General features: G+C 35.8%; 1 pseudogene; it reads left to right on the top strand.

The window, feature by feature from the left end:
* The first annotated feature begins 26,421 nt into the window (after nt 1-26,421).
* On the top strand, nt 26,422-27,320 carry LOC124514291 (ADP/ATP translocase 2-like; annotated as a pseudogene).
* Nucleotides 27,321-144,179: the final 116,859 nt, after the last annotated feature.

The raw sequence follows: 144,179 nt of genomic DNA, 5'->3' as shown, positions 1-144,179 counted from the left end.
GGCACCCGGCTGTCACCCCATATTCTAAGACTTACAGGCTGACTTGAAGAAGGAGAGGGGTACATGCGTATAGACCAAGGGCGGGTTGCCACTCAGCTTGTAACAGGCTACAGTGAGAGGTCCCGCTGGCAATTTGAGGTTCTCTGAGATGAGGCGATCCTGACCCCGATGGCAGATGAAGGAGCCCCGGAAGCCTCCTAAGCTCAAGGAGGAGAGGCTCTGTAAACAGCTAGCATGACTCTGTTCCTATCTCTCTTAAATGTGCTGCTAAGACAGTGTTATTCTGGGCCTTCTCCAGACCCCAACCCTTGGGTTGGACGGGGAAAGCATTATTTAAAGTGACTAAATGCAAAGATGTTTCTATTCCTGCCTCTTCTCAGACTCCTAAGGAGTTGGCTATCCTGCTGGAGTGCTCCAGCTGGGAGACTTGTGTTAGACCCTGCTCAACATGGCAAGGGCACCTCCCAGGGACAAGAATGGAGTCCAAACTCCTGGGGCAGAGGAGACAGAGGGGAGGAACCAGTGGAGGGGAGGACCTTGGAGAAGAGAGTAGTGTCGCCACGTACTGGGGTCATTTACCTTCTCTGCTGTGACCACACACAGAATAATCAAAACAGAAAAAGCAAAAAAGCCAAGAGGCTAGTTCTCCCTTGAGAGAGAAAACATATATCCTCTCTTTTATCCTGAGTCCAGGCTATCCTTAAGGATCTAGCCCAAAAACGACATGAAAAAGGAGTTTGTGCACCTTTGACACTTCTTACTTCACATGGGTAGATAACAATCCCCAAGTTTCATAAGTAGCCAGGGCCACGCACCAAAGGGGCCCCCATATCACTCTGCTCACTAAACAGATGGGACGGATCAAAATCCCTTCCTTTTCTTATCTATTCTCCTGGATGTCCCCACAGAAAGGACAGACTGGCTGTGACTGAATTTTGAAATCCTCACTTGTGCTTTTCTAGGATTCTGGGTACTGGAAATGCTTTATCACCGGCTTCACATTCAGGCACTACAAAGCAACATACACTTTAGCTTATAAGACACCTTGGGACCAGGGATGGGTTATTAGATAAATAAGGCAAAAAGATGGTTTCTGTATATTGGCCCCTAGGTTGTTTATTCCTTCACTGAAGGCTGAAACCCATTAGCTCAAAAGCCATCCAGTGCCAAACTAAAATATTTACATATCAAGTTGCTTCTGAAATAACCCAAACAAGCAGATTTTTAGCTATTTGGAGCCTGCTTTCTTTGCATACCCATGAAACCTCACCAACATCTGGTAGCAGTAGATAGGATAAGCCCTGGGCTATAAAGACCCCAAGCTACTGCTGCCCTTCTGCAGCTCTCTGACATGCCATCATCCAGACACATAAGCCCCTTTTCTCCTGAGAGTTCCCCGGCCTGCCCCTTCTGAGGAGCAATACCACATAACCCTCCCTGGACAGACTACTGTTGAGGGCTTCCTACCCCCATACAATACACACCTGTCAGAATGTCACCCAATAAATCTGCCACCTCATGGCCATATCTTTTTCCTTGATCAGCCCCCAAATCCCTCAAATGCCTCAAAATATGTCATGTACATGCTAATTAAAAAAAAAAGCTGGAAAACCTCTGTTAATATAAGATGAAGCAGACTTCAGAACAAGGAAGATTATCAAGGATAAAGAGGGACATTGCATTATGAAAAAGTAGTCAATTCTCTAAGATAATTTAAGGATCCTGAATGCATTTGCACACAAAAGCTGAGCATCAAAACGTATGAAGAAAATCTGATAGAAGAAAAAGGAAAAATCAAAGAAATATCCACCATCACAACTGAAGCCTTCAATATTCCTCTTTACTGATTCTCTGGTCAGATATAGGAGACCTGAAAAACCTATCTACAAACTTGACCAAAATTATACAACACTCCACCTAACGGCAATAAAGCAAGAATTCTTATCAAGTGTACACAAAATATGCACCAAGGTAAACCATATTCTGGGCCACAAAACAAAACAAGTTTAAAGAAATAGAAATCACACAAAGGACTTTCTCAGATAACAATGGATTAAGCTAAAATGAATAACAGAAAAACGATTAAGCTAAAATGAATAACCTGGAACCCCGCCCCCCCCCCCCCGCCAAATGTTTAACAATTAATCAACACACTTCTATGTAATGTGTGGGCCAAAAAAGCAGTCCCAGGAGAAATTTTAAAAATATTTACTTAATTAAAAAAAAGGCATATCAAGATTTATGGGATGAAGCTAAAGCAGTGTTTATAAGGAAAATTGTTACTATTATTTTTTAATGTTTATTTATCTTGGAGAGAGAGGGAGAGACAGAGTGCCAGCAGGGAAGGGGCGCGCACACACATACACACACACACAGGATCCGAAGCAAGCTCCGGGCTCTGAGCTGTCAGCACAGAGCCCAGAAACCAACATGGGGCTTGAATTCACAAACCACAAGATCATGACCTGAGCCAAAGTTGGACATTTAACTGACTGAGTCACCCAGGCAACCCTATAAGGAAAATATAATGTTAATTGCTTATATTAGAAGATCCTTCTAGTTATTCACCTGCCTCCTATATTAAATTATCAATCCAAAAGAAGATTTTCTACATGGAATTAGACTATATCTCTGGCTATCCATCTCACACAGAATGAAATCCAAAAAGCTTAGCGTGGCCTTCAAAGCTGTGTATGATATGGCACCATGATACGTCTCTGACCTCATTTCCTCCCACCTGAGGCCAATGCTTCAGCAACACTAGTCTCTTTACTTTTCCTCAAAACCAACAAAAATACCCCTGCCTCTAGTTCTTTGCAATTGTTTCTTTTCTTTTTAAAGTTTATCCATTTTGGGAGAGAGAAAGAGGGGGAGAGAGCGAGGGAGAGAGGGACAGCACAAGCACATGAGAGTCAGAGAGAAAGGAAGGGAGAGAGAATCCCAAGTAGGCCCCACACTGTTAGCTAAGAGTTGTCGCAGGGCTTGAACCGTGAACCGTGAGATCATGACCTGAGCCGAAACCAAGAGTCCGTCGCTTAACCACCTGAGCCACCCAGGTGTCCCACCTTTGCAATTATTTCTTGCTTTGACACTTACACTCTGCTTTTGATGGACACATGACTTGGGCTGTCAGCCCTACTTTATTACGCTTCTCTAACCAGCCTGTGTGAAATACCACTCCGCTTGCTGTGGGTAACTGCAGTGGTATGGCACCTAGACCCGAATACAATAGAAGTTTATGATTTGCTCACTTGACATGAGCATACCACTGTACCCATGGTATGACTTTCCTCCACAGCTTTGCTCAGATTCACAGGCTGAGTGGAACTAGGCTACCATTTTCAACACCTACTTGCAAGCTTGCTGAAGTCATTGCCATCCCGCCAGTGAGAATGCAAAAGAGCATGAAAACAGTAAGAACAAAGCAGCTTTTTGTTTTGTTTTGTTTTGTTGTTTTTTATGGGCCAGACCTGAAGGCTATACACATAATTTCTGCTCACATTTCTGTGAATGAAGCTCCATCACATGACTATACTCAGCTGGAGGCCGGTTGATACCGCTAGCCACTTCCTCAGGTAAAGGAGTGCCTTGTGAATTTTGGTGAAAATTAGGAGTCTTTATTAACCTCTGCCTTATTTTTGTCACAGCATTTGCTAACGCCTTGTACGCTATGCGTCTGTTTGCGGTCTGTTTTACTGAATAGAATGAAAGCATCATGAGAATAGGTGTTTTGGGTATTTTTCCCTTTGCCTGAGAAGTGATCACAAATGCCTTATTATTTACACATTGAGATCCTCAAATAGGCTTAGATACTGAGACTTTAACAATAAACTATGGAGATATTGAATGGTAGTGAAAATAATTAGTAACATCAAAGATCTAAAATCTTTTGGGGAAACAGAAGGTGGATGCTGAAAGTATTCTTAATTCTGAGGCACTTTACGTATATTCTGTCATTTTGGTTTCTTATTAATGAGCATGTATAACTCAAGTCATAGTTCTTTATCCAGTATGAGGATTCTACATATACTTCCTGCTATTTACTCTCACAGAGGAGGAAAAAAAATTTCCTTGCCCTTCTTAGGGTCTCTGGCTGGGTCTGAAAATTAAACTGACACAGACAGGAGAAAAGCATACAGATTTATTTACTGTAAATTTTACATGACATGGAGCCTTCATAAGGAAATGAAGACTAAAGGAATGGTTGGACCTGTGTGTTTTTACTCTCAGTTTGATGAGGGATACATGTGGAGGTTGTGATAGACTAAGGAGTATGGAGCAATTGTAATAAACTGGGAGATGATTAACAAGGCAAAGCTTGTTAGGATTCTTCTTGGCATCTCTTTATCTTCAAAGAGACAGATGCTCCTTCTCTCTGTGTATGGGAAGAGGGCATCTCTCACATGAGGGTTTTTATAACCTGTTTCAGAAAAGAAAAGTGGGTAGGGGAGAGGTCAGTGACTTTCCTGTGTCTCCTGTTATCTCAAACTCCTTAGCTTAAAATATGCAATACACCAGGGTGTCATACTTTGGGGATACGTTGTCCTGAACTCCATGACACTGAAATATCCAGAACTATAAAAACTAATTCCAGAGAAGTTTTCAAACCACAATTAAAATCATTATACCTGGTTTCAGGCTTTCAGTAAGTGAGGCTAGTCCTCCGTTTCTGTCCCTACCATAGTAGAAAACATAAGCACCACTTCATGGATGACATGGCAACTAGATGTTGTAACACAGGGATGCAAGGAATAGAGGAACATAAATCATACGAGGTCAACTGCATAAGAAATTTTCAGAAGTACATTTTGTATTATTTGTATCGTAAGAATATGGTAACTTTACATATGTCCTTTACAAGTCTATCCAGATGAGAAAAGAAAACTACAGATTTTAGAAATGCCAGTCATTAGCAGGTACCCAAGGTAGGTAAAGTGGTGGATGGTAGGAAAGGGATAGCATGGGAAAAGGACAATAAGGCTTTAAAATGAGACATTTCAGTAATGTCTCACTCCTGGTTTCCCAGAGGCATTAAAAATTAATGTATACCTTAACAGTAAATACCTTGCTTGTACAGTAACATAAGAGTAAATTTCTTTTTCTGCTGGCATCACTCTTATGTCATCATATTTATCTGATTTGGGGAAAAAAGCTACAAAGAAAATTAATGTGCTTTTAACAGGGAAGAAGAGTGTAGAGTTGAAATAGAATTGCATGAAACAAAGCACTTATCTTTATTTTTCTTCTTAGGCATCAGTTTACAGGTACATATACAATTATCATAAAATTTAAATTATAAAAGTATGTATTTTGTCTTATTTCATGCACTATCCTAAAAAACATTTTTCATCAAAATCATGTTATATGTTTATCCTCAGAATGTAGCTATATTTTTTGTATGTGTTATTTATCAGAGTAGACTGCTGTTGAGTCTTGTGGTCCTCCAATTGATTACACAACAATATCCATTATGTTGTAGACACTTTTTGTTAGTGTATTAAAGGTTTTCATTAGTGTGTGTTGCTTTATTGTATCACTTACCTATGTCTCCTGTAACAAATTACTTAAAACAACACAAATGCATTCCTTTATAGTCTTCAGGTCAGAAGTCTAAGCTCAGTTTCAATGGGCCCAAATCAAGGTGCCAGCAGGGCCACACTCCCTCCAAAGGATCTAGGGGACAATCCATTTTGTTGTTAGGCTTTTGAAGTTATATCACTTGCATTTCTTGATTCAGGTCCCTCTTCCATCACCAAAGCAAGCAGAGTGCCATCTCTCTCTGCCTCTGCTTGCTTTCTTTCTTTCTTTCTTTCTTTCTTTCTTTCTTTCTTTCTTTCTTTCTTTCAATTCTCAAGTTAACACACAGTGTAGTCTTGACTTCAGGAGTAGAATCTAGTGATTTGTCACTTACATATAACACATAACACCCAGTGCTCATCCCAGCAAGTGCCCTTCTTAATGCCCATCACCCATTTTCCCCACCCCACCCCCGTTGAGCCTCAGTTTGTTCTGTAATTTAAGAGTCTCCTACGGTTTGCCTCCCTCTCTGTTTTTATCTTATTTTTCTTCTCCTTCCCCTCTGATCTGCCTCTGCTTCCTTCTGCCTCCCTCTGCTTCCACCTACTTTGGTCACAAGGTCTTCTTTTCTTTGCCAAATCTCTCTTTTCTTCCCTCTAATAAGGACACTGATGATTGCATTTAGTGCCCAGCCACATACTACAGGATAACCTCTCATTCTGGAGATCATTAACCTAATCACACCTGGCGTCTCTTTTTGTCACATAAGGTAACATTCCAGGCTGCAGGGATTAGAACCTTTGGAGGTATTGTCCAACTTCCCACACGATCCAAGGAAGTTTAGGTTAAGAATTGTAGCCAAGGACCAACCCACTAGTCAATTACATTTGAGTCGGTCCTTCAGTTCTCATAGTGGCAATTTAATTAACCTGAGATTATCAAAATTAACATTTTTCCTGAAGCTCAATGATGATCCTAAATCTGATTTATGTATTTTCCAAAAAAAGTTTCATTTATTTCAACTACCACTTACTTAAGTATCCTGCAGTTGATGTCTTACAGTTCTGGTGACTGGAACTGATCCATCTTTAGGAACGAAAAACAAACAAACAAACAAGCTTCTTAATAATTTTTTTCTACATTCTAGAAAGCAACTAGCCATCTTAGCTACTTTAATTAATGAAATGGTAAAATGTACTAGAGAAAATATTACCAGCTTCCCTTCCTTTGTCATGAAGAGGGTATTATTTATGGGTCTTCTTATATTGCCTTTCGAAATTGGATACCATTTGCAGTTTGTGCAGGAAGAAGTTGCTGCTAAAAAGGATGAACATTTCCTAAGGTTTTAGAAAATGTGTTTTTCTGCACGTTGCATCAAGAATTTTAAGACTGACAAGAAAAAGTAAGGTGTTAGCTGAATCACCTAGGTGAACACAACTGAATTATTTTCAATTTGTAGAAAGATACTTGAACACTTGTTGCTAATTTAATACCTTTTAGGGTAGCCATTGAGGTTTTAATTAGTAATATGGAAAGAAATTTACAAAATGAATGTGAAATTATGTTAAACATAAATCAAACTTCTACTAGCAATTTACCCCCCCCCCCCATAATATGTGGATATGTAATGGAGGAATCTACATGCATAAGCTTAACAAAGTTAAACTTCCGGGAATACTGAGACTTGTATACTCTAGGTATTATATCTGTAATAATGGTTTGTACTGTGGTGAACATTGTGTAACAAAGTAAATTGCTGCAGTTTGCTATGGAAGATAAACAAACAATACTCTTTTTGTTTTAAAAACAAACTTCCTTTGCTTCCAAGAGCTTATTAAAATTCTAATCGAGCAATTACAGCAAATCATCTTACCTAGAAAAGAACATACATACATTTTATTTCACAATATTATCTCTCCTTTTTGAAAATAGCCTGAGAATGAATTAAATCATTTCATCTCATTATCCAATCTCTATTATAGAAAATTTGATATCCAGAGTCGCAAGTTTTTCTTGTTCAATCTCACTATTATATTTATAATACATGAATAGGTGGTAATAATATTTTAATAAAAGCACAACAACATACAACACATACTGCAGGACAGATATTTTCACAATTAAGCATCCAATGAAATTAAATTTGCCCAAGGCTAGATTGGAAAGAAATATATATACGTGGTTTTAGTATTGGCTCCTTCATTTAGGAGTTGTTTCAACTTTGGGAAAACACTTGACTTGAAAATCCTCAAAAATATCTAGAAGGGGAAAGGCACATTACATTAATGCCAAGACTGTTCGTGCTGTTGCATTTGTTCATTCATTTCTTGGACATATTTTTTCATATTAAGTTACTTCTATGAATCAAGCATTGTCCTTGGAACTGACAATACCTCAGTGAAAAAAATTATAGACAATGGTACCTGGAGCTCACATTCTATCTGAGAGGGTAGGGAAGAGAAAACAGTAGATAAACAAAATGAATAAAATCATGGTATATTAGAAAGTCACAACTGTTATGGAAGAAAATCCAGCAGAGCCTGGAGGCAGGGAGAATAGGAAAGTCAAGGGTGAGGAAGGAGTACTGCAACATTTAAAAAGGGGAAAGAGCAGGCCGTAAGGAAATACCATGTTTGTCAAGTCTTGTAGAAAGAAAGGAGTAACCTTTTTAGATACCTGGGGAAAATGCATTCAATTTAAAGGACCTCAGGCAGACCAGCTGGGACCAGAGTAAGGGGACAATTGGATTTAACCAGCTTGACGCTAAAAGAACGTGAGAGAGGTGCAGAAGAATTGAAGACACATGGAAGGGAATGGTTACCATATTTGTGATTTCCTGTGGAATTGACCCTAGTAAGGAGAGTGTTAAATATATGAGGAGGCTGTAGGAGCTTGAAAGGTTGGTATGATTAATGGATTGGAAGTCTGTGGGGTTAAACGATTGGCAGAATCTTGTGCCAGAAACGGTTAGCGTATAAGAAAGGATGTGGTGGTCAGAGAAGGGGATAATTGAAATTGAGTGCATGGAAGGGTTATAGATTGGGTAATGGCAAGATCTAGGACTCCATTCAGTGATGACTGGCTGAAGTAGGTGTGAAGATGAGAAACAGGAAAAGAACATTAGAGGAAAGAAGTTCAAGGAAATGTGACACCGGGGTGTTGATGTAATGCTAATTGTGGATATAGTACTCATTAGGCATTAAGAGAGGACTGGTGTTGAAGAATATGATAATAATATAGGAGTTAAAACCTTGAAAAATGAGAGAGATGATGTGAGGTGTATGTAGACGACTAAAAAAAAAGAAAAGAAAGGCAATGGCTGTATGGTCAAATCAGCAAAGATTCAGTGCTGAGAGTATTTGTAGAAGAGAGGAAGAACAGTTTGGAAATGGAAATGTGAAGCAAGAAAGACTCCTAACTCATCTCAAGGCTCATGGCCATGGAGAAAAAAAAAAGTGACCACAATCTAAAAGGTTACAGGGAAATTAATGTCATCAAGGAGAAATCAAGTCTCAGGCTTGTTCAAGAAAGCAAAGTTTCAGAGAAAAGGATAAGTATAAAGGGCTTTCTGCCGTTGCCTAACTATTGGCTTAAAAAGGTAATAGGCAGCTTCTAGAAATGTTATGGAAGATGAGGACTGAATAAAGGATGAAAAGAATCAGGAGGAAATTAGAATGCAGGATATAAGATAGTATCCTAGGAATGTGTCTCCTCTTCTGGTGCATGACAGAATTAGGAATGAAAGAGATAGTAAAATCATTTATGCCAGTTTCAAGGTAGAGAGTATTGGCACAGCTCTGAATGTTAGAGGTAGAGACGGAAGCTTGACTTCCAACGTAAGAGCTGTGTGAGTAATACTGTAAACAGTGTATGTAAGGTTCTAGATAGTCTGTTAGGAGTTAGAGTTTTGAGGTCTGGAAAAAGATTAATGTGCTTACAGGGCCACCTTCTCGTATGTGGTGGAGGCACCTCATAAAATATGAAACAGAAGCAACAGATTAGATATATGCATGGTATTATGAGTAGGTACGAAAACTGGAGTATTTCCTGAAAATATAAGAATGGAATAAAATATTAGATAATACTATTTCTGTAAATTAAAAACACATACTTGCAAGATAACAATATAGAGAAGTAAACATAGGAAAAAAATTTTGTGACTTTGAGGTAAGTAAAGAAATCTTAGCAACGACATAAGAAACATTAAAAACAATAATAAATCAGGCTTCATCAAAATAGAAATTTCTCCTTTTCAAAAAAATCTTATAAGAAAATAAAGTAAACAAATTTATTAGAAATAGATACATGTGATATAGGACTTTCATACAAAATAAATAATGAGCTATTACATCTCAATAAAAAAAGAGTAATTATTTTTAAAAATGGACAAAAGACTGAACAGAGATGTCACAAAAGAAGATATATTAATAACCAATAAGTACATGAAAGATGCTCAAGATCAAAGTCATCAGGTAAATGCAAATGAAAATAATCACATATCACTGCATACCCACTAGAATGGCTACATTAAAAAAACTGAAATACCAGTACGGGGCCCTCATACATTGCTGCTAAGAATGTAATATAGTGCAACCACTTGATATTCTCTTAGAAAGTTAAAATATACTTACTATATGACACAGATTTGCACCGCTAGATATTTAGCTAAAAGAAATAGAAAGATATGTACATAATAAGACTTCTACATTAATGTTCTTAGAACTTTTATTCACAATAGTTAGAATTTAGAAAGAAACTAAATGTCTATTAATAAGTGAATGGATAAACAAATTTTGGTCTATTAATATAATGGAATACTACTAAGCAATAAGATGTTACAACAAAAACAAAAAATAAAACAAAAGCCTATTGACACATACTTAAAAGCATTATGTTGATCAAAGGAAGCCAAACATAAAAGAGTACATTCAGTATGATTCCATTTATATAATATTCTAGAACAGGCAAAACTAATCTATAATGACAGAAAGATGGTTATCCAGAGTAAGAGATAGGCCTATCTCTGAAAAGGACAAAAAAGAACTTTCTGGAGTGATTAAAATGTTCTACACCCTGATTATTGTGATGATTATGTATTTGATAAAAACTCATTCAACAAAAAATGGACTTATTTTAAGTATATCTTGATATAGTTGATTGAAAAAAACCCAAACCTAACCCTTTATAATAGCAAAATAAACATAAGCAAAATATAGATATGCAAATGGGAAAAATGTTTGCAACTCATATCAAAAGCACTAATCTTTCTAATGTATAAAGTCCCACTAGAAAACATAAAGAAAAGTCCAATAAGGAAAACAAAAAATAAGCAAAGAAAACAAAGGAATGATTCACCAAATAAAAAAACAAAAGGAAAGAAAGAAAAGAAAAGAAGAAGATGAAAAGAAGCGTGTGGTTAGGATTAGAATTGGCTTTTAAACATTTACAAATTCATCCTCACTGATAATTAGAAAATGTATTTTTAAAGTATCTGGAGAGAACTGTTGAATATAGCAAATTGTCACAAATCCAAATTAGAAAACATTTTGTCTGGGAAGACTTTGGGTAAAGTAGGTAATCTGATGCGTTGCTAGTGGGAGTGTAATTGGTGCATGACTTTTGTAGCACGTTGAAAATATCTATCAGAAATAAAAATGTAGATACCTTTTGAACCAGAAATTATACTCTGGGGGCTTTTTCTTACAGATATATCACATATGTGTAAAATAATATATGTAAGGTTATTTTTGAACATTAATTATTATTATTACTATCGTTAATAAAATTAAAACACAATATAGGAAATTAGAATTTGTTAATAGAGCACTGGTTATATAAGTTTTGGTGTATCTATAAAATATTCAAAGAAAGGGGAGCCTACGTGGCTCAGTAGGTTAAGTCTCTGACTTCTGCTTAGGTCATGATCTCGCAGTTTGTGAGTTGGAGCCCCGCATCTGGCTCTCTGCTCTCAGCACAGAGCCTGCTTTGGATCCTCTGTCCGCCTCTCTCTCTGCCCTTCCCCAGCTCATGCTCTCTCTCTTTCTCAAAAATAAATAAACATTTTAAAAAATGCAAAGAAAATCAGGAAACCCTTATGCGAACTAGAACGTTCTCTTAAATATACATTGACATGAATAAAAGAAAGCATATTACAGTGTGTTTCCTTGCCTTACTCAGATGAAAATATTTGAAGATGAAAGATGGAGGAGTATCTTTCACATTTTTCACAATATGAAATATTATTTCATAATTTTTATCCTTTTCAGTTTTTGAGTCACATATATGTTGAAGCATTTTAAAATTAGTATAGTAACTTAAAATTTAAAATTGTCAAGGAGTGCCTGAGTAGCTCAGTTGGTTAAGTGTCTGACTTTGGCTCAGGTCATGATCTCACGGTTCTTTACTTTAAGCCCTGCATTAGGCTCATTGCTGACAGTGCAAAGCCTGCTTGGGATTCTCTCTCTCTCTGCCTCTCTCTCTCGGTCACCATCTCTGTCTCTCTTTCTCAAAATAAATAAACTTTTTTGAAAAAAGAAAGAAAATAAATAAAATGTCAAAATCACTATTTTTAATTATCCAAATTAATTATTTTTATAGGTGGACAAATTCAATTGTACTTCATCGCATGTCTTATTTCAACAAAATATCTACATAATCTGTGTAACAATTCTTAAAGATTTGCTCACTTCCCCCATTTAACTAAGCTATGGCTGTTATGAATCCAATTTACAATTGTGTTTTGGTTTTCCATAAATTGTAAGAGTATTTTAGCATAGACTTCAGGTAAAGTAAATGGCCAATTTCACACACAAAAAAAGATATTGGAAGGATTAGTACAGGAAAACAATTTGTGAAAAAGGTATAATTTTACTTCATTATGGAGTAATTGAAAAAATAGCAAAAATATGTACACAATAATATTATCCAAGACCAGAAAATATATTAAGCAAATATGTTATTATGTATGAAGACATTTCTGCCTATATTGTTACTATTCTTTTCCACTGTTGACAGATGGTCTTATTATTCTGAAATATTGTGGAAACAACAAGCTAAGACATCAGCAATCAGCTGAGAATATAAACAAGCTTTTTCTCATTGGTCTCAATCTGCACTTGAAAGCCAGGTGGTTCGTTCCCCTTCAGTTCAGGATTTTAATATTTGGGGTTTTAAATTCATCTCATGTGGTATATGCTGAACAGGCCATTTGTAACAGTAAAAGATTAGGGGGGAATTGTCAACAAGCAGAATTATATTTGAGCAATATTTTTGAAAAAATTCAGTATCTCTTAAAAATACTGATTTAATATTTGTCAGTCATCTTTTCTAAAGACTAATGTTTGTTTTGCACGAGAAGTCATTAAAACTTACAAATTAATTGCCCATAACCTAAATTCATATTATGTCCCAGATGGCATGATTAACAGAATTTTCAAACAATTTTTTTTAACCTCTGTGGTAGTAAGACTTACTAACCAAGTGTTATTGATTGAAAACAGGTCAGTGTCACCAACAATAGCATGCTATCTATCACAGTGGGAAAGAATGATCTACAACACAGCAGTCGTGAGCAATCAATGCAGAAGCTTATAAATTTACATCATTGGCTTCTAAAACACAATTAATTCGTGCATGTTTTCCTAGCAGCAATTAGCAGCAGGCAGGAGTTTTAATGAAATAAAGTCGTGATTCCCACAGGGACTATTTATAATGAACATTACAAAACAAGAACTTCAAACTGTTTACATTAAGAATTGATTAATAACAAAGCCATTAAGCTACATATTAGGTTACATATTGTGCCAATTTAAGGGGTACTGCTAATTAAGTAATCATAATCGTTTGCATGTGGCATATCTAATTAACTTTTTATATCTCTTTAAGTTTTTCCTTCAGGACCAACAACATTCAAGTGGCATTAGCAAAAGGAACATTTAGGCCATTTCTTGGAATATTGTTTTCCAATAAAGTAGATTTCTATGAAAACACTTAGTTTAATCAGAGTAAGTGGCTTTTCATGACAATTATTTTGAGCTGCACCAAGTTTACTCTTGAGGGAATGAATTAACATTAGGCTAGGGTTAAGTAGGATTTTAAAATGTTGCTATGTAAATTAAGTTTGGAAAGCAGTTTTAAAACTTCTGAAAAACTTTAACCCAAGAGTTGTAATGACCAAAAAGGATTATATTGATCTGTTTTTTATGTGTGTTATTTACAGACTACTATATATGCATCTGGGAAGATTCCTAAAGATTGTTGACCTTGGTAATAAGAGAAAGCTTAATAGACTTCTTCATAGGAAATGATATCTCTGAACTAGTTCCACTTTCACAAATAGGCTTTATGATGTATTCAAACTAATTTTAAATTATTATTTTATCACCAAACAGTAGCCTCTATAATTAGCTTAAATTTTTTCTTTTATGTTAATTAAACATTTATTTCAATTCCGGTTAGTTAATATATAGTGTAATATTAGTTTGAGGTGTACAATATACTTATTCAACATCTCCATACATCACTTGTGCTCATCACAAGTGCACTCCTTAATCCCCATCATCTGTTTTACCATCCCCCATCCACCTCTCCTCTGCTAACCACCAGTTTGTTCTCTGTAGTTAAAATAGTATGTTTCTTGGCTTGCCTCTTTCTCTTTTTCTCCCCTATGATCCTTCGTTTTGTTTCTTAAGTTACACATATGAATGAAATCATAGGATATTTGTCTTTCTCTACCTTATTTTATATAAGCTTAATTTTTAACGGCCTCAAAATTTCTTTTTACTAGTTCTTATATGTCTTAATTATAGAGTATTTTACACTGAATAACATATTCTGGTGTACTGTTTACCATAAACTAGAAGGGTAGATTTGATTTATCATATTATCAATTACAAGATAAAATACATGTTGTTCTTGATGGTGCTTTCTTCTCATGCTGCACTGCTGCCCTGAATTGCCGGGAATTTCACTACCAATCTACCAATTGTTCAGTGATAATAGCTGCAAGATATTGAATGTTTGCTATGTTCACAGCACTGAGCTATGTCTTAACACAGATTGTTCTAATGCTTAATCTTATAAAATAGGTTTTATCATCTTCCTTTTGTAGATGAGAAAACAGAAAGTGAAATATTAAGTAACTTTTCTAACTCCAAGAACTAACAAATGGCAAAGCCAGGATACAAACCCAGACCTATCTAGCTCCTCTCTAGCTACCTCAAACTACCTCTCCAGGTAACCTTTTGCTTCAATTCTTAAAGGGCCTGCATCCATCGCCTTCTTACTTATTGATGATATTGAAGTTTTTTGAGTATTTAACTGTAACTGTATCTTTTTTTAAGTTTATTGATTTATTTTGAGGGAGAGAGAGAGAGAGAGAGAGAGAGGGAGATGGTGAGCAGGGTAGGGACAGAGAGAGAGGAGAGAGAGAATCCCAAGGAGGCTCTGTGCTGTCAGCACAGAGATCATGACCTGATCTGAAAACAAGAGTCCGGGGCGCCTGGGTGGCGCAGTCGGTTAAGCGTCCGACTTCAGCCAGGTCACGATCTCGCGGTCTGTGAGTTCGAGCCCCGCGTCAGGCTCTGGGCTGATGGCTCGGAGCCTGGAGCCTGTTTCCGATTCTGTGTCTCCCTCTCTCTCTGCCCCTCCCCCGTTCATGCTCTGTCTCTCTCTGTCCCAAAAATAAATAAACGTTGAAAACAAGAGTCCTATGCTTAACCGACTGAGTATCCAGGCGCCCCAAACCATATTTTTTTTATATGAATGAGTGGCTGATTAAAAATGTTCATAAAATTACTTGGCACTCATTTTGAACCCACATGGGCTCTATTTTGGTCAACCGGTTTCTGGGACCACTTACTATCTTTTGGAATCTCTCTTTGAGAGTTATGGACTGACCTTTAACAATTCCAAGTACCTTGAGACACCATGCTAGATGGGTCAAAATAAGCCCACCACTCAACTCTTCTAACTGAGCCCAGGCTTTCTGCTATTACTATGAAGGGTTCACATAAGAGATTGATGCTGTTTCAGACCCTCCATACCAGTCCATCTAAATGTTTAATTCTACCAAGTGACCCTAGTGCATACCAGGTGGAGGAGAAAAAACACCTTGCTATGCTCTGTCCAAATTCCTGATGTACACAATTGTGAGATATCATAAACTATACTTGATTTGGTTGGAAAGATCTGAGCTGGATATAGCTGGATGCTATAATGGTATGACACTCTGGGGGGCATCAGCTGGGGTGAGTTTATTTTGCATGCAGAAGGAGAGTTGCTTATTGAAAGGATCCACTAATTAAAGTTCTTATTAAGAACTCTTCCCTCTCTTTCATTCCAAAAGTAATGATTGGTGATGTTACAATGTTCCCATAGAGTAAAATGGTTAACAAAGATTCACTAGGAAACATGTCTTTGTTTTTTTGTTTTGTTTTGAGTTTTTGGTTTGTTTTGGTTTGTTTTTAACACATTCAGACCCTTGGAAAGGGCTCAAATATGTAGACTTCAATTGTAAAATAGCTCTGAGATCCCCTGGAGGAGATAGTCAAGTCAAAAGAACACAAAGAAAGAAAAATAAAGCAAGCGTATTTTATCTTTTATACAGTGGAATATTTCCCACATTTTATGATGAGTTTCTGCATTTCTCTACAATAATAAGGCAATTTGCATTAAATCGTGTCAGTGTGCCAAAAATAAAGTCACGACACAAGTACCAAGAAAAAAGTATCTAAAAGTATAGCTTGCTATTCTTAATTTTATATTATATTTGCCTGTGATCTTCAACAAGAAAATTAATATTTATCATTTGATTTTAACAACTACATAGAAAACATTAAATAAAGCTTGTCATTCATTTTAGCATAAAATTAATATCAAAATTTTGTTTTAAATAATATTTTTAAGATAGAAGTATTTATTTCTTCATGTTGAAATTATGATAGGAAAAATTTTCATTACCATATTGCTATTGCTTACACGGATTTATTTTTTACATTTTTTACCCAGATATATAAAATGTGCAAGAAGTCAAGAAAAATCTGAGAAAAGTCATGAACATCAGAATTTCCACATGTACTAAAATGTTCAGAATGTCAGTTGTATGAGCCAAAGTTTAAGTAATTAAGTACAAAAGGAGTAAGTCATAAGACTGCTCATTATGAGTATTATATTTCCCACCCTTTAAATTTTCTATATATATGTAGTTAAGAAACCATGATTTCTGATTGCCCATTTTCCACTAGATACCTATTCAGGTGCATAATTACTACATTTAAGAAAATTCTGAAAAATGCAGAGGGCCTTTTTAATAGGTTCTGGTACCAATTACAATGTGGGTAGTGGTGTAAAGGTGGTTTCCCATACCAACAAGCAATTCTGAGACACCGAGTGTCCTATGATTTAACTCAATTCTGACACTATCTACCCTGAGAGAGGACCAGATTCCACAGGTTAAATGTTTAGTCCTACAAATCTGTGTACCACACCCCATGGCCCAAACTTCAGACAGCAGCCAAAAGCCTGGGGTGATACCTGTGCTTCTGACCACTGGCTTTCTAATTTTTTTCAATTTTATTTTTTTTAAATTTACATCCAAATTAGTTAGCATATAGTGCAACAATGATTTCAGGAGTAGATTCCTTAGTGCCTCTTATCCATTTGGCCCACCCCCCTCCCAAACCCCTTCCAGTAACTCTCTGTTTGTTCTCCATATTTATGAGTCTCTTCTGTTATGTCCCACTCCCTGTTTTTATATTATTTTTGTTTCCCTTATGTTCATCTGTTTTGTCTCTTAAAGTCCTCATATGAGTGAAGTCATATGATATTTGTCTTTCTCTAATTTTGCTTAGCATAATACCCTCCAGTTCCATCCACATAGTTGCAAATAGCAAGATTTTATTCTTTTTGGTTGCTGAGTAATACTCCATTGTGTGTGTGTGTGTGTGTGTGTGTGTGTGTGTGTATACACACACACACATATATACCACATCTTCTACATATATATACACACATATATACCACATCTTAATGATCTTAATGTACCTTCAACTCAAAGTCTAAACAAAAATGGTATAGCAAAAATGTTATACTGAGTTTTTCCATAGCCTAGTTACAAACTTGTGAATAATTTGGGCATCTTGTAACCCTCCCCATTATATCATGGAGCCATTTCAATCAGTCCTGCATGCTGATGATTTCCAAATCAGATCTCCAAATCCCATCTCCCCATAATATACAAATTTCTATTTCCAGCTGACTTCTGTGCATCTTCATGGGAATATCTTGAAGCAATCTGACATTCAGCATGTCCAATAGTAAACTCATTTTATCATCCCCATACCTCTTCTTGCTCTTCTTTTACATGTTCTCTTTCTCTCTATTACCATCAACACTGACTTAGTCTACTGTATGTAACTTATTGCCATCTGAGTGATAGCAATAGCTTTTTATCCCACCGTCCTGGTCCATCCATTATTGCTATCAAAATTGTGTTCTTGTATACCACATCCTTTAGCCACATTAGACACATTCTCAATCCTAAACAAGCTTCTGTGGCTTTAAGGAAAGATTTTTGGAATGCCCAATCCCTCCTTCCTTCCGGGAAATGTCATCATTTAAGATTCAATTCATTTTTCATTTTTCGTATCAGTACAGAACTTCCTAAAAGGGAGCTAAATTAATCACCTATTCCATGATAGTCTTAGAGAATTTAACATATATCATCTGTATAATACTTAGTGTCTGTTAGGTGGTAAACGCTCAAAAGTGGTAGTTGTTTTATGAATTTTATTAAAATGATCTTTCCCTGTATTTGTCTTTTAACGTCCTGAGAGCATAAGCTTTATTCTGCTATTTATTTTATTATAATCCCAAGCCTATTACTTGGTATTTAGTAGTAGATGCTGTGCATCTACATTCAATAAGTATTACCCTGACGAGGACTGTAATTTAGAGTTAAAAATGCTCGTCACTATTATTATTATTAGTAAGAAAATACTTTCTCATAGTAGTTTGAAAGTATTGAGTGATATGTTTTAATAATATTACTATTACAAACAGGAGAAATATAATTCTGAAAGTTCTTTTAAGTCATGAGTGGACATATGGATTTTATTTCTATATGGAGTGATATTAATAAAAATATTTTAGAATGTAAGAATACATACACAAAGTGAAATAGTGTCCCATCTCTGAGTTAAATATGATGAATTATCTTTCAACAATTAGTCATTTTTCTCCCAGGGATGTCTGCAAAAATTATATTACTTTTGGGATCTCAACAGATTTGCTTTCAACAAAATATGCTTATAGCTTCTCCAGAAGTATTAGAACAAAACATATTTAAATGATTGTTACAGAATTGCCCTTGGTTACATCTTTTATCTAGGATATCTGATTTTATTCTGTAGGCCTGCGGCTGAACTGTAAATTGTTTTTGTTCTCCTATGAGAGTATCTCACCAGTCTGTCAACGATTCAGTTCTGCGTGCAGATTAAGAGGGAAATAGGATATAATCAAATGCCCTTAGGGGAAAATTATAGGTATACTGTAGGTCCGTAGTTGTTCAATATTCTATAGATACAGCACATGAAAATACATTATCCCAGTCCTTTAGGTGTGAACAACATTCCATGGGTGAGGGAATACACATGAAAATGAGAAATGTTCTCATTAATGGCATAACCACTAAATTTTAAAGTGGTTACAATACACAACAGTATTTGACTAGATGTTGACATGTGTTAGCAGAACTACTTATTATGAAATACAGAGAATCAGAATGTAAGGGCTTCTAAAAGCAGTTTTAATATCATGATTTTGGTTCCTTCACTCTGCAGTGTATTTAGGTCAACAGGAGATACTCATATGTCACTGGAGAGAGGGGAAGTAGTGTTAGAGTACCCTCTTTGTGTTCTATAAGAGTGTTATATCTCTTAGTGAGGACACATTAATTCGCTGTTTACAAAATTATAATCAGTCCCCATCATGATCAGCTTCATCATAATTAGAGCACATATATTCCATGTTGCTGTTCTGGGCATTGTACAAATTAGGTTAAAAGTCAACTTGTAAGTTTTTTTGTAAATGTACATTTTACATCATCTGTTGGTTGATAGATATCCAGTGGCTACTTATGTATCTACATATCCATCTATCTATATTTTTTATGTTTTATTTAAGCAATCGATGCCCAGGTATTTTAAGATCACAAGAGTTATATTAATCTAAAGGGACTCACACATAAGAGAATTTTAATTGAGTGCTCTGAAGAAAACTGGATGAAATATTACTGTGTAAGTAATAAGATTTGCAAACTCATTTTTATGATACTCTGTGTTCAGTTTACATTATGGACTACTAAGGAAATTAGAGCTACACTGAACAATAAGGAAGCTACTAACTAGTACCTGTGGCTATTGAGCACTTGAAATCGGCCAATTTGATTTATAACATGCTACAAGTGTAAAATGTACACTGGATTTTATAGACTTGGTATGAAAAACAGAATATAACATAGGCCATTACTCATTTTTTATATTGATTACATACTGAAATGATAATATTTTGGATAAATGGTTAAAAGATAATTACTGAAAGCAATTTTATTTGTTTCTTTTTACTTATTTTGGCTACTGGAAAATTTAAAAGTCTGCATGTAGTTCACATTACATGTATTGAACAGCACTGGGTTAGAATGTTTGAAATTCATGTAGCTAGGGTCAAGTAAATTTCAAAGAAAAATGGGGGAGATTTAGTAAAAGATATATTAAATTAATTCTGTAATCTTCTAAATGGCATCTGCTGTGTGAAAACTACCTTAAGACTGGATTTAAGGAAGCTGTTCAGATACTGTTATTTGTGATCAAATAAAAGTGTCAGGCACATTTCTCCTGTGTACTGGAGAAATGTGCCCATCACTTCTGAAGTTCAAATAAAGCCCCATTCCCAGGCTGTGGAATTCTCCCTTATGCTGAAATATGCTTATGTTTACTGGAGTCCAAAACTTATTTGGAAAACTAAGCTTCAAAGATAAATAAGTACTCTACATGGCCACATGATCTTGATAAATTGATTGTAGAATTCATTAATATTCTACCTTTAAAGGATGCCAGGAAATAAGATAATAATGAGGAACAGATGAACAGCGAGCTCTGTTATCTTTACTTTTCACACATTCCTTATTTCCAGACTGTTTTCCCGTATCTGTTTATATATGTGGTTGTAATGAGAATTTATGACATATGAAGCTTTCTGTTTCTAATTTTCAAGCCATATACATATACACCATATATTTTCATATCCAGACTTAAGACATACATTACATATTGCTTTCTTGGTTGCTTGCGGCAGAATGGTATTAGTCATGGTAATTCATTGTGATGATTCTAGATTATATTTTTTTATATTCTTTGTTGTACTTTGTTTTCTCATCTAAAAATAAAAACTAAATAACAAAAAATTCTACATAATACAGAATTCTAAAAATATTTCTTAAAACATTTACTGTACTTTATCTGATTGAATAGAACACCATATCCAATCTAACATGATATGTGTAAATACTTATTAAAGATTGCAAACTGGGAAAATATTCATTACTTTTCAGTTACTAAGGGTATGATTGTTATTAGCAGAATGACCGTCTACAAGTTTTAAATTAAGAGGTTTAAAAAACAATTATTTGGCCTAAATAGACTTACCAAATAACCAGTTTTAACTACTGGGGCATATCATATGCCAGTCTTAAATCAAATAATCTCTGTTTTGTCCCAGCCAAATAAATGAAAAAAGAAATAGCATAGGACATTTCAAGGGAAATAAATTGTAGTGACCTTCCCTAGGGCAGATCCTAGATGAAAATTGCAAAGTTAGTAAAGGTGTTTTGTTTAAACCTTTTTTGATTCCTTATGGTAAATCTCCAGCTGAGGGAGTGATTCCCAGCTCTGTCTGCACATTACAACCTACTGGGAAAGACTTGAACACATAAGGCTGTTTGGCCCAACTTACACAGGATCAGTCAATACCTGGTCCAGAAGAAGGTCACACCTCTGTATTGTTTAAAAGCTCCCCAGGTAGTTCTAGTGTGGACCAGTTAGAGAACCTCTAATCAAAAGGCAACCAGAAACGCCGTATTCCTTCTCAGTTTTCCACCGTGCTGTTACTGAAGCCTGAATCCTAAACATTTCAAATGAAGCTAATACTCTGCACCTTGCCCTGCTGATTTCTTATTGCTAAATGTCACTACTAATTTGTTTTATATTTTCAAAGCCTCATTAGGTTAGTGGCCTGCTAATTACATATCCCAATTCATAATAAAACACTAATGGGTGAAAATGATTTAATGTGTGCTGCCTTTCTAATTAATGAATTTGCCTTTTAACCTAGTATTTAACATATCCTAAGGCATGAATGGATAAATAAAGTATGAATTTTAGTCATTCTCACATACCTATGTGGAAAGACTTTAACTCTGGTGGGACACTCAACTTTCCTTAAAAATTTCTACATAAGGATGATTTTAAAGGGAGCTCACTATCATGCCCCCTTTATTGTCACAAAATCACAGAGAAAGGACAGAGATTGCAGGATGAATATAGAGTAAGAATATGTAAGGAAAATATCATAAGAGGTAACTAAGTTGAAGATTCAGGTAATATAATATGGGAATCTGTGCTTGTCACTATGAGTATTTTCAAACCATGTTACCTGCTTTATTTGAAACCATTTTGATTTCTTGTTTCATGAATAGCACTGTGATGGAGAAAATTAGATAAAATGCAGTCTTTTTCCTTAAAGAGTATAGATTCTTTGTAGGAAAACATGAAAATTTTAAATAACTATATAAATTTATAAGACAGCAGTGCTAGAAAAGTCCAAATGTACCACACAATCAAAGGTCATATAAATATTAGTCAATTGATTAGGTGGATAAAATTATTTAATCATGAAAAGGATTGTCTCTGAATTTGGACAATAGCATAGAAAGTGTCACCTTCATTAAAAATAGAAAAATTCATACAGATAAATGAAATTTATCCTTTTTATAGTATTTTCTCATAGTTATTATATCATTAAAGTAGAATTGTATGATGCTACTTGCATAGTCATTAGAAAGACTTCATTTTAAAATGTAATGCATTTTAAAATTTCACTACTCCATGTTAGGAAGAATGATTGGATATTTCAGGGGGAATCAACAATGGTTCATGTAATGACAGAGGTTTTTGCTCACTGCTAAGAATGATTGAAAAAAGAAATATGGATATAATTAATTTGTTGGTATGTCTCCACCAGTGGTAAGGAAGGAGGTTGGCCATTAATTGTAGTCCCTGGTTTCAAATTCTGGTCAATCATTTATTTTCTGATGATCTTGAGTAAGACACTATTCTATGCCTCAAGTTGTTTGGCCATAAAATGAGGATTGTGTTTATCTTTACCTTACTGGTTTGTATTTAAGAGAGAGGAGTTTAAATGAGTTTATGAAAGTAAAATCTTTAAAAAGCACATGGGACACAGTAAGCAATATATAGATATTGGTATTACTAAATAAATATGCAAAGCTACATATGTTTCTATTTTATCTACAGTTAAAACTATACACATGTAGTTATGGTTTCAAATGACAATCTCTCACTCAAAATAATTTACAAGGTTTTACTGTTCAGAGTGTCCCATGCCTTTTTTCCCTGCCCTGTGATAAGACATTGTAATATTTTGTAAATTCAGTTTGGGTCATTGTGCTTTGTCCCATTGTATTGATCTGATATTTTCTGTTGATTTGTATCATAATGTCTCTGTCTCTCCGGATGACCTGTCAATCTTTGAAAGTCTTGTTACTATAATTTATTTCATGTCTAATCCATGAAATTAAGTGTTTATTGCCTATATTTTTATATCTACTCTATATTAGTCCTTCAGAATATCCAGTTGGATGAGTATATTCTCCTTTTGTAGATGGGGAAGCTTGGCCTTAAATGTTAAGTAATTGATTGCAAATTACTCATTAAATGTCTGAGTCAGAATTCAAATTCAGACAGATCTGTCTAATCCCAAAGTTTATATTCTATTGGTCTGACCTCCCCAGGTTTCCTCTTGGTGCTCTAATTATCAACCATACTTCTCAGTTTGCTTTCTTTCTCATTCATATGTCTGACCCCTACCTTTCACATTTAATTGCAAGTATGAATTGATGTAAAAGTTTTAGCTAGACAAATATACAGGTTAAATGCAATTATCTTATTATTTATCTGCAACATGATATAGATCATGGAGCTATAGTTTCTGCCTAGCAATTTAGTCAACAAGAATTTTCATAGAGAACTGGGACATTTTCTTAGTAAATAATTTTGATTAATAAATGTTTAGAGCAAGAAAAGAATACCTGTTCTATTGAAATAATATGAGTGTATGATGACTTATTTTCAAATTATTATCATTTTCCATCTGCTTTTTAACAATTATTTAAATTTTAGTTAATATACAGTGCAATATTGGTTTCAGAAGTAGAATTCAGTGATTCATCACTTACATACAACACCCAGAGCTCATCATAACAAGTCCCCTCCTTAATACCCATCACCCATCTGGCCCACCTCCCACACACCTCCCTCCATCAACCCTCAGTTTGTTCTCTATTATTAAGAGTCTCCAGTGGTTTCTTTCCCTTTCTTCTGATTTCCTCCTCCTTCCCCTATGTTCATCTGTTTTCTTTCTTAAGTTCCACATATGAGTGAAATCATATGATATTTTTCTTTCTCTGATTGACTTATTTCCCTTAGCATAATACATTCTATCTCCATCCATGCCATTGCAAATTGCAAGTTTTCATTCTTTTTAAGGGCTGATTAACATTACATTGTATATATATGCCATATCTTCTTATCCATTCATCAGTTGATGCACATTTGGACTCTCTCCAGTTTGGCTATTGTTGATAATGCTTCTATAAACATTGGGGTGTATGTACCTCTTCTAATCTGTATTTCAGTATCCTTTGGGTAAATACTTAATAGTAAAATTGCTAGATCATAGGGTAGTGCTATTTTTAGTTTTTTTGAGGAGCCTCCATACTCTTCTCCAGTGTGATTGTACCAGTTTGCATCCCTACAAACAACATATCTGATAAAGGGTTAGTATCCAAAATCCATAAAGGACTTTTCAAACTCAATACCCAAAAATCAAACAACCCAGTTAAGACATGGGCAGACGACAAGAATAGACACTTTTCCAAAGACATCCAGATGGCTAACAGATACTTGAAAAGATGCTCAACTTCACTCATCATCAGGGAACTACAAATCAAAACCACAAAGAATACAAGATGCCACTAAATGCCATATAAGTCAGTAAAAATATTAAGCTAGACATTTTTAGTTAATTGAAAAAGGCTGAGTAGGGTTAGTGTGAAAGAAATTCCCCAAGAATCACAGACATAGGATAGTTATGTCTTTGCAGAGTGTTTTTCTCTAGGAACCCCACCAGGTGCTTGGGGAATATCAGGGAGAAATCTGAAACAAACCAACAAAACCAAAAAACAACTTCCTTCATGGTTCTTGCTGGGGTTGCAGAATTATAGCCACTGCCAAAACTCTACCCAGACCCTCTCTCTCTCTATCTCCATTGAAATAAAAGGTTTTTCTGCAGAGGATTTTGTGATTAGGAAGACAACCAAATTCGTAGACCAGGTGCAGAGTGGAAACTCATTGCAACTGAAGGTGGGAACTGGTGGCTGTCATTCCCATCTGAAATGCATCCCAAAATTTTTAATCTTCAGGAGTTAGGGCCTCAAAATTGTAAACTAAGGGCACTAGTGGAGAAGCACTGTAGTTAATGAGGGAAACAAGGAATTTTTAAAATTTTTTTCTACTTTGAGAAGGAGCTAGAGAATGTGCTAGCCCTAGCTTTGCATCTGGAGAAGAGATCGGATACTTAAAAAGGGCACATGCCTGAGATCAAGGTTCATAGTGTCTGCTTAAGACTAAGGCTTATCAGAGCATCAAACACCCCTACCAACTCCCTATCAACAAGCTGACATTCATCTAGTACAACTAACAGTGGGGGACACCTGTGAGAACTGCAAGACACAGGCTTTCTCTAGGGGGAAGTGCAAAGGAAAATTCAAAACTAAGTGGAGAGACAAACAAAAGATATCACTAATGGAATCTAGACTCCGATGCACTGAGGATAACCAAAACAACAACAAACCCAGCCCTACATCACAACCAAGTGAGGTTCATCCCAGGAATGCAAGGCTTGTTCAATATTGAAAAAAAAAATTTTTTTTACCATGTTAACAGAGTAACCAAATAAGAAAAAAAAAATTATTGTAGCAACAGATGAAGAAAAAAGCATTTGGAAAACTCAGACATCTGTTCCTGATAAAGGCTCTCAACAAACTAGAAGCAGGGTACTTCCTTAATCTCATAAAGAACATCAACAAATCCTCCAGCTAATATCATATTTAATAGTGAGAGACTACTTTCTGCCTCAGATCAAGAATAAGGCAAGGGTATCTCCTCCCCCTACTCATATTCAATGTTATGTTGGTTTGCTAATGAGATAGATTTTCAATAAGGCAAAAGGAAAAAGGAAAATAAAGAGCATATAAATTAGAAAAAGAGAAGAAGTAAAACTACATCTATTTGCAGAAGATATGATAGGCAAAAGATATGATTGTCTATACAGATAATCACAAAGAATCTAAAAAAGGGCTCCTAAACTTTAAATATGTGCAATTCATTTTATGTCAATATTTTTTAAATGACTTTAAAAATTGCAAGCCAACAAAGCATATTAATTTGCCATATGGAGTCATTTGATAATGACTCCTTAAATATTAAAATATGCTTCCTAAAGTCCCAGCCAGTTCCTACTGTAGTCACCTGCCTCCTCTTTCCTTTCAACATGACAGATGGCTCTATGTCCTTCACCAAGGACTTCCTAGAGGGTGGAGTGGCCATAGTAGAGCCCATCCATTGGGTCAGGCTGCTGTTGCAAGTGCACAGTGCCCACAGGCAGATCACTGCAGATAAGCAGTACAAGGGCATTATAAACTGCGTGGTTCATATCCCCATGGAGCAGGGAGTCCCGTGCTTCCAGCGTGGTAACCTGCCAAATGGCATCAAATACTTCCCCACCCAGGTTCTCAACTTTGCCTTCAAAGATACATACAAACAGAGCTTCCTGGGTGGTGTGGACAAGAGAACCCAGTTTTGGCACTACTTTGCAGGGAATCTGGCATCAAGTGGTGCTGCTGCAGCCCCATCCTTGTGTTTTGTGTATCCTCTTGATTTTGTCTATACCCATCTAACAGTTGACGTGGGCAAAGCTGGAGCTGAAAAGAAATCCCAAGGCCTCAGTGACTGCCAGGTTAAGGACTACAAATCTGGTGGGATGAGGGGCCCGTACTAGGTTTTAATGTATCTATGCAGGGTATTACCTACCAAGTTGCCTACTTCAGTGTCTAGGACACTGCAAAGGGAATACTTCCAAATCCCAAGGATATTCACATCTTCATCAGCCGGATGATAATACAATCCATCACAATGGATGCCGGGTTGATTTCTTGTCCATCTGACACTGTTCACTGCCATATGATGGTGCAGTCAGGGCACAAAGGAGGTGACATCGTGTACACAGGCAGGCTTGACTACTGGTGGGATATTTCTTGCAGTGAAGGAGCTGAAGCTTTTTTTGAGGGTGTATGGTCCAGTGTCCTCAGAGGCATGGGTGGTGCTTTGGTGCCTAACTTGTATGATGAAATCAAGTTCACGGAAGTTAATTCCGAGTTTTTCCCCCTGTGAACAGGCATGTTGTATTATGTAACATAACTAGAGCATTCTTGACAGACTATTGGCTATCTGTCAGTGGCAACTATTTACTGGTTGAAAATGGGGAGCAATAATATTCATCTGACCAGTTTTCTCTTAAAGCTATTTCTATGATGATGACGCTCAATTATATTTTTTATTTCAGTCACTCCTGATAAGTTAATTTGAAGAAATAAAAAATATCTGAAATTTTAAAATACCTCTTAAAAACAACTACTTTTACTTTTTTCATAAAAAATATTGATCCATTTTTTTTTTCAAACAAGGGACAGATTCCAAAATTCTTTGTAACTAATTCATTAAAATGGTATGATTAGGTCCCAGGAATATACTTATCTTATTTTCTTTTGAACGGGCCTGGTATTTAACTAAGACACTATCACCCTATGAAGGCAAACATTTAAAATGGAAAGTTCTCAACTATATTTCAATTCTTTTTTACACAATTTTATTTCAGTATAATCTTCTTTTTTAAAGAATGGCCCTAAATTTCCTTATTAACTTTCTCAGAATGTCATTGATTTCAGTAATCTCGTATTTATTTGTGTACAGATTTTTCTTTGGCTTTATCTTACTGTTAATCTTAACTATTACGTTACTTGCATACCACCTGTTATAATTGTTTCACTATGATTTAGTCCCTTTTCCATTTAGCACTGGGAGTAACTTTGTGTTTAGTGCTCTAACCTTTTAGTGAAACCTTCTACCATAATTCACCTATGGGTATGAAGTAGCTAAGAAATCAGCTTTATATTTAAATACCCAAATTACTTAAAAGAACATCAATAGGGTTGCTTTAGATCATGTGTCCCATATAGACATTGCCCATTTTCCTAACCAATAATATTAGTTTGTAAAGGTCTGCATTTCTTAAGAGAAATTGTTACTAAGTAATGTTTACATCTTCTTAAAACTATTTCAATACTACTACTTCAAATGTTTTCACTCAATAGCTCTCCTAGGGCTCTCTGAACTTTCTAGTGGAATATAAAAACATTTAATTTTTTTTTAAAAGTAGCTGAATAGGGGCACCTGGGTGGCTCAGTCAGTTAAGCATCTGACTTTGGCTCAAGTCATGATCCCATGGTCAGTGGGTTCCAGCTCTGCATCGGGCTCTTGTGCTGACAGCTCAGAGCCTGGAGGCTGCTTTGGATTCTGTGTGTCCCTCTCTCTCTGCCCCTCCCCCCACCTCTCTCTCTCTCTGTCTCTCTCTTTCTCTCTCTCTCTCTCCCTCTCAAAGATTAATAAACATTAAGCATATTTTTTTAAGTAGCTGAATATATGAGCAAATATCAGTATATTACAAGTAAAAGCAAGATGAAGGATGCATCTCTTCCTAATTGTATTGACATGTGCAAGAATTCAAGTGTTTTCCACAGATTGTCTAAACTCAATTCTGTAGAGAAATTGACCATCTATTGTTTGTTACATGAACACTTCCTTTTGGGTCATTGAAATTATTAGAATACTATTTCCTGGAGTGTCTGGGACCACTTTCTCACTTTGACTGTAACCTATGTAGAGGAATGAGTACATTTGGTTATGTGTACATAATAATTTTATAGACTCCATGCAACCTGACTTGAGATAAACTTTTGGGTTTAGAGGAACAAATTATTCATCATGTCTCCTAATTTTTACCTTATTTTTTGAGCTGTAGATATAGCTCATTCATATTCATATTCCCCCTTAGTACGTAAGACATTGTCTTTCATAGTAAGTGAACCCTGAATAAAAATTGTCAGGACCGGTCTTTCCTCCCACAGTTAGAGAAGTCTACTAATTTTGTTTTTGAAGTACATTTGTCACCTAAGACCAGTGATTCAATAGCTGCTTCTTTCATCAAGAAAAATATCAGCAGTTGTGAAACCATTTCCTCAGCCCACAGTAATGAGATAGTAAGTACATTTTACTAAAAGAGATGCAACACATTTATTCTCTAAATGTTTTAAGTTTTAAACTTCAGATAAGTCAGAGCACTAAAGATTTCAAATCTAAATGTTTTATTCCTTTGTTAAATTAGTTTTATACAACTATGACAATATCTATTTACCCTATAGTAAGGAACTATAACAACTATGTTGTTATATTTACTCTACATGTTTTAGCAAATCAGTGCTATAAACCAATACACATTCATTGAATAATGTCTACGGGCAGACAGTAATGCTATTCACCACATTTCATGGTGCCATATTCTAGGAAACTCCTGAGGGGATTTTTCTCGGGTGTTTTCAGGACCTGAAAAATATTCTTACATAGGATAAATGGTGAATTTTATGGCTGAATTAATCTGATTAAAATAGCTGACTTTGTTTCATTTTTTTCAGGTGATGTAATTTGTGACTTACCTCTGGCTAGTGTGAAGGATGTGACAGTGTATATTTGTATAGTGATCTTGCCCCCTGGCTTTATCTTCTTTTTGTCCTCTTGTTTTTCTTACATCATAAGTATCTTCATTCACACAGAGCCTAAGGCAGACTTGCCTGGTAATAGTGCTATTCCTGCACTTCAAAATGGCGACAGTAAAACTATGAGACAATGTCAATATGGAATGTATCAAGCCTGTGACAAGTATTTGTCTGAAGGAAACAAATAATGGAGGGGATTGGCAGATGCTCTGCTTCTGATTCTCATGAGCAGCATAAACACGTGAGCTTCCTTCTCCTGAGGTGGACAAGAGCTGTTGTCTGAAGCTAGATTTACTATATTTTTACCATTTTGCTGTCCATATTTTCAGTACAAGCTCATGTGGCCTGAGGAAAGAGGCCCCCTTAGAAAGTATGTGTCAAAAACCTAAAACTCTAATGACCTTATTTCCTACAATTAAATATAAACTCTCCAAAAAGGCTCTTAGTACATTTAACATTGCAATTAGGTGTTTCATCCATACTGTTCGTCTTTTTTTTAGATACCTTGTAAATATATAGCTCATTTACTCCACCAATCCCTTATTTACCCATTTATTCAATTAACATGTTGATATTTATTAGTTTTATAAGGTAATGGTTATTTAAAAAACTACCATTATGCATATAATTTAATACTGCCAGCATTATCCCTCTTCTACATTATTATTTAAGATTAAAAATGTTAAGTTCCTGAGAAAACCAGTAATGCTTGACTCCCAGAGGAGTGACTGGTAGTAACTCCTAAGTCTAAATTAAAATACTTTTACTTTTGTGCTAATGAGCTATTATAAAAGAAGAAGAGACTAAGAAATGCCAATATATTTAATTTATAAAGATTTTATGATGTTTTATTTTTATGTTTAATCTTTGTTTTATAATACTGCTTAGAATGTATTTTAGTTCAAACAACTTTGAAGAATGGAAGTGAAAGTTCATTAAAATGTTACTCTGGGGAGACATTAATAAACAAGTTACAATAAACATTATCTATGTTATATTGAACTAGAAAGCCAGAACTCACACTTCCAGTAAGTTAGAGCATACTATTCTATTATGTGAAGATGTATGAATCCTCATGTCAAGATGTTTGGAGGGAACCCAGATAAAAACAAAACAAAATGAAACAAAACCATCAATTAGCCTCACTAAGTCCAAGGTAAGACAGGACCAGCTGAGTGGAATGATTATTCATGCCAACAACTGGGTAATATATATATATATATATATATATATATATATAGAGAGAGAGAGAGAGAGAGAGAGAGAGAGAGAGAGAGATAGCACTCTGCAACTCAAGATGTGGTGCATTATACTGACATCATTTGGAAGCATGCAAAATAGCAATACTCCTCCTCCTTACTGAATCCCAATGCATTCTTACCAAAATGCCCAAGTAGTATGCATGCACATTAAAGTTTGGGAAACACTGCCATAAATACTATGGAGACTAAGACAGAGATACAAAGATTGTTAGCCTCCCAGAGAGGACAAATGGACTCACAAAGAGTAATTAAAGAAATGTTATTGAAGGGACTTGCTATGGGCTGTTATTGTGTACCTCCCCTGCCCAGAAATTCCCATGGTAAAGCCCTAGTACTTCAGAATGTGTCTGTATTTGGAGATTGGGATTTTAAAGAGGTAATAAAGTTAAAATGAGGTCATAAAGGTAGGCCTTAATCCAATGTGACTGGTGTCCTTAGAAGAGGAAACATGGGCACTGTTGGAAGACCATGAGAAGATATAGGGAGAAAACGTCCATCTAGAAGCCAAAGAGAGAAACCTCAGAATAAAGAAACACTGCCAACACTTTGATTTCATAGTTCTAGCCTTTCAAATTGTGAGCAAATAGATTTCTGTTGTTTAAGCCATTCAGTCTCTGGTACTTGTTCTGGCAGCCCAAGCAAACCAATACAGGTCTATCCGTGAATGTGTGGACAGAGATAGGAATGGTGGAGTACTCACAGAATAACAAATCCGAGAACTGTCTCCACTCCTAGGTCCAAGGGCAGCTGTAATTGTAGGAAAAGATTGCCTTTGTAGAAGCTATGGCCTCAAAAGTTGAATGCAGCTGCCAAAGAATTATAGGCTGGCAGGAAAGAAGCATGGAAAATAAATATCCATAACACTTACTACTTCTATCCTTCAATTTTCTTGTTTGTCTTAATTGGCAGCCAGAGGGCAAGGGTGTTCTGATGATGCAGTTTGTGTAAGTTAGCCTCCTGGGGGAAAAACAGTAGACAATGATGTGAAGTAGACTGGAAGAGCAAATAGAAATTATGCAGCAGAATTGCTTATCTTTCTTCCTTCCTTTTAAGTAAATGATCCTCATATTACTTCAGAGTAGGAAAACACCCAGCTAAATGACTGCTTTTCTAGTCATTTAGACTAGTCTAGTTCCTCTGCATCTATCTGCATAACCATATGATTAACTTCTTTTTCAGATATGAATAGAAATTGTTGGGTGGAGCTTCAAGGCATGCTCCTTAAGAAGGGATATAGCTAGCTGTGATGAGCCGTTTGTCCTCTCTCCCTTCTTGCTGAAGCCTGTAACTGATCTGACTGATGCTCTGACAGCCATCTTGGACCATGGCGTGACCTTGCAGCTGGAATTGAAGAGCAGATATATGGAAGGGATTTGGGTCTCTGATAACTGTAAAGCACCTCCAAATCCCCAAATATGCCACGTTGGCATGAGTAATATTTTGATCTGAAGAGTTCTCTGCCTTTTCTCTGCCCAAAAACTGAGCATCAATTTCCCTTTGAAGAAATCCTGTATCAGAGAGAGGGAATCTTATCATCTCAGATGAGTTTATACCAAGATCAATTTGTATAAGCAGCCTTTACTAAAATAGCTCCTCTCTTCCCTTAGTTCCCACATATATTTTCTAGTTACTTCTCCACAAATTGTCATCCCTTGAAGCCCAACCCACATCCCTTTGTTAAAAAGGTATATAAGATCCCCAGTTTAACCACTTCTTTGAGTATCACTTCTTTTCTGTGAACTCCCTTGCACATAAATATTAATGAAAACTCTGTGCCTTTTCTTCTGTTAATTGGTCTTGTGTTAGTTTAATTCACAAGCCCCCAGGGGTGCTTTGGTGGCTCAGTTGGTTAAGCTCTCCGGATGTTGGCTCAGGTCATGATCTCACAGTCAAGCCCTGCATCTGGCTCTCTGCTGTCAGTGCACAGCCTGCTTGGGATTCTTTATCCCTCTCTCTCTGCCCCTTTCCCACTTGTGCTCTCTATCTCAAAATAAATAAAACTTTAAAAAAAAAGATGTAATTCATAAGCCCCCAGTTACTGAATCTAAGGTGGTAAGGAAAAGTTTTACTTTCTGGCAGTATAAAGCTGGACCTAATTCAAATTTATACAGAGGTAAAGGTGAAGGAAAGCTATATAAGAAGCTTCACAAAGTAATGAATATATCATTTTTTTTAAGAATTAAAGAATGTCTCATAAGATTTTCTGAGGTGGTCCCTTCTGTGCAACCCAGATAAAATCAGAGAATCATTCTAAGTCGCATATTTCTTAACTGTAAAAGTAGTTTAATAATAGCATCCCTGGTACACTTAGATAATTATTCTGAAAATATATCTGACAGTACTTGATGAATAAATATGAAGAAAAGAGATTAAGGATCAGAATTTGATGATCTAGTCCTAGCTCTTCAGCTAACTGGACCTAAGTAGCCATTCCTTTTTGGTTGATAGTATTCTTTATCAGAGACTCAGTAGCATTAAATCATTTAAAACTCTTTTAGATTTTAACTAAGAATTTTTGGCATTTATATGATATTATTTTGATTTATTAAATCAGGATTTAAATCCAGTCAGAAATTTAAATCCAATCTCTGAACTTTAATATCTGTACATAAGAGAATAGTGAATATAATGTGATAGATGTTAAATCCATATTATATAAGCTATTTAAAAATGAGCTTCTACTATATCCCCACTGGATTTTCAATGCCAAAAGAAAACACTTATTTATGATTATTGTTCCTTTTTTTGGCCACTAAGTTATGGGTAGATATAACATGATTCTGAAGTATGGATTAAACTAGGATTTAACTTTGTAAGACTACAAGAGCTACCTCCCATAGCTCTCTTTGACAATAATACTTTTTCCCATAAACTGTGGAAATATATTTTGGTCAAGATAAAAATATCATTATTAAATTATATCTTCTATGCTATGTGCTATTCTACATATATTACATGCATTCTGATTGACTCAACTATATTCTAAAGAATGCAACTATTTTTTTTCCTTAAAAGACATGTGTGTTTATGTTTTATGTATGTGTGTGTAATATTGAAAATTGAAAATAGAAAAGAGGATCCAATTCAGGGAACTGTAATTAAACGATGGGGGAAATCAACACCGATTTTCAAAAGGAAAAGTTTCCAATTATGTCAACAATTACATGAAAAACAGATAAGAAGGCTTAGTTTTCAGGAATTGTATCATGCCTCTAGTAATGGAAGGTAATTAAGAAGGAAGATTATATCAACTTCTGTTTGCATTAAAGAATGTTGGTAAGATACAAAAAAAATCACAAGTTTAGATAATAAGCAATAGTTCATCTTTGTGTTTAGGAATCATAAGAGTAAAGCTTCTGATAATTCTCTGCTGAATTATTTTGTTTGCAGTTGATTGATAAATATTTTGAACTTACAATTTATAACCATATTCATTTACGAATATTTATTACTCAGATAATGGGTTAAGTCATTGAGCATAAAAATGTCAAATCTTAGTTACTGTAATCATTTGAATGATGTAGTTACCGTGTATACATAGCTTCTTTGTCCATTATAACATAAAAGGAAAACAGTAAAAATATAGAACAGAAAACAAATAAGAGCCAAAATGTCCAGGGTAAAAAAAAAAAAAAAAAAAAAAGATGTTACTCTTACAACCTCCTCTGAATACAACGGTAGGTTTTGTACACTCCTCTTAGGAGGTAGGATACTAACATGCATGATTCATATTTTTCCTTTTTTCTCTCCCTCCAACTTTGCATAATGTTTTACAACCAATAGAACTGGAAAGATCTTTTGGAGTGCTCCAAGCTTATTTTTATTTTCTGTCCCCTGCTTATGTCCTTTGCTTACTTCTGATTCCCTCTGGAGAGCACTTGACAAACCAGCAACACTTACCCTTTTCTTTAATGGAAAGATATTAAAATCATCAAATTACAGAAACTTGGATATTGAAGAGATTTAGTTTATCCAGTAAGATTCCCAATTGTATGTTCAAATCCCCTCCTACAATATTTATGATGAAGTGTCATTGAACCACTAGTTATACTCTATTGTGATATTTTAATTATCAGTATTTCTTTAATTGGGCCAAAATCAGCCTTTGTTTACCTTTTGGAGACTCTATATCTTTCTGCTGTCCTGAATTATGAATAGGTCATCCGCCTGCTGGGTGGCAAAGCAGTTCTCAGTGTGCGTGTGTGTGTGCGCATACGCGCATTTGTGATACTTTGGGGTATTTTATACATTTGATACATTTATACATTTATACATTTTATACATTTGATTTTTTTGGCTTTCTGTATGTTTATTGAGGTATATAAATTACGTGAAAATACACCCATTTTAATGTGCAGTTCTATAATGTTAACAAATACATAGAGTTGTGTAAGTACTACTGCAATCCAGATACAAAACAATCCTATTACCCCAAATATTCCCTTCTGCTCCTTTGTACTCAACTACTTCTGCCATCCCTGCCACTTGACTGTGACAAAGACTCTCCTTGACCAAACTTTAGTCAGACTCCTCTGAACCCTTTTCTTGACTAGGCCTTGATCTGAGGGTTCTGTGTTCATCTTTTTGGAGTCCAGTTTTAGCAAGAATCCTGCTAATTCAGTTTAGAGAATCTCCCCACCTGTGATATCTGCTTCTCCTGGCCTGCCTTCAACATGAATCCTGTTTGGTCAGTTTAGCAAGAATTCCTCTTCCCCTGATGTCCCCTCTTAGTAACTTTCCACCCAGTGATCCTTTCCCACAACCTATTCCCTGGCTATAGATCCCCCTTGTTTTTGTTGTATATAGAGTCAAGCTTGATCTCTCCTTGAGTGCAATACTCTTGATACTTAGACCCATTACAACAGTCTGGAATAAAGTCTTCTTTACCATTTCAATAAAGGTCAGAATAATTTTTTTAACATCATGCAGAGCTAACTATTCTGAGCTTTTTTCTTTGGACTCTAACAAGTTTGTTTTTCAAAAGTACTCAAACATACACTAATTCTTTATAAACTTTGTATCCTGCATTCCATGCCATTCCCTAACCAGCCTTTTCACTCTACTTTATATTGTAAATACAGTTCAGTAGCCAATATTCTTATCATTTTTGTTAGTAATTATTTCATATTCTCTAGAAGAATGAGTTCACTCTTTGTTTTATGATTCCATATGATTGTATTTCTTAATTTCATTTATCCAGTAATATAATTATTCACATGGTTGATTCTAATATTCAATTGTAAGCTCTTTGAAGACAAAGACTGAACATTTTCAACTTCATATTTCACAGACAGCTGAAAACGTAATAATTCTGACTCAGTTTCAAAAGTGAAATTAAAAATAATCTTCTTTTAACCCTCTACTGAAGCCTAATAGAATGTTTTTCTTAAAGAATGAAGATCACAAGGAAGTCTATTATTAAAACCAAAAGAAAAGTAGATTTTTTTCCCTGCATTCCAAATTAGTCTTCTTTGATCTACCATAACTTTTATAGAAAATGGAACTAATCCTCAGAGAAGTTAAGTGTTTTATCTAGGTCAATTCAATAGTTATTATATTAATCCTAATTGGAATTAATAAATGATACTACAAAATGTGTGCAAAATCTTGCCATACACACACACACACACACACACACACACACACACACACACACATTTGATGAAGATTTACCCCTACCTTCCTACACATGATGTAAGACTTCAAAACACTTAAAAAAACCATTGATCCATATTATCCCAAACACTTTATAATCAATAGATAATAGGTAAACCAGATGTTTCTGTTGTTTGTTTGTTTTATTTTGTTTTTCAAATGATTTTATGTTGACAAGCAAGCCCTCATAATAGAGACAAAGCAAGATCAAATCTTGCAAGTTATCATTTAATTTTGTTCAATTTTCATATCTATGAAGTTTGCATTTCTATAATATTTTATTTATAACTGTTTCCTTAAGGTATGAACTGTGTACACCTGTACTTATTTTTAGTCCATGATGAAATAGCAGTTCAATAATTTTAAATAATTAACTGAAAAGCACACTCAAGGGTTAAGTGTTACATGCAAATATCTAATTATGTCTCTCTGTTCCTCTGGAAGTAAATATGCCTTTCTTTGCTTGCATGAGTCCTCAAATTAGTCCTGACTCCTACTGATGCAGAAGCATTTGTCTGGCATCTCCTGTGACTGAGATTGCAGTGGGTTATCTATGGCCTGAAGGGCTTAATCTTGCAAACAATCATTCATGTCTTATAATTGTAAAGCATTTTGGTCTGGGGAGAAACATTTATTGTACAACAATGCTTCATCAAAGGTAGATTTAATCATAAATTAAAGAATTGGTGCGATTTTTCCAGATACTTTGACACTTTGAACTGAGTTATCTAAACAATTACAATTTGAATTACTTAAATAGTTAGCTGAACTTCTCACATGAATATGTATATAGAGCAAAATGGTACTTAAATCATGTGAGAAGGGTGAAGGCCCTTGGAAATCATCCAGGTGAATACTTCTGAACCATTTGGGGGGTCAGGAACCCTTTAAGTAAATGAAGAAATGATGAGCATTATTACTTAAGTAGTGATCAAAATTGTTTATCGCATGCCACCCAACGAGTTACTGAGGCAAAAACTTGATCTCTCCGGATCTCAAATTCCTCCTCAGTGAAATGAGTGAATTGAATTATACAAAACTTTAGTGTCTGATGCTTTCTAATACTCTATGTTTGTAAGTAATATAACATATTAATTGATCAAATATCAGAAAATATCTAAAGATATACTAATCAGGCAAGTTTATGAAACATATGTAAAAACTAGACAATAAATGACATCTTTATTTTTTTCAAATAACTGTAATTGATTTTGAGAAAGATTTCAGAAGTTAACTCTCATATGTAAGGAATTTCTAGTCTAATCATCAAAATTTTGCACAAATATATAAAAAGAGATATGAAGGTCCAATAATTAAATATACTTAAGAAGAACAATACAAGTGACAGTCATTATGTAAATAGTGAGCTAAAACTTTATTTGTGCTATGATTTTTGATAAAGACTTTTTACCATAGACTAAGAGAAAAAGGAAAATTCAGTAGAGTGGTAGGTGGTGTGAGGGACATGAATAGAAAGATTTTATATCAAAATGTAAACATTTTAATATAAGTATTGTTGGAGGTGATCTTAATGGCTCCACTAACAGCACGATTCAGTTTTGTTGTCCCTCTTGGCCCCAGGGACCGATGCTTAGGTAGAGGCAATTTTGAAAATTAAGTTTGAATCTCAGGCCCTCAGTGAAACTAGATCAATGCAATTCCACTTCCAATGTTTCAAGCTATAATGAAGGCTCAGACATGTTTAAGTGTTCCATACAACTCCTGGTCATTGAAGGAGTCTTAACTTGAATTGCGCTAACTTCTCCAATGCTGTGATATCAGAAGTAAGAATTACATTTCTTGGTTTATTTACTTTTAGAAGTTTTGGATGTGAGATTAATTCATTGTTGGTTCAATTTTGTTTATTTGCCAATTCAAATTTATGGATTCAAATATCAAATGATAAAAATATATTATATTCTTATGCCTAGGCTTTAATATGAGAATGTTGAAACTTAACTGAGCCTGTGCTCCTGGGAAATCTTGATGGTTGAACACCCTGCCACAATTTTGTGATCTAGGAAATGGCATATTGCAAAGAACTATTCTTCCCTGTTTGCTTTAGCTAAGATTCGAATATGACTTATGATTTACCTATTACAAAGCTAAATGATTGTTTGTCCCAACCAACACATATAAACAAAATATCCTCCAAAGGTTACTCGACCAAACTTTAATCAGGCTTCTTTCCTTATACCCAGGCCCCTGAACTTTGACCCACTCTTGATTTTAAGCAAGTATCTAGAAGTTAAGCAAATGTTGGATCATACAACAATGCCTATTTTCTGCTCAACTTTCCTGTCACACCATCTCATACCATTCCCCCCATACCCTGTTCTTTCTATCTTTACTTACTCTGTCTTTTCTGCCTGACCTTTGAGATGCTTTAGGATCTTAACATGGAAGCATTCTCTCCATTGCAATAGTTCATCTCCAACTATTGCAGTCATTTTTTGGAATAAAATCTCTCCTTACCTAATTCCAGATTTGTTTTTTATTTAACAAGTATAATGTGTTTTGTCCATTTCACTGGGTATTCAAACCAAATAAACTTTATACTTAATAGGCAAAGTAATGGATATAGCTTTTACATTTCAAAGAGAGAATCAAAAATATATGTTTTAGGAAATCCTACGTTCTTGACTCTTCATGAACAAAGTGACTTGATCTAAACTTCGAACCGTGGGTAGAATTGGATTCACCAAGACAGCCTTAATATTTCCCTCAGCTTTATTAAAGTTCAGATAGGTTTCTTCCTGACTCTAGACCCTGACTTCCCTTTTCTCAAACCATTTCCTTAGAAAATGTATGGTTGTAAATTCTTTCTCCACCCCTTTGATATATATGAAAAAATTTTAAAAGCCTCTTGCCAGTATTGAAACCAAGGAATGTCTTCCCTAAGGACCCAGGAGCCATTTTTTTTTTTAAATGTAAACATCAAGGAAGAGAGTTCCTTTATCTTCCAGTCTCTGTGGGAGGGTAGGAGTCTAACTTGCCTAGGCACCAGTTAGCTCACAGAGATGGTTTAACCACAGAGAAAAGCATTCACAAATTCAGAAATAACCCACACATGCCATTGATCATTCTCCTCCCCCACAAGGTACCCCAGTACTTTTTCACTAGCTCACCCTAGCACTTAAAAGCTAGGCCATCACACCTTCAATTTCAATGGAGTTGAGTTTATTTATTTTTTTAATTTTTTTTTCAACGTTTATTTATTTTTGGGACAGAGAGAGACAGAGCATGAACGGGGGAGGGGCAGAGAGACAGGGAGACACAGAACCGGAAACAGGCTCCAGGCTCTGAGCCATCAGCCCAGAGCCTGACGCGGGGCTCGAACTCACGGACCGCGAGATCGTGACCTGGCTGAAGTCGGACGCTTAACCGACTGCGCCACCCAGGCGCCCCTAAATGGAGTTGAGTTTAGAATGCATTCTGATCTCTCTTCTCTATTGCAATAACCCTGAATAAAAATTTCCTTGTTTGTTTAACTTTGCCCAGTACAATTTTTGCTTTTGCAAGAGTTTCTTACATATTTTAAAATAAAAACATGAGTGGAAGCAGATACCATGCAGAATCAGCCCTTCCTCTTTTGGCTGTCACTGATAAGTCAAACCATCCAAATACAAAACTGGATTTTCTTATTTCCAATTACATTCAAAGTTAAATATTACTGTATTGATTATATTCAGAATTTGGCATAGATGTCTATATATTTTGGTATAGTAAGTAATATTTGAAATATTAAAAGGACTACAAGGGTTATGGGAAACTGGAATATTTTAAATTGTATTACCGATTATATTACTCTTTAATACACAAACGTTAAGCACAAACGTTAAAGGGAAAATGCTTTTTCTGTTTAGAATGTATTTTACTCCTTATTTACTTGGCTATATGTTAATGGTCCTTCCAGGCTCATCACAGGTGTCTCAAAGTGAAGTGTCCCCAATATGGGATAGATGTTTCCTGATGCATATACTCCCTGTATATACTTTCATTACAATGCTTCATTCCCTGTATTATAATAATTCTCATTCTTGATTCTTCTCTCCCACAGATATTATTACTTGTAAAATCCTCCTCTACAACTTCCAGACTGTATTACATGCTCTCATTATTCCCAGTACCCTGTGACATTTGTTAGAGCAGGTCATTCCCACACAAGGGCACCTGGTAGAGAACGAGTGAAATGCAGCCTGTAATCCATTCACCAAGCTATGTTCCATGATGTTCCATTGTGTTCAAGGAGAAAGAAATGCCTTTTTCTAATTTGCATGAAGGTGCCACGGGATACTAATTTTTTGGTTCTGCATCATGTGCATCAGGATAATAGTATTTATAAAACAGAATTATAATTTTCCCATTATCCAAACCCTAATATGTTAGGGTGCAGGGTCTATCTGTCTTACTATTTTTTACAGTTTTATTTAAATTCCTGTTAGTTACTATACATGTAATATTAGGTATAATATTCAGGTATACAAAATAGTGATTCAACATTTCAACACAACACCTGGTGCTCATCACAACACATGCATTCCTTAATCTTTATCACCTGTTTAGCCCATTCCCCCTCCCCCACTTCCCTTTTGGTAACCATTAGTTCTGTATAGTTAAGTTTCTTGGTTTGCATCTCTCTTTCTTTTTGATAATAAAGTTCCAACAGTAAGGATAGTATCTGTAATAGAAAATGCTAAATATATATTGGTTGAATAAAGGAAGAAATGTAGATCTTTTAAAGTACATAAAAGTATATATCCCTATCTCCCCTCAAAAAACACTTAAATATTTTAATTTTCCTTGAAGATTAAGTTTCATCAGTGGAAACAATAATGTATTTCCTAATAGAATAATGCTCTCGGGCATACAAAAGCTGCTTATGTCTTTCTTTTAATTTTTTTAAGTTTATTTATTTTGAGAGGGAGAGAGAGAGAGAGAGGAAGAGAGAGAGAGAGAGAGAGAGAGAGAGAGGCAGAGAGAGAAACTTAAGCAGGCTCTGCACTGTCAGCACAAAGCCTAATGTGGGACTTGATCCCACAAACCACAAGGTCATGACTGTGCCAAAATCAAGAGTCAAACGCTTAACAATCTGTGCCTTTGTTAATGGTACCAAGTATCTCCAATTTGGGGACATGTAAGTATTGTTTTCATAGGTTTTTTTTTTTCCTCTTTTTCCTTTGTTGTCATGCTGGCCTGTCTCATGGACATCATTGTAGTTTCAGTCAGTCCTCCAATTTACTTCTCTGTAGGTTTGGAAACCAGAAAATAAAACTGTGAGAGATCTTATGTAAGGTAGGACTTAAGGGATTTTGTTTACTATTGGTGAAGTACAAGAATTAAAGGATAAAATGGTGAGGCTTTGGAGGGAGGGAGGGCAGTTATCTTAGACTTACTTTTAAAATTATATGCCTTGGTTCTGTCTTTTTCCCCAATCTCGTCATCCTCCTATTTATCCTTATCCTTTTCTTCTTCTTGTACCAGTATGGTTGTTGAATAGATTAGTTACAGATGTGTGAATTTTTTAGGCTCTGTGTCTACTTTGGTTTTTAAAGAAAATGTGCTTCATTAACTATCCTCAATACCAAGTAAGCCCCCTTTCCAATTATCCTCTTCCAATATAAAACCACAAAAGGGTTACAACAGAAAGCAAATCTAGATTACCTATTTCACTGGTACAATAGCTATTTGGTCCTGAATTTATATTCCTACCATTTATTTTATAAGTGTTCTCAGATTCAGTGCATTCAAATACATTTATATTCTCTCTGACAATGCAGGTGACCCCATATGACTCTATCTGTATTTCTGAGAGGGTTTTTCAATCTTCACTGGCTTTTATATTACTTTCAGGGAGTCTTTTTATTGATATGTGCGTGTATAGTATTACAAATGGGATTGCTCTTTCCTAATCCTTTGAAAATTGAAGCCAATGAATATACATAATAACAAAATTGCAGGCATGGCTGCATCTTAGTGAAACACACATCTTTCAACGAAATGACACTGTTTTATATGGTGGTTGTTGTGGGTTATAGTCCCCCTGAATAGTCATTATTTCTACCCTGAAATGTTTGTTCAGAGCTTGTATTTGTTGAAGAATGAATTTTTGAAATTAGTTTTATTTGTCTCTTTAAGAAGTGGTACAGTTTTTCAGAGAAACAAATCTTTAGAGCTTTATCTGTTGGAAAACAGTGTGACGTCGTTGAAAGAACATGCATGGGTTATATAATTCTAGGTATAAACTCCAATTCCAATAGCTCTGTGACCTTCAGCAAGTCACTTAATCTCTCTGATCTTCAGGGTTTTTTTTTAAACTTTAAAATGACTTATTTGATTTTATTCACATAGGAACAGTTCAGAGTTTCTATGAGAAATAAGTGAGATGACCTTTTAAGAACTAACTACATAGTGTGCTTTCAACAACGCTACTTTCCTTTTCTCTCCATATTTCTTTAAAGGAGCCTGTGGACGCTAATGCTAAAGAAACCTGATTTGCAAACACAGTTAGGCTGGAGTTTTCTCAATGGCTGGCCCTGAGGATATGTTTAACAGGAGACTCAACCTAAGGGCCTAAGCTATCTATAGCCAGTGGTTCAGAATTCCCTGTTGTATTATTTGACTTAAGGTAACACTGGGTAGCTGCTATACCAATCAGCAATGAACTCTCAGTAGTTAAAGAAAATGCAAATTTATTTCTCATCCAAGTAAAGTCAACGGGAATAATGGGGAGCTCTGCCCTGTGCAGCCATTCATGACTCAGGCTAATAGAGGCTCTGCCATATTCAGTCTGTGGCTTCTAAGCTCACCTTCGGGATCCATATCTAGCCAACATATGGGAAAGATAAAGTGAGTGAATGACAGATTTGAAGGTTTATTAAGCTTGGAAGTGGTAATCATAACTTCTGTCCATATACCACTGGCTCCCCCCAGAAAAAAAGGAGGATGGGAAATGTAGTTGCAGCTGGGAAGCCAGGGACCAACCAACAATTCTGCTCCATGGAAAGAGCAAATGAATCATTTATAGAGAGCTAGCTGTCTCTTGTCTACGTTGAAAAGCATTGAGAATTGCTAGGGCAAGCCAGCACATGCCATATTAAGTAGGAGTGACTGAATAATGTAATGTAGGAAACTCATTCTGGTCTAAGAGAATGGTAAGGAGCATAACCTTGGTCAAGGAGAAATAATAACTATTGAAAAGAAAGGATGAGTTTGAGTTTAGCTGGTAAAAACTGATTAAACTTTTATCTACACCATTTAAACCTAAATTTAAAACTGTGCCCAGGTTTAAAAAAAAAGAGTTGTAATTACAGGAGTAAATGAATGAAGCAAATGTATGGATCTATAAATACAGCACCATGAAATGTCCACACAACCCTAGGAGCACCAAACAAACCTACTTTGTAAAACAAAATTGTCAGTTAAATGCATAATCTGGCTAGCTAAATTTTATTAAGTAGATACTTTTGTTTTTGTAATTTGAGTGTAGTTAGGAGAGTAAATAGTTTAAGTAATTGAATTGCCTCAAACAAATGTAGGTATACTTATAGTTAAAAATTTTATTGCTCAAATTTGCTTTCAGGAAATAGCAATTCCTTGACCTCAATAAGAGCTAGAATCCATGTTTTTTTCTGCCTTCCACTCATGCTCCCTCCAAATCAGTGTTTCTTACTGCCCAAATTATGTCATAGACATCTGATTGAATTGGATTATTCCTTAATCTGATCATGTCATATTCTGCCTTTTTAATTAAAACTATTCAGTGATACCCAGTATTTACAGATGAAGTTCAGTCTTCTTAGCAAGCCAGACAAAGATTTACATTCTCGTCTGTTTATCTCTCAAACTCATCATTACGTAATTAGCAGTAAGAACAATTGTAATATCTATCTTCTACAAAATCAAACTTCAAGAAGTTTCCAGGTATTTGAAGAGTGAACATGAAAATGTTATAATCTTTTATGGAGGAAATATTTCATGTCATAAAAAATGAGAAGGTGATATCTATTTAGGAATGTATATCACAGAGGCAATAAAATAATAAAATGAAAGAACAGAAGTGGGTTAAGATTATGTTTATAACTTGATTTGATTTCCATATTGAACAGAGTATGTAAAAAAATTAGAGTAAAAAAATGCTATAAATAAGCAAATTTGATGTACAACATGGTGTGAAGGGGTTCAGAACATACCACTCCAAAATATGCCACTTTAACATATTGGTTATTTTCAACTGATGGCACTTTAAAAATAGAACATGCAGGAAGGTACTTTTTGACCTCTGCCTTTCTGCCTACAAGCACACTGTAAAATCTCTCATGAGTAAGGTACCGTCTCTTTAGCAGGAAGAGACAAAACGTTCTTATTATCAGAGACTGGGAGTTGACAAGGAAATGGATCTGTACTACTAACCTACTGTAAACAACTGTATTCTGTAAACAAACTACTAAAATAACCTGTATCTTCTGTTAGTTTCACCCATATATTTCCTAGTTACTGTACCCCAATTTACTTCCCCTAGTCCAAGCCCCTTTGTCTTGTCACATCCCCACAATTTATCATTCTTTATTTTAAAAGATGTATTAGCTTTTCAGCCTATTAGCTTCTTCAGATCTTCATTTTCCTTTTGAAGACTCCTCCCGTGTGCATGTGAAAATAATAAACACAATTTTTATTCTTTTGTTAATCTATCTTATGCCAGTTTAATTTTTATGGCCAGCCATAGACCCTAGACAGGTAGAAGACAGATTTTTCTCCCTCAGAGGGCACATCAATGAACAGCATTGAAAAAGACAAACTCTGAAACTCAAGAATGAATGACCCTGTGGCTGCATTAATGTAGATGATGCCTTTAGTTCTAAGCAGTACATAGGTAATGGTCCTTCTGTATTTGTAGGGAAGAGGGACCTTACTTCCTTGTAGTTCTCACTGATGTGACCCCATTGCTACAGCTACATGCAAACAAGGTCAGGTGCTATCACATTTAGTACATCAACCACGAGCTGACCTTTCTCACCTGTCACTGATCATATACATCTATGTTTGTGACTCTGAAACTCTATGTGTGTATATTTAATTTAAATTTTTTTTAACGTTTATTTATTTTTGAGACAGGGAGAGACAGAGCATGAACGGGGGGAGGGTCAGAGAGAGAGGGAGACACAGAATCTGAAACAGGCTCCAGGCTCTGAGCTGTCAGCACAGAGCCCGATGCGGGGCTTGAACTCACGGACCGTGAAATCATGAACTGAGCCGAAGTTGGCCACTTAACCGACTGAGCCACCCAGGCGCCCCATATATTTAATTTAAAAAATGAATCTTGCAAAAAGAAAACATTGTTGGTAGATTGATATGCAATTGCAATAAGATAATATATATTTGCAAAAGTTATTAAATGTTTTAAAGCATCATACAAGTTAGTACCATCCATATAACCAAGTCATTATTCCTATCACAAAATTATTTAACTATCTCCTTAAATAGAGACCTACAAGGCACTATATGTTTTTGACATTATGGAGAAATTGAAAATAATATTCCTGCCACTCTTTCCTTATTATGGAATGCTAGCCATTTGATTGCCATAGTGGAGATAGTAGTGAAAAAAATAGAGTTAAATGGTTTCTTTGAATGCACTAGCATGTTTAATTCTCCTAAATGTTTTCATATATACTTTTGCCACATAAAAATAATATATCTTAAGAAAAAAGGAGTGAAACAAATAGGTGGATCACAGATTAAGAATATAATTTCAATAGAATAAAAAGTAGAAAACCTTGATTATTTATAACAATTTATAACAATAACAATGAATACATTGTTATTACCTGACTTGAAGATTATTGAACAAATTTTCAATTCAGAAAGTTTTTCCAAGGACAGTAGAAATCTGTAGGGAATTTTGGGAAAATCTGCAATATGCTTATACTATAGAGATTTAATTAGAGATTTTTATCTAAAATCCATTGGAGTTTTGCCAGTTAGTCATTAGGCTTTATCCCTGCTTGGAAGCCATCCTAAACTGATCCCCTGTAAGATGCAAAGTGACATTCTAAACCTAGCATATTGAAGTGAGTGGCAAAAATTTTAAGCACACTTTTTAATTTTGAAAGCTTTAAACATTTCTCTGAATAATTAACACACTGGCACCAAGAATACTAACTTTTAATCCTTTTTTTTTACTAAAATACATCCCTAGTTTATCATCTTAATCCTAGCAAAAGATTCATTCTATACTGCTAAAACAGGTCTCATCTATGTTTTGCCTTAGCTCTTCATCTGATTCCTGTTACACGATGAACTTGAGAAAACACAAATCTTTCTCTAGGTGTCTTACATGAACTTTATGTCCCTATCCTAGAACTGTTATAGGAGAATACCTCAGGAAAGTCCCCAAAATTTTCAGTTTCAACAAGTTCCCCTGACTTTTCTACATTTTTTATTTTATTTTTAAAAAATTTTGTTTTATTTTTTAAAATTTACATCCAAATTATTTAGCATATAGTGCAACAATGATTTCAGGAGTAGATTCCTTAGTGCCCCTTACACATTTAGCACATCCCCCCTCCCACAACCCCTCCAGTAACCCTCTGTTCTCCATATTTGTGAGTTTCTTCTGTTTTGTCCCACTCCCTGTTTTTATATTATTTTTGTTAACCTTCCAATATGTTCATCTGTTTTGTCTCTTAAAGTCCTCATATGAGTGAAGTCATATGATTTTTGTCTTTCTCTGACTAATTTCGCTTAGCGTAATACCCTCCAGTTCCATCCACATAGTTGAAAATGGTAAGATTTAATTCTTTTTGATTGCCGGGTAATACTCCATTGTATGTATATACCACACCTTCTTTATCCATTCATCCATCGATGGACATTTGGGCTCTTTCCATACTTTCGCTATTGTTGATAGTGCTGCTATAAACATGGAGGTGCATGTGTCCCTTCGAAACAGCACACCTGTATCCCGTGGATAAATGTCTAGTACTGCAATTGCTGGGTTGTACAGTAGTTCTGTTTTTAGTTTTTTGAGGAACTTCCATACTCTTTTCCAGAGTGGCTACACCAGCTTGCATTCCCACCAACAATGCAAAAGAGATACTCTTGTCCACATCCTCGCCAACATCTATTGTTGCCTGAGTTGTTCATGTTAGCCATTCTGACAGGTGTAAGGTGGTATCTCATTGTGGTTTTGATTTGTATTTGCCTGATGCTGAGTGATGTTGAGCATTTTTTCATGCGTTGGTTGGCCATCTGGATGTCTTCTTTGGAGAAGTGTCTATTCATGTCTTTTGTCCATTTCTTCACTGGATTCTTTGTTTTTTGGGTGTTGAGTTTGATATGTTCTTTATAGATTTTGGATGCTAACCCTTTATCTGATATGTCATTTGCAAATATCTTCTCCCATTCTGTTGGTTGCCTTTTAGTTTTGCTGATTGTTTCCTTCATTGTGCAGAAGCTTTTTATTTTGATGAGGTCCCAGGAGTTCCTTTTTGCTTTTGTTTCCCTTGCCTCCAGAGACATGTTGAGTAAGAAGTTGCTGCAGCCAAGATCAAAGAGGTTTTTGCCTGCTTTCACCTCAAGGACTTTGATGGCTTCTTGTCTTATATTGAGGTCTTTCATCCATTTTGAGTTTATTTTTGTGTATGGTGTAAGAAAGTGGTCCAGGTTTATTCTTCTGCATGTCGCTGTCCACTTTTCCCAGCACCACTTGCTGAGGAGACTGTCTTTATTCCATTGGATATTCTTTCCTGCTTTGTCCAAGATTAGTTGGCCATACGTTTGTGGGTCCATTTCTGGGTTCTCTATTCTGTTCCGTTGATATGAGTGTCTGTTCTTGTGCCAGTACCATACTGTCTTGATGATTACAGCATTGTAGTAAAGCTTGAAGTTTGGGATTGTGATGCCTCCTGCTTTGGTTTTCTTTTTCAAGATTGCTTTGGCTATTTGGGGTCTTTTCTGGTTCCATACAAATTTTAGGATTATTTGTTCTAGCTCCGTGAAGAACACTGGTGTTACTTTGATAGGGATTGCATTGAATATGTAGACTGCTTTGGGTAGTATCAACATTTTAACAATATTTGTTATTCCTATCCAGGAGAATGGAATTTTTTTCCATTTTTTGTGTCTTCTTCATGTCTTTCAAAAGCTTTCTATAGTTTTTAGTGTATAGATTTTTCACCTCTTTGGTTAGATTTATTCCTAGGTATTTTATGTTTTTTTGTGCAACTAGAAATGGGATTGATTCCTTGATTTCTCTTTCTGTTGCTTCATTGTTCGTGTACAGGAATGCAACCGATTTCTGTGCATTGATTTTATACCCTGAAACTTTGCTGAATTCATTAATCAGTTCTAGCAGTTTTTTTGGTGGAATCTTTTGGGTTTTCCATATAGAGTATCATGTCATATGCGAAGAGTGAAAGTTTGACCTCCTCCTGGCCAATTTGGATGACTTTTATTTCTTTGTGTTGTCTTATTGCAGAGGCTTCCAATACTATGTTGAATAACAGTGGCGAGAGTGGACATCCCTGTCTTATTCCTGACCTTAGGGGGAAAGCTGTCAGTTTTTCCCCGTTGAAAATGATATTAGCATTGGGTCATTCATATATGGCTTTTATGATCTCAAGGTATGCTCCTTCTATCCCTACTTTCTTGAGGGTTTTTATCAAGAAAGGATGCTGTAATTTGTCAAAGCTTTCACTACATCTATTGAGAGGATCATATGGTTCTTGTCCTTTCTTTTATTGATGTGATGAATCATGCTAATTGTTTTGTGGATATTGAACCAGCCCTGAATCCCAGGTATAAATCCCACTTGGTTGTGGTGAATAATTTTTTAATCTATTGTTGGAGCTGGTTGGCTAATATCTTGTTGAGGACTTTTGCATCCATGTGCATCAGGGAAATTGGTCTATAGTTCTCCTTTTTAGTAGGGTCTCTGTCTGGTTTTGGAATCAAGGCAATGTTGGCTTCATAGAAAGAGTTTGGAAGTTTTCCTCCATTTTTTTTTTTTTTTTTTGGAACACCTTCAAGAGAATAGGTGTTAACTCTTCCTTAAATGGTGGGTAGAATTCCCCTGTAAAGCCATCTGGCTATGGATTCTTCTTTTTGGGAGATTTTTGATTACTAAATTGATTAACTTACTGGTTATGGGTCTGTTCAAATTTTCTATTTCTTCCTGTTTCAGTTTTGGTAGTGTATATGTTTCTAGGAATTTGTCCATTTCTTCCAGATTGACCATTTTATTGGCATATAATTGCTCATAATTGTCTCTTATTATTGTTTTTATTTCTGCTGTGTTGGTTGTGATCGCTCCTCTTTTATTCTTTATTTTATTTATTTGGGTCCTTCCCTTTTTCTTTTTGATCAAACTGCATAGTGGCTTATCGATTTTGTTAATTCTTTCAAAGAACCAGCTTCTGGTTTCATTGATCTGTTCTACTGGGGTTTTTTTGTTTGTTTGTTTTTTTGGGTTTTTTTTGCTCTGATAGCATTAATGTCTGCTCTAATCTTCACTATTTCCTGTCCTCTGCTGTTTTGGGGTTTTATTTCCTGTTCTTTTTCCATCTCCTTAAGGCGTAAGGTTAGGTTGTGTATCTGAGATCTTTCTTCCTTTTTTAGGAAGGCCTGGATTGCCATATACTTTCCTCTTATGACCACCTTTGCTGCATCCAAGAGGTTTGGGGTTGTGGTGTTATCATTTTCATTGACTTCTGTATACTTTTTAATTTCCTCTTTAACTGCTTGGTTAGCCCATTCATTCTTTAGTAAGATGTTCTTCAGTCTCCAAGTATTTGTTACCTTTCCAAATTTTTTCTTGTGGCTGATTTCGAGTTTCATAGTGTTGTGGTCTGAAAATATGCATGGTATGATCTCAGTCTTTTTGTACTTGCTGAGGGCTGATTTGTGTCCCAGTATGTGCTCTGTTGTGGAGAATGTTCCATGTGCACTGGAGAAGAATGTATATTCTGCTGCTTTAGGATGAAATGTTCTGAATATATCTGTTCAGTCCATCTGGTCCAGTGTGTCATTCTAAGCCATTGTTTCCTTGCTGATTTTTTGATTAGATGATCTGTCCATTGCTGTGAGTGGGGTGTTGAAGTGTCCTACTATTATGGTATTACTATCGATGAGTTTCTTTATGTTTGTGATTAATTGATTTATATATTTGGGTGCTTGCACATTTGGTGCATAAATGTTTACAATTGTTAGGTCTTCTTGTAGGATAGACCCCTTGATTACGATATAATGCCCTTCTGCATCTCTTGATACAGTTTTTATTTTAAAGTCTAGATTATCTGATGTAAGTATGGCTACTCTGGCTTGTTTTTCTTGACCATTAGCATGATAGATGGTTCTCCATTCCCTGACTTTCGATCTGAAGGTGTCTTTAGGTCTAAAGTGGGTCTCTTGTGAACAGTATATGGATGGATCTTGTGATTGGAGCATTGAGTCCATTGAGGTTTAGAGTGAGTACTGAAAGATATGAATTTATTGCCATTATGATGCTTGTAGAGTTGGAGTTTCTGCTAGTGTTCTCTGGTCATTTCTAATCTCTGTTGCTATATATATATATATATATATATATATATATATATATATATACACACACACACACATATATATATACACATATATATATACACACACATATATATATATATACACATATATATATATATACACACACATATATATATATACACACACACACACACATATATATATATATATATATATATATATATATATATATATATATTTGTTTTTTTCATCTTTTCTCCCCTCAGAGATTCCCCCTTAAAGTTTCTTGCAGGGCTGGTTTAGTGTTCACAAACTCCTTTAGTTTTTGTTTGTCTGGGAAACTTTTTATCTCTCCTTCTATTTTTAATGACAACCTTGCTGGATAAAGAATCTTGGCTGCATATTTTTCTGATTCAGCACATTGAATACCTCCTGCCACTCCTTTCTGTCCTGACAAGTTTCTGTGGATGGGTCCGCTGCAAACCTGATCTGTCTTCCCTCATAGTTTAGGGACTTTTTCTTCCTTGCTGCTTTCATGATTCTCTCCTTGCCTGAGTATTTTGTGAATTGGACTATGATATGCCTTGTTGATGGTCAGTTTTGTTAAACCTAATGGGAGTCCTCTGTACTTCCTGGATTTTCATGTCTGTGTCTTTCCCTAGCTTAGGAAAGTTTTCCGCTATGATTTGCTCACATAACCCTTCTACCCCTATTTCTCTGTCTTCCTCTCCTGGGACCCCTGTGATTCTGATGTTGTTCCTTTTTAATGAGTCACTGATTTCTCTAATTCTTAAATAGTGCTCTTTTGCCTTCATCCCCCTCTTGTTTTCTGCTTCATTATTCTCTATAAGTTTGTCCTCTATACCACTGATTCTCTGTTCTGCCTCATCCATCCTTGCCGCCGCTGCATCCATCCGTGATTGCCGCTCAGTTATAGCATTTTTAATTTCATTCTGGCTGTTTTTTTAATTCTGTTATCTCTGCAGAAAGGGATTTTAGTCTATTTTTGACTCCAGCTAGTATTCTTATTATCGTGATTCTAAGTTCTGGTTGAGACATCTGTGTTGGTTAAATCCCTGGCTGTCATTTCTTTGTGCTCTTTCTTTTGGGGTGAATTCCTTTGTTTTGTCATTTTGAAGGGAGAAAAGGAATTAATGAGGTAGTGAAATTAAAATTTAAAAAAACTAAATTAAAAAAAATTAAAATTAAAAATTAAAAACATGCACACACACACAAATATAATAAATGATGCTAGATCCTAGGTGTGTTTTTGTCTGTGTGTTGAAAGTGGTTTGACAGATTAGAGAAAAATATGAGGGGGAGAGGAAAAAAAAAGGGAAATTGTTTGAAAATTTGAAAAAATGAATACACTGAAGTAGACTAAAATTAGTTGAGGAGGTAAAATAGCATTTGAAAAAATATACACAAAAGTAAAAAATATAGTGGAAAAAATTAAGGAAAATATTTTTATTAAAAATTAAAAATTAAAGTGAATATTTTTCAATATTCACACAAAATAAAAGAAATAAAAGAGAAAAAGCAAAAAATAAAAATAGGAAAAAAGGAAATCATTTGAAAATTTGAAAAAGTGAATACACTGTAGTGGAATAAAATAAAATGATGGCAGTAAAATAGAATTTGAAAAAATATACACAGAAGTAAAGAATATAGAGGAAAAATTAAAGAAAAATATTTTTAATAGAAATTGAAGGTAAAAATGAAGTGTTTTCTGCATTCAAGAAAAAGAAAAGAAACAAAAAAAGAAAAAAAGAGAAAAGGAGATTGTTTGACAATTGGAAAAGGTGAATACACTGGAGTAGACTAAAATAAAATGATGGAAGTAAAATGGAATTGAAAAAATTTACACGAAAGTTAAAAATATAGTAATAATAATTAAAGAAAAATATTTTTAATAAAAATTGAAAATAAAAATGAATTTTTCCTCTGTATTCAAGAAAAAGAAGTGTAAAAGAGGAAAGAAAGAAAGGAAATTGAATAGTTGGACCTGCTAGCATACTAAAGTAGGACTGAAATTGCCTTGTTTTCCCCTAGAAGTCAGTCTATGTAGCACTTTATAGTCCATAAACTAAGCGGGCAGTGAGACTTCTGTTCTTGAAGAGAGAAGTTGGCCCAGTTGGGCAGGGCTCAACGTAACAGTTCCGTTCTCCACTAGATAGCACTGCTAGCCTCCTAGGGTGGATTGTTGTGGTGCTTGTAGTTGCACATATGCTGGCGCGGGAGTGGTGAAAATGGCACCACCCAGCTACCCAGTCTGTTCTCCCAGATCAGCATTCGCTCATCTGTCCTCTGTCTTCAGTTTTCGTCCACTTCCCGCTTCTTCACTCTCCATCACCAGGCCCCAGGCAGTACCTCTCTCCCGAGTTTTGTCTCACATGCAGCCATTTTCCCCAGCCCCTTACTTCTGAAGGACTGTGGCTGTGACCTGTTCCACCCCTCTTGGAAGGGTCTCATGGAGCAATGGCTGAATGAGCAATGGCTGAATGCCAGCTTCACTCAGAAACGCTTGCTGGACGCTGCTGTTGCCGGTGCCCCGAGACTGTGGCTGGGTGCCACCCCACCTCAGAAAAAGTTCGCAAGATAGTGTAGCAGCAGTGTTTCAGGGATTATGGAAGATTACAACACACATCTGGCACCAGGCTTCACCCTTAAGGACCTTGTTATTAAAAATGTGGCTGTTTTCTGGGGTCTGCTGGGACCAGGTGGCTTCAACAGTTTCTAACCAAATATCCTTCCAGCAGTGGAACTGCTTTTCCCCGTGTGGCCCAAGATCCTCGCAGACCCCACTCTGTTCCTGGGGATTCGCCCTTTCCACCAGAGCCCCACCAGGTATCGAGCTGCAGAGTTGCAACCTTTGTGCTCCCCTTGTTACAGTCTTAATGGAATTTAAACCCTCTCCTTTCTCCTTTCTCCCTTTCTAGTTTAGTCCCTGCAGATGTTTTCAATTTTCCACCTTCTCTCCAGCTGCTTTTGAGGAGGGTTGCTTTTCCAGTATTCTCCCCACCCCCTGCACCCCCCATCCTCTCTCCACCTCACAAAAGCACCTCCTTCCTGCTCCTTCTCACTCCCCAAGTTCACTTCTCTGTACCGCATACCTGCTGAATTCTGTGGTTCAGGTTTTGCAGATTGTTGTGCTAATCCTCCAGTCAGTTTTCTAGGTGTGTCGGATGGTTTAGTGTTGGTATGGCTGTATATCATGGACACAAGACACACCAAAAACTTCCATGCTGTTCTGCCATTTTGGCCCCTCCTCTGCAGACCCGACTTTTCTACATTCTGATTTTAACTTTTTTTCCCTGAGTTCATACTACCTTCCATGTTTGCACTATCATTTGAATTGCAATAATTTGTTTACATGGCAATTATTTGTTTAAGACTTCCCTAGTAAGACTGAGATCTTTGAAGAAGTAATTTTATTAACTTATGAATATTTGAGATATAGTAAACCCAGTGTGTGATACAAAGCTTATGTCTGCCAAAAGACAAGAGTGAAATTATACAAATATAGATGTGTAAAGAATGACTTGGGAAAATAGATGTGTTTGAGGATCACAGCATATAAAACACTGAAGAAGTGGTTACAAGATTGACATAAACAATCTAAGAGAAAAACAATTATATTCCATTAGAAAATCTTCCTTGAGAAAAGAGTGGAAATTACACTTGGAATAAGGGGGATATGTGAATAAGAATGAGAAGAGCAAAGGCAAGCCTGGAGAATTTTAACTCTAACTCATGTAGTAAGAAACTATTTACTAAGAGCAGAGGTAATGGGTGTAAGATGTTATTATAGAAAAAAGCTAGTGTGGCAAAATATATCTAGGGTAATAGTGTGGGATAAGTTGGACATTGAGGAAAAGTTAGAAGCCACTATAAATACTCAGGAGTAAGGAAATGGTAGAATAGTGATGTCATCAACTTCGATGTTGTTTAAACCTTATACACATTTATATTTAGAAAATTATATATTTGTAAATTTTACATACTATATAAATATTTTATTTTATTTTATTTTATTTCATTTTATTTTATATATATGAAATTTATTGACAAATTGGTTTCCATACAACACCCAGTGCTCATCCCAAAAGGTGCCCTCCTCAATACCCATCACCCAACCTCCCCTCCCTCCCACCCCCCATCAACCCTCAGTTTGTTCCCAGTTTTTAAGAGTCTCTTATGCTTTGGCTCTCTCCCACTCTAACGTCTTTTTTTTTTTTTTCCTTCCCCTCCCCCATGGGTTCCTGTTAAGTTTCTCAGGATCCACATAAGAGTGAAACCATATGGTATCTGTCTTTCTCTGTATGGCTTATTTCACTTAGCATTACACTCTCCAGTTCCATCCACGTTGCTACAAAGGGCCATATTTCATTTTTTCTCATTGCCACGTAGTATTCCATTGTGTATATAAACCACAATTTCTTTATCCATTCATCAGTTGATGGACATTTAGGCTCTTTCCATAATTTGGCTATTGTTGAGAGTGCTGCTATGAACATTGGGGTACAAGTGCCCCTATGCATCAGTGCTCCTGTATCCCTTGGGTAAATTCCTAGCAGTGCTATTGCTGGGTCATAGGGTAGGTCTATTTTTAATTTTCTGAGGAACCTCCACACTGCTTTCCAGAGCGGCTGCACCAATTTGCATTCCCACCAACAGTGCAAGAGGGTTCCCCTTTCTCCACATCCTCTCCAGCATCTATAGTCTCCCGATTTGTTCATTTTGGCCACTCTGACTGGCGTGAGGTGATACCTGAGTGTGGTTTTGATTTGTATTTCCCTGATAAGGAGCGACGCTGAACATCTTTTCATGTGCCTGTTGGCCATCTGGATGTCTTCTTTAGAGAAGTGTCTATTCATGTTTTCTGCCCATTTCTTCACTGGGTTATTTGTTTTTCGGGTGTGGAGTTTGGTGAGCTCTTTATAGATTTTAGATACTAGCCCTTTGTCCGATATGTCATTTGCAAATATCTTTTCCCATTCCGTTGGTTGCCTTTTAGTTTTGTTGGTTGTTTCCTTTGCTGTGCAGAAGCTTTTTATCTTCATAAGGTCCCAGTAATTCACTTTTGCTTTTAATTCCCTTGCCTTTGGGGATGTGTCGAGTAAGAGATTGCTACGGCTGAGGTCAGAGAGGTCTTTTCCTGCTTTCTCCTCTAAGGTTTTGATGGTTTCCTGTCTCACATTTAGGTCCTTTATCCATTTTGAGTTTATTTTTGTAAATGGTGTGAGAAAGTGGTCTAGTTTCAACCTTCTGCATGTTGCTGTCCAGTTCTCCCAGCACCATTTGTTAAAGAGGCTGTCTTTTTTCCATTGGATGTTCTTTCCTGCTTTGTCAAAGATGAGTTGGCCATACGTTTGTGGGTCTAGTTCTGGGGTTTCTGTTCTATTCCATTGGTCTGTGTGTCTGTTTTTGTGCCAATACCATGCTGTCTTGATGATGACAGCTTTGTATTAGAGGCTAAAGTCTGGGATTGTGATGCCTCCTGCTTTGGTCTTCTTCTTCAAAATTCCTTTGGCTATTCGGGGCCTTTTGTGGTTCCATATGAATTTTAGGATTGCTTGTTCTAGTTTCGAGAAGAATGCTGGTGCAATTTTGATTGGGATTGCATTGAATGTGTAGATAGCTTTGGGTAGTATTGACATTTTGACAATATTTATTTTTCCAATCCATGAGCAGGGAATGTCTTTCCATTTCTTTAAATCTTCTTCAATTACCTTCATCAGCTTTCTATAGTTTTCAGCATACAGATCCTTTACATCTTTGGTTAGATTTATTCCTAGGTATTTTATGCTTCTTGGTGCAATTGTGAATGGGATCAGTTTCTTTATTTGTCTTTCTGTTGCTTCATTGTTAGTGTATAAGAATGCAACTGATTTCTGTACATTGATTTTGTATCCTGTGACTTGGCTGAATACATGTATCAGTTCTAGCAGACTTTTGGTGGAGTCTATCGGATTTTCCATGTATAATATCATGTCATCTGCAAAAAGCGAAAGCTTGACTTCATCTTTGCCAATTTTGATGCCTTTGATTTCCTTTTGTTGTCTGATTGCTGATGCTAGAACTTCCAGCACTATGTTAAACAACAGCGGTGAGAGTGGGCATCCCTGTCGTGTTCCTGATCTCAGGGAAAAAGCTCTCAGTTTTTCCCCGTTGAGGATGATGTTAGCTGTGGGCTTTTCATAAATGGCTTTTATGATCTTTAAGTATGTTCCTTCTATCCCGACTTTCTCAAGGGTTTTTATTAAGAAAGGGTGCTGGATTTTGTCAAAGGCCTTTTCTGCATCGATTGACAGGATCATATGGTTCTTCTCTTTTTTTTTTGTTAATGTGATGTATCACGTTGATTGATTTGCGAATGTTGAACCAGCCCTGCATCCCAGGAATGAATCCCACTTGATCATGGTGAGTAATTCTTTTTATATGCTGTTGAATTCGATTTGCTAGTATCTTATTGAGAATTTTTGCATCCATATTCATCAGGGATATTGGCCTGTAGTTCTCTTTTTTTACTGGGTCTCTGTCTGGTTTAGGAATCAAAGTAATACTGGCTTCACAGAATGAGTCTGGAAGTTTTCCTTCCCTTTCTATTTCTTGGAATAGCTTGAGAAGGATAGGTATTATCTCTGCTTTAAACGTCTAGTAGAACTCCCCTGGGAAGCCATCTGGTTCTGGACTCTTATTTGTTGGGAGATTTTTGATAACCGATTCAATTTCTTCGCTGGTTATGGGTCTGTTCAAGCTTTCTATTTCCTCCTGATTGAGTTTTGGAAGAGTGTGGGTGTTCAGGAATTTGTCCATTTCTTCCAGGTTGTCCAATTTGTTGGCATATAATTTTTCATAGTATTCCCTGATAATTGTTTGTATCTCTGAGGGATTGGTTGTAATCATTCCATTTTCATTCATGATTTTATCTATTTGGGTCATCTCCCTTTTCTTTTTGAGAAGCCTGGCTAGAGGTTTGTCAATTTTGTTTATTTTTTCAAAAAACCAACTCTTGGTTTCGTTGATCTGCTCTACAGTTTTTTTAGATTCTATATTGTTTATTTCTGCTCTGATCTTTATTATTTCTCTTCTTCTGCTGGGTTTAGGCTGCCTTTGCTGTTCTGCTTCTATTTCCTTTAGGTGTGCTGTTAGATTTTGTATTTGGGATTTTTCTTGTTTCTTGAGATAGGCCTGGATTGCAATGTATTTTCCTCTCAGGACTGCCTTCGCTGCGTCCCAAAGCGTTTGGATTGTTGTATTTTCATTTTCGTTTGTTTCCCTATATTTTTTGATTTCTTCTCTAATTGCCTGGTTGACCCACTCATTCGTTAGTAGGGTGTTCTTTAACCTCCACGCTTTTGGAGGTTTTCCAGACTTTTTCCTGTGGTTGATTTCAAGCTTCATAGCATTGTGGTCTGAAAGTATGCATGGTATAATTTCAATTCTTGTAAACTTATGAAGGGCTGTTTTGTGACCCAGTATATGATCTATCTTGGAGAATGTTCCATGTGCACGCGAGAAGAAAGTATATTCTGTTGCTTTGGGATGCAGAGTTCTAAATATATCTGTCAAGTCCATCTGATCCAATGTCTCATTCAGGGCCCTTGTTTCTTTATTGACCGTGTGTCTAGATGATCTATCCATTTCTGTAAGTGGGGTGTTAAAGTCCCCAGCAATTACCACATTCTTATCAATAAGGTTGCTTCTGTTTATGGGTAATTGTTTTATATATTTGGGGGCTCCGGTATTCGGCGCATAGACATTTATAATTGTTAGCTCTTCCTGATGGATCGACCCTGTAACTATTATATAATGTCCTTCTTCATCTCTTGTTACAGCCTTTAATTTAAAGTCTAGTTTGTCTGATATAAGTATGGCTACTCCAGCTTTCTTCTGGCTTCCAGTAGCATGATAAATAGTTCCCCATCCCCTCACTCTCAATCTAAAGGTGTCCTCAGGTCTAAAATGAGTCTCTTGTAGACAGCAAATAGATGGGTCTTGTTTTTTTATCCATTCTGATACCCTATGTCTTTTGGTTGGCGCATTTAATCCATTTACATTCAGTGTTATTATAGAAAGATACGGGTTTAGAGTCATTGTGATGTCTGTATGTTTTATGCTTGTAGTGATGTCTCTGGTACTTTGTCTCACAGGGTCCCCCTTAGAATCTCTTGTAGGGCTGGTTTAGTGGTGACAAATTCCTTCAGTTTTTGTTTGTTTGGGAAGACCTTTATCTCTCCTTCTATTCTAAATGACAGACTTGCTGGATAAAGGATTCTCGGCTGCATATTTTTGCTGTCTAGCACCCTGAAAATCTCGTGCCAATTCTTTCTGGCCTGCCAAGTTTCAAAAGAGAGGTCAGTCACGAGTCTTATAGGTCTCCCTTTATATGTGAGGGCACGTTTACCCCTTGCTGCTTTCAGAATTTTCTCTTTATCCTTGTATTTTGCCAGTTTCACTATGATATGTCGTGCAGAAGATCGATTCAAGTTACGTCTGAAGGGAGTTCTCTGTGCCTCTTGGATTTCAATGCCTTTTTCCTTCCCCAGTTCAGGGAAGTTCTCAGCTATTATTTCTTCAAGTACCCCTTCAGCACCTTTCCCTCTCTCTTCCTCCTCTGGGATACCAATTATGCGTATATTATTTCTTTTTAGTGTATCACTTAGTTCTCTAATTTTCCCCTCATACTCCTGGATTTTTTTCTCTCTCTTTTTCTCAGCTTCCTCTTTTTCCATAACTTTATCTTCTAGTTCACCTATTCTCTCCTCTGCCTCTTCCATCCGAGCCGTGGTGGTTTCCATTTTGTTTTGCATTTCATTTAAAGCGTTTTTCAGCTCCTCGTGACTGTTCCTTAGCCCCTTGATCTCTGTAGCAAGAGACTCTCTGCTGTCCTGTATACTGTTTTCCAGCCCAGCGATTAATTTTATGACTATTATTCTAAATTCACTTTCTGTTATATTATTTAAATCCTTTTTGATCAGCTCATTAGCTGTTGTTATTTCCTGGAGATTCTTCTGAGGGGAATTCTTCCGCTTGGTCATTTTGGATAGTCCCTGTTGTGGTGAGGGCCTGCAGGGCACTTCCCCTGTGCTGTGGTGTATAACTGGAGTTGGTGGGCGGGGCCGCAGTCAGTCCTGATGTCTGCCCCCAGCCCAGCGCTGGGGCCACAGTCAGACAGGTGTGTGCCTTCTCTTCCCCTCTCCTAGGGGCGGGATTCACTGTGGGGTGGTGTGGCCCATCTGGGCTACTTGCACACTGCCAGGCTTGTGATGCTGGGGATCTGGCGTATTAGCTGGGGTGGGTAGGCAAGGTGCACGGCGGCAGGGGGGCAGGCTTAGCTCGCTTCTCCTTAGGTGATCCACTTCAGGAGGGGCCCTGTGGCAGCCGGAGGGAGTCAGATCCGCTGCCGGAGGTTTGGCTCCGCAGAAGCACAGAGGTGGGTGTTTGTGCGGAGCGAGCAATTTCCCTGGCAGGAACCGGTTCTCTTTGGGATTTTGGCTGGGGGATGGGCGGGGGAGATGGCGCTGGCGAGCACCTTTGTTCCCCACCAAATTGAGCTCTGTCGTCCGGGGGCTCAGCAGGTCTCCCTCCCTTTGTCCTCCAGCCTTCCCGCTTTCTGAGCAGAGCTGTTAACTTATGACCTCCCAGAGGCTAAGTCGCGCTTGCTGTCGGAACACAGTCCGTCAGGCCCCTCCGCTTTTGCAAGCCAGACTCAGGGACTCTGCTTGGCCGGCGAGCCACCCCTCCGCCCCGGCTCCCTCCCGCCAGTCCGTGGAGCGCGCACCGCCTCGCCGCCCTTCCTACTCTCTTCCGTGGGCCTCTCGTCTGCGCTTGGGTCTGGCAACTCCGTTCTGCTAATCCTCTGGCGGTTTTCTGGGTTATTTAGGCAGGTGTAGGTGGAATCTAAGTGATCAGCGGGACGCGCGGTGAGCCCAGCGTCCTCCTACGCCGCCATCTTCCTGGCTTTTTTCACGATATAAATATTTTAAAGAGCTAAATCAGTCACAGGAACTAAAGATATAGTTTTTTTTTAAATTGTTAATCACTGTTTGTTTGAAACCTCTTATCTTAAGAGTATGGTCTAAATAATAGCATTCAAGGCATAGTTATAAAATTATAATGTCTTTCCTAAACGTTTGGGTCCCAAAAATATATACCATGAGATCGTTTCAAACAAAAACCTTTCAAGTTTTAACTAACTAAAAGAAGAAAAATCCCAATTTTCAGGCTTAAAGAAATGATTCATGGAGGGGACATTGGAGGATTAGGAATATTTTTAACTAATTTTAGAATCATGTTTCACCTTTTGACTTAAGCATAAGAATTATGAAAACATTGGAAAATTCAAAAAAGTATTTTCTATAGAAAGAAATTATAAGTTTTTTATTTATTTGTGTTAGGGTTAGTTGGAAAAACTTGAACATTGTGTAATTATATTTTCCAGCAAGAAAATGAGTACTGTCAACAGGGGAAAAGGGACCATCTCTTTGGTGTTAATCCCAAGAGCTATAAAATAGATTGCTAAATGTATGGAAGAAATTCATAAAGAAACTAAAGATGTAAATTAAGTTGGATAGATGAAATAACAATGTCCTAGAGGAGATGGGAGCAGGTAGTTGTGGAGGTAAAAGAATGAGTTTAAATAAGTAGAAGTAATTTTTCTTTCTTCTATATGAAATGAATAGATGCCTTTTTAATAGCTTTGGATATGCCTTATTGAGGTGAGCAGATAAGCAATCATATAACAACAAAATAAGTGAGAGACCTGGCAAAAAGATGAGAGACAGGAGTATTTTTCGAAAACATTTTGGAACAGATAATATCCTGATTTGAAATGTTGGATGTATAACAAATTCAGATGATATTAGGTCTCATGGGTTGTTCCACTGTAATTGACCTAAACTGGAAAGAATCTAGGGTTGAGGTTAAAGTAAGAGGCCAAGACATTAATGGTAGAACATCACTTATCAAGTTATAGAAATTATGAAACTGTCCTTTTATGCTTTAACCTATTTTGGTGAATAGAATATTTTATCATGGTTTAAAATTACTTTGAATATCATTTAATCTGCCATACATGCAAATTGGAATGGCCTTCTGCTCATAAGATTTTACCAGAGGTCAACCTGTGCAAATTTCCTGTCCAAGTGAGCATAACTGATTGATCTAAGGCTAGAGATCCCTGTCTTAAGAGAGGCAGGGACAGTCTCTTGAGAAAGAATTAAAATCTTTAACGATGGAACACAAAAATTCAGTAGTATACAGCATGGAAAAAGTTAATGGCAATACTTGAGAAAGAAAGTCCATGAACACTGATAAAGCCAGTGTGTGTGTGTTACTTTAAATCAAAAGAACTGAAACTAATAATCATTTATATTGGAACCTATCTAAGAATAAAATATGAAGAGACTTTCCCAGTATCACACATTGCATGGGTGACAAAGCTACGAACTTCCAATGGAAGTTGGAAATGGCCAAGGAAATTATTTTAAATAATTTTACACAGGTGAATTTTAAAAAGTACTAATAATAAGTAGCAACTAGACTAGAGCTACTTCTTAGATTACTGCCACTTAGTGAAACTTCAAACAATTCATCCAGATATGGCCCCTTCTTTGGAATCCTTACCCTAACTGGAATAATATTCATTGCACCAGAATACCCCAAAAATATATAATCAATATTGATCATAAAAATTATATATTATTATTTCTTTTAAAAAATGAATTGCCACTTTAATAATCAGCACGGAAATAAAGTGTATAAAAGTTTACATGAAAGAGAAGTAGAATTTATTAAGAATTTGTTTTACAATGAATAGCAGGTTGCCTATTATATTTTAACAGTATCTGACGCTAAGCCTTTGTGTTTCCTTTGCATATTTCTTAGAAGGATTCTGGAAATTCATATATCATCATATTTTTTATCATCATTAAGAAAATCCATTTATTAGTTTTAGAATGACAAATACCACTCATTGATAACATTGTTTACTCCTTTAGGTTGCATTATATGTTGGTTACCTTTCAAATAAAGTATCTCTTGAAAATATGCATATTTGATAAATGTATGTGGATACATGTGTATATATTTATCAGTCTTTCTGTTTATTTAAGAAGAAATACATACCATAATCTTTCATTGTGAGGAGAAAAGTGGAAACAAAATCTATTTTTGAAGCTTTCAGTATGGAAATGTTTGCATCAGTAGAAACTACTGTACTGTCTGGTGGACTGTTGATGTACAGCTTGTTGGTTGGCACAAGGCTATTTACAGCTCTGTTAAAGTAGAAGCTCCTTCAGATAAATTGACTGAGCTAAATTTTCAACTAAAAGGGTATTTAGAATGTCATATGACATGGAGAATACAAGGTATCAGTGGAAGATTTGCAGCTCTAAGAGACAAGATTATCTATGAGTCACAATTCTGAGCACATAGAATGGGTACTAAATGAAACTCTGGGACATAGAGATACTTCAGCTAATGGGATAAAGACCAAAGAAAACAAAAATACACAACCAGAAGAACAATTACGTGAAGAAAAGTCAGTTACTTCGGAAATATGATGTAAGATTTCCCTTTTGAAGAAATGGCCAAGAGGGTCTTTTTCTCAAGTATAGCCTAGTGATTAAAATAATGGTCTCAATGGGTAATAGGCATTAAGGAGGGCACTTGTTGTGATGTGCACTAAGTGTTGTATATAAGTGATGAATCACTAAAGTCTACTCCTGAAACCAATATTATACTATACATTAACTAACTAGAATTTAATTAAAAACTTGAAACTAATACACACACACACACACACACACACACACAAAATTAAAAAAAAAACCCACAATGGTCTCTGAAGTAAAATAACCTGAGTTTGAATTCTGCCTCCTGGGTTGTGAGAATTAAAGAAGTAATATGTGCAAATATGTTGGCATATTAAATATTTTTAAATGTTAACTTTTATTATCATCATCATCATCATCATTAGTTTTCTCATTTATTTTCGATAGAGCATCTTTTGGTGGAAATTGGATAAAAGATACTACTTTTCGATTATAATCCTTCTCAATAATTGATGGTATTTCTACTTATTTGTTTTCACACACAGCATTCTTCATGAGGAAACGAAAAGAGCATTGGACTAGAAAACAAAACGAAAATTTGCCCTCTACACTGTTTGAAAGGCTAACCTTGGCCTTAAAGTCTGTGATTCATTGATTACATTCAACAGTAACAAAATGGACAACATTTAGATGCTTGCAGGTTAACCTCTTATGGAAAGTTTCTCAATTAAACAAGATAGTGAATTGCTTTTCGGTAATCTGAACTAGATTATTCCTGTCAGTAACACTTAACTTCAGCCTTTAATTGAATGAAAACATATATCTTGTGTCAGCTAAATGAAAAAATTTTGAAATATATACATTAAATCAGTCATTATTCTTAGAACCTCATTTACTGTAACATTATCTAAAAAACTCTACAAAAATAAATCATTAAGAGTTTTTTTGGTGGGAGGGAAGATGGCGGCGTAGGAGGACGCTGGGCTCACCGCGCGTCCCGCTGATCACTTAGATTCCACCTACACCTGCCTAAATAACCCAGAAAACCGCCAGAGGATTAGCAGAACGGAGTTGCCAGACCCAAGCGCAGACGAGAGGCCCACGGAAGAGAGTAGGAAGGGCGGCGAGGCGGTGCGCGCTCCACGGACTGGCGGGAGGGAGCCGGGGCGGAGGGGTGGCTCGCCGGCCAAGCAGAGTCCCTGAGTCTGGCTTGCAAAAGCGGAGGGGCCTGACGGACTGTGTTCCGACAGCAAGCGCGACTTAGCCTCTGGGAGGTCATAAGTTAACAGCTCTGCTCAGAAAGCGGGAAGGCTGGAGGACAAAGGGAGGGAGACCTGCTGAGCCCCCGGACGACAGAGCTCAATTTGGTGGGGAACAAAGGTGCTCGCCAGCGCCATCTCCCCCGCCCATCCCCCAGCCAAAATCCCAAAGAGAACCGGTTCCTGCCAGGGAAATTGCTCGCTCCGCACAAACACCCACCTCTGTGCTTCTGCGGAGCCAAACCTCCGGCAGCGGATCTGACTCCCTCCGGCTGCCACAGGGCCCCTCCTGAAGTGGATCACCTAAGGAGAAGCGAGCTAAGCCTGCCCCCCTGCCGCCGTGCACCTTGCCTACCCACCCCAGCTAATACGCCAGATCCCCAGCATCACAAGCCTGGCAGTGTGCAAGTAGCCCAGATGGGCCACACCACCCCACAGTGAATCCCGCCCCTAGGAGAGGGGAAGAGAAGGCACACACCTGTCTGACTGTGGCCCCAGCGCTGGGCTGGGGGCAGACATCAGGACTGACTGCGGCCCCGCCCACCAACTCCAGTTATACACCACAGCACAGGGGAAGTGCCCTGCAGGCCCTCACCACAACAGGGACTATCCAAAATGACCAAGCGGAAGAATTCCCCTCAGAAGAATCTCCAGGAAATAACAACAGCTAATGAGCTGATCAAAAAGGATTTAAATAATATAACAGAAAGTGAATTTAGAATAATAGTCATAAAATTAATCGCTGGGCTGGAAAACAGTATACAGGACAGCAGAGAGTCTCTTGCTACAGAGATCAAGGGGCTAAGGAACAGTCACGAGGAGCTGAAAAACGCTTTAAATGAAATGCAAAACAAAATGGAAACCACCACGGCTCGGATGGAAGAGGCAGAGGAGAGAATAGGTGAACTAGAAGATAAAGTTATGGAAAAAGAGGAAGCTGAGAAAAAGAGAGAGAAAAAAATCCAGGAGTATGAGGGGAAAATTAGAGAACTAAGTGATACACTAAAAAGAAATAATATACGCATAATTGGTATCCCAGAGGAGGAAGAGAGAGGGAAAGGTGCTGAAGGGGTACTTGAAGAAATAATAGCTGAGAACTTCCCTGAACTGGGGAAGGAAAAAGGCATTGAAATCCAAGAGGCACAGAGAACTCCCTTCAGACGTAACTTGAATCGATCTTCTGCACGACATATCATAGTGAAACTGGCAAAATACAAGGATAAAGAGAAAATTCTGAAAGCAGCAAGGGGTAAACGTGCCCTCACATATAAAGGGAGACCTATAAGACTCGTGACTGACCTCTCTTTTGAAACTTGGCAGGCCAGAAAGAATTGGCACGAGATTTTCAGGGTGCTAGACAGCAAAAATATGCAGCCGAGAATCCTTTATCCAGCAAGTCTGTCATTTAGAATAGAAGGAGAGATAAAGGTCTTCCCAAACAAACAAAAACTGAAGGAATTTGTCACCACTAAACCAGCCCTACAAGAGATTCTAAGGGGGACCCTGTGAGACAAAGTACCAGAGACATCACTACAAGCATAAAACATACAGACATCACAATGACTCTAAACCCGTATCTTTCTATAATAACACTGAATGTAAATGGATTAAATGCGCCAACCAAAAGACATAGGGTATCAGAATGGATAAAAAAACAAGACCCATCTATTTGCTGTCTACAAGAGACTCATTTTAGACCTGAGGACACCTTTAGATTGAGAGTGAGGGGATGGGGAACTATTTATCATGCTACTGGAAGCCAGAAGAAAGCTGGAGTAGCCATACTTATATCAGACAAACTAGACTTTAAATTAAAGGCTGTAACAAGAGATGAAGAAGGACATTATATAATAGTTACAGGGTCGATCCATCAGGAAGAGCTAACAATTATAAATGTCTATGCGCCGAATACCGGAGCCCCCAAATATATAAAACAATTACCCATAAACAGAAGCAACCTTATTGATAAGAATGTGGTAATTGCTGGGGACTTTAACACCCCACTTACAGAAATGGATAGATCATCTAGACACACGGTCAATAAAGAAACAAGGGCCCTGAATGAGACATTGGATCAGATGGACTTGACAGATATATTTAGAACTCTGCATCCCAAAGCAACAGAATATACTTTCTTCTCGCGTGCACATGGAACATTCTCCAAGATAGATCATATACTGGGTCACAAAACAGCCCTTCATAAGTTTACAAGAATTGAAATTATACCATGCATACTTTCAGACCACAATGCTATGAAGCTTGAAATCAACCACAGGAAAAAGTCTGGAAAACCTCCAAAAGCGTGGAGGTTAAAGAACACCCTACTAACGAATGAGTGGGTCAACCAGGCAATTAGAGAAGAAATCAAAAAATATAGGGAAACAAACGAAAATGAAAATACAACAATCCAAACGCTTTGGGACGCAGCGAAGGCAGTCCTGAGAGGAAAATACATTGCAATCCAGGCCTATCTCAAGAAACAAGAAAAATCCCAAATACAAAATCTAACAGCACACCTAAAGGAAATAGAAGCAGAACAGCAAAGGCAGCCTAAACCCAGCAGAAGAAGAGAAATAATAAAGATCAGAGCAGAAATAAACAATATAGAATCTAAAAAAACTGTAGAGCAGATCAACGAAACCAAGAGTTGGTTTTTTGAAAAAATAAACAAAATTGACAAACCTCTAGCCAGGCTTCTCAAAAAGAAAAGGGAGATGACCCAAATAGATAAAATCATGAATGAAAATGGAATGATTACAACCAATCCCTCAGAGATACAAACAATTATCAGGGAATACTATGAAAAATTATATGCCAACAAATTGGACAACCTGGAAGAAATGGACAAATTCCTGAACACCCACACTCTTCCAAAACTCAATCAGGAGGAAATAGAAAGCTTGAACAGACCCATAACCAGCGAAGAAATTGAATCGGTTATCAAAAATCTCCCAACAAATAAGAGTCCAGAACCAGATGGCTTCCCAGGGGAGTTCTACTAGACGTTTAAAGCAGAGATAATACCTATCCTTCTCAAGCTATTCCAAGAAATAGAAAGGGAAGGAAAACTTCCAGACTCATTCTGTGAAGCCAGTATTACTTTGATTCCTAAACCAGACAGAGACCCAGTAAAAAAAGAGAACTACAGGCCAATATCCCTGATGAATATGGATGCAAAAATTCTCAATAAGATACTAGCAAATCGAATTCAACAGCATATAAAAAGAATTACTCACCATGATCAAGTGGGATTCATTCCTGGGATGCAGGGCTGGTTCAACATTCGCAAATCAATCAACGTGATACATCACATTAACAAAAAAAAAAGAGAAGAACCATATGATCCTGTCAATCGATGCAGAAAAGGCCTTTGACAAAATCCAGCACCCTTTCTTAATAAAAACCCTTGAGAAAGTCGGGATAGAAGGAACATACTTAAAGATCATAAAAGCCATTTATGAAAAGCCCACAGCTAACATCATCCTCAACGGGGAAAAACTGAGAGCTTTTTCCCTGAGATCAGGAACACGACAGGGATGCCCACTCTCACCGCTGTTGTTTAACATAGTGCTGGAAGTTCTAGCATCAGCAATCAGACAACAAAAGGAAATCAAAGGCATCAAAATTGGCAAAGATGAAGTCAAGCTTTCGCTTTTTGCAGATGACATGATATTATACATGGAAAATCCGATAGACTCCACCAAAAGTCTGCTAGAACTGATACATGTATTCAGCCAAGTCACAGGATACAAAATCAATGTACAGAAATCAGTTGCATTCTTATACACTAACAATGAAGCAACAGAAAGACAAATAAAGAAACTGATCCCATTCACAATTGCACCAAGAAGCATAAAATACCTAGGAATAAATCTAACCAAAGATGTAAAGGATCTGTATGCTGAAAACTATAGAAAGCTGATGAAGGTAATTGAAGAAGATTTAAAGAAATGGAAAGACATTCCCTGCTCATGGATTGGAAAAATAAATATTGTCAAAATGTCAATACTACCCAAAGCTATCTACACATTCAATGCAATCCCAATCAAAATTGCACCAGCATTCTTCTCGAAACTAGAACAAGCAATCCTAAAATTCATATGGAACCACAAAAGGCCCCGAATAGCCAAAGGAATTTTGAAGAAGAAGACCAAAGCAGGAGGCATCACAATCCCAGACTTTAGCCTCTAATACAAAGCTGTCATCATCAAGACAGCATGGTATTGGCACAAAAACAGACACAGAGACCAATGGAATAGAACAGAAACCCCAGAACTAGACCCACAAACGTATGGCCAACTCATCTTTGACAAAGCAGGAAAGAACATCCAATGGAAAAAAGACAGCCTCTTTAACAAATGGTGCTGGGAGAACTGGACAGCAACATGCAGAAGGTTGAAACTAGACCACTTTCTCACACCATTTACAAAAATAAACTCAAAATGGATAAAGGACCTAAATGTGAGACAGGAAACCATCAAAACCTTAGAGGAGAAAGCAGGAAAAGACCTCTCTGACCTCAGCCGTAGCAATCTCTTACTCGACACATCCCCAAAGGCAAGGGAATTAAAAGCAAAAGTGAATTACTGGGACCTTATGAAGATAAAAAGCTTCTGCACAGCAAAGGAAACAACCAACAAAACTAAAAGGCAACCAACGGAATGGGAAAAGATATTTGCAAATGACATATCGGACAAAGGGCTAGTATCTAAAATCTATAAAGAGCTCACCAAACTCCACACCCGAAAAACAAATAACCCAGTGAAGAAATGGGCAGAAAACATGAATAGACACTTCTCTAAAGAAGACATCCAGATGGCCAACAGGCACATGAAAAGATGTTCAGCGTCGCTCCTTATCAGGGAAATACAAATCAAAACCACACTCAGGTATCACCTCACGCCAGTCAGAGTGGCCAAAATGAACAAATCGGGAGACTATAGATGCTGGAGAGGATGTGGAGAAAGGGGAACCCTCTTGCACTGTTGGTGGGAATGCAAATTGGTGCAGCCGCTCTGGAAAGCAGTGTGGAGGTTCCTCAGAAAATTAAAAATAGACCTACCCTATGACCCAGCAATAGCACTGCTAGGAATTTACCCAAGGGATACAGGAGCACTGATGCATAGGGGCACTTGTACCCCAATGTTCATAGCAGCACTCTCAACAATAGCCAAATTATGGAAAGAGCCTAAATGTCCATCAACTGATGAATGGATAAAGAAATTGTGGTTTATATACACAATGGAATACTACGTGGCAATGAGAAAAAATGAAATATGGCCCTTTGTAGCAACGTGGATGGAACTGGAGAGTGTAATGCTAAGTGAAATAAGCCATACAGAGAAAGACAGATACCATATGGTTTCACTCTTATGTGGATCCTGAGAAACTTAACAGGAACCCATGGGGGAGGGGAAGGAAAAAAAAAAAAAGACGTTAGAGTGGGAGAGAGCCAAAGCATAAGAGACTCTTAAAAACTGGGAACAAACTGAGGGTTGATGGGGGGTGGGAGGGAGGGGAGGTTGGGTGATGGGTATTGAGGAGGGCACCTTTTGGGATGAGCACTGGGTGTTGTATGGAAACCAATTTGTCAATAAATTTCATATATATAAAGAAATAAAATAAATCATTAAGTTTGCTATAAGCAAAAGAGGATGTTTGTCACACTGCAGTTTAAAATTCTAGAGACAATATTCCATAGATTAGTTTTAGTTTCAGTTTTTGTTTTTTTTCTGTGTGCCTGTGAAGATCAACAACACAAGAAAGCAGAGGCAAAGGGGCACAGGGAATAATACATTTTTAAAAGTAATATGGATGAAATGATCAGATGAATGTAATCATAAGGTATTGCACTACATAGAATGGCCTTTGATTGAAATGAATGCTACAGTACTTGAATTTCTCAGCACTATCAAAACGAACATTAAATATTACTGAATTTGGCCACATTTGCCTGTATTTTCTTGGATATGCCCCTTTAAGTTCACTTTTCCTCGTTCCTGTCTTCTCTTGTTATTGTTGTTTTAATGATTTTCAACCACAACTCTCACTTCCAGTTTCTAGCTTATTAGTGCTAATGTGCAATTACATTAATTGTCCTACTTTACATGTGTTGGTGTCCTTTATAAGTAACGTGATGAGCCCAAAGAGAAACTAATAGTGGGCATTTCAATTTCTATGAAGAATATTCATGTGAGATTGTCTCTATTAGCACCCTTCAACGTACCACATCTTGATCGTTGTATCTCCATAGTATTGTTCTCATCTATCATTTTGAATAGGTAACAGACCATCTCAGATGGCCACAGATATCATAGATGTTGTTGTAAGATGTTGATCTCATTTGCATCTATTTGTTGTAAGAATTCAGTGTGTTCTAGCATTTATCAACCAATTTGTCATCTATAACGTTATAAGTTTCCAGTGTTTGTGGTCTCTTCATTCTTCCATATGTGATGAAAATATAGTCAGTTTTGAAATTTGTGAATTTGTCTTACAATACAAAATTTGGAAAAAGCTATTTCAAACTATTTGGTGGGGGGGAAACAACAATTAAGAGTAGCTCTTATTTAATGGTAAAAGATATGAGAAAGAAACAGTAAATAATAAATGAATAAAAAAATGATAAGTTAACCACAGATACTGATGTTCTTGTTTGCATTGCTTTTTAGAACACTGATTAGTTAGAAAATAAAAAGAGACCCAAATCAATAAACTCCATGCAATCTTTAGAGACATATATGATAAAGGGACACATATGCTTTCTCTTCAAATGAAATTTATTACAGAATGTTACCTTATTTATGAGTTTAAGAAATGAAGTAATAAGGTACCAGTAGGGGAGCATAATTTTGCCTGCTGAAAGAGGAATGAAAGTTAGTATTAAGAACAAGGAAAATTCAAGGGCACTGTTACTTCCAAAGTTACCATTGTTCTTAATTGAATTTTTAAAAATATAATTAATGTAAATGTGCAGAAGAAAGCAGATGTGACTTAATAAACCATTATTCTCATTTTGAACAAGATTAACCTCTTTTTAGTTCTTCTACTCTCTAGTCTTGTTCTAGAAGAGATGATATAGCTTGATATACTGGGGTTACAGCTGTAGAAGTCATTGATTAAGTCTGCAAATCTATGATCAGACATCTCTATCATGCATGCTGTAGGGAATTGTAGTCTATTAAGACACACTTACCTTGTCCTTCTCTTTTAGGCAGTTTCATTTGTCCCCTTGGAGCCCAATATCAGCCTTGGGAACCCAAATGTTCTATTTTTCAGTGAGCTTGACTTACCCTGCAGTGAACTGAGATGGGTTGGCATTCCAGTATAATAACATCAATGTTGCCCCAGTCTGTATTCATCATAATCAAGACAGAAATTAATTAAGATACACAAAATAGGTAATTTGAGGAAAGTTTAACAAAAGTATTATTTCTATACAGGTTATTTATAGTAGAGCCAAGAGAGATAGTACAATATTTTTAATCTAGTAAGGAGAAAAAAGGGGGCCATAGTTATCATCAGGGGAGAAATCGCAAGTCAGGGCCAAGGTCACCAAAACCTGAAATAAAGGAACTCAACTGGAAAGGGGATCCTAAAGGGAGAAATTACCTTGGGATATATAATGCAGTCAGCCAAGGGGACCCCGGATGGAAAGATCCAGAGAAATAAATAATTCAATCTTCCTCTCCTCTTGCCCTGATATTTTCTTCTGGATGTCTCATTTTAAAAATTCAACCAATAAGCAGTGAGCAATGGATTCTTTTTTTTTTTTAATTTTTTTAACGTTTATTTATTTTTGAGACAGAGAGAGACAGAGCATGAACGGGGGAGGGGCAGAGAGAGAGGAAGACACAGAATGGGAAACAGGCTCCAGGCTCTGAGCCATCAGCCCAGAGCCCGATGCGGGGCTTGAACTCACGGACTGAGAGATTGTGACCTGAGCCGAAGTCGGACGCATAACTGACTGAGCCACCCAGGCACACCAGGATTCTTTTAATAGTGTCCATACAGTTAAGGCTTTTGGGATCAAGAGTACAGTGAGGAAGGGTGAAGAATGAGCCTAGAGGAACAAATAAAAACTATACTGTACCCTCTGGCCCTATACCCCAACAGCATCAATAATGGAGGTGTCCCAAGAATATCACCAACACCTTCTTCTGATGATGTCTCTGAGCCTTACCTTTCTAACTGCTGAAACTCTGTTCTTGACTTTTTCACCACGGTTGTCTGAGTTCCATACTGTTATCCCTGCTTTAGATTTGGTTGTAGGCTCTATTTGCCAGTGTTCCAATACTGCTTACTTATAGCCTTTGATTATACAGGAGACTATCCAATGGCTATAGTGGAATACCACTAATCCCACTCCTTTGTCTCCTTTGCTGCCCAATGAATCAATTACTACAGCCACACTCTATATGATTCCATTCCACTGGACACTGCTCCGTGTATGGGCATACATAGTTATTTATACTCTTGCTCCCCTATCACTGCCTCTTCTTACTCCTGCTTCAATTCTATCAAGTGGTTACATTGCAGTTGGGGCTGTCATCTCTACTTTTTTCACTCCAGTGGCATCTGGCATAACTCAAGAAAGCCACTGCAGGAAAGATGCCCTCCTTAGTGCCTCTGCTTCTGTTATGGATGATTCCTGTTGCATTTTATTTCACTATTCCCTTTACACTTTTAAATTGTCTAACAGTGATCACAGCTGAACATAATCTTTTCTTGAAGGCACTGTCAGTATTCGTCCATAGTGAAATCCACCAAATATATGGCTTGATAGACTGCTAGAATTTAACTAGTGTAACCTCTTCAGGAAATTTGTCAAAACTGACAGTTATCAGGTTAATGGCTGTAATTCCTTTTCATGTTTCATACTCCAGTGCAATGTGATGCATTAAGTATTAATCGAGGGTTTGCATTGTGTCTGTACTAGGCCATAGTATGATTGTGAGAGGATAAATATATTCCTTGTGGTCTTAGAGATTATAGTCTAGTAGATGATACAGAGAAGTGTACACTTGTCATGGGTTGAATCATGTCCCCCTGCAAATTCATCTGTTGCAGCTCTAACCCAGCATGTGACTAGATTTAGGATAGGGTCTTTAAGGAGGTAATCAAGATTAAGTGAGTCCAAAAGAATGGGTCAAAAAACAATAGGACTGATATTCTTATAAAAAGAGGAAGAGACGCCAGAATTGTGCATGCACAGAGGAAAGTCCATCTAGGGACACAGAGACAAAGTTGTCCTCTGTAAGCCAGGAAGAAAGATCTCACCGGAAGCCAAACCTTGTGACAGACCTTCAGCCTCCAGAACTGTGAGAAAATAAATTTCTGTTGTTTAAACCAACCAATCTGTGGTATTCTATTATGGTAGCCCAAGTACATTATCACAGATTTTGGTACCAAGAAGTGGGTCACTACTGTAACAAATACATAAAAATGAAGAAGTGGCCTTTGAACCGAGTGATGAACAGAGTCTGGAAGGTTTCTGAGTTACTTGTTGGAAATAACCTAGATTGCTTCAAAGAGACTTTTGATAAAAACCATGGACATTAAAGATGGTTCTGGGTGAGATCTCAAATCGAAATGAGGAACATGTTACTGGAAATTGGAAGAAAGGCGATCCCTGTCATAAAGTGGTAAACAACTTGGCTGAATTATGTTCCAGTGTTTTGTGGAACATAGATGTTGTGATGACCACCTTGGATATGCAGCAGAGGAAATTCCTAAGCAAAGTTTTGAAGATGCACCTGGCTCTTCCTTTTGCTGATAGTAAAATGTAGGGAGAAAGAGATAAACTGAGGAAATTGTTAAGCAAAAAGGAATCATAAAGACATATAGGGTTCTCAGACTATCCATATTGCAAACATTGAGAAAGTATATTTTGGAGAGAATATCAAGGGTATGGCTTGCCAAGCCCCCCATAAGAGATGACCTATTGATTTAATCACCCATCTCAGCTGAAGCCAGGAATAGAGTGGGGTTATACCACTGTCAGTTTGGATTAAAGGAGAAAAAGACAGGAGGATATAAAAGATAGCTGTCGGAGTTTGGGGGTTCTGTTAGACAGGACAATAGGGCTGTTTGGCTGAAAGCAACAAAAAGAAGAATGACTCCAAGGGCTATTTAACCAGGGCTGCCAATGCTACCACAGGTACAGAGCTCACAGACTTTGGTGGGGTAAAGGTGTCTACTCCTTGCTTTCAGGAAGTGAGTCCTCCTCTGCAATTTCAATAAGACATGGTGTCCACATTGAGAACTTCAGAGGCAAGCCTACACCCATGGTCAAGGAGGGCAGAGCCACCACCATGTGGACTTGGAAAGCAGAGCATCTAACCAAAGAGGATTATTCTCAAGCCATAAGATCTAATGAAAATTTCCTTGCTAGGTTTGGAGTTTGCTTGGAACCTTTTTCCCTTTCTTCCTTCCATTCAGTTTCTCCCTTTTGGAATGAGAATGTCTATACTATGCTTGTCTCACTGTTATCCATTGGAAGCAAATAACTTACCTAGTTTTACAAGTTCACAGCTAGTGAGGAATTTTGCCTCAAGATGAATCATACTTCAAGTTTCACCCATACCTAATGTAGATGATACTTAGATTAGATGAGACTTTAGACTTGGAGTTGATGCTGAAATAGGTTAAGAATTTTGAGGGGTACCTGGGTGGCTCAGTCAGTTAAGCATCCAACTCTTGATTTCAGCTCAGGTCATGATCCTACAGTTGTGAGATGAAGCCCTGTGTCAGGCTCTGCTCAGGGCATGGAGCCTGCTTAAGAGTCTCTCTCTCCATCTCCTTCTGTCCCACCTCCATTCACATGTGTGCATTCTCCTTCTCTCTCAAAAATAGGGTACTAAAAAAATTCAGGCTGTTAGGATGAGGTGATTTTATTGTGCGTGCAAGAACATGAATGGGAAGAAAGGGGAAAAATACTACAACTGTATTATGCCTCTCCAATTCATATGCTGAAGTGTTAACTCCCAATGTGTTAATATTTAGAAACAAGGCCTTTTAAAGGGTAATTAAGGTTAAATAAAGTCAACAGTGGAACCCCATTCCAATAGCACTGAAGAAGAGAAGAGACACCAGGAGTCCATGTGCACAGAGGAAAGGTCACGTGAGGACATAGCCATAAAACTTCTCTCTGCAAGCCGGGAAGAAACTTCTAACTTCCAAAACTGTGAGAGAACATATTTCTGTTATTTCTGTGGTATTCTGTTATGGAAGCCTGAACAGACAATACGCAATTAAAAAAATTAAAATGTGGTAAGTACTAGTGAAGGAAATGAAAATTTAGCACACAAGAGAAACATGGTAGGGCAGAAGTCAGACTTGGCAGATTTCATAGGAAATTTCCTTATGAGATAAATCTTGTAAGTTAGTGGAAATTTCCCGAGTGAAAAGCTAGTGAGGACATAGATGGCAGGGACAGGTAGAAAAGACTGTGGATAGTTGGAATTTGAGAATACTTCTTGGTAAATATGTATGAGTAATTCTAGCATTGGACAGATCATGACATTGTGAAGAAATGGGAACCATTCAAATATGGGAATAGTCTAAAACTGATGATTGGTATCTGTCAAGAGAAAAATTTGTAGTGATTATTATATATCACATCTTTATAATTGTAAACTCAAATATATTAATAATTACATTACATATGTATGGTTGCTCCAAATCAAAGGCAGACATTGTCAGGGCGCATAAAAGAATAAGACACAAACAAATGCTGCCTATAATATCTGACCTTTAAATAAAAAGACACAGGTAAGTTAAAAGAGAAAATTGTAGGATGACGGCATAGGAGGACGCTGGGCTCACCGCATCCTGCGGATCACTTAGATTCCACCCAACCTGCCTAAATAACCCAGAAAATCGCCAGAAGGCTAGCAGAATGGATTCTCCGGAGCCAAGTGTAGAGGAGAGGCCCACAGAAGAGGGTAGGAAGGGTGGAGAGGCGGTGCATGCTACACAAATTGGCGGGAGGGAACCAGGGCGGAGGGGCAGCCCGCTGGCAAAGCAGAGCCTCTGAGTCTGGCTTGAAAAAGCGGAGGGGCTGGACAGAGTGTGTTTGGACAACAAGCGGGACTTAGCATCTAGAAGGTTATAAGTTAACAGGGGATGGAGAACTATTTATCATGCTAGTGGAAGTCAAAAGAGAGCTGAGTAGCCATACTTATATCAGACAAACTAGACTTTAAATTAAAGGCTGTAACAAGAGATAAAGAAGGGCATTATATAATAATTACAGGGTCTATCCAACAAGAAGAACTAACAATTATAAATGTCTATGCGCCGAATACGGGAGCACCCAAATATATAAAACAATTAATCACAAACATAAGCAACCTTATTGATAAGAATGTGGTAATTGCAGGGGACTTTAATACCCCACTTACAGAAATGGATAGATCATCTAGACACATGGTCAATACAGAAACAAGGGCCCTGAATGATACATTGGATCAGATGGACTTGACAGATATATTTAGAACTCTGCATCCCAAAGCAACAGAATATACTTTCTTCTCGCGTGCACGTGGAACATTCTCCAAGATAGATCACATCCTGAATCACAAAACAGCCCTTCATAAGTATACAAGAATTGAGATCATACCATGCATACTTTCAGACCACAATGCGATGAAGCTTGAAATCAACCACAGGAAGGGGCGCCTGGGTGGCGCAGTCGGTTAAGCGTCCGACTTCAGCCAGGTCACGATCTCGCGGTCCGTGAGTTCGAGCCCCGCGTCGGGCTCTGGGCTGATGGCTCAGAGCCTGGAGCCTGTTTCCGATTCTGTGTCTCCCTCTCTCTCTGCCCCTCCCCCGTTCATGCTCTGTCTCTCTCTGTCCCAAAAATAAATAAACGTTGAAAAAAAAATTTAAAAAAAAAAAAAAAGAAATCAACCACAGGAAAAAGTCTGGAAAACCTCCAAAAGCATGGAGGTTAAAGAACACCTACTAAAGAATGAGTGGGTCAACCAGGCAATTAGAGAAGAAATTAAAAAATATGTGGAAACAAACGACAATGAAAATACAACAATCCAAACGCTTTGTTTGGGATGCAGCGAAGGCAGTCCTGAGAGGAAAATACATTGCAATCCAGGCCTATATCCAGAAACAAGAAAAATCCCAAATACAAAATCTAACAGGCACACCTAAAGGAAATAGAAGCAGAGCAGCAAAGACTACCCCAAACCCAGCAGAAGAAGAGAAATAATAAAGATCAGAGCAGAAATAAACAGTATAGAATCTAAAAAACTGTAGAGCAGATCAATGAAACCAAGAGTTGGTTTTTTGAAAAAATAAACAAAATTGACAAACCTCTAGCCAGGCTTCTCAAAAAGAAAAGAGAGATGACCCAAATATATAAAATCATGAATGAAAATGGAATTATTACAACCAATCCCTCAGAAATACAAGCAATTATCAGAGAATACTATGAAAAATTATATGCCAACAAACTGGACAACCTGGAAGAAATGGACAAATTCCTAAACACCCACACACTTCCAGAACTCAAACAGGAGGAAATAGAAAGTTGAACCGACACATAACCAGCAAAGACATTGAATCACTTATCAAAAATCTCCCAACAAATAAGAGTCCAGAACCAGATGGCTTCCCAGGGGAATTCTACCAGACATTTAAAGCAGAGATAATACCCATCCTTCTCAAGCATTTCCAAAAAATAGAAAAGGAAGGAAAACTTCCAGACTCATTCTGTGAAGCCAATATTACTTTGATTCCTAAACAAGACAGAGACCCAGTAAAAAAAGAGAACTACAGGCCAATATCCCTGATGAATATGGATGCAAAAATTCTCAATAAGATACTAGCAAATCGAATTCAACAGCTTATAAAAAGAATTATTCACCATGATCAAGTGGGATTCATTCCTGGGATGCAGGGCTGGTTCAACATTTGCAAATCAATCAACGTGATACATCACATTAATAAAAGAAAAGATAAGAACCATATGATCCTGTCAATCGATGCAGAAAAAGCATTTGACAAAATTCAGCACCCTTTCTTAACAAAAACCCTGGAGAAAGTCGGGACAGAAGGAACATACTTAAACATCATAAAAGCCATTTATGAAAAGCCCACAGCTAATATCATCCTCAATGGGGAAAAACTGAGAGCTTTTCCCCTGAGATCAGGAACACGACAGGGATGTCCACTCTCACTGCTGTTGTTTAACATAATGTTGGAAGTGCTAGCATCAGCAATCAGACAACAAAAGGAAATCAAAGGCACCAAATTGGCAAAGATGAAGTCAACCTTTCACTTTTTGCAGATGACATGATAATATACATGGAGAATCTGATACACTCCACCAAAAGTCTGCTAGAACTGATACATGAATAGAGCAAAGTCGCAGGATACAAAATCAATGTACAGAAATCAGTTGCATTCTTATACACTAACAATGAAGCAACAGAAAGACAAATAAAGAAACTGATCCCATTCACAATTGCACCAAGAAGGATAAAATACCTAGGAATAAATCTTACCAAAGATGTACAAGATCTGTATGCTGAAAACTATAGAAAGCTTATGAAGGAAATTGAGGAAAATATAAAGAAATGGAAAAACATTCCCTGCTCATGGATTGGAAGAATAAATATTGTCAAAATGTCAATACTATCCAAAGCTATCTACACATTCAATGCAATCCCAATCAAAATTGCACCAGCATTCTTCTCGAAAGTAGAACAAGCAATTCTAAAATTCTTATGGAACCACAAAAGGCCCCAAATAGCCAAAGTAATTTTGAAGAAGAAGACCAAAGCAGGAGGCATCACAATCCCAGACTTTAGCCTCTACTACAAAGCTGTAATCATCGAGACAGCACGGTATTGGCACAAAAACAGACACACAGACCAATGGAATAGAATAGAAACCCCAGAACTAGACCCACAAATGTATGGCCAACTCATCTTTGACAAAGCAGGAAAGAACATCCAATGGAAAAAAGACAGTCTCTTTAACAAATAGTGCTGGGAGAACTGGACAGCAACATGCAGAAGAGTGAAACTAGACCACTTTCTTACACCATTCACAAAAATAAACTCAAAATGGATAAAGGACCTGAATGTGAGATAGGAAACCATCAAAACCCTAGAGGAGAAAGCAGGAAAAGACCTCTCTGACCTCAGCCGCAGAAATTTCTTACCTGACACATCCCCAAAGGCAAGGGAATTAAAAGCAAAAATGAACTATTGGGACCTCACAAAGATAAAAAGCTTCTGAACAGCAAAGGAAACAATCAACAAAACTAAAAGGCAACCAACGGAATGGAAAAAGATGATGGGCATTGAAGAGGGCATCTTTTGGGATGAGCACTGGTCATTGTATGGAAACCAATTTGACAATAAATTTCATATATTAAAAAAAGAAAATTGTATTATGCAAACACTAATGATAAGAAAGGTGGCTATATTAATATCAGACAGAATAGACTGCAGAACAAGATACATTAGCAGAAATAAAAAGTAGCATTTCTTAATGATTAAAGAGTCTATTCGTCAAGAGCACATAAGCATCTTAAATGTGTATATACCTAACAAATGTGTTTTAAAATAAGTAAGACAAAAAAATGATAGGCCTAAAAAGATAAATGAACAATTCAAAATTGTGATTTGAGATTTTAGCAGTGTTCTCTCAGAAACTGAAAGCATAGGTAGACAGAAAATCAATACAGATATAGAAGAATTGAACATCACACTCAACCAACTTAACCTAATTGACATTTATATAACACTACACTCAACAATGACAGAATATACATTCTTTTCAAGTGAACATGGAACATTTCTAAAGATGGGCCATAAAATAAGTCTCCGTGAATTTAAAAGAATGGGCATCATATATAGTATATTTTCTAGCCAAAATGGTGTTCAATTTTAAATCAATAACAATAAGATATTTGGAAAGTCCCCAGAAATGGGAAAGTTAACAATTGCAGCACTACTCACACAGGGATTATTATTTCTATTCTCTCTAACTTGATTTAGACATTCAACACTAGTTTGATTGAAACTCCTTTGGGCATTTTTTGGTAGAAATGAATAAATTGACTTTAAAATTCACATGGAAATGCAAAGGATCTAGACCAGCCAAAACAATTTTAGTATTATTTTGAGACTTAATTTAGAGCTATTATAATGCATACAGTATAGTATTGGTGTATATAAGTATAAACAAGCATACAAACCAATGGAATTAACTAGAGAGTATAAAAAAAATTGATGTATGTGTGTGTCTGTGGTTTGACAATGCCAAACAATTTCAATTTGAAATGATGATAGTTTCCTTTAATGATGGGAAAATTTGATATGCATAGGAGAAAAATGAACCTCAGAACTTACCCCATGAACCAAAAAAAATCCATTTTGAAATGTATGATAGATTTAAGTGAAAAGTTCAAACTATATGTCACCTAAAAAAATGTAAGAGAAAATTATTATCTTATTGGTTTAACAAAGACTTCTTAGACCAGCATTAACATAACCTTTTAAAAAATGATGAGTTATGTATCAATTATTAAAAACTTTCTACCATCAGGACACCTGGCTGGCTCAGTTGGTTGAGCATCCAACTTCAGCTCAGGTCATTACCTCGTGGCCCCTGGGTTTCAGTGCTGTGGAGGGCTCTCTGCTGTCAGCACAGAGCCCAATTCAGATCCTCTATCCCCTTCTCTGCACCTCCCCCGCTCATGTGCTTGCGCTCTCTCTCTCTCTCTCTCTCTCTCTCCCTCCCTCCCTCCTTCCCAAAAATAAACATTAAAAAAAATACTGCGATGAGATACTGTTACACATCCACAGTACCAAGTATTGTTGAGGATGTGAAACAACTGAAATTTTTCTGTATTGTTGATGGGAATGTAAAATGGTACAACCATTTGGAAAAACAATTTGGAAGTTCCTAATAAGGTTAAAAATGCATTTATTATATGACCCAAGAGTCATTTAATATATACATTACTATATTTACCTAAGAGAAATAAAAACATAAGTCACACAATGCCTTTTCATAAGTGTTTATAGGAACACTATTCATAAAAACTTCAAACTGGAGACAATTAAGATGGTCATCACAAATGAATGGATAAACAGATTGTAACATGTCTATGTAGCAGAATATGGCCTGGTATAAAAAGGAGCAAACTACTTACACACAGAAAAGCATTGGTGAATCTCTGAAATATGCAACTTATTGAAAGAAACCTATAACAAAAAGAGTCCTGTGACTGGAGGCGCCTGGATGGCTCAGTCGGTTGAGTGTCCGCCTACGGCTCAGGTCATGTTCTCAGGGTTCATGGGTTCGAGCCCCGCGTTGGGCTCTGTACTGACAGCTCAGAGCCTGAAGCCTGCTTCAGATTCTGTGTCTTCCTCTCTTTCTGCCCCTAACCCACTCGCATTCTGTCTCTGTCTCTCTCAAAAATAAACATTAAAAAAAAAAAAGATTCCTGTGGCTGTTAAAATATGTCTACAAAACATTTTTTGATGCTTTCATTAAAGTGCATTCTAGAAACACATGGGTGGCTCAGTTGGTTGAGTGTCTGACTCTTGGTTTTGGCTCAGGTGATGATCTCATGGTTCATGGGTCCCCCTGCATCAGGCTCTGTGCTGAAAGCAAGGAGCCTGCTTAGGATTTTCTCTCTCCCTCTCTCTCTCTGCCCCTCTCCCTATTGAGCTGTCTTTGTGTCTCTCAAAATCAATAAATAACCTAAAAAAAGTGCAGTCTAATTCCAGCCAATAGTCAGCATTAACCGCCAGATCTGTGGGGGAGAGAATATTCTGCCATATCTGTTTTTATAGAAGAAATATTTGTCATTGCCGCTGTTAGGCTAGATGTTCTCTGATGCTGACCAAGTCCTCCTTCTGCCACTGTATATACTTCTACATTGTTTTTTAGTCATCAATGTTAGAGTGACCAACTTTCTTGGTTTGCCTGGGACTAAGGTTTTTGTTTTGTTTGTCTTTTTCCCGAGGAGAGATACTCAATGCTAAAATCATCAAAGTTCTAGGCAGATGGGGATATTTGGTCACCCTAATCCATCTAAACTGAAAGTTTACCATTCATAGCCATGGTTCTGGATTACCTGTCTGGAGTCATTCCAGAAATTGTACCTGATTGTTATTTCTGGTTCCTGATTAATGATTGCAGTACTCCTTTTTCAGTTTACAGTTTTCTGCATGGTTTGTAGTTGATGCTGATTACCTTTTCTAGGTCACTGTCTTGCCATCTATCGTCACTCCTTATGAATTCTGTGTCAGAGAAATATCACTTCTTGTTCAAAGTGGCTATGAGGCCATTCAACCTGATACCATTATAATAGTATACAGGAATAGTACATCAGTAGTGAGAACTGAGTCACTTCAGACTGTGGCTCCATTCAACTGCCTTTGTGACAGTCCCTGCTATCACAAATATCAATATTCCATGAAGACCCTATTTACTTGGTGCTGCTGTGACTCATAGCTACCTCCACCCCTTTAGTAGCACCCAGATCTGCTTGACAAACCCATGACTGATTTCACCTGGGTCCAAGCTTCCCCATCACTTTGCTTCTGATGTGACTTAAAGATACAAAAACAATGTTACCCGTGTTCTTTCCATTCCAGTACATCCCTCAAGAACATGATTCTCTGGACTTACTATGCAGTGTATTTGAACTTTTGGAGGGCACCTAGATGCTGCCATTTTCCTTTGAATGGTTCTAATTGCTGCTGATGCTGCTAAGTGTCCCTTGGTTTGCTAGTCAAAAGATCTCTTGTCATTTGCCACTCCCCACTCTCCCACTGTAGCTTACTATACACACTTCAATCCATACTATGCTAAATTCCAACATAAAAATATGACATCTTTCAGGATATTTCTGAATTAAAAAGACTTTTTAATAGAAAAGTCAGTGTATAAATCAGGCTATCCTATAATTATAAACACAACACAATATTAACACTTATTGAATATTTGTTAGGTGGCCAATACAGTTATGTGTACACATACATGCATGTAAATCTATGTAGTATAGACATACACACATATATAGTATAGACACACACACAGACACATATACATATAGGCACATGTTGTCTCATAGGTTTAGGCATTACCTTTTGAGGAAAATACTAGTATTACCTCCATTTTATAGTTTAGGTAAATAAAGTAAGAAGATTGAGTGGGAAAACAAAAGGAGTTAAGTTTGTGTGTTGGCTCCACTACTAACTTGTTACAAACTTGATCTCTTTGAATAGGATTTCTCTTTTCCTGCCTTTCAGTATTTATTTTATTTGAAATCTCTGCCAGATCTTTAATCAAAACCCACGTTTGTGTAAATTATCTGGAAGGCGAAGGAGTGCAATATTAAAAATACTTAACAGCAAGTGTTTTAGAATTAGACTGAGCTGATTTTAAATTCTGGTTCTTTGACTAACTGGCTGTGAAACATGGAATAAATTATTTAACATTTATAGGGTGCAAATGGCCTCATCAACGGAAGAGGGATTTTGAGGAATTTTGTGAAGATTCAATAATTGTATTTATATGTGTATATTTAATATATATACACAATACATATACATTTATTATGTACACATATATGTGTATAACTTAATTCTATTCTAAACTCCAGACCAGCTTGTGAGATCTAGAAAGATTTTAATAATCTATATAGCTTATATGTTATCAATTTCTTTTTAATTATTAGAAAAAAATTTAATTGCATTCTCTAAAGACTCATAATTATTCATATAATTAATTATCATAAATTTTAGAAAACATGCATTGCATATTTAATTTTCATTTTTATTTTGAAATTTTATTAACTCTGCCCTGTGTAAGAAATAGTAAGAGACATGGCAGTATATAAATGACTCAGGCATAATTTCTAAAGTGATAGCTTAAAATAAAAGGAGTTAGTTTTTTTTAATTTTTAATTTTAAAGGAGTGTATTTTTTGTTAAAGAAAGTTCAATAATCATTTCAGAATCTTAATTTGTTGGTTCCAATTTAGTCTTCTAAGAGTGGCTCAATATGTTGGATCTAAGGGATATTCCTATACCTTTGGGACAAATAAGCCAAGAGCTGGTCAAGGAGAAATGTTTAGAATCTCAAACTTGGAATTTCACCCCCTTATAGCGGCAGTTTCCTCTTATCTAAATCTCTTTCATCCTGCCAGCCCAAACAGAAGCTTGTCTTTGGGAAACACCAAAATAGAACTCCCTATCTCTACCCCAGTAACCATGAGTACCTATTTATTGTTTTCTATTGTATTAAATTATTTTATTACAATTGGATTTAGTTAGAACTTTTTTATTTTATAGTTCTCTTTTAAAGTTTATTTATTTATTATTTGATAGAGAGAGAGAGAGAGAGAGAGAGAGAGAGAGAGAGAGAGAGAGAGAGAATCCCAAGCAGGTTCCACGCTGTCAGCACGCAGAGCTTACCTGTGGGGCTCCATCTCACAAACTGTGAGATCATGACCTGGGTCGAAGTCAAGAGTCAGATGCTTAACTGACAGCCACCCAGGCGCCCCGTAGTTCTTATCATAGTCCTTTACAATACCACTGACAATGAAGTTTTTAACCATGAAGCATGACATTAGAGAGCATCATCCTTGTAGCAGATAATTTGTTGGAACTTGAAAAAAGTAAAAATCATTAATATTATAAAGATTTTAAAACTCTTTTGTTTCCTCGTTATCTAATTCTCTCATTCTAAAAGTTAGTCATGTTTTAATCTCAGGGATCATTTAAACTGCCAGAACTAATTTAATCATGATCTACAATCTGTAGGACACATGTAAACTTACTTTTTCCCTGAAAACAAAATGTTATGTGATTCCAATCACAGGTATATGAAGAAACTTCCTATATTGCAAATTGGAAAGAAGGAGTAGTATTCATGGTTAAGTGTGTGAAGAAGCCAGTTTCCAAGTGATGCTTCTTGAGTCTTGGAAAATTAATTCTCAAAACATTTAACTGATAAAAGAAGATTGTATTTCAATGTTATGCATTCATTTATTAATAATAAGGAAGAAAGTCGAGGTTATTTAGGCTGTGAGGTATGATTTCAATGTCATAGAATTGAGGCAGAGAAGACTTTTATTTATATGAGAAAGGTGGAATGAGATTATTTAGATAAACTGTAGAGAGGAAAGGTTATTTTGGCACAGGTAATATTTGGAAGCCTTCGAAAGAAAAAAATAAGTCAGAATTTGATAAACTATTGAGAGTAGTAGTTTATATTTTGTAAAAAAGATGTGGTTGTGGTAGTACAAAAGTATATTTTAAAACCAGACATTAGTCTAGGGAATGACAAAATTTGCTTGGCTAAGAGACTCAAAAGAAATTAAGTTGGTGTTAGGCTGCTATTTTAATTATTAATTAATAACTGTCTTACATAAGAAAAGACTCTATACCTTAGAATATAATATATATGCTCAGACTTGTTTCTGGAATTCTGATCTCTGTGTATATATCAAATCAGTCACAAAATTCTATTAATACTATCTTTCCAATATAGTTTGATTGTTCTTGTTTCAATTTTGTTCACTTCTTTTAAATATTCTGATGTTACAGAAAGTAATATGTGGAATATTAAATATTTAAAATAGGTAAATGAATTTATTAGAGAATATCTACCTTGTCGCATCCATACGCAGTGCTTCCACTATTTTGTTATAGTGAGAGCTAACTTTTCTATAGTCAGGGTTTAACCTAATTTCAACTGTGTATTTTCAATTGAAGGGCTTATTCAGTTTCTTTTCTTATAAAAATAGTGAAGGAACATGGTCCGCTAGTTTCTTCCCACAATAATATCTGGGAAATGCCACAGGAAGACTGATATAATTTGGGGAAGAATTTTTTACTCATTTTCGGGTTTCTTTTCTGCCTTTCTACCATCAGTGCATCATTGCCTTGCCAGTACTCACTAAGAGGGGGGGAAGAAAAGCATCACTGCTCAGCACCAGAGCAGGGGACACTAATCATCAGCTGGAACAGGGATCAGATAATATACAGATCCAACAACAGGTCCCTCCCCTAGCTCTCCATTCATAGCCTATCTTCTTGGTGATTATAAACACACATCATAGTTCTTAGGAAAAAGAGTGCCCAAGAAGGAAGAATATGAAGGTTCCCTGAATGTGCAAGCTTCCTAAACTCAGTGTGGAAAACCCACCTGTTGTGTGGCCTATGGTTTAACCCCTACCCTCCCCTTTCCTCTGCGTTACAAACACCGTTCTCTAGAATGGACTATGAGTTTACAGAAGACATACGAAAATACCTAAGCAGCATGTAAAAAGGCTATAAAAGGAAAACTACAAACTAGAACTCTGTAACAGAGTTTTTCAATATATGGAAATTGGAATTTCCATATATGTGGAATTTCTCAATTTTCTTTTCCTTAACATTAAAAAAATAAATCTTTTTTTTCCTAAGTCATGTGTGATTAAGGAATAATTTATGGGAGTAACATGCACCATATTTAGATGTACATTTAAATGCATATAATAGGAGTGAGTTTTGACAAATACATATAATGAGGAATCCAAAACACAATCAAGATAAAAGCAGTCCCACCACCTCCAAAATAGTCTTCCTGCTACTTGTAGCGAAGCTCTTTTCCCTACTACTAGCTCTTGTCAACCACTGATCTGAGTTTTGTTTCTACACTATTGCCTTTTCCAGAATCATGTAAATGGAAATAAGCAGTGTCTACTATTTATGTCTTGAGTTACATAGCATAATGCTACTGATATTCATTCAAATTGTTGCATGAATCAGGAATCCAATGTTTTCATCGGTGAATAGTATTCCACCATATGGATATACCACAATTTGTTTACCTGTTCACAGTTTGACAGACACCTGGGTTGTTTCCAGTTTTAAGTTATTATAACCAAAAATTCTACAAAGATGCATGAACAAGTGTTTGTGTGGGTATTTGTTCTCATTTCACTTAAGTAAATATTTGGAGTGGAGGTAGTTTGGCTAATTTGGAAGTGTGTAAGTGGACATTTAATTTTATAAGAAACTGAAAAACTATTTTCCTAAATACTCTACCATTTTTACATTCCAAATAACAACAATAACAATTCCAGTCACCTGATTTTGCTTGTTGTTGTTTTAATTTAAGCCATTCTAGAAGCCTGTGATTGTAGCAAACCATTGTGGTTTGAATTTGCATTATCTTAATGGCTAATAATGCTAAATGTCCTTAAACATGCATATTTGCCTTTAGTACCTAGTTTTGGGTAAAGTGTCTGTACAAATATTTTTCTACTTTTTTATTGGTCTGTCATATATTATTATTGAGTTCCAAGAGTTTTTTATATAATCTGGCTGCAAGATCCTTCTCAGATATATGTTTTGCAAGTACTTTTTTCCCAGTCTGTGGCCTATCTGTTAATTTTCTTTAGAGAGTGTTTGGAAGAGCAGGCTTTTTTATTATGATGAAATCCAAATGATCATTTTTTTTCTTTTCTGATATGTGCTTTTGTGTCCTTAAAAATATTTGTATAACCCAGAGTCACAAAACTTTTCCTGTTTTCTCTGAGAAGTTTTGTAATTGTAGATTTTTTTCAGTTAGGATATCTTTCAAGTAGCTATTTGTATGTTTGCATATAATGGAAGGTATGGTGTATTTCATTGTTTGCATAAAACACCCAATTTTCCAGCACCATTTATTACAAAAAAAAAAACTATCCTTTTTCCATTGAACTACCTTCACAACCTAGTTGGATATCAATTGACCATATGTAAATGGAAGCAGTGTATACTCTTTGTACCTGGCTTTTTTTTTTAACTTAGCATAATGCTGTTAATATTCATCTATGTTGTTATATATGTCATTATTTCAGTACCTTTATGTTGCTGAATAGTATTTAACTGTATGGATGTGCCATTTGGTGGATCATACCACAATGTGTACAATGGATGATTCCACTTATCAGCACTCCATGTCAGTTCCATTGATGTGTGCATTAATTTTATATTATGCCATACAAGATTAATTTAACTGTATGATAGGTCTTGAAATCAGGTAGTGTGAGTTCTCAAAATTATTTTGGCTATTCTAGAAGCTTTGCTTCTCTTTATAAATTTTTGAATCAGCTTGAATCTACAAAAAGAGTTGCTGAAATTTTTACTGTTATTATATGTATGGATTAATTTGAAGAGATTTGTTTTATAATCCTTGGCCACAGTATATATCTCCAGTCATTTAGGATATCTTTAATTGCTCTCATTAATGTCATAATATGTAGCATATTATCTTTATGATTTCATGGTTTTGGTACTATTGCAAATGGTATTCCATTTTAACTTAAATTTCTGGTTGTCTATTACTAGCACATAACCATACATTTAATTTTAATATATCTACCTTTTGTTCTACAACCTAGCTAAACTCACATTTTCATTTCAGCAGGTTTTCGATTAGTTCTTTTGTTTTTTTACACACAATTATGTATTTTCATTTTTTTTCATTCTTTATGTCATCTGTTCTATTTTGTCATATTACATTTCTAGTGTAATAATGTATCAACTATGTCTTTGCCCTATTACACTTTTCAGTAAAAGTTGAAAAGAAGTGGTGCCATGTACATTCTTGAAATGTTTCTGATTTCAGGAAGAAAGTCTTGTCTTTTACCATGAAGAATACTATTAGATGCCAGTTTACAACATTCAATTTATCAGTTCCAAGAAGTTTCCTTCTTTGACTAGTTTAATGAAAGTTTTCACTAAACATGAATAGCAACTTTCATCGATTTTTTTTGCTTCAATTAAAGATAATTATATGAATTTCCTTTTTAGTCTATAAATATGATGGATTACTTTAATTGGCGTTTGAACATTGAACCAACTTCAGATAACTCAGATACACTGCACTTGTATATGAGGTAGTGTCTTTTTTATACATGTCTATAATTAACCAGCTGATATTTCATTAAAGAGCTTTGGTTTATGTTTATGACGGTTATTGGTCTGCAGTTTTCTCTTACTACTAGGATTTTGGTGTTAAGATATCAGATTTTGGTATTAAGATAATGGTGGCCTCCTAAGTATGAATTGGAAAGTGTTTCCTGCTCTGCTATTTATTTGCTTTTATTTTAGTTTCTCCTTCTATAATTCTTTTTTATAGATTGATATATATTGAACTGCCTACCCAACAAGATTCACTAAGAGGTTTTTTTTTGTCTGTTTTATCTATGAAAAACTGTCAAGTTGAATGATTTCCCAGCTGTCAGTGAGCTATTCCTCTCTGGTCTGATCATTAAGCTTTTATCCTATACTCTTCTGGAAAGTGCTCCATGACCAATTGCACATCTTTTGACAACATCTATCAAAAGTATTAGTTTCAGTCTTTTGATATCTCTTTCTAAGACCTGTATTAATGAATATAATCATTAGGTTAAACAAATTTCCAGATATGTGCAAATATCATTGGATATTTTCTGTTTTTTTTTTTTTGCATCCTTCATGTATTTTGATGCCAAAACAAATTGCCAAATACTATACTTACTACAAAAATTTATTTCACATTATTTCTACATCATTGAATTTAATGTTTTGCCACTGTGGATTAGAATTAATACAATGTCTTAGAATATCCAAACTTGATTGTGACCAGATTCAAGAACTATCAACTATGTAGTGAAAAACTCCTCTCAAATTTCCATTCTCCTTCCTAAGAGTAACACTGATGCACTTGGTGTAAAGTTATCCAATTCTTGGTAAGGCGGTTTTTATTCTCGGTTACATACCATCTTAATGTGGAAAATTATTATTATTATTTTTTTCAACATTTATTTATTTTTGGGACAGAGAGAGACAGAGCATGAACGGGGGAGGGGCAGAGAGAAAGGGAGACAGAATCGGAAACAGGCTCCAGGCTCTGAGCCATCAGCCCAGAGCCCGACGCGGGGCTCGAACTCACGGACCGCGAGATCGTGACCTGGCTGAAGTCGGACGCTTAACCGACTGCGCCACCCAGGCGCCCCTGGAAAATTATTATTATACTAACAAAATAGGATTTTCACAGAATAGAGCTAAACAAAAGCAAATATTGAGAGCATTTAAAAATATGTTGAAACCTGCATAAATTTTCACGTTTAGAAAGGTAAAAATCTTAGTTCAATTCTCAAGTTAATGTTTTAAACAAGTAACGATTATTGGCATTTAGGGTGATAACAAAAATTCTGTCATTGTGACTTAATGCACAAACACACTTGGCAAAGTACAAAACCTATTACTCCACCTTTAATAATTCAGATATTCATTTCCATATGTTTTGCCTCTTTCCATGATTGTGATACCCAAAGAATTGTGTACATTGCCTTATATTTCATCAGTATAGGAGGTAAGTTACAAAAATCATAGAGAAATAGCAAAGCCCATTCTTGTTCAACAAAGACAATTTACTTGTCAGGTAGATTTACAGTGTGCAAAAAGCTATATTTTAGAACTGACAAATTAGCAGCAGATATTTCTCAATGATAACCTACCCAGGTAAAAGTAACAGTCATCTTCCCATGTTCTATCTTATGGCCAAGATGTACTTAGATCTGTGGCACTCTGAGAATCTTTATAAACAGGTTACTCTTGTAAAACAAATTTGTAAAGATATGAACAATATGTACTTTCATATGTACTTAATAACAGGCAACACCATGCTAACAAAATAACAAAATAACAAAATATATTTACCTTTATAGACTATGATACAATATGCAGAGTTTGAATTAAAAACTTCACTAGGATCGTGGCAAGTCTATATTTTGCATTAATTATATGAATAGTGGACACAAGTCTCCATTTAAACTGTCTAAAACTGTCAACCAACTGAATATATGAGCTTTCCTACCCATTAATATGACACGGTTTGTGAAGGTGTTCCTCTCTATGCATATTTAAACAATATGGCACATCTTTCAACAATATAACATGCTTGAATCACTGCAGTTCTTGAAACAAGTATATTCATTTTCCAATGGACATGATGTATGAAATATATAGATCACTTATATACACACACTTAAGAGAGCTCACTAGTGAAAGTGGCCTGTCTACAATAATATAGATAGTGACAGAGTGACACAGTGCAAATTTGATTTCAGGTTTCCTGACTACAAGTCTAATGTTGTTAATATTATAGACTGATTTTGAGAGGAAAATAATTCATGAAAACATTTCCATGAAGCATTTGCCAGTGGAAACAAACTGAGTGTCAAGTTCACCACGTGGTATAAACTCACTTTAGGAGTTTATGCTCTTGAATCCAAATTAGTTGCTTAACAGTTAACTGTAGTAGAAATAAAACTTAGATACATGTAAATTCTTCCTCTAAATAACTGATTTACACTAAATACTCTGACATGTCTCTAAAGCTCTCTAGTATATGGTAAAGGAAATTTAAAAATTACATGACAAGAAAAAAATCACACTTTAAGGAAATTATTCCTGTAGATAATTCACCCTATGAGTTTGTTTTCAAATAATAGACTTCACATGCTAGGTGAGAAGGTCTTTGGGTTATTTAAAAATTTTTATTCCAAACATTATTTAGGATAGATAAATATATTCTCACCCAAGCTCCAGGTAGCCTAATTTTTAAAAATAATACAGCCTTTCTAAAGTCTGAATTGAATTCAGAAATGAAATCATGGAGATGTGAATGAATATATTTAGGATTATATATTACTGTTGGATAATATAATTAATGATCTGGGGTGGACTTGAGTATATCTGATGCAGCCCTGAGTGTGCAAAACTGTAGATTCTGTGATGACATTATTGTCTCCTAGTATCCCTCTGCAACTATGTCCTACATTTTCTTTCCAATTCTTCTTTCTCTTCTCTTTGCCACATTGTTCCAAGGCTCCTCTCCAAGGACCCTTACCACAGTCAGTAGTTTGTATCTGGGCATCATTATCCAGTCACATGATTTTCACTACTATATATATTTTGGGTTTTTCCAAAACTCTATATCCCACCCTAACATGTATCCCTGAGCTGAACTTCAAGGATGCATTCCCTCATTATCATTTCTGGAACATATTTACCCTGATGCCTCACAAATACCTCAAACGTTGTGTGCCTGAAACTATTTTATTCCCCTTTTAACAAAACCTGCTCTTTTGCTTTTCCTCCAAGCCTGCAATCTGGCTTCCAAATCAACTCCTCTCTTGACATTCACAATCACCAGAAGCTCTATTGATTTTACTGCCTTACTACCTAAAATCATTCTACTTTCCTCTCACTTCTTTTACAAGTTTCAATTATTTCTCTGTTTTTCTTGGCGGGGGGGCCATTTATTCATATTTTTTAGGCTCCTTTATAAATTTCTATTGGTTTCAGAAATTGTGAGTCAATGAAGGCAGATGCTGAATGATGTATCCCTTACGAAAGGTTTCATTGTATTGCTGGCCCTCAGAATGCTGGCAGATCACCTTTCCTTGGAGGTTTGGTCTTAGGCTATGTTAGGAGTGGTCAAATTCAGGTTTGCATAGCTCTGTTTTTATTTGTTTTAATGTTTATTCATTTTTGAGAGAGAGAGAGAGAGAGACAGAAGGTGAGAGGGTGGGGGTAGGGGTGCGGAGAGGGAGACACAGAATCTGAAGCAGGTTCCAGGCTCTGAGCTGTTAGCATAGAGCCTGACACAGACCCTAAAACAGAGCCCAACACAGGCTCGAACTCATGGATTGTGAGATCATGACCTGAGCCAAAGTTAGATGCTTAACCAACTGTACCACCCAGTGCCCCCAGGTTTGCATAGCTCTTTTTCCTATGGTACAATCACCATTCTTTAGGTGAATTCATAACCATTCTGAGATTTAATTTTAAGCTCTGTGTATTTACTAAGGTTCATCTAACTTGGCTGGGTCTGAAATCTAACTTCTGTCTCCCCAGTACAAAATGATTCCAAAAATGGATGCTCAGCTTCTTAGCCTCCAAGCCCTGGAGTTTGTTGGGTTTATTGTACAAGGTTAGGAGTCAGCAGTGTACATGAAGGAAATTGGACATACATGCTCAGGCTCATTTCTCTGCAATTTCCACTTCCCTGAAATAAATAAACACATTTGCTCCCAAGCCAAAAGAGAATGAAACAGAGGCAAGCTTCTCCTATTCTCTTGAAATTCACCAATTGGACACGTCACTTAACTTATCTTAGGGCAGAAAGAGATGAAGGGATGGGAGGGGCTCACATGTTATGTTAGTTGAGTTCCCTCCATAGAGAAGGAAGGTTAGGAGACAAAGAAATGTCCCTTTAAGCAGAGTTTATAATTATGACACACAGTGAGTAGTGTCATGATGTATATGCAGACAAATTGCCATTTTAATGTAAACCACATCATCTCTTTATAGAGCTGTCAGTTGTTCATCAACTCTTACACCACCAAGAGCTTTCTAAATGGCAAAATTAAACATTTTTAATGAATTTATTAATTTAGGAAATAACTTTTAAAAATATATGTCATGTTCCAAAGAAAGCTTGTCAGTATAAAGTGTACTTTTGACATGATCGAAGCCGATAGAGCACACAGATTTTATTCAACCCCTGAATCCAAAATACTAGATACTTTGAGAGATAGTTGAAATTAAATAAGGGGGGTGCATTTGACAAATGCATTTGCCTTAGGAAAACTAAATTGAAGTTATTTTTCTTGAATAATTTGATATTATAATGGATGTCTTTTCAGAAAGTATATAAAGACAATACTTGAATAAAAACTAGGGGTGGGTTACACTCAGCAAGACAGCATAATGAGATAATTTTTATTGTCAAAATATATGTGCAAAATATATATGAAACTAAATATATATGAAACCATATATATGTCAAAATATATATTAAACTAAAAATATAGGGGCGCCTGGGTGGCGCAGTCGGTTAAGCGTCCGACTTCAGCCAGGTCACGATCTCGCGGTCCGGGAGTTCGAGCCCCGCGTCAGGCTCTGGGCTGATGGCTCAGAGCCTGGAGCCTGTTTCCGATTCTGTGTCTCCCTCTCTCTCTGCCCCTCCCCCATTCATGCTCTGTCTCTCTCTGTCCCAAAAATAAATAAACGTTGAAAAAAAATTAAAAAAAAAAAAAATATATATATATGAAATATATATGAAACTGCAATATATATGAAAAACATACATGAAACTAAAAATATATATGAAATATATATGGAACTAAAAATGAATTTTGTGGAAATAAGAAAAATTCTCTTTATGATTGCTTTAAATTGACTTGTTTATTCATTAAATCAATGTTTATTGAATATTTCTTTTATGACAGGAACTAAGCCAGCTTCTTAGGGTTGAGAAATAAGTAAAATTTGTCCTTATCTGTGAAAAAATCTGTTTATATTGTATAGTTATGCAATAAATTATATTTTAAAAAATTTAGGTAACTTTAAAATTCAATCACATTACAATTTGTAATTTTGATAATGGTAAGAATGAATTAAGAATACTAATAAATATTTATTATATGGTAGTAAAAATGGATTAGGCATAAGGCAAAAGGTTGAGATAACATAAAGAATAATGTTTGGGATCACCTGGGTGGCTCAGTCGGTTAAGCATCAGACTCTTTTTTTTTTTTTTTTTTCAACGTTTATTTATTTTTGGGACAGAGAGAGACAGAGCATGAACGGGAGAGGGGCAGAGAGAGAGGGAGACACAGAATCGGAAACAGGCTCCAGGCTCTGAGCCATCAGCCCAGAGCCCGATGCGGGGCTCGAACTCATGGACCGTGAGATCTTGACCTGGCTGAAGTCGGAAGCTCAACCGACTGCGCCACCCAGGCGCCCCAAGCATCAGACTCTTGATTTCACCACAGGTCATGATCTCATGGCTCATTATCTCTACACCCAGTGTGGAGCCAGCTTAAGATTCTCTTTCTCTCTGCCCTTCCCCAGTTTGTGCTGTCTGTATCCCTCTCCCTCTCCCTCTCCCTCTCTCTCTCTCTCTCTCTCACGCACACACAAAAGAATAATGTTTTAACATGTATTAGAAGACAAATTTACTTCTAGAGAAGTAGATATTGGAACTTCAGTCTCATTCTCAGGGTTTATATGTTTGATTTCCTCACTTTAGATCCTATAGTATATCAAATTTCAGGTCAAAGGCATATTGGAGCCTAACTAATAGGTATATTTCATAAAGAGCAAATATGGACATACAAAGACACCAGATAGCCAACAAAAGATAAAATAAACATTGAGGAGGTTTGTTAAAAGTATCACTTGCAAGGCTTAAATAATAAGCCTTGTATACATTATAAATAATAAACAAAAACTAGTTAAGTCATCCTCAATCTCTATTTTACTCTGTATGTGTTTCAATTTAAGAGTATTTTATGGTATTCATATTTCACTCCATGATGGGGAGAGTCATTTTCAGCTTAGACATGAATTCATAAAGACTTTCACATGTATTCTGAATTCTGTATTCAAATAGTATCCTGAATTGGACAGAAAAAAAGCTCTTAGAGAGATGCCATTAGTAAGTAAAATCATAGAAAGTATTTTACATAATAAATAGGAGGAAACAAATCTCTGTAGAAATCAGTTGATAAAGGTTTATTGCAATACTAGAATTTGATGCTTAAAGCATCAAATAAATTTCAAATTCCAAAATTAAGTATTATGTTGATATAGTTATTATAGTGTCGTGTAATTCAAGAATGAAGCATTAGATGGAGAAGTTGCTAATAAGACACAGACAAGAGGATTACTAGAACCAAGGAGAAATATCAGAAATTTCAAGATAAAGGAAACCTATATTAGGGGATTGAATATTTTTGTGTATTTTTGCCTTTGAAACCTTAATTTTATTAATTATTCATTGAACAAGTATTTCTTAATGTCCACTATGTGCCAAGTTGCAGTTTAGAACCAAACCAAATGTTACCTTTAAGAAAATAGAAGTAGAGTAGAAACTAAATACATTACACATGGAAAGACTACTATTAAATAAAATGAACAATTATATAAATACTAATAACAAACTGAATTTTATTTGAAACAAAAGTGCCAGGTATTATGAGAGGGAATGACAGAGGATTTTATTTTCTCTGGGGCCCCAGAAAATGCTTTCTAGGGGAAGCAATGAGCTAAAGGTAAACATTATTGGTGGGTCTATATATTGTATTGGGTGGGCATTCACCTAAGCCAGGAATAGACAGTGTCAGTTTATGAAAATCTGGATAGCCATATAAAATATGGAGTTTGTTCTTTTTCCTAAATGCAGTAAGAATCCATTTGGAGATTTTGGACATTTTGAAAAATGGACATGCTCCAATTTATGTTTTAGATTCATGGTCACTACATTAAGTATATATTGAATGGAAGCAAGAGTAAAAACAGGGAGACCAATTCTTGAGGATACAGTTACACACATATAAGTTGGTGGTACTATGTAAGGATTTAGTGGCAATAATGTTGGAGAGATATGGATGAAATCAAGATATATATTTTTGGTGGAATCATTGGAAATTGTGATGGATTATTTGAGGAAGAAAGGAAAATACTGAGATCTTCCAGGTCTCTAGCTTGAGTGAGTGAGTGTGTGTTTTGCCAATTACAGTAGAAAGAAGAAAAAGCAGTTTATAGTAGGTAGAGTTATAGAAGATTAATCACTATATTTTGACATTTAATTGAAGATACATGGAAAATAATCAGTATAGAAATATTCAGTAGGTGGTAGAATGCACAGAATTGACCCTCAAAGAGAGGAGTGTGTGTGGACGATTGTCAGAGTCGATAAATTGGTCATGTACGATAAGAACATTCAGGACTGGACACAGAGAAAGTCCTGTAAGTACAACTTGGGTAAGAAAGAGGCAGTAAAGGATTTTAAGAAGGAACAATCTAAGAATGAGAAAACCAAATCAGCATGATTTCGTAGAGAGGCACTTTTTGTCACTTATTTTCCTAAAGCTCTCAGCAGCTTTTGATACAGCTCCTTGTTCTTCACTAAAAGGGCCTTTATAAAGGTCAGAAGAAAGGGAGTTGACACTACAAATGGAGAGATTAGTCTTTCAAAGGATGAGACAGTATCTGTCTCTTGGGCTATTATACCAAAATACCACAGACTGGATGGCTTTTAGACAACAAATTTATTTCTTGTAATCTGGATGCTGAATCAGGGAGTGAGCGTGTCAGGCAGAGAGCATGTCACTCTTCTGGGTGGTAGAGTTCTTGTATCCTGACATGGTGGAAGGCACTAGGGATCTCTCTGGAGTCAATCTTATAGTAAGGGTTTCACCGTCATGGTCCAAAGACCCCACCCACCAACTGGTATCATCACCTTTAAGGGTTAGTATTGCAACATATGAATTCGGGGAGTACACCAATATTCAGATCATAGCACTGCCTGACTGATAATAGGAAAAATGAATGGGTGCTAATGTATGCATTAGTGTAGCTTTAGTAGTGGGAAAATAAATCATGGAGTGGCATCTGTTGTTTGGACTGCCAGGCATCCTTCCTGATTACTCTGACTACAGCACTCCTTTGAGGAGTGGCTTGTTCCCCATTAGGAGATTAAATGAGACTGTGTGCCCCTTCTCTGACATCCGAGGCCTGTGACTACATTTTGCATGATAATCAAATTACCATACACCCCGACCATATTCATGATCCACAACTACAAATTCAGTGTTTTGTTTTATCTTTACTAGTTTTCAAGAAAAATATGTAAGTTATTCACTAAGTTTGGCAGCAGTCTATGACCAGTCAAACTTTCTGCTCCAATATTTCGTCACTGTTTCTTCCCTTCTGTATTCCTGCCTCCTGTTTCAATTTCTGCTCTTTCCTGCTATGGAAGCTCAAGGCTCGAACATGATGCCTTTCCTCTTGGGTCTCTCTGATCTTTCTCCCTAAGGAAGCAGGCAGGACTCTGTTCAGTAGATCTCACATGTGACCCCATCACCCTGGATAATGAAGTCTCAGGAGGCCAGCATCTAACCATAAATGAATACAGATAAAAATAAATTTAGGCTCATCCATCAAAGTTTTGCCTAAGTTAATTTCAGTCTTCAAAAGCTATTAATCAGAGTCTGGGATTCAAATTCTGTGACTGTTCATTAGAGGACAAATACAATAAAATCTTTATCTGATATAAGCAACCCAAAATTACATTCTCTTCTACTCATATTTACTTAATTCAAGACAAGCATGGTGAATTGAATTCAGAATGCAGGAAATAATAAATATGTCCTTTTCTATGAACCCACATGAGGTTTTGCTGGGATCCCCCTTTTACAGATGAGCACGATGAGCTGCTGAGAAGTTAAATAATTTTTCCAGAGTTGTCCACCTATTGTATGAATCATGCTATTCTAAAACCATGAAATCAATCATTAAGTAACTAATCAGTTATATGGTTAATTACATCATGTTAAAAAAATATTGGATTTAAACTTCATGCATCTTAAGACCGTAACCTGATATATTAGGTTATGTCCTGATATTAGAGTCCTAGTTATAAGAACTTATACAGTAAGGATAAAATCATAAAATAGCTGAATTTAGTAAAACATGGGATTTTACTGCATAACAGTCCTTCATAAGGCACAGTTTGGAAAAAAAAAAAAAAAAGACCTTTCTCTGCTTCACCAATTATTGATAGCCACCAGGAGTGTACTTACATTTGAATTATAGCATGTCAGATTTATTTTCTAAGTTGTAGCAAAACTGCACGTTTTAATTAAGTTTAAAGAGCCCACCAGGAACAATAATATTATATGAGACATGGCCAATAGCGTGTTAAGAAACATGGCATTTAGCCACTGTGCCCATTTTTATAGCTACTCAGAGAAAAAAAGAGTAGAAAAGTATTATGTTGTAATATATCTCTCATTTGGTTATAGATTAATTTCATTTTTGCATATGCCTTTAATCTATAATGAGCAATAGGCTGGATGTATTCACAACAAAAATATTTAGATTAAGTGAATAATAATATTATATAAGTAATAATAATTGGGATGACAATATTGATGATTATGATTTTATTTGAAGCAAATATGAGGACACTTAGAAAAAAATTCGGGATTTTATTTATTGTTTTAGTCCAGTTTTTAGCTTAAATACTTAATTCTGAGTTCTGTTCATATGTTATTAAAATAAATGTTGAAACTTTGGTATGTGCAGATGTTATAATACTAGGTTTTAAAGAATTTAGGTCTTACTGACTCCAAACAGAGAAACATAAAATATTTTCCTTCTCTAAGTAAATGCTGTAGAACATTTCAAACACTCTTAAGATTTATAATAGGGGTGTTCAGTCGGTTGGGCGTCTGACTTTGGCTCAAGTTATGATCTCACAGTCCGTGAGTTCAAGCCCCGTTTCAGGCTCTGTGCTGACAGCCTGGAGCCTGCTTTGGATTCTGTGTCTCCCTCTCTCTGCCCCTTCCCTGCTCATGCTCTGTCTCTCTCTGTCTCAAAAATAAATAAAAACATTAAATTTTTTTTAATTTATAAGAGAAAAAGGAGAACATTTAAATCAGTGAATCTTGAATTATTCAGTTATCATTTGATGATCTTCTTATTCATTCCTTTGGTTATTTATTGATTGATTCAATCAAGAAAAAATATTGTAACAAGTTAGAAATAGATACAATCTTTGTCCTGAATAAAGTCAAGTTTTCTTGGGAAAAATCAAACATGTAAAACAAACATTTCAATCTAGGGAGATAAACACTGATATATATAAGTACCAGGTAAAAGAATAATTTCAAGAAACCAACTCTGACTTGAAAAATCAAATGCAATATTATAGAGGAAATACTTCTGAGTGTTAAAAAGTGTCAATAGGAGTTGAACATACAGTCCAGTATATAATCATCATCAAAGAAATCTCAGAAATGCTTCACTTTAGTTCAACAGATATATACTGAATAATTTAATTCCATCAATATTTATGTAATTGTTATTATTAGGTAATACAAAGAAAAAAGTAACATTTCTTTCCTGTGAGAAATCCAATCTAAAAGATTAATCAAAGTAACCGAATAATTACAACCCAGGACTATGCATAATATTACAAGGAATATTGAAGAAGATATAATAAAATCTGCATGTAGCAGAAGTAGGAGAAAGTTAATGAAGGGTGAATATATAGATCTTCCTTGTAGTCTAGAGAGTGTGCTCCAGGGGTGTGAATAGGAAAGTCACCCAGACTACAAACAACAGTTTGTGTGGCAGAATTGTTCTATGTTGCTAGGGCATAACATTTAAGGGAAAGGTGGCGAAAAACAAAGAAAGTATGAATATATATACACACGCACACACACATATATATATATATATATGTGTGTGTGCGTGTGTATACACATATATATGTATGTGTGTATATATATATATATATATATATATATATATATATATATACACTTGCTAGGAAGCTTTGAATCACTAGCAATCTTCTCAGGAAACTCCAAGTTTGAATGTGTCCCACTAAGGGATTGTGCAAGATAATTCATTGGAATGCCTGAAGACAAACACTGTTTTCTGATTATATTTGTCTCATCTTATTTTCTGTTTTTGCTTATATTTCATAATTCCTGTAACATAGTATTTCATGTATATAGTGTATTATTCAGAGTACGTAAATATTTTGAAGGTGGATGAAGAGGACGGTAGTAGAAGCTGGAGAGTCATACAAAATAGATTATAAAATCAGATACTTGCTTTGGAAAGATACTTTGGAACATTTAAGGAAAAGGAAAAGGATACTAGTCATGACACTACCAGAATAATACAGGAGAGCTAGTAAGAGCCTGAAGTAATTTGGTTTTAATAGAGATAGAGACAAAGAGCATCAGATTGAAGAAATAATTAGGAGGGAAATGTAACACCCTTGATTAATCTGATAATTGCTCACTTGTTGACCACATATGAGGGGCCACTTGCTGTGCTATGTGCCTCAGAGACCTTACTTAACCCTCATAGCAGTGAGGAGGTTGCCATTCTTCTTATGTTACTTAGCAGAGAAAAATGAAGCTTAGGGAAGTTAAAAAATTAATCAAAGTATGCATAGCTGGAAAGTGGCAATACTTGACTTTAAAGCCAAGTTAGTAAGACTCCAGAGTCAAACTGTTAACCACTTGCCTCTAAAGGAAAAAACTGACAGAGAAGGGAAGGGGCAGGAAATTGATTCAGAGGACAGAAGTTAGTGAGAGATGGCAACTGGCACAAGGTTTCCCATTTGGTATTTTGAAGAATGGCACTGAGTAGTAATGAAGTACATTGTCCAATTGATAAACAGTTTTACTCATTACATAGGGATTTTCATATGTATCAAACAATCCAGATCAGTTTAATATTCTGTTACATGCATATCACCAGAAATGCTAAATCCTGTACTTATGTGTATCACTTAGAACCATGAAATGGTCAAAAATTCCATTCAGACTTCAGTAATATGACAACAGTCGAAAATCTGAAAGAAAAAAAGGCAATCCCAATAAAAGAAAATAATTAGAACATAATTTGATAGAAGTACAATCATATAATGACTTCCAGTTGGAGAGGAACCTTAATAATTAATTATAAATATAAATTAGTAGAAACATACCACAGCTTCCCAAATTAACCAACCGTCATTTTCAAGTATCATGCTATAGCTTTTGTACTTTCTGAACAAATAGACTAAGCAGAATATTGGGGTTATTTGCATTTGCTTTTATTCTACATCTTTTTCCTTTCACATTTAGGAAAAATTATTTAAAAAGTGTTCTGAGATTTTAAAAAGGCCATTCTAATAAAGTCAACAATCATTCTCTTTTTTCTTCTTCAAGTAGGTATAATTTTCAAGTTGGAGAAGACTACAGCAAGGCTAACAGTTTTGTTACGAAAGGGAGTTAGTGCTATTCAGAGACCTGATAATCACCTTTCTTCTGATTATCTGGGGGCATTTAGGCTCTTTGATGATTCTATCTTCCTTGAAGGGGATGGCTGCTGCTGGACAGAGATTTGCAGGTGTGTTTGCCTAAAAGACCAAAATCACAATCAAGGAAAGCTGGGCAAGATAGCTTCCTTTAAAAATGGTTTTTGCAATAGCCAAACTATGAAAAGAGCCTAAATGTCCATCAACTGATGAATGGATAAAGAAATTGTGGTTTATATACACAATGGAATACTACGTGGCAATGAGAAAAAATGAAATATGGCCTTTTGTAGCAACGTGGATGGAACTGGAGAGTGTGATGCTAAGTGAAATAAGCCATACAGAGAAAGACAGATACCATATGGTTTCACTCTTACGTGGATCCTGAGAAACTTAACAGAAACCCATGGGGGAGGGGAAGAAAAAAAAAAAGAGGTTAGAGTGGGGGAGAGCCAAAGCATAAGAGACTGTTAAAAACTGAGAACAAACTGAGGGTTGATGGGGGTGGGAGGGAGGGGAGGTTGGGTGATGGGTATTGAGGAGGGCACCTTTTGGGATGAGCACTGGGTGTTGTATGGAAACCAATTTGAAAAATAGATTTCATACATAAAAAAAATGGTTTTTGGTTTTTGATGAGATTTTAAGAAACATCTACACTATTGGTAAAGGCAAAGGTATAGATCTGCAGAATACCATCGTTCTGGTGTACAGGCCAGAAAAAGGAAGAAAAAGTCAATTTATCCTTAAAGACAATTAATAGGGTGAATTCTGGAAAATAATGTAATCTCTCTCTCTTTTTCTCTCTCTCTCGCTTTGTCTCACACACACACACACCACCTACATGTGCATGCACATCACTGATTGATCATTCTAAACCGAAACTGAGAAAGAATATGAACCCTGTATTTCATTCAGTGATATGTTTATCCCAGAGGATGAAGATTACAGATGATAAGAACACCCATTATTTTTCTTATTTTGCAGATATTGAAGGTAAAATTAAATTCCATTAAGCACAGCGTGGGTATATTGTAGCATACCAGCAATAATATCCATGTTTATACTTCTTTATTTGTGATTACTTAACAATTCCTAGTTAGAAAGTTATACTCTGCAATGTTTTCCTTCATTTTATTTCTTGAAAATTTTCAATTTGTATTCCCTTGATATCATTTAATATTACTTTATGTGATTAAATATCAAATAATTTGAATTTGTACTAAACTCACCAATAGTGACACCTATTGGTGAGATGAAATTGTAAAATGGTAAGCATTTTTTACTATGCATATAGTTAGATACCACATATCAAATAGTTCACTTTATAAATTTGAATTATCTTTAAAGTAATTTTTAAATTTTTAAAAATATTTGTTTATGTTTGAGAGACAGAGCTAGACAGAATATTAGTGGGCGAGAGGCAAAGAGAGAGGGGGGCACAGAATCCGAAGCAGGTTCCAGGCTCTGAGGTGTCAGCATAGAGCCCAACATGGGGCTCGAACTTATGGATGGCGAGATTATGACCTGAGTTGAAGTCAGATGCTTAACCGACTGAACCACCCAGGTGCCCCTATCTTTAAACTTTTGATGTTTATTGTGTCATGATTAATGACTGAATTATTATGAATACCCAGAGCAAGTATGTCAAAATGATCCAAGCAATTAGACTACATACATCTCTAAGCTTTAGTTTATCACAATAAAATAGTGTTTCTTTTCTATCTTATTATAGGTGGATTGATCAGATAACTAGCTCATTTGTTGATCACACATGCTACATGCCTCAAATACCTTACTTAATACTCATAACAGTGAAAAGATTGTAATTTTCCTTATTTTACTTATGGGAGAAAAATTAGATTTGCCAGATTTTTTCAATTTTCTATTTTTTCTTTGGGATAAATAATTTATTTTTTAAAAATTTTTAACATTTATTTTTGAGAGAGAGAAAGGTTGGGGTGGGGGTTGGAGGGGCAGAGAGAGAGTGAGACACAGAATCCAAAACAGGCTCCAGGCTCCGAGCTGTCAGCACAGAGCCCGACATGGGGCTGAAAATCACAAACCATGAGATCATGACCTGAGCTGAAGTTGTACACTTAACTGACTGAGCCACCTAGATGGTCCAGGATAAATAATTTCTAAGTAAAATAAATTATTATTTTTATTTATTTAGTCTGGATAAATGAGTGAAAAGACCTCTCCCTCAGAGATGAAATGCTGATGAAGAAGACAATTTTCTTTCATTTCTATTTCAATCTCAAAACATACTTTGGCTACTATGTTTAGGTTTAAAACACAAATTCTTGTAAAATAATGCACTGATTGGAATCTACACAAAATGCTATAATGAAGTGAATGATCTGTATAATATTCTTAGTTATTTCACACTATCAAATTCTCTGACACATTTCACCTTTGTTTCTTCTGACTATTCTGATATAATAAGTCAGGATTGTGTAAAAGCAGACATTGAGGGGCGCCTGGGTGGCGCAGTCGGTTAAGTGTCCGACTTCAGCCAGGTCACGATCTCGCGGTCCGTGAGTTCGAGCCCCGCGTCAGGCTCTGGGCTGATGGCTCGGAGCCTGGAGTCTGTTTCCGATTCTGTGTCTCCCTCTCTCTCTGCCCCTCCCCTGTTCATGCTCTGTCTCTCTCTGTCCCAAAAATAAATAAACGTTGAAAAAAAAATTTAAAAAAAAAAAAAAAAAAGAAAAAAAAAAAAGCAGACATTGACATTTAGCCTTAACCTATTTATTTATTTATTTATTTATTCATTCATTCATTCATTCATTCATTTATTAATTTAGCTTTGTTTTAAGGAGTCTCTGCCTAGAATTGCATGAATCAGTTATGTGCAGTTTTATTCATTGCTCTAATGTCTGTCTTGCACCTGTATTTTTAATTACATTTACTAGGTGAAATAAAGCAGTATCAGATTTCTGTTTGTGCACAGACATAGTGACTGTATCTTTAGTCCTCAACTATGAGCTACAATCAGCTTAAACAATTTTATTAAAATCCAATTCAAAAGACACTTTCTAGGGTTGATAAAAATAATTGTACGGAATAGCAAAAAAAATCAAGATCAAGCATAGGTATTTCTTTACGGGATTGAAGGTCACAAGATGGCGCAAGTCTGCATCCCAGTCATGGCCCATTTCTCCCCAGTTTATTCAATCATCTGTCTTGTCTTTTCAAAACGTTATTTTCTTAGGGAGAGTAAATTACCAAATCTCCCATTAAATTTGATAACATTCCTCAATTTGATCTTTCTCTCACATGTTTTCTTTTTTTCAGAATATATACTGTAGCTTATCCAGGCACTATGCAGAAGTCTGTTGGAATTAGAATTCTTGGTTACTGATGCCTTACACACAAGAATACTGACAGATAGTTAAGTAGCACCAAACCGATCTTGACATCGATCTCCACCAATACCTGTGGGGACTTCTCAAGACTTTTATAAAGATAGTTGAGTGATTACTGGAAAGTACTGAATCAACACAACAGGAAGTGGGGGTTGTATATATGGAAGTCCTTTTAGTTCGACTTTATAGACTTTATGTGAATAACTATAAAATGTGCACAGAATTCTGATTTAAATATTTAAATATTTAGTTTCTCTTCTCACAGGAGTTTTTGATCTGATCTGGTCTAGATGCTTGTTCTCCCATCTATGTCCTACTTTGTTTGAAACTTTTTTTTCAATCACCATGTTTCTCTAGAGGTTTTGCTTCCCTCAGAAAATCTGTAAAGAAGTCTACCTACTTTCCTTTCTGTTGAACTCTATAAATTCAGGGTCCTTTGGACAAAAGCCACTGAAAATAACTTGGGCAAATTTAGAGCTAAAGAGTTGTTTGCTTCCAGAGTCAAGATAGGTGATAGGCATATTACTGCTTTTTAAGTATTTTTATAATGTTTATTTATTTATTTTGAGAGACAGAGAGATAGAGAGCAAGCAGGAGAGAGGCAGAGTCAGAGAATCCCAAACAGGCTTGCAGTTGTCAGCACAGAACCTGACATGGGGCTTGAGCCCATGAACAATGAGAACATGACCTGAGTCAAAATCAAGAGTTAGACACTGAGTCACCCAGATGCCCCGCATATTACTGATTTCATTTTCTGAACTGGTGTGGAAGAAAAAATCAGATCCCAATGACCACCCTCCAAAAAATATATATAAACAACCAGAATTCCTTTCTGGGATGCTGCTCAACCCACTCTCCCACATAAATAGAGATTTTTGTCTTGACTGTTTAACCAACTGTATGTGGGGCTCTTTCTAGTTAACATGGAACACTTATGCTCTTGCAGGTTGCACAGCCCTGTTCAGTGGCAGTAGAAGTAAGAGAGACAAACATCAATCTCCCATCAAGCCTCACAGAGATGTAAGTAAAATTCTTTTAATGTGAGAGTTAAGACAGTTTCATACTTAAGAACTATGATTTAGATATATTTTTCTTATGGAATAATTGTGAAGAGACCTTGTGCTAATTTGCACAGTCTCACAGATGCCTATGTTGTAGGTCAAATACCAGGCTTTTCTTCCTTTCCAACTATATACTTGTTTGTTCAAATACTCTCACATGTGAAACTGCATACAGTAATATTAATTTCGTGAAATGATTTCAGTTAGCTTCCTTTCTTCGTTTTCCCAACCAGTCTTACATGTCATTATTTATTGAATATCATCTCTATTCTGTATGTCTAGCAACTTGCTAATACTACAAGCATAAAAATGAGTAGTAATCCATGATATCTGTCCATAATAGACTTAGAATTTGATGATGTAAAGTATTTGAAGTCACTGTGGTTGTCCCAGAGATATGGGCCTTTGTCTTATTTGTCATTGTTTTAACAGCTCATAGAAGTGCTCTGTATCCCATTCATTTTCCATAAATATATTAATGAAAAGTATCATACAAATACAGTGTCATGAGTATTGAAATAGAAGTACGCCCTCAACCTTATTAGAGCAATGAAGGAGAACAAATGAATTGCCTAAGGGTTTCATGACAGTTTTCACATTTGAGTTGAGAGAGGAAGAGAAACCTAAAACAACAATGCTGGACATGGGGAAATCATGAAATACTGGGTTTACGGCACAGGTGTGTCCTAAATTGCTAGATCAAATAAATTGCAAGGCACAAATATTGACACTATGCCAGAAATATATTGTCTATTATATAGCATAAGGAGAGTCTTGGGTGGGGAGTAAGCTAATTCATATGTAAACATTTTCTCTACACAAGCTAGTGGTTTCCCATACCCAATGAGTAATTAGATTTTTGATGTGATATGCAGTGAGAGAAAATTCAATGGAAATGCTCAGAATAAAACATTAGAGCTATTATTTTGAAATGGGTTGATTAGAAAATTAATTAACAATATAACCTGTGGTTTGAGATTTTTAAAAATGTAGGTTTTAAAAATATTTATTATGTACTTCTTATCCAGAAATTAAGGCACATAAACCCTTCATAAATATATGGTAAGCTATAATGTTTTAGCTCCTTTGTTGAATATAATTTTTTAAAGTAAAGGAAAAAATTATGATGGTCTTGTAAAATAAGCTCCATAAGTATGATGCATGGTTTGGGGTCACAAATGGAAAAGTATTCTTTTTTTTATTAAAATGGAATTTTTTTTTGAAGTGGAAAGTTTTCTGTCCATCTAAGTCATACAATCTAAATCTCAGGGTGAATATCTGTCTTAGGTGGAAAAATGGAAAAGAAAATGTTTCTTGTGGGTTTACAAAATCCTTAGCATTGCTGATTTTCAGATGTTTAATTTCAGAAGTTCTAGTCAGCCAAAGGAGAGTGACTAAAAAATAAGGCATTATCATCTGTAAGGGAAATGTCAAACAGAAGTGAAGACAAAATTGGAGAAGCAAAGATTTGACCAATTCATGTCTAAAATGGCTTAGAATGATGGAGGGTTTTAATGGAAGCTAAAATAGCTATTTCTTGAATAAATATCATCCACAAAAGAGTATAGAAGGACTGGGTGGGAATTGAAAATGATTGAGGAGTCATGCCTCTTAAGGCACTAGGATTACTGAGTGTGGTCCTTTTTTATTTTTTTCTTTAATGTTTATTTATTTTTGAGAGAAAGAGAGAGAGAGAGAGAGGGAGAGAGCAGGGGAGGGCAAAGAGAGAGGGAAACACAGAATCAGAAGCAGACTCCAGGCTCCAAGCTATCAGCCCAGAGCCTGGCACAGGGCTTGAACTCACGGATCACAAGATCATGACTTGAGCCTAAGTCAGACGCTCAACTGACCAAGCCACCCAGGTGCCCCTACCGAGCGCAGTTTTAACTCAACCACTGCATTAGAATACCTGCTACATAGCCAGTAATAGGTTTGAAATTATATAAATTAGTAGCCTAATTCTGGGACATTCAATTTCTCTAAGAATTTTAGGAATTATGTAGAATGATTTCTGATAATTGCTATAACCCATGGAGGTTGCACATAGTCCCTAAGTGAAGCTGTGCAGCAATGCTGAGAAGTAAATGGGATCGGAATGGGTCTGCCAGGGATGACATCTTGAATACTGTCAGGTGTACAGGCGAAAATGCTCAATGAAATGATACTCTTCATTTATTTCATTTGTTTAGTCATGTCCTTTTTTTCCCCCCATAAAATACTTAATATAGCTTAAAACAGGCATTTGCATTTACAACATCTTAAAAATAAATGAAAAAATCAAGAAAAAATTAGAATACTAAAAAAAGAATTATGAAGTCAGGATCAAAGAGGTTACTATGTTAGTCCAATGTGCACTGAATGGCATGAGTTTTTAGCAACCAGTGCAAAGGAGAATACTTTTACTTATATGATGCAACATTGTCAAGAGATTTTTAATGCCATATTTATCAAAAGCAGTGAAAATACTCCCAACTCTAATACTTATAATTACATATGTATTTTTTTTAATTTTTAATGTTCATTTATTTTTGAGAGAGAGACAGAGCATAAGCAGGGGAGGGGCAGAAAGAGAGGGAGACACAGAATCCAAAGCAGGCTCCTGGCTCCAAGCTGTCATCACAAAGCCCAATGTGGGGTTGAACTCACCAACCGTGAGATAGTAACCTGAGCTGAAGTTGGAACCTTCACCAACTGAGCCACCCAGGCACCCCTATAATTACATATTTCTCATATGAGAAAGAAACTGGGAAATATAATGAAGATCCTCAAAATCTTTACAGTTTCAATAAAAGGGAGGCAAGGTATTGCACAGAGGCAAAGTGGCATATTGATAAATCACTTCATAGCTAGCCTGCTATTGGTGTTTGAGAGAGCACTGTATAAAATAATTCATAGGTAGTTAAAACCATATATCCTACAGAATATACCTAGATCATTACAAGCTTTATTCAGATATGTATAGACACTAAAATGAGAAATAAGCTTTGTCAGAATATATTTTTTAACATTTTTGTTTATTTATTTTGAGAGTGAGAGAGAGAGAACTTGCATGCAGGGGAAGGGCAGAGAGAGAAAATCCCAAGCAGGTTCCGCACCATCAGTGCAGAACCCAACATGGGGCTCAAAGCCACAAACCGTGAGATCATGCCTGAGCCGAAATCGAGAGTCTGACCCTTGACTGAGTCACCCAGGCGCTCCTTTGTCAGAATATTTTTTTAACTACTTAAAAATTGCAGCTGTGGAAAAAATAAGCTGAGTTATGATGTGAGCTCAATAATAAAAATATTGCAGTGGCACTCAAATACACACATGTGGAAACATTCTTAATCTTATTCTAATAGGTTAGTAACATTAATTTTTCTGTGCATTGTGCAAATCCATGTATCTACCACCAAAAAAACCCAAAAAAACTTTTTCTCTAAATGTTTAGATCATTATTTGTGCATTCATTAGTTCATTTATTAATGTTTATTAATGCCTCCTAGGGGCCAAGCACTAAATGCTTGGGGTATAGTCATGGACAAAACAGAAAAATCCATACCTCCATGGAACTCACATTACAGCAAGGATAGATATTCAATAAGCAACAAATAAAATAATTATAAGAAGGCTTTTGATAATTATTATGGAAAAACAAAAAAGGTAGAGCAGGGTGAGGGGTGGATTGCCCTTGTAAATAGTACAGTCAGAACAGGTCTCACTCTGAGAAGGTGATGGAGCAGAGATTGGAAGAAAGTAAGAGTGGATTCTGGTGAAGAACATTCATGCATAGGAAATAGACAGTGACAAGACCTTAAGGTAAATGTACCTGTGAGACGGCCTTGTTCTTCATACATAGCATGGTGATCTTTAAAAGGTATTCTTACGCTTATATGATTGATTTACTAACCCTCCTTGTGTATGTATAAATCTTACATTCCTTTTTAGGAGGAGAATAGAAAGCATGTCACAGGACAGGAATTAGACCTTTCACACAACCCTCAAGCCCTGAAAACTATAAATAGGCACTGCTAAATCTACATAGAATCAGAAGAATTTACAGGCCACTACACCCCTCACTGATTAACGACCCCCATTCCTTTTTTAAAAAAATTAATGTTTATTTATTTTGAGAGAGAGACAGAGTAGACAGACTGGACTACTGTGAGAGGAGGAGAGGCAGAGAGAGAGAGAGAGAGAGAGACACAGAATCTGAAGCAGGCTTCAGGCTCTGAGCTGTCAGCACAGAGCCCAAGGTGGGGCTAAAACTAATGAGCTGTGAGATCATGACCAGAGCAGAAGCCAGAGCTCAACTGACTGAGCCACCCAGGCGCCCCTGACCCCCATCCTTTTAAAACACTCTTGGCTAGGCAGAAACATCGGAGCTGGCTTTTATTTTATTTTTTTTTAACATTTATTTATTTTTGAGACAGAGAGAGAGAGAGCATGAACAGGGGAGGGTCAGAGAAAGAGGGAGACACAGAATCTGAAACAGGCTCCAGGCTCTGAGCTGTCAGCACAGAGCCTGACACGGGGCTTGAACCCACAGACCGCGAGATCATGACCTGAGCCGAAGTCGGACGCTTAACCGACTGAGCCACCCAGGCGCCCCCGGAGTTGGCTTTTAGACAAGAGTCCACCTTCTCCCCAGATAGCTAGCCTCCTGAGTAAAGTTCAAATTCCTTTCATCAACACTCATCTCTTGAGTATTGGCCTTTTGAGTGATGGGCAGCCAAACTTGGGACTCAGTAACACTTATGATACTTAAGGAACAGCTTATGGTCCAATTTATCTGGAGTTCAGTAGAGCCTGGAGTAGAGTTTATACTACATATATGTCCCAAACATTGAATAGACACATTTATATTTTTTAAATGTGTTTATCTGGAAATCAAATATAATTGAAATTCATTATATATTTCAACCCTGGTCAGAGGGGTAACATGGTTGGGGTTCCAAGACCATTACCCAGAATATGCTTATATTTAAATAAATACTTCATCTTTTATATTCTATTATTAAACATAGCATACAGTATGTGAGTATATATAGAAATAAAAATATACCATTTGTTATTAGCTTGATATAAATTCCATAACTCATATACAATAATTTTATACTTCTATTAGCTGCTCTACCAAGTTTTATTTTTCTGAAATAGCTAATGAATCCTTAGGGGTAAAAAAAAAAAAAAAGACATTCTAGCAAAGATCTTAGTTAGGTTGCCAAAAAAGAAAAAAAAATAGCTTATATAGATTAATTATAAAGTTAAAGAAAATGAACATTAAAAATTTATTTTGAAATCTCTGCTGGACTAAATAGTAGTAAAAATTTAAAAGAAGGAAAATTTGAGACATAATGATTTTATATAATTAGTTTAAATGTGACCTTATATTAAAATGGCTTAATCTCATATTTAAAGCATCGTATTTTTAGTTTAAATCACGAAGGTCATTAAATTGAATGATTGCCAACAAATGTTTAATATGTCTCATACAAAGCAGATTTATATAACAATTTACACATTTTTATGATGAAAACATAAACAATCCCAATGACATAGCCTCTTAGAATGGTAGCCATAACTGACCCAAATCCACTAACCCATCCCTTTGAAAACCCAAATGTCCTCTGTAAATTTGCCTTCTTCAATCCTGGTACCATGTGTACTTTCCTATCACTTTATCCTGTTCTCTCATTCATAAACTCCATCTCTTCAATTAAAATTAAAACCCAGACAAGAAATGTCCACCATGTATTTCAGAGAAAATTAGATCAAACAGAAATTAACAGTATCATAAACTTAAAGAGTTACCCTCCTAAAAATACCCAGTGGCTGCTGCATACATTTTGTGGGATGTTTGCTGCACAATTGCACCTGGCTAACGGAGTAAATAGAAACTAAAATCCACCCTGCCCTCTGCTAACCAAGTTGTGAACCAGCAGTTATAAAATATATATCCATTAAAGAATTTGTATCCAAAGTATATAAAGAACACTTTAAATTTGTTAATAAGGTGAAAAACAACCCACAAAAAATGAGGGATCAATAGGTTTTCCCAGAAACTTTCCCAAAGAAGAGATACAGATAGCAAATAAGCACAAGAAAAGGTGTTCAGCATCACTGATCTTTAGGTAAAAGGGGATTAAAACCACACCCAGAGATACTGCACTCTTATAAAAATGGTTAAAAATTTAAAAGACAACAGCAACCAAAGATGACAAAATGCTGACAAGGAAGCATATTAACTGAAGGGCTCAACTCACATGCTGATGGGAATGCATAAGGGTACAGCAACTTCAGAAAACTTCTTGGCAGTTTCTTATAAAGTTAGACATACATTTACCATATGGCATAAAAGAAAGAAAGCATATGTCCATTCACATGTTTATAGAAGCTTTATAAATAATAGCCCCAAACTGCAAACAACTCACATGTTCATTAACTGATGAATGGACATATAAATTGTTGTAGTTTCATGCAGTATAATACAATTAATCATATACAGGAAAAAAATTCAGATACATGCATCATGCCCAGTGGAAGAAGCCAGACACCGTACTCATACTATATGAGTTTACTTATCTGACATTCTGGAAAAAGGCAAAACAATGGAATAGAAGTCAGGTCAGTGGGTATCATGGGCTAGGAATGAGGAGTGGTATTAACCCTAGGGTGATACAAGGAAACATTTTGTGTGATGGAAGTATTCTATATCTCAATAGGGATATATTTCTCAATAGGGAAATAACTAATAGTTATTTCACAACTGTATACATTTGTCCATACTCATCAAAGTGTACACCTAAAAAGGGTGGATTTTTCTATCTATAAATGACATATCAGTAAACAGGAGTTTAAAAACACCACTTGCAAAATCATACAATGATCAAATACCTATGAATACATATAACAAAGATATGCAGGAAAAATATTTAAAGATACCTAACTGATGTTTGGGTGGTTTAAAATTATTAAATTGATAATTCTTCTCAAACTGATCTTTAGATTCAATCCAATCACTATCATGATATCAAAAAATTGTTCTTTTTGTTTCTCCTGTGTATGGGGAATGGTGTGTTGGGAAAGATAATTCTAGAATTCATAAGAAAATGGAAAATTTAAAGAAGCTTAGAAAATTCTAAAGACAATGAAGAACAACAGCAAAGGACTTGCACTTGAAAACTTTGATAATTATTATAAAGCTGCAGCAATGAAAACAGTATGGCGTCCGTTCAAGGATAGATAGACTACTTGCACAAAATTGAGAATCAAGAAAACACCACACATGGGGCACCTGGGTGGCTCAGCACAGAACCAGCTTTGGATTCTCTGTCCCCTTCTCACTTTGCCTCTCCCCTATTCATGTTTTCAGTCTCAAAAATAAATAAACATATAAAAAATTAAAAAAAAACACCCACACAATTGAGGAGGGCACTTCCTATATGGAGCCCTGGGTGTTATATGTAAGTGATGGATCACTACTTCTACTCCTGAAACCAGTATTACACTATATGTTAAATAACAATAATTTAAATAAAAATTAAAAAAAAACACCCACACAAAGTCCATCTAACTACAAAATAGATGCAAGTGCAGTGAACTTGGGAAACATGGGTGTATACATATGAGAACAAACTACATTTTGATCATAACTTCACACTAAACAAAACAAATTCTAGATAGTTCATAGACCTAAATGTGAAAGGTGAAATACACAGCTTCGCTAAAAATTACAGGAAAATAGCTTCATATATATATATATATATATATATATATATATATATATATATATGTGTGTGTGTGTGTGTATACATATACACATATACATATACATATACACATATGTGTGTATACATATATATATGCAGATTTTAAACATGAAACAATAAGCACAAACAATAAAATATACATTGATAAATTATACAGAAACTATAAAGGTCTATCCATTAAAAGGCACCAGTAAGAGATTGAAGAGGTAAGTCACCAACTATGAGAAAATACTTTCACTATGCATATCTTGTTTTAAAAAAAGAAAAACTTACATCAGGTAAACCTATAAATCCATTAAAAAAAAACCCCAGTAGATAATGGAGGATCCAAATTAAGGCCAAAAAGAATACAAAATATTCTCAACATCTTTAATCATTTACAAAATGCAAATTCTAACCCAGAAGGAACAAAACAAACTCAGCAGCCTGGATTAACTTAGAGATACTGCAGCAAGTCGTACCATTGATATCAGCTGGAATTCTCGTAACTTGCTGGTGGAGGTGGAAATTGGTGCAACAAATTTGTATCTCTTTTGAGATCAGTCATAGGATGATCTTAAACATCAAGGGAACTCCAAAATAGGACAGATCTACTCCAAGTAGTAGAAAAAAGCAAGGACATTAGTGTAGGTGTTCATTTGCCTAAGACATTTGTAAGTATAAATGAAAAACGCTCACGTGAATAAGACAAAGCCAAAGTATGTCTGGAAATTACGTACATACTGATTTAGCCACAAATCCTAAAGCATTAAATATATGGAGATTCAGTTAGTAAAAGTGAACACTGGCATAGTGCCAGTTAATTTCTGGGAAACTTATTCTTTAGGAGAAGTTTACCGTTACAGACTTCTGTCATACAACCAAACTTAAAGCTAAGAAAATCATATTGCCAGGGGCTCCTCCAGCAAGAACGTAAAATACTTTGGCTGGAACTGCAGAGTTAGAAATGACTCTTAGTCTGTGTTATCCATGTGTTATCCATCCAGGAAACCAAAGAATTGTCTCAATCATTTGTGAATTACAGGGAGGTTTTACTAGGCTGTGGCCAAAGGCCCGTGAGTAATGCTCTGTATGCATGTCTTTGTGTAATATTATATTCTCCACGCGTGTCTAGACACAAGTTGGTACTTTATTCTTATGAGGCTCAAAACATTATATACTAAATGATTGATATACAAGTTCTTCAATTCCAAGGGACAGATCTCAGGAGAAAACCAAAAATGTGATTACAGAAAATTTCAGACTAGATGGCCATAATCATCGTAATTATTAAATGACCACTCACTATAGTAACTGTCATTTTATCTGTGTGAGGAAAAGCTTCATATTTTATTTCCAAAGCTTTTTTTGGCTTGCTTTTGAAAGTGTATCCATTTAAAAATGTGATCATATAGTTAAGCCCTGCATCTCACAGAAGGAAATAAAAATTACTTTGAATCTACTATCTAAAAATTAATAAAAGTTTCTTTCACCATGCATTTCACGTAGCAACTGACAGCTGTCTTTCACTCTCTAAAAATCTTGATTAAATACAACAGTAGCAAAATCAATCTTTTCCTATTTAACTCCCTGCAGTAAAAGGCAAGGAAACAACATCATATTGTAAATCGCCGTGAAACTAGCACCTGGGAACCACCCCTTACATTTTATATAATATTCTTCTCTATCAGAAGGAGCTATAAATTACCAATGTTATCCTTCTGCATCTTGGTGAAGCGATTGGAGTTGCACTTAGAGATTCATATTTAACACAGAATGTAAAATAATGCATGGATATTGTTTGTAGTTCAGGTAGAGGCCAGGTGAATTTGCTTCTTCAGCATTTCTGTTGTGAAATCATCTATGAAGTAATGGCAAAAGTGACCAGAGAACTGAGAAATAAATGCTAATCTAAAAAAAAGGTCTCAATTAAAGCATTTCATGGTACATGAACAAGAATTAGTGTTATGAATGATATAAACAACCTATCATTAGAAGAAATGTAAAAATATCACTCACTGGTCTTTTATATAATATGTTTAAAATGTTAAAGGTTCTCTATGAAAAGTAAGAGATTATCTCATGTTTTGGATTTAAAGGTGGACATATGTTACGCATCAAATGCAATTTTACAATGTAATTCTCTTTGTAGATTGATTAAGGGCAACTTAAAAGAAATTTTGTTTATATAGCTCACATCTTGTATAATCATTTATGAAAAATGAGAAAATTTTGATTTGGAACCAGATCAAAAGTATTTGATGCTTAGAACTTTCCGAAAGTGAGGCCATCACCCCCACTAAGTTGAGGCAACAAGTTGTTTGGTCTATTTCCTATTTTACAGATTTATCTCTTTCATAAGCCAAAATTTAATATTAATAGTTCTGCAAATAATAGTTGTATACCTATCTTTCCAATTAAAAAGTCTATTGTAAAATGAAAATTAAAATGAGATACCAATTTCACATGGCATGCTGCAAAGAATATTTTAAAATGCAATAACTAGTATAAGGAGATGGAATAGTTTTAGATACTACCAGTGAAGGGCTGGTTAGTATAATTATTATTAGGAGAAGTTTCACAATATTTAGCTAAAGAATTAAGAATATATATGATCTGACTCAATATGTCTATATCAAGAAAAAATTTAAGGAAAAAATTAGGTGCCCAAAATTATATAGAACTGGATGTTAGCAGTATTTTTTATGTCACTTAAACATATTGAGTCAGCCTAAACTTCAGACAGCTAAGAACTGAATAAATAGGAAATGGCATGTTTATATACTACAAAATTAAGGTACTACTATAAATTACATTGTAAGAATATTTACTGTTGTGGAAGTGTTTTGAAAATAAAAAATAATTAAGAGTGTACAAATGAATAAAGAATAAAATTGCTCTTTAGAGATTTTCATAAAAAACATGTGATAAGATTTAACAGTCGTCATTATCATCATCATCATCATTATAATAAAAATTCAGCAATCGAGAAAGAAAGTACTTTTTATAATCTGATAAAGGGTATTTTTTAAAACAACAATGAGAAGAAATTTCATAATTAATGGTGAAATGTTAAAAGCTTTCCTCTGTCATCAGGAAATAAGACAAGAATGAGCACTTTCAAACTTTGATTTATCATTTATATAGGTTGCAATAAAAGCCAGTATAGTAAGTCAGGAAGAAAAAAAAAGAGGGTGGGAAATGTAAGGAATAAAATTAAAGAAGACCTATATTAAATACTGTATGTGCCATATTAATAAGACATCATCTCTCCCTAAATTGACCAAATAGTTATTGAATAAATAGCTTTATTCCAGTATTGGTCAAAAGTCCAACCTTTATTTTAGGGAAAATGACAAGCTAACCAAAAATATATTTAAAAAGCCAAAAAGAGTTAAAATAATCCTACAGGAGGGCAAATTAGGAAGACTTGCCTGAACAGATATCAAAATGATCACAATAGAGTATTTGACACAGCATGAGTTTTTGAAAAAAAAATGTGGCAAATAGAACAGACTAAAGAGTCTAGAAAGAGATTCAAACATAACGGACACTTGGTTTATGACAAAAATACAACTTCAGAGGAAATGGAAGGGATATTCTCTTCAAAAAGGTAATAAAATAACTGAATAATATAGAAAAATGCATCTTCTACCTTCCATCAACTTGAATAATTACAACAAAACTTCCAAAAGATGATATGGAAAACTATCTTCATGATAAGGAAAAACTATTTATTCAACAGGTAATAAAAAGCGTGAATTGCAAAGTAAATAACATTTAAATTAGATTACATTAAAACTATAAACCCTTCATTAATAGACAAAATGAAGAGAATGAAAGACAAAGTAGGACAGTTGTCCATATGTATGACTCCCGGGGTCTTAAGTCCAGAGTATAAAAACAACTCAAAGACAGAATAGACAATCCATTAGACAACAGACTTTAACAAACACTCTACCCAAAAGAGAATACCTAAATATAAAGAAAAAAATATATGAAGAGACTCTTTTTAGTTGCCAGGCAAAAGCAAATTAAAATAAAAATGTTACAATCTATGCTGTGTTCAGAATTGCTAAAATTAAACAGAATGAAAATTCCAAGTGTGGAGGAAGATATAGTGCAACTGGAATTCTCTACACTAGTGGTATGAGTGTAAGTCCAAGTACTTTCAAATAACATTTGTCATTATTTCATAAAGTTGAAAAAATGCAAGTCCTCTGGCTTACTAACTCCATTCCTAAGCACAAACTCAACAGAAACGTAAATATATATGGACCAATATATATGTATAGAATCTCCATAGCTGTTTTAGTTAATTGCTAAAATTTAGAAAACCAAATAGTTTATAAACACTAGAATGGGTAATTGTTTTTTTTTATACAATAGAATATTCCACAATAATGAAAATGTACAGACTCAGCTGCATGAAACTATGTGGATGAATCTTACAAATCTAATGTTAAGCTAAAGAAGACAGACACAAACTAATACATATCATATGATTCCACTTATATACTGTTCAAAAGAGACAAAATAAATCTGTTATGTTAGAAATTAAGGTGGTGTTACCTTTGGGGAAAGGGAATATAGAGATTAGGAGAGGTTAAAGAGGAATCTTCTGGGAATGTTTTAATATTGTATTTGTTGTTTGGATGTAAATGAATAGATGTTTTCATTTTATAATTGTTTGTCAGATACAAATCTTATAATTTGTATGACTTTCTGTAAGTATGTATTTTAAGAAAATTATTTATTTATGAAACAACACCCGAAGTTGTAGTTGTTTTCCATGATTAGCCTATACTTTGTTGTAATCACAAGATATATAGAGCGTGCATGCGTGTGTGTGTGTGTGTGTGTGTGTGTGTGTGTGTGTGTGTGTGTTGGATGAGTTCTCAGATAAGTAATTGTAAATTTAGGATGTTGATCCAGTGAGGGCATTCAGTCACCCGGCTCTATTAACTCATTTGGAATGCTGATAGATAATTGTTTTCTTTAATTTTTTATTTAAACAACAACAACAAAAACCAAGGATAAATTTTTCACCAAGAAATCTTTCAGCAGAAGTTTTACAGACAGAACACACTATTCTTACCCACTCTAATCACATATTTTTGGGAAGGGGCATGTAGATATTGGCCTGACTTGCCTTTAAAAAACCCAGAAAATTATTGACAGTTTTAAGTTTTTGTTTAAATTCCAGTTAGTTAACATACAGTGCAATATTATTTTCAGGTATTGACAGTCTATTAATCTCATTTCCATCCCATGAGAAGGAACACCCTTATAACTACCTGTGAAAATATATTGATCTTAAAAAATACATTCATGTTATTCCAAGTATTAAGAAAACACTCATAAAATATATTCTCAAAGGCATGTTTATGTTGGGGTTTTGTCTGTTTGCATACTTGGCCAGTATGCATGGAAGGAGTCTCGCAACTGACCAATAGAAAAAATAAGACAACCAACAACTGTGAGCGGGACTAGGAGAAATAGCATCCTTCAGGAAGGTAACTTAAATTTAGATATTACTGGGGCAGTCTTCGGTGTCTAAGAATCAGTTCCTATTGAAATGATGAGCTTGGCAAGAACCAAATAAATGATCAGCATCTCTACCCTAGATGTGGGTCAGGCTGAAGTACTTACACGGAGAACAAAGTTTAACTCAGAGAATCTTATGAAGGAATGGGAAATGATAGTAGGAGGTAAACTGCAGATTTGTAGGCATCCAGGGTAGAGTTTTTGTGATAACTACACAATTTACACATTTCAGAGAGTATGTCTCTGATCTCTGCCTTCTTCAGACCAGAGTGACTCAAAGATTGGGAGTATCTGGTCTGAAGAAGGCAGGGGAAATCCCTCAGGTCCTGAACACACTTTGGACACTTAATGAAGTGTTCATCTAGACTTTGTGTTTTAGATTTTGAACATAATGATTTTTAGAAAAAGTTTTATTTCATTTCATATCATTTTATTAAATTCTCAAATGTAAAATAACTTGCAACTGAGAATCATTTTTTTCCTTTTACTAATTTTGGTGTTTTGGATTAAGAAGTAGTACCCAGAATACAAAAAAAAAAAAAAAAGAGGAATTTCTGCTTTCTCATTTGTCAAGAATTTTATATTGAAATGTGAGTAAAATCAGAAAATAGTAAAAAAAATCAAAGAAAAAGAAAAATTATTAAAAATCAACAATTGTGGCAGTTCCAATCCAGAATTTGAAATTTTAAAATACATTGCTTTTGTTTCTCCTTTTTTTTAAATATATTTTTTAAATGTTTATTTTTGAGAGAGAAAGAGTGTGAGCCAGGAAGTAGCAGAGAGATAGGGGGACACAGAATCTGAAGCCGACTCCAGGCTCTGAGCTGTCAGCACAGAGCCCAGTTCAGGTCTTGAACCCACAAACCACGAGATCATGACCTGAGCTGAAGTCAGAGGCTTAACCAACTGAGCCACCCAGAAGCCTTGCTTTTGTTTCTCCTAATTGATTATTGGTGATGAAAGTACGTTATCTGATAAGAAAATGCCACTGTGCCTTCATTTAGATTCCTCAACATTAAAGACTTGTCACTGATAACTTTGATTCTTCCTCATTACATGTGAAAATAGTTAAAAATATCCCTCAAATTTCAATATTCCATAACTTTTAAGATATATTTTTCCAACATATTAAAATGTATTTGGATACATGGGCTTGCTTTGTTTTGTTCCTCAGTAAACAAGTCACATTTATTCTCAGGAAAGATTTATCATTTCTGAAAGTCACCTAGGTACTTAAATCATAAGCTCAAAGCAGTTTTAAAAATGTAACTAAAGATAGACTGTGACCTTTTAGAAGGTGAAAAGACTTATTTTTGAGCCATATGGTCAGCCTCAGGCTTAAGACATTAAAATTGAGGCTGGAGGGAGTTCAAACAATGACACTGATTAGTGCATATGTCCCTACATTAGATGTACCAAAAGACAGCAAGAAAATCTTTTATGACAACTTGTCTGTTGCCATTAATGCAATCCATGCAAAAGTAAAGGAATCATTCTTGGATATGTCAATGCCTGAGTTTGTTAGAACCACAACAAATTACATGAAGTTATTTGAAATATAATTTTAGGCAATATTTAAAGGGCTGAAAAACTGAACAGATCACAGTTTGGGAGACATTTATAATTGGTTTGTTTATCATAAAAGTACCTGAATTATTACATTTCTCCTCCCTTGATATTCATTCCTGAGGTATTTTCCATGGGACAAAAAATAAGCTGACCTTCTGAATCCTTGTCCTAAAGTCATGATACTCATAGTAAATATCTAGACACTGAAGGCAAAATCAGTTAATATTTAGAAAGTTACTTTACTCCCAGATATAAGACAATATAATATTCATTTTCTTCTCTGATTCTCATAGCAATAAAGTAGAGAATTCCTTCTTCTAAATAATATTTGTTTTTGTAAGCTAAAGGATATTTATAAAGATGGGGAATGGCAAATTGAAGTGACAGCATGTAAAATTCCATATTTATATTTATTCTTCCATGATTTAAAGTAGAACCATGATGCAAATTCTTTAACACTATTATTTCACCTTATCACTCTAGGACTGAGAGTCTAGGGCATTCTCAAATACTTAATGGCAGGAAGAAGAATCAAATACATATCATATTTTCAGGTTTTAGTATGAAACAAATAAGCATATTAGTCTCCTTATTAAACAGATCACATCAAAGTGATAAAATATTGTTCATGATACCATACAAAGTTTTGTTTTTTTCAACTGTTATCTTTATCATCATCTATCTTCAAAACCAATATAAAATAATTCATTTAAGTGGACCTTAGATATCTACTTTTTCAAGGTGATTACTTAACATGAGGATGGGCTAGTCTTCTCTGGGACCGGTGTGAGCCTACTTTATTGACAATGCAGTTGAATGCCCGTACAGTATTGTATCCAAAAGGATATCCTGTCATTATACCTCAACATTGTTGATATAATATATTGTATTGATGATGAGTGATAATTTATGAAAATGGAATGTTAACAAAATATATACAGAGAGGGCCTTTTTCAGCAAGGGAAGAAATAAATTGTAGAAGATATATTCTAATTTTGCAGAAGGGTTGGATAATAACCATCAGAAAGGAAATCTTATTGTATCAAGAAAAGGAAGTGTTATAATTTTAGTAGATGAGAAGTACAGTATATCAGATCAGTGGTCTCAGGAGACATTGTGGAAAAATAAATGAGTTAATGAGCACTGCTCAAGATCTACCTTCTTACAACCACAGTAGTGAGATAAGCCAAGGGCACAGTTTGGCTTGATTGATGAACAGAGCTAGCTATGAGCCAGCTGAGAAAGAAAAAACTCATATACTTCTATTGGTTTGATCAATTTGGAGGTTGCTTATGAAATTTTAATGCAAAAAGCTATATGTAAACAGCAATTAGATGTAGATCCAAAGGTTACTGAGCTAGTCCCTCTCAGGAAAAGATCTAGGGAACTTTTGGAAAAGTTATGTTTTGCGCTAACTCAGGCATTGCCATTGTAAATGCACTGAATATACATGAATTCATATTGTCTCACTTGTCCTATCTCAGACTTTCATGACATACAAGGACATCTTAGGGGAAGCAAAATAAACACTTTTATATATACCAATGCTAATATGCACTCAGTTTTCCCTAAAATCCAAGTCCATTGCTGGTCTTGCCTGGTTATGTAACTATGTAACCCATCTATACTTCATGGAGTTTTTCTCGAGCTCACAATAAACTAGGCTTAAAGCTAGTCATGTTAAATTAACCAACAATCTTTGTAATATAATTGCCCACAGTAGCTGTATTTGTACCAGGTGAATCTGCCTTCCAAACCAGAGAAAGACAGTTGTCCCAAATGGTCCATTAGATTGTCTCTACTGTGAATTTACAGTTTGGATCCTAAGGTCTCAGGTTAAATCGTTCTCTTGGATGGAGAAGGTATGAAACTCAAGACTTGTGGCATGGCCTTCATGGGTGCTTCAAAGAAGCTGAGGAAATCCATTTACTAGGTTGTGAACCAACTGAGAGACAGATAAAAACATAAGTAGTTGAAAATCAAAATACCAATTATTATACAGAGAAAATCTAGATTGGAGAACATGCCTTAGTTTTGATACTACTATGGTATTTCCAGTTCAGCACGTTGTTGCACCACTTCCCAGTACAGCACTGAAAACCAGACTTTCCGTCAAGAGGACATGGCTCTTTTTCTTTGAATAATAAGATCCCCCTTTCCTCCAACCAAAAATTGGAAATTCACCAATAAGATAAGCCACTCTTGTCATCGAACAAAGAGGCAGTTAGAAAGAGGACAACAATATTACTCTAATCAGGAGTCCTTCACATGGAAGGAGACATCAGGAGTAGAAAGTTGACTGGCTAGCAGAGAGGAAAGAATGAAGAGAATATTCATCAAATGCCGGTGAGCACCTAGATTCTTCACGTAAACCTGAACTTGCCTCTGTTTCTACTTGCCCTATCTAATCAATCACACGTCATCATTTTAAGTGTTTATCTCCTTGTCATTTAAATTCAAAATTGTGAACCTATTTTTAATATTGTTTACACCAATCCATAATCCTATCACACTTTTCTTCACCAAAAGAAATATTCCTAAATTCTTTTCTTTCATTATTGCTAGTATTCTCCATCACTTATAATCAAGCCAGCATTTTTTTTTTTTAATTTTTTTTTTTCAACATTTATTTACTTTTTGGGACAGAGAGAGACAGAGCATGAACGGGGGAGGGGCAGAGAGAGAGGGAGACACAGAATCGGAAACAGGCTCTAGGCTCTGAGCCATCAGCCCAGAGCCTGACGCGGGGCTCGAACTCCCGGACCGCGAGATCGTGACCTGGCTGAAGTCGGACGCTTAACAGACTGCGCCACCCAGGCGCCCCTAGCCAGCATTTTTGAGAGCATTTGAGAACACTGGCCCTCTGAAAGTTTATTCAAAAAAAAGAGGACTTTCTGTGTGTTTACATCCATTTCAAAAATGCCACATGCTTTATCCCATTGTAGAGATTTAAATACTCATTTAGCAGAGACATCTTCCAATAAAGAAACTTTGTTAGTTTATTTAATACAAAATTCCCAATCTTATTTTAATACAGCAACCAAAAAAACAATAGCTCTTAGAACCTCTAAGAATTAGTTTTCTGTGAAGCACACTTTGAGAAATGCTTTACCCAAATATTTTAATAATTTTCTAACTAGTTCCTAGCCTCAAAGGTAGTTATGCCAAATTAACACACTTCATGATATAACTTCCCTGTTTATAAACATTCTAGGTATCCTTACTGCCTATTGAGCAAAAATAAGTCCAAACCACTCAAGGTAATTTACAAAGTCAAATATAATTTTTACTCAAGTTACCTTTCTGGATGAAAATGCCACTATTTCCTAAAACAAAATTCGTGCTACAGTCAAAAACATTCTCTCATTACTTCTTCAGAGGACAAGTAACCCAAGTACCCTAAGCTTCACTTCCTTCCAATTTTACCTTATAGCTAAAATTATGTAGCAGGCCTTTCCTGACTCGCACTTCCCTATTTGTACTCAGAAACTCATTACATCCTGTGCACTTGGACATGTCCTATCTTTTTATATGTGGCTTACATATATTTGATTCATTTTATATATCTTTGATATGTGTTGTTCTACTCAGTGGGCCCAGAGAAAATATAATGGAATGATTAAGAACTGTGGATCCACATCCTAGCCAAGATTACCTCATAGATATGTGATTTCAAGCAAATTAATTGTTCTTTTATGTTTCTTTTTCCTTTTATCAAAAATGCAAATAAATATTAGTTGGCAGGGTTTTAATGAGTATTAAATGAAAGTGTGTATGTAGGTATGATAACAGAGTTTCTGAATATGTGTTGTTGTGATTAATATTAGATTGCAAATTTCTTCATATCAATATCAAGCTTTTGTTTCTTTGTAGTGTCCCATTTTGTACACAAGGGGATTTGCTTATGGGAAGTATTTATGAATTATTTTCTGGAGTAAAAAATATCAGAACTTTGGGGCACTTGTGTGGCTTAGTAGGTTAAGCATCTGACTTCGGCTCAGGTCATGACCTCACTGCTCATGGGTTCAAACCCCACATCAGGCTCTGTGATGACAGCTCAGAGCCTGAAGTCTGCTTCAGATTCCTTGTCTCCCTCTCTCTGTGCTCCTCCCCTACTCATGCTCTCTCTCTCTCTCTTTCTCAAAAATAAATAAACATTAAAATTTTTTTTGAAAAATATCAAACAAAACTTTAAGAATTCATAGGGGTCATATAATCTGGTACCCTTATTTTATTTTATTATTTTATTTTTTACATTTATTTATTTATTTTGAGAGAGAGAGAGAGAGAGAAAACAAGTGAGGGAGGGACACAGATAGAGGGAGAGAGAGAATCCCTAAGCAGGCTCCACACCATCAGCCCGATGTAGGCTCAAAACCCCATGAACTTCGAGATCAAGATCTCAACTGAAGTCAGACATTTAAATGACTGGGCCACCCAGGTGTCCCCAGTACCCTTCATACAATTTCATAAATTGTAAGGTGATATACTGAATATGCAGTTTACTTGCCCAGTGTAACACAGTTAATTGATAATACATGCAGGAATAGTCCTTTGAGCCAAGACCTATCAGATCCAGATTTTAATTAATGACTTACCTAAGAAAAATCTGGCAATCTACAGATGACTCAGTATTTTAGTTTACTGCCAAAGTAAGCACTTTTCATACATTATGGGGATGAAATGCAAAAATAGCCCCCAAATTCTTCTTGGGTTCACTTCCTCTAAGTAACTTTTTGTGGTCTCCCACAATCTTGCATTGGCCATGTGACTTACTTTGAACAATAAGATGTTAATTAAGTACCAACAGAAGTTTGCAAAACATTTGGGAGTAGAGATTTTCTTTTCTCAAAGCTCTTGGAACCCTCTGGGCACCATGTGAAAATGTTTACACAAGCCTGCTGAGATCACAGAAAGCAGAAATGAGTTGTTCCCTGGTAGCCCCCTCCCCCATCTTCTCCCACTAACCCATCAAGTTGACCAGACCATGAGTGAGTCAGGCCAGGTTTAGCAGAAGATTCACCATTTGAGCCCAGCCCAAATTTCTGACCCACAGAATCATGAGGTAAATGGAAGGTTGTTTTAAGCCACTAAATTTGGAGGTGGAGTGTTACACAGCAAAAGTAATCCAAGAGAATCTACTTTGTGGATTGGTTATTAATAGGCAGATACTAAGTCTATTAATTCAAGTCCCCTCACACACAAGAAGAGCTTACTTTCCTGTAAACAAAATTATTATTTAGTTAATGGGAAATATCATAGACCCAGATATCATAAATTTGAGTGCTTTTGTCCTCAACACTTGTCAGTTATTTGTTATATCAGATTTATTCTCTTAGCAGCTGGATTTCTTTGTTGATTATCTCTGCTTGTGACTAGTTTTTCAGCTTACCTACTGACTCTGGCACATTGTATGCTTCAAAGGAAGTATTCTATGACATAAAATGCACTTTGACAATGGCCATGAAAATATAACTGTGGCATTTGACAGCCAGCTAATACATTCAAAGAGGCTGATAATATAACATTCTATCTAGATCTCTGAAAAAAAATAATCAGCAATTTCTTCCATCCCTTAAATAATAAAAAAACCCTTCTTATACCCATATTAAGTAAATGACCAAAGTACATCATAGCTTTGCATAAACACATTCCATAGATTTTCATAGTGCTCTTGGTAGTAAGATAGAGGAATATGATATAGAGCAGATAGGGGATAATTTGGTTTTTCCATTTAACTCAGATCTCCATGAAAGCCCAAGAAACAATTCTTTTCTATTATTTATTATTTAATGTGTATTTAGTTTTGAGAGAGAGAGAGAGAGAGAGAGAGAGAGAACATGTGGGAGAAGGGCAGAGAGAGAGGGAAACACAGAATCTGAAGCAGGCTCCAGGCTCTGAGCTGTCAGCACAGAGCCCAATGTGGGGCTCAAACTCACAAGCTGTGAGATTATGACCTGAGCTAAAGTCGGACATTTAACTGACTGAGCCATCCAGGCATCCCCCAAGAAACACTTCTTTAAAATCGTCATAGACTGTATCGATGAATGTTTACCAAGGACTCTTAAGGTACATTTGAATATGTAAATTATTATTAAAATACATATATCACAAATGGTATATAATCTGTATTTTGTGTTATTTTCGAAATACATATATGTATCAGGAAAATAAATGCTTCCATGTTCTCATGAATTTTTGACATTCTTATTCTTTCCCCATATTTGTTGAACTATATATAAATATGTAGGATGATACAATGAAAGTATACAATTTAACTTTGATAGTGGTCATAGTTTGTAAAAGCACTCTAAGAATTTCTGTTGACCTTGTTGCTGTGGATAGCATTAGGTAGCAGAGGATTGGTGAAGAAAAGCTACAAACAAAAATAGATAGGGGTGTTTTTTAGTTTTTGATAAGCAATTAAAAACAAACTATATACAGAGACCAGAAATAAACTGTACAATGGACTCTAATTATACAAGTAGTCATGAAGTAGAAGGGTATAGCCACCAAAACAAGTAAGTAAATGTCAGAGAGGCAGAAACAGAACAAGCAATCATCAGGAGAACACGGAGACAAAATAAATAAGTGAATATGTATGAGACACTAGTACCAAGATGATGTGGATTGAGAGGTAAATTTCCATCTACTCTTGAATTTGTATTTTAAATGACATACTTTATCAGGAGTAGAAGCCGATCTTCAAATTGAAGCCATTGTAGGAAGATTACAGGATACGATCCTGAAAATTTGGACTACATTTGGGCTTTGTGGAAAAAAGGTATAAAATGGGAATACAGAAATAAAATGACCAAGAATAGTTTCTTAGCCAGTAAGTAAACACATCTTTACAGAGAGCCTATCACATACGGGGACATCACCTCATTGACTAGTAGAGGACTATTGCAGACAATCTATAATGAGAAAGGAATTAGTTAAGATATAATATAAGGTATAAGGTATTAAAATATAAGGTATTAAAATAGTAATTCTTTTTTAGGTTTTACAGCTAATGTAGTTATTTTACTATATGTAATCATTCATTTAACATTGGTCAATTACTTTTTCTAGCTATCTTGATAGACCTGTTCAGTATTTGACTACTAAATGCTTTAATTGATGTTTCATGGTTCATAAATTGCATATGAAAATCAGCCTCATATCATTTTTTTCTGCCATTTATGGAATCCAAGAACCTAATAACTAATTGATCCATTTTGCTTTCACAATTGGGACCTGTCTCCCTTATGGTGCCAAAGTCATGAGCTCATATTCTAAAGTTTACCATTGGAGTAGGGACTTTTTTTTTTTAATCTGACTAACCAAAGCAGGATCCCTTTCTTTGGGTCATAGAAGACTCTTAAAGTTGGAAATTAGACTATTATATTTGTATATTTAAAAGGCTGATTCAAATAAATAAATAGCTGATTCTCTACTGGAATTTGAGCTTCAGGGAACAGAAACAATGTCATTTAATGTCTGTATCTCCACAGTCTATGCTAATTTCTGAAACACATTGAATGTTCTAAAATTTTGTAGAATAAATAAGTCATGGATAAATGAACCATAAGGCTAGCTCTGAGTACCTCCTGTTTTGATAATACTGTCAACTCCGAAATAATGGAGAAGGCTAAAGCCAAAAGGAGACAAGGGAAAGAATTAAATTGACTTTACTCAATATTTCTTTTGACTACAAGAGTTAAATATATTTGGTTATATTACCCGGATAGAACAATGGCAAACACAAAGCCAAACAAAACCATATCACATGGTAGAGAATACAGTCATGTTGATTGATTATTCAGAACATTCAATTTAAGAAAAAATAAGTTATATTCACCTAGAATAAAAAAATAACTTCTGGGGTACTATATATATCTATCAGAGTTATTTTAATTAATTTATTTTTTTAAGATTTTATTTTTAAGTAACCTTTACACCCAACATGGGACTCGAACCCAAAACCGAAATCAAGAGTCACACACTACCCCAACTGAGCCAGCCAGGCACCCCAAGTTATTTTAATTTAAACTCCTCTAAATTCACTAGCTTGAAATTTGAATGTCCTCATTTTCCCATGACAACTAACACAAGTTCTAACTTTAGGTCAAGGTTGATTGGCTGAAATGCTTGGCAACAGTTGATGTACCTATAAAACAGAATTAAGCTTCAGTTTTTTCATCTTGTTAATGATATATGTATGCAATGCCAAGTATTTAGCAATATTAGTTAATCAGGGAACCCATTGTGAATGATTAAAGGCACATTAAATATGTAATTTGTAATGCAGGCTCAGGGCTACTATTGCATTTTTGCACTAACGAGTTAATGTGTTTAAAGAAATGATGATGTTAGGCTCAAGTTGTTTTAACTTTCAAAGAAAAGGGTTTTTAATTAAAATAATCATAGACTCTCCTTGAAAAACTCATTGTCTTTGTAAGGCAAATTAAGGAATTGCATTTTGTCCTGCAATTAAGTTTTCAAAGCACTAATGAAAAATGGGACAAAAATGACCAGTATGGTTGTAGAAAAAGGCCTGATTTAATTATAGCTGATCTGGAATCAGTTCAAATTGGAGAACAAGAGGGGCACCAGGAAATAAACATCCTTACAAGTCATGGACAAGCTGAAGTAATGACATTCAGCAGAGTGATAATTTGTGTTGCACAAATTAACTAATGCCTATACGAGGAAGATTATTTTAGCTTCTTGCATTCAATTCAAATAGGTAAAGATTGTGTCACCTTTTAAATTGAATTGCACCTGACATATAAAGCTATTTTAGGGAAAAACCTATTCCTTTTAAAATTTCCAATAACATCAGCAAACCCAGACATAGGTAGCTGTCAAGATCTGACTTGCATTTAAGATAGTTTGATATATGAAATCTTGTGAGTTAATACTTTGGGATTATTTTGTTTATCAGTTCTTTGCTGTAGGAAAACTACCTGAAGATAAAGAAATAAACATTATCTATCTCATCTGAACTAGTGATTTTCAATACCTAGCAAAATGATGTTTTTCAGCTCCTTTATAAATGATAGGTCAAGGGCTTTGTACAGAAGGTAGATCATGTTTTCAAAATGAGCCCTCATTGAATAGTGATACTATTTCTGACAAAAAGTAAAGGACACATCAAGAGAAAAGATTTTATCTTTATTATTGTCTTTATTGCCATCATCATGACAATCATCCAAAGTATTTTTCACTATAATTGTCCAAGGCATTTATCCTCAGTGTCTGCCAGTGTACAGAGCTTTTCTAAGCATTGTCATAAATAAGATAACAAAGGTGTTGTTTAACTTTTTTCCAGTCTAAGAGTTTTCATTCCTATTTGGCTTCAAAATACAGTAAATGTGAATGATAATCCTGACAAGAAACTAGAGAATAAAATATTATATCTCAGTTTTCCCTTCAACTTTGACAATTCACCCCTTTGTATAGATATGAATGAAATTAGTACTTCTTTAAATTTGAATAATAGCATTCAGAGGAAACGAGGTATTCCATAACACTTGTATCACTTTTTAGAAGTAAGATTTATAATAGATTCTTATTACCACCTGATCTAGTTTCAACCTGAAAAGCTGGCAAGTACATTTTCTATTTAATTTTTTAAATAATTTAACTGAAAATTCAAATAAGATGATAAAATACAGAATTTATACACCTGGAAAAGCAACTATATTTGGTTTTGACATTGTAATTGAAGAGGTATTTCTCACACACATAACTGATAGGAGCCCACTGGCAAAGGTGAAGGCACGGGGTGTGTGTGGGGGTTCGGGGTTGTTTGTTTCCTATAAAGACAATGATGCAAAGGGACAGCATATGTCATTGTTTCTTTTTTTTTTTTTTTTTCAACGTTTATTTATTTTTGGGACAGAGAGAGACAGAGCATGAACGGGGGAGGGGCAGAGAGAGAGGGAGACACAGAATCGGAAACAGGCTCCAGGCTCCGAGCCATCAGCCCAGAGCCTGACGCGGGGCTCGAACTCACGGACCGCGAGATCGTGACCTGGCTGAAGTCGGACGCTTAACCGACTGCGCCACCCAGGTGCCCCATATGTCATTGTTTCTTATGCTTATTAACTGGAGCTCAGAGTGAACTTACAAGACCATGAATTCCTGGGGATGTACAAAACCAGAACAGCCATTTTCTATCCTATTGAGCTCCTTTTCTAGGAATTCTTCACACAATGGGGTATTGTTTTCATCTTTCTTACTTGTGATGAAAACTTGTTTCATCATAGGAAATGAGGATCTTCGAAACTATGGAAACGTTAAATGTTCTCTAGGACCCACTCAGTTAATAAGCAAACAAAATGCCTCAGTTATTTCACCTGAAAAATTCAAGTCTACAAAGTTTGAGAACCAGCAACAAAGTGTTAAATATGACTGTATTATGTGAAACAAAGAGGAGAGATCGCGAGCTGAATGACTTCTCAGAGAAATGAAAGGCAGATTTGGTGAAGCACTGAGCAATGATCACTGAGAAAAAAATGAGATATAGATTAATTTAGCCAGATAAACAGAGGCTTGTGGTAGATAAAAATGAAAATAATAATCTGCAGATTATTTTTCCATTGGTGTCCACAATAAACAAGTAAATATATGAGTAATAGCAATAAAGAATCATTGAAATATTCATAATTAACATTGTCAGTTGGCAGTCTAAAATAAAATGATAGAGGTACTAGAAAATACGGAATTGCAAAAAAAAAAGAGGCCAAATTATCAGCAAATGTATGATCGTCAGATGCAAACCATGATGGACTATTTAAAGGAAAACAAATTTTAAATCAGGAACAGTCTTATAGAGAAAAAAAAATCAGAGTAAAAGTTTTAATTATACTTCAGCGACTTTAGACAATAAAAACAATAAAGTTCTTGGCCTGGGAATCAGTTTATTTTTCTGCTTGCCAAATTGATTTTTAAAATTCTACTCTGTGGGTCTTAATAAACATCATTATCATAAAATACCAATAATTTTGGCAATGCCTATATATCTATAAATTAATATATCTCACTTGAGAATTTAAGTTTGATAATGGATAAATTACATTAGTATAGTTTTTCAAAACTGTAAGGACATATTAGATTCAATCATAGAGAATCTGCTGAACTCATAAAGCAAGATTTTTGCTTCATATATGCACAATTTCATTATATATTTATTTGATTGTGAACTGTTAACTGTATTTTTAAAATTTTCACACAAAAGAAATCTTCACCTAGAGACATTTTTTTGGTAAAATTTAAGAAACATGGTGTATTTCATTTCCCCGATTAAAATACCTATTTTTCATTAGAAATACTTGTGTGGCCTATGGAGAATCACACCCTTTATCTTTTTAATTTTTATTGCATTATTCATTGTTTCTTTGAGATAAATAGCAAAATATTTACGTCACACATGCCAGAGAGGAAGAGGCAGACTTAAGAGAAAGGATTCAGTGTTATAGGTGAAGACCATTTCACTCCTACTTTCTATGGAGCGAGTGTAGGCAGGGGTAGCTGCTGGGGTATTAATTAAATAAAAGGAGCAAGAAGCAATGGCTTTAAAAACCTGAGATACGTTTTGCAGCAAAGTCCAGTCTTCTATGGACTCAGATACTGACTTCATATGCCTGTCAGACCATCATTCAAGGACACTGGCCTGAAGGTAGTTACATCTGAATGTTCCAGAGGGACATGGATGGTGTCTGCCTAGCTCCCAGGTGTTATCTAGGGGCAGCCAACAAGGTTGTTCACCGCTAAAGAAATTCATGCTTTAGGGGCACCTGGGTGGCTCAGTCTGTTAAGCATCCGACTTCGGCTCAGGTCATGATCTCGGGGTTTCGAGCTCCATGTCGGGCACTGAGCTAACAGCTCAGAGCCTGGAGCCTGCTTCAGATTCTGTGTCACCCCCTCTTACTTCCCCTCCCATGCTCATTCCCTGTCCTTCTCTGTCTCTCAATAATAAATAAACGTTAAAAAATTATATATATAAAAAAAAGAAAGAAAAGAAATTCATGCTCTGGGGCACCTAGGTGGCTCCGTTGGTTAAGCATCCCACTCTTGATTTTGGCTCCGGGTTCATGAGTTCCAGACTTGTGTCAGGCTCCGCGCTGGCAGTGCAGAGACTGTTGAGCCTGCTTGGGATTCTCTCTCTCTCTCTCTCTCTCTCTGCCCACTCCCCTCTCTCAAAATAAATAAATAAACTAAAAAAAAGAAAAGAGAAGAAAGAAATTCATGCTCAAGGGGTTCCAGAAGTTTAAAAATCAAAGGAGGCTGAACTTTTGCTCTGATCATCCCTAGGACCTAATATATTACTTGGCATGTCATAGGTACCAAAAATGTATATGAATGAATGAATGAATGAATGAATGAATAATAAATGATCCTGGCCCTGAGGTTTTCCCCCAGCTTATCCCTCAACTCCACATTCCTAATTTTCATTTGTCTATAATTATTGAAGACTGTTGTTTACTTACTATTTTATTTCCTGTTGTATAAATGTTTAGTGACTTTTATTTGCTATCCTCATTTCTTAAGGAAAAACAACTTAGAATTATTTTATTTTAATTCAATATTCACATCATTTTATTTTATTTTTCTTCAAATGGTTGTAAAAGAGGCATAACACTCTCTTTTTCACATGGTACCGATTTGACTTCCCTTATTTAATAGTTTCATGAATATATGACTGATTGCTGAGGGAAACCGAGTCACCTCTCACAAATGTGACCACACATCTCTCACCATTCCCTTTGTACATCATACTGAGAGTCCTTGCTAATGCAAGCAAGAAATCAAGCAAAGGAAATAAAAGGTATACAGATTAAGAAGGAAGATGTAAAACTGTCCTTGTTGGCAGATGATCATCTATGCAGAAAATCTAAAAGAATATCCAAAAATAAAGACCTTCTATAACCAGTAAGTGATTATAGCAAGGTTCCACGCTAAAAGGTTAATATACAAAAGTCAGTTGCTTTCCTATATGCTAAGAATGACAAAATGGAATTTGAAATTAAAATAACATTTATGTTAACACCTTCCCAAATAAAATACTAGGCATGAATCTTACAAAATATGTATTAATCTATATGAGTTTGACAGTTCTTACAAAACGAAACGTAATCTTAACACGCAATCCAGCAATTACTCTCCTACGTATTTAACCAAAGGTATTGAATACTTATGCCCACATAAAAACCTGCACGCATATGTTTATAAGAGCTTGATGCATCATTGCCAAATGTTGAAAGCAACCAAATGTCCTTCAGCAAGTGAATGGATAAATAAACTGTGTTACATCCAAATAATGGAATATTAGTGCTAAAAAGAAATGAGCTATTAAGCCATGAAAAAATATGGAGAGATCTTAAATGCGTATTTAAATGAAAGAAGCCAATCTGAGAATGCTACATATTATAGGACTCCAACTGTATAACATTCTGAAAAAAAGCAAAACTATGGAGACAATAAAAAGATCAGTGGTAGCATGGGGTGGGGGCGGGGATAAATACCGAAGTTTTTTTTTTGGTTTTTTTTTAAATATTTATTTTTGACAGAGAGAGAGAGAGAGAGAGAGAGAGGAGTGTGAGCAGAGGAGGGGTAGAGAGAGAGAGATAGAGAGAGACAGAGGATCTGAAGCAGCCTCTGTGCTGAGAGCAGAGAGCCCGATGTAGTTTAAGCCAGATGCTTAAACTCACCAACGCTGAGATTATGACCTGAGCCAAAATCAAGAGTCGGCACTTAACCGACTGAACTACTCAGGTACAGCAGGACACAGAGGAATTTTTTAAGGTAGTGAAAATACTCTATGACACGACCTTGATGGATATGTGTCATTGGACTTTCGTCCAAACCTATAGAAAATACAACAAGAGTGAACCCTAAAATAAACTATGGATTTTGGGTGATTATGATGTGCAATATAGGTTCATCCTTAGTTAAAAAAAAACAACTATGATGAGTAATGTTGATAACTGGGGAAGTTATACATATGTGAGGGCAAGGGATAAGTGAAATATCTCTATACCTTCCTCTAAAATTTGTTGTAAGCTGAGGTGCCTGGCTGGCTCAGTTGTTTGGCTGTCCAATCCCGGCTCAGGTCATGATCTCACAGTTTGTGGTTTCGAGCCCCGTGTCAGGCTCAGAGCTTAGAGCCTGCTCCAGATTCTGTGTCCTTCTCTCTGCCCCTCCGGCTTTCATGCTCTTTCTCTCTCTGTCTCTCAAAATAAAAACAAAAAAAAGTTAAAAAAAAAAAAGTTTAATTTGTTGTAAGCCCAAAACTGCTGTAAAAAAAATAAAATCTTAAAATACAAAAGCTCCACTTACTATTAGAACAAACTGAGTGCTGCTAGAAGGAGGTGGGGGGTGGGATGGGTTATATGGGTGATGGGTATATTAAGGAGGTCACTTGTGGTGAACATTGGGTGTCATTGACTAGAATTTAAATAAAAAATTGAAACAAGGGACACCTGGGTGGCTCAGCTGGTTAAGTCTTTGGCTCAGGTCATGATCTCACAGTTCATGGGTTCGAGCCCCTGTCAGACTCTGTGCTTACAGCTCAAAGCCTGGAGCCTGCTTCAGATTCTGTGTCTCCCTTTCTCTCCGCCCCTCCCCCACTCTCTCACTCTCTTTCTCTCTCAAAAATAAATAAACATAAAAAGAAACTAACTTGAAACAAAAACCAAGAAACCAAAATCTCCAGATACCTTAACCAAGGCTTGGTTTTTAGCTTTCATTTCCCCTCATCTATGCCCCCTCATATAACTTTTTTTATTATTATTTAAAAAACCAAGAATGTTTTCTTGAAGGCTGCTTTTCTCTAAGGACACCTAAAAATTGCCTAGATGGGATATTTTGAGATGCTGTTTTTAAAATAGAATTAAAAACCAGGAAATTTATTAATATTTCAGGAGCCATTCAGCAACATAAATAACGTTTATTGGGGTTGTAAAGCAAAATAGAATTTGTTGTATTAAAGAAGGAGAAAATTGTCGATTTGGCTCTCAACTTTACTCATTAAGGAATATCTTCCAGAGAATGTTCATTCAAAGACAGTGCCCAAGAAAAACTTTGAACTTGATACAGAGGACTGGGGTGATATGGGACATGAAAGCAAACAAAATATTTGTTTTAATAATTATAAATTTCTACTATTTCCCCTAGATATAGGCTAACACATTATATGGAAATAGAATGTAGTCTTTTAAATTCCATTGGCCTCCAATTTCATCATCTTACAATTTCGACTTTTGATTGTTCTTTCTTATCAAATTAAGTGAGACGCCATCAGCTCCACCTTGCATCTACTACTCTCTCGCCCCAGAGATTTTGATTCCCCCATCCGGCTCCACTTTTTCTTTTTCCAATCACACTTACTATTCCTAGAATTTAATGCAATTTAGCTTACTGTATCTTTTATGACCCGCTGCTTGTTTTTTCCTATTAGAATGTAAGTTATTTGAAGGCAGTGACAATGTGTATGTGTTTGGTAATTAACATGTCTGGAGTACCTAGGGACCCTTCTGGTTCAAAGTAGAGACATATTTAGCAAATAAATATTTATCAAAACTATGTTTAAACAGTGATCAAAGTAAAACTAATAATATTTTCTATTTCCATGAGATGAAAAGTGTCAGTGTGATATCAAGGAATAGGATACATTTGCCAACTACTCAGCACAACTTAAATTATGTGTCAAAAAAGCTTTAGCTCTTTTATTGTTACTGTTGTCACCATTTCAGTGATGATTGCAATTTAAATCTCATCTCAGCTTGCAGTAAAATTCCACCTTCTGGCCACATTCCTAACTCTGTATTACATATTTGGATAGCACGGAAATTGGTCATAGTATAATCTAAAAAAGTCAATATTATAGGTTCTTAGTTTTAAAAATGATACTTGAAATCATACAGTCTCTACTCTTATTTATTTATGGAAAAACTGTGGTCACATAGCAAGTTAGGGACAGATAAAAAGGAATAAAACAATTATATTTTCTATCCATATAAAAAATGTATTTGGTTTTGTTGTTTCATTATGAGTACAAATTCCTGGAATCTGTGTGGCCTGCATGCAGCTTATATCATACAAAGGAATTATGTTCACTGATTTCACAAAATCACTCTGAACTTTAAAACTGAAATTTGTGATTTCTTATAGGTTCTTTCAGTACTTGAAATTTATGAACCATATCTATAAATTGTAAATTCAGCTTATCAATAACTCTATAACAGATATTAATAGAGCAGATCATTTTACATAGGCCTCTCTTTAAAAATCACAGTATTATTTTGTAAAGAATTAGAAGATTACTTTGACATTATTTCTTACATCATTGCAAATTGATAGAACGCTGACTTATGGAGCAGGTAGCAACAAAGATAACTTAAAATAATTCTTGTTTTAATCACTTAAGTCAATTTTATTGAATTAAAATAGTCATAAAAGGGGTCTAGTGAGTATAGAAAAGATGGAATAAAAATTACATTGCCAAATAAAGAAGCCTATAGATGTGTATTTAACTTACTTACCAATAAATACATAAATAGCAATCAACTTGACCTGGGTTTTTCCACCTTTTTGATGGAGCAGTGGTTTAGGGATATTACTAAGAGACATTCATACTTCTGACAGATTGATAGTCTGAATAATAATGACAGTAGAATGTGAGTCATTATTTACTGTTCCAGAATTGTTTATTATTACATGAAAGAGAGAGAGAGAGAGACTGATGTGATTGAGGGGTGGGAGTGTGGACTTTGGTTGTTCCTGGATCATTTCTGGTTAAATTTTCATCAGAAGAACTGTGCATTCCCTGAAAAATAAATAGAGACAAAGGAAACAAATAAAGGAAGAACCCTAGTTCAGGAAATGAAAAAGGTGGTCAAAGAAAGGTGGAAATAGAAGCAGAATTAAGAAGTGCTTGGAGCAAAAAGTAGAAAGCTTACCACTCAGACATACCATGGTAACATTAAATAATCCGTTGCGACATCAAATCTCTATGTGACTGATTCTTGTGTAGGCCAATTTGTAGTTGACATTACTGAGTATTATGCAGAAAATAAGCACTACACATATGTATTATATAGAAACTTTGACTGAATTTGATTAAATCTTATAAATACACAAACCAAAAATGAGAATTCTAATACCTACCCTATTTCTTTCCATATGAAGATAGTTTGATATGCCATTCATAATCTGGCATTGTTGAAATTTTTTGTAGCTCTGAAATATTTTCAAAGCTTTTGCAGTAAACTATTTTTAATATTTTTGAAATTTCTTCTGAGTAACATGACTTGTAGCTGAATTTCTCAATATTACTTTTTCTGTGAATTATCGCTACAAAGTGCACAAATTAAATTTTGAGGCCTTGTAAGATTGTTAGATTAATTTCTTCTCCACACACTACTTGTAGCTAAATTTTATTGTCTGACAAAAGTCAAAGGTGATGTTGAACACTTTGCTAGAGAGGAAATGGAAATGTGTGGCTCAATTCAAACAGACCTAAATAAGGTAATTGCTCACTCAAGTATTAGAATACTAGGTGCCACTCCATATCCTGCCTCTCTTTTTGCCTCAGAAAAATAGGCAAAATTTTTTTGGGGAAGCAAATCACTCGACTTAAAGATTACATTTTCTAGGTTTTCTTGCAATTAATGATTTCCATATTACCAAGTTCTGGACATAGAGAGTCAGGTATTGTACAGGCCTTCACAAACTGGTTAATGGAATCCTGAAGTTCTTGCAGCAATCTTGGACTTAGAGTTGTTAACCTGTGGATATCTGATGATTTCCTAGCCCTAAGAGCTGATGACTTCCCTGAGTAGCCGTATCATCCAGAGAATGCTTACACTCAGGTTCTCTTAAGTAAGAGGATACAATCTTATATGTATAAGCCACTGATGATACATTTATATAAGTCATTGTATATAATACATTGTAAACCATTGTTATAGTTCTGAGATTGCCATGCAGGAGAACTGTACTAATTTCCTGCAGTAATACTTTATACATGAGATATTTATTAGAGAAAATAAATATGTTTCATAGAGTTAATAGCTAGCCACATATATACCTTATTTTTTTTCTGATTATATACTCAAAATGTAGTTAACTAGGGGGATAAGATAGTTGACATTTTTAAGAACCTTGAAATATAATTTGTGTAACCTTTTATTCAAAGGCTTCCCAACTGTATGTAATGTTTAAATGATATAAATCTCTCTTTATTACATACCATGTGAAAATGAATAAAGACCTTAGACTCTTTCATTTACATCTGATACAGAATTCACTGAGAAACATCAATCCAACAAAACTTATTTGAAAACCTTTTTATACACAGCATATGTTAAATCTCTTTTAAATATGTAAGATAGTAGGAGGGTCATTTATTAATTTAAATTCTTTATATGTGAGATTAGGTTGATTTCAAATGAATACACATAAAGCTTGTATGGAAAATTCAACTTCCTAAATATTAAAAAAATCTAATACATTGAGGCATATGTGGTTAAGTGGATAGTTTCTCTCATAGTTAGGTCCGGATTCAGGTTCCAATAATTAATCTGCAATGTAGAAAAAGTAGGGTGAGGGAGAAAAATGATAAGTTCAGTTTTATACATTCTGAATTTGAGGTGACTACAGGACACTGAAGGTGATGAGGAAGCAATTGATTAAACAAGTCTAAAAGCCTTGACAAAGGAGTCTTGAGGACAAAGAGTGCCACAGAGGTTTGAGAGTCATTAGCATATAGATGAGAATGTGGCTATCCAAGCAGGCTGTAAAGTTGAAGGAGCAGTGGGCCAAAAATTGCATCATGGAGATTGGCAGGGGAGGAGATACCCATAAAGAAACATCAGCATGGGCAGGAAAAAACAAGGAGAGTTGAGTCACCTCAGGCAAGAGAGCAGAACTTTTCCAGGAGGTAGTAGCCAGCGGTGTTTAACATGCCAGGGAAGTCTAGTAATACAAGGTCCAACAAAAATCTTCTGGACCTGAGACAATTGAAGCTATGGGGGAAACATGTGTCTGAGAGAAGATGAAGATTGGAGAGAGTCAAAGGTTAAGCTCATGATGAGAAAATGGACATATGTAGTTAATCCTGTCACTTATGAATAATGTTAATGTTTCTTCTTTATTTCTAATTCTTATACTTCATACTCCTGTTCTACTCACCACTGCCATTGGGGTAATACTAACAAAATTGGTTATATTCACAAATCATGACTTACTTACTTTGAAAGAAATACTTCTAGATTTTCATCATTTCTCTTGAAAAATTTTTTTAACTTTTGATAGGAATCTTTATCTCTGACACCTTGTTCAGATCCCCATTTAGGAATGAGTGGCTTATTTCCCAGTACTGCTGGTGGATTACTCTCAGCTATCAAACTCCTATCTGGATTGCCTTGGCTTAAAGAAAGCCACCTGGTCCAAAGTATTTCCTCTGGAACATCCTGCACCAAAAGATGAATCATCTTTGGGAATGGATACTAGACTCACTCATGTGTGAGCGATCCCAGCTTCAAAAGTCCCCATACAATCAGCTGAAGCTTCCTTTAAGATTTCACAGTTCAACTTTTCCCTCTGCCTTATCCTGCTTTCTTCCTCTCTCTTCTACAAGAACTACTTCCAGGACCCCTCCCCAATAAGCCAACTGTATGATAATCTCTGTCCCAGAGTTGGCTTCCTAAGGAAACCTAAGCTGCAACAATATATTTTATCAGATCATTAATTTTTCTGTTATCTCTAGGTTCCTAAATATTTATTTCATTTTGCATCTTAGAAACTCCTCAGTGATTCTTGGACTACACTGGTCGAATAACTTCAGACTTAGCTTTCTGTTCTGGTGAAGTTCCAGTGTTGTGTGTTTTCACAGGAAATAACTAGTAATTGATGAAAGGAATTCACTATTTGCTGCCCACCCCTCATGGTTTGAGGCATGCACATTCCTGACATGGGGATTTTCTCTTTGTCTTTTCATGTGCAACTACATACTTAATTGATTTTAGTTATACTTGATCCTGTATTTTCACACTAGGGCAGACGTTTCAGAATTATTTCAGTCCACCATGTTTCTCAAACCATAAGCACCAAATATTCCCTCCTGGTCTTTTATGTGAAAACATATTCACTCACTCACTCACTCACTGGATTATCTATATCAAAACTTTTTTTTTCTGTAAGATAGTAAATTTTGAATAGTTATAGAAAATTTTGAATAGCTACTCCTTGCCTTAGGTCAGATTCCTGAGAAAACAGATCTTGAGACTGGATATGTATGCAAGTGATTTCTTAAAGCAGTGCTCCCAAAAGAAATTGGTGAAGAAGTGGGGAAAGCAAAAAAAAAAAAAAAAAAAAAAAAAGCAAGTAAAAGCCAGACAACTGTGAGCTTTCATGCAAAATCTCAGCTTCAGAGATTCAGTCTGATCCCATGGTGAACTCTGAAGCCTAAATTATACTACATTGGACCTGCTCAAAACAAGAGAGTTAGTTGGACTTTCAGATTCACTCACTGGTCAGTTACTCAACTGAGGGCCATCCAGAAGGATATAAACTCCCAAACTCCCAAACATTTTCCATTCTCTGTAGCACAGGAGTATTTCTCTGAAGAAATATACAGGTGCAAGTGTAGAAGGCAAGTATACAGAAGCCAGCAATAATAAAGTCAGAGATGATAGATACATACATACATACATACATACATAGATACATAGATGATAGATAAAATTTAAATATATAAATAAATAAGTATAAATGTAACATAAACATAAATTATATATATGTATAATATCAACTTTTCTATATCAAAATGGAGCTCATGTTTTCTAACTAAAGAGAATATTAGTGATATTAAATTGATGAATTAGGTGTTCTTATCTATATAATACAAATTGCAAAACTGCAATGGGAAGATAAAACAATGTTAACGCACTGTCTTAAGGTAATCTCCTGTCTCTTTTAAAAAATGGAAGTGAGATGAAATACAGTTTATGAGAATGAGATTACCATAGTGATATATACACAAATTCAGACCTTGTATGTAAATAGTGCCTAAAGGGGATAGGATAAGTACTATGGTTGCTTAAACTGCTTTGGATGTCTCTAGTAAAGTGATATAGACATTTCAGGGAGGAAACAGTAGGTTGATTGACCTATGGCTGATGAGTGGTCTGAGGTGTGGCTCAGAGTCTAAAAGTGATGGTGAACAGTTAGTTACCTTGGTCTTCCTACCGAGGCAGTTGAAGGTCCATTATCTATATGCCCACGTAACAAGTTTACAGAATGAGATCATTGGTTTCATATCACTAAAAGAAACCAACAGCAACTCATGTTGGCTCAGAGTACTTATCCTTTATGCAAGATTTTAAATTAATGTTTATTACTACATACACACATACAACCTTGATATTTTAACAATGTTGAAAATAAACAAAAAATTAACAAATAGCATTGACCTAATTGCCCCCCTTCAAGCTGCAATTTATACATATTCTAGGAAGATATTTTATTTTATTTTTTTCTAGGAAAATATGTTAAAGAAAAGCCTGCATTACTTACTTTATATTAAGAAATAAGACTCCTTTGGTCTATATTCAATGTCTTCTACTATGTACTAATGAAATAATATATATTGAATTTTCATCAATAAAATTGAACATAATAACATCTTTTAAATTAAGGGCTGGAAATATCAAAAACTTTTGAGCAGGCCAAAATACCAAATGTTACACAAAAAAAACTTTTAACTTTAAATCTAGATTTTTCCCTAAGAGAAATACATCTTTCTGCAAATAGATTAAATGGAATAGAACATTAAAATTCTAACCTCATCTACCAATCCCTCAAGGTTCCTGAGAATCAGCTCTTTAACTAATAATAAGAAAGAAAATAAATCATCCCCTTTTTTTTATATATCTAAGTGTTTAAAATGAAACTCATATTTTAAAATGGAACAACTGAGAAAAGTCTGACTTAATTTT

This window comes from Lynx rufus, unplaced genomic scaffold (genome assembly GCF_022079265.1).
Source record: "Lynx rufus isolate CCGP_SWC_20201006 ecotype Redwood Valley unplaced genomic scaffold, mLynRuf1.p SCAF_2, whole genome shotgun sequence".
Classification (NCBI taxonomy): domain Eukaryota; kingdom Metazoa; phylum Chordata; class Mammalia; order Carnivora; family Felidae; genus Lynx; species Lynx rufus.
This window is presented reverse-complemented; position numbering and strand designations above follow the sequence as displayed.